This window comes from Argiope bruennichi, chromosome 9 (genome assembly GCF_947563725.1).
Source record: "Argiope bruennichi chromosome 9, qqArgBrue1.1, whole genome shotgun sequence".
Lineage (NCBI taxonomy): Eukaryota > Metazoa > Arthropoda > Arachnida > Araneae > Araneidae > Argiope > Argiope bruennichi.
In genome coordinates this window covers 119344961-119469554 of record NC_079159.1, presented here as the reverse complement: position 1 = coordinate 119469554, position 124594 = coordinate 119344961, and the positions used below count along the sequence as shown (strand labels likewise).

At 32.1% G+C, this 124594-nt stretch overlaps 1 protein-coding gene across 2 annotated transcripts; it reads left to right on the top strand.

Moving 5' to 3' along the window:
- The first annotated feature begins 30237 nt into the window (after positions 1 to 30237).
- On the top strand, positions 30238 to 87845 carry LOC129985243 (leucine-rich repeat-containing protein let-4-like). Of its 2 annotated transcripts, none has more exons than XM_056095202.1 (5): positions 30238 to 30531; positions 68375 to 69255; positions 70366 to 70546; positions 77803 to 77942; positions 84586 to 87845. In XM_056095202.1, exons 2-5 carry the CDS (start codon positions 68403 to 68405, stop codon positions 84825 to 84827), a joined length of 1416 nt encoding a protein of 471 aa, XP_055951177.1. In that variant the 5' UTR covers positions 30238 to 30531; positions 68375 to 68402; the 3' UTR covers positions 84828 to 87845. The 2 variants fall into 2 exon arrangements, with proteins under 2 accessions (XP_055951177.1, XP_055951178.1); XM_056095203.1 differs by lacking the exon at positions 30238 to 30531 and adding an exon at positions 40584 to 40714.
- Positions 87846 to 124594: the final 36749 nt, after the last annotated feature.

The following is a 124594-nucleotide window of genomic DNA, read 5'->3' as shown; positions in this document are numbered from 1 at the left end:
GTATATTAAATAATACTATAATATACAGTTGTAGCAGCTGAGAAATTAACAGATTTTTACTTATATATACAGTTTGAATCTGCTTATTAAATATATATGCATTGTTGTTTTGTAATGTTCTGGAGTTTCTCTTTTATTGTTTCAGAAAAAACCTTCTATTGATTTACGAATAAGTTTTGACATTAAGTGTAGATCTGAAAAGAATACATTGAATAATCAAATTTGAGAATAATAAAAGTAAGACTAGATTGTTTATAAGTTCAAAGTTTTTGAAGTTTCCTCTTGAAATGATGCTTTGAATTTCATGATGAAAATAATTTGATTCAAAATAAGTCTTTACTCTAAAAGATGTTATTTTTCTTCGAAATGCAATCTTGCAATTATGTATACATTTCTAAAATTGATTATTTTCAAACATGTTTCATAGATTATATATTGTTACTATAGTAATTTATTTTGTATTTTAAACCAGAATTTCTTATTGCAAATATTTGTGAAGTAAATTGATGTTAAAAAAGTTATACTCAGTAATAACTAGAAATAAGAACCTCTATGTGTTATTTGATTGCTAACATTCTAAGTAAATTTTGTAAATCTATAAGTGACCAAATCACAGAGGTAATATATGTTTTTACACCTGTGATTACATTAGATTGGATTATATAAGCTTATAAAATGAATACCACGAAATGAATTGTCATTTATTTTCAACTTAATTTTATTGATAATTGACAATTAAAATTAAATCTTGTTCAAGCATATTGATTGCTTTTAAATTTATATGGAATAGATATAATACCTACCTGGTCACTATTAGTTTGAGTTGTCACTGTCTGTTATAAATGCTGCTGTATGAAATTTATTATAGTTTTGTTATAGTATTTACAATATTCATTCTATCATGTTTTTTGAAAACTAGATTTCTATTCAACAGGAAGGAATTTTACTTTCTGTTCTTAAAAAGTACCAACTTTTTAGAAAATCATTTTCAAAAAGCACTCCATAATTGTTTATCAGAATGATTTTTTTACCCTTATATTTCTTTATGGCAGAAAGAAACTTTCACATTTCCAAAGATGGAAAAATATAAACAAAGATGGAAAAATAAAAATATAACCAGATAAAAAATCATTTAATAATATGTAAGAAGAAATTCAATCTAAAACAGCTGTTTGATCATTTTGAATTAGAAATTTCAAATTACAATGATTTTTTAAATTTTGTTTACAAATATTAAACAGTCTGATAGAAGTTTTTATTCTATAGCTGAATGCTATTTAGTGGTATAAGATCATTTTAAAATGTCATGTATTATTAAAATGTCATATAAAGTTAAGAAATATAATTTAATGTAAATTAAAATATAGAGCTTATCACTAATTAAAAATACACCATTTTCAGAAATTTAAATGAAATGAGCCAAATTTTCTAATTTGTTTATCATATTTTAAAATTTGATAACTCTGAGAGAAAGTGAATATCAGTCACTGATTATGTATTTTTCAATGATTATACATCATGTAACAAAAGAATTATAAATATCGTTACATTTTATAAGAAGTAATTATTGCAAAGATATAGATAATGAATTCTCTATATTATGAAATTCTTTAAAATACTCCTTACTGAATATTTTTTAGTATTTTATAATCATATCTTGAGAAAGAACTTCTTTATACCCATTTTTATAAGAACAATCTATAAAGATTACATATTTTGCGATTAATATACAATTGATTTAAAAAGCACTTTTTTTGTAAAATTTGAAAAATTATATCTTGTTAACTACATGTTAATAGTGTTTATTTAAAATTTTAAACGCACATATCAAATTTTTAGTATATTATATTTTTATGTGAAGAGCATATGATATACAGTAACAACTTTGCAAGAATTCTATGTAAAAATATTTGAATCTCAAAGTTGAAATATATTGTTACATGTTTTTAAGATGTTGTTAATAAATATTTTAGGAATGTGTCAGAGTGCTGCTCATGGGAAACTTTTAAAATATATTTTATTTTTTGTTTTTCTGATCTTATGTTTCAGAAAGGAAAGATTAAAGATTTAAATTCATTTTAGAAGATCTTTTATTTGAAATAAAATAGAATTAAAAATAACCTGCGAAATTTCTTATATGAGTTTATTTTAATAGTAATCAAATTAAAATTACTATTAAAAATTGTATTAAATTTAAATTGGCTTTTACTTTCCAGTAGGATAAATAATTTTTGTTAAATTTTTTATTGCCAATGAATATTATGTGACTGTATATCATTTAAAAAAATAAAGATTTGATTTCACATAAATGATGATATTCATTTCTTTTCAGAAAATTTTTTAATTAGCTTCATTGCTGAGTTGAAAGATGCAGTTTATATGCTTTTGTTACTATTTCTATGTGTTAGAAATCGATCCCTCCCCATAGCAATAACAAATTTCTTGATAATGAAAGTAATATGACTGAATTCGAATGAAAAATAATATCTGATTTTTAAAATTATAATTTTATTTTCCTGCATACAAAAAGGAAGCACTGTAACCATCAACAAGCAGGACTGTAAAATTTTAATTATATATTTGCTTAAGACTTTACATAATACGATTAAACCATTTTTGGAATTGTATCTTTTGTTGTTAATAATCTTGTGAAAAATACAACATTCATTAGACGAATAAAGTTGGATATAATGTTTTAATAGCAATATTGTGTACTAGTAACAAATCTTGGATGATGGGTCGAAAAGAGAGTTATCTATCTGACTATCCATGTGAATATGAATAATGAATATGAATATTAAATGTGGGGGCTTATTATTTTATTGTTGACTTAAAACCTAATTTATGTATGGGTTGATTTATCAATTAATCTATAAATTCAAATACTCGTGGACATAATTTAATAACACAAAAATGTAATAGTTAAAGTAGATGAATTTCGTGCAGTGATCTTTGTATTTAGGTTCCAGTTTTGATATAGTTTTGAAAGGAATTTATTTGGGCTGTTTATCTATCGGATACACGTCAATTGACATGTACTATCAAAATTTGAGCAAATTTTGATAAAGATGTACTATTAATCGAGATTTAAATGCATATTCGACTGTCTTTGTTATATGACAAGAGAGCACGGAATATGTATTGTGAAATTATGCTACTAAGTCTAGCGGAAAACATAGCCACTGGTTTACATCGAGATCATTGCCAGAATTTGCACTTTTCTAATGTACCTGATATTAAAAAATTTTGACAATTTTTTAATCAAAGAACCAAGAATGACATGAGACAAGGTAGATCTGTAATATGTGGAATTGTGTACAGCATTTGAAAATATTTCGCATTGAATCGAAAATTATTAGATGAACATTTATGTGTTTCCAACTAACATAAGGAATTGTCCAAAGAAGAATTAAGAATTTTAAGAGTCAGAATGAAAATGATTGACAGGTTTTATTCAAAGCTTTTAATTTTTTCCGCCTCAAGTTATTATTTACTAGTCGCCTTTGGCAATCAGGCGGGATCATCTGAGATTAATGGCTGTATTTAATTTCATTTAGTTATAACTTCGTGTGCATGATTCCAACAAATTGTCTGATATTAAAACCGTGTTATTTTAATTGTCTTACATATGTTCTTCTCATTGTATACATAAATATTTTCTAGTGAATACCAGTCCCACGACATCGAAATTTTATTTAAAAAAAAAGCAAATATGAGGCTTAACTAAATTTCGTGTTATAGTACTTTCACATTTTTTTTTTTTTTTTTTTTTTTTGTATTCGTCTTGTAAATTACACAACTATTAAATAAAATCTATCTCCAATTTTAAACAAGGAAAGTAAATCATGCAAAAAAAGAAAATCAAAAATTTACACAACAATTAATTTGCTATAGTTAAAAAGACAATTTTTTTAAAAGTTTTGAAACAATGTGCAATTTATTTTTGTTAAATAGTTTTGAAGCTACTGCGGAAAAACGCCAAAACGTGGTTTAATTTTTAAAAATTAAAAAAAAAAAAAAAAAAGCTCTGAGGTGCACATTACACAGCTTCACTAAAGTACATATAAGTCAAATTTGGTAGCTCGAGGTAAAATGATGTGGCCTGTAGAGCGGCAATACAAACACTGAAACATTCATTTTTATTATTAGCAGAGATTACTGTATACAATTTTTAAACATTCTTTCTTACTTGATCCTGTAATTCCCTTCCGGAGTCTTTGTCTTCTCTATCCTCCACCCCTTCTCAGCAACTTTGATAGAAAGGGATACTGTGTAAGTTCTTAACCTATGCTAAGAGTACACTCATTTAAAACTTGAGGAAGATGAGTGGGAATATATATGTGCTGAAACATTTCATAGTAGTCAACAAGAGAGCAATACTTACTGAAAGTATCCATAGGATAGACGCTTATTCATGAAATGGAATTTTAAAAATGAAACAAAGGGAGAAAATGGATTAATTGATTATTAAATGCCGAAATGCTGCAAGGAATTTATCACTCTAAGTTGCAAAACAATCTTTTCATATTCTGTAACAATTGCTAATTGGATTTGAGAATAAAATTCAAATTTTAAAAAAAAAGTCTATAAAAATTAGATCAATTTGAAGGTACTTTTGATCAGTTTTAGAGTATGGAAAACTAGTTTATCCTCTTTCTTTCTGGAAATCAATTTCATCCCTTATTGTTGTGGGCAGATGTATACACAAGCGAAGTTTATTCAAGTATCAAAACTTATTCGATTGAAAGGTTAAATCTGCATTTATAGGTAACTCATCAGAAATAAACCCTTTTTACTTCCGAGAAGTTAAAAAGGGAATTGATTTTCTGCTGCTAAACTATTCGACAGCTCAAGTGGCCAGATGGTAAGATCTCGGCTTCGGAACTGAAGGCCTTCAGGCTCGAGACCCGATTCCAAACAAGAACCGTCGTGTAAGCGGGGCTGGTGAACTTTAAATCCGTCGAGGCCAAACGTCCTCCCACTGGTGTGGTTTGGAAGTTCGGAGAAGCGGGTGTCAGTTTCGAGGTCCGTTCTAAAATAGCCCTAATGTTGCTTTTAAACGGGACGTTAATATAACTAGACTAACAAGTTTTTGGACAGCTAAAGTTGCTTGCAGAAAAAAAATCCACGCGACATTTCATTACGCTCAGTTTAATAGTTTTAAAAGTGTATCAGCTTTATACTCTATTTTGAAGCTGGATGAGAGTAATGAAGAAAGTATCTTTTTATTTTCAACTGGCATCAAACGATAAGAACTAAACATAAGTTTTGAATCCACTGTCTGAACATTTCTTTTTACGTCACACCAATAATACGGTATTTGCTTCCCAACGTTAAATTCAAAGTAGAACAATCCCCTATGACGCAGCTTTGATGAAATCATCTTGAACCTTCTCGATAATGAAAATTGACAAAAATTCATTTGTAAATGAAAGGGAATGTTTTTGCGTGTAAAATTTAACAACTGATAGGAAATTTAAGACATATAGAACGAATGATTTATTTTAATTATAAAGCAGTAAAAAATAATTATTTCTTAAAAGCTGTATTTTTTAATGGGAACTCGAAAAAGATAATTCTGAAAAAAAAAATCTCTCCAAAAATAGCACCATATATGAGCATACGCTTAAGATTTACAGTGAATTTTTTTTTAATTAATATACTTCTAATAAAAATTTTAAAAAAATGAAGATCGTGTTACTTGAAAATCGAAAAAAGTTATGATACTTTGCATGAGAATTACATTCTATTATTAAGCAGAAAAATTAAAAAAAAATATATGTTCAACCGATTCCTAATGCTCGTAAATATTGTTGCATAAAATGTCATTCTATTGTAATAAATCGAATATGTTCCATACATAACAAAATGCGAAGAAAATGTATCTCGGGAAAAGGGCAAAAAATTCTTTCTGCCATTGGCGTTCTTGTTACATTCATGATGAAAGGATACCTTATAAACTTTCAATCTTTCTAACATGTACAAATCATATATTTTAGTCACCAATGAAACAGGCCGTGGTGGCCTGATGGTATGGCCTCGGCTTCGGAACCGAAGGGTTTCAGGTTCGAAATCTGATTTCACCGAAGAACCGTTGTGTAAGTGGGTCTGGGGCACGTTAAATCCATCGGGGCCAAACATCCTCCCATTGGTGTGGTACGGGAGAGTGGGTGCTACCTCAGGTGCTGTTCTTGTCATCTGACCGCAGTTCAAAATTACTAGGTCCGTCCAAAAATAGCCCTAATGTTGCATTAAAACGGGATGTTAATATAACTAATTTCATCAATGAAATACCAGCCCCTCATTTTTTTGGGGGGTGGGGGAATAATATTGAAAATCAATTTTTTTTTTGTGAAGGAATAATTGTCTTAATACTTTGATTATAATATATTAACAACAAACCCATGCAACCCTAATTTCATTCTTGGATTACTTTAGTTACATCAACACCCCGTTTTAAAGCAACACTATGGGACAAAGGTTGGGACGGCGCTCGTAATTTTGAACCATGCGCAGATGACGAGGAAGACACCTGAGCTGGTATCCCACCTTTTCAAGCCTCCAGTGGGAGGACGTTCCGGCCCGACGGATTTAACGTGCATCAGATACGCGTACACGACGGTTCTTCGGTGGAATCAGATTTCGAACCTGAAACCCTCCAGCTCCGAAGCCGAGGTCTTACCACCAGGCTACCGCGGCCCATTTCTTTCTTAGAAACAGAAGAATAAAAAATTGACAAATCATTGAAATTTATAGCAAACTATGAACGTAACAGCAAGAAAAATGAGACATCTGTTTTGATTAGTCATTTGTTTATTCTAACATTTCCAATCTGACGATATGGAAAAAGAAATAATAATTAAAAAAAAAAGAAACTTTTGTTAACGACTTTCAGGAAGGGAAGGTATACATGTAACATATTTCTGCAGATGAATGATCGAAAAGAAACTAAATTGGGAATTGAATCGGATTTTTTTATGGTAGTAGTACATATATTTTTAAATATTATTTATGTGGTAAATAAATTTCATAACTTTTGTATTATAAATTGAGGGGGCTATTGAAATTAAACAGCTTGATAGCGATTTCACTTCGAGATTCAAGTGAAATCGCAGAATTATTTTCAACTACTTTAGATTTAAACCTTACATATCTTAGAAGTCACCAAATCAAATTTGATTCAAGATTTTTTTTTTTGAAACTAGCGGAAGTGGTCTACTGAAAACTTTTTCGCATATTCTGTAGTAAATCTGTCATGCCAAAGAACGCCTTAAATGACATTGGCGTATAATAATTACTAAATACTAACTTTTGGTGTGATTTCAGCTGTTTTACTGAATATATTGTGCCATCCTTGGCGATTAATCCCTGGCATGCAATTAATAGTATCCGAAAAGCAAATTTATGCTTTACGCACATTTTTTCTCAATCAGTTGAAACAAAAATGTGATACAAAACTGCACTTGCAGTCACAAAATCCCATATCAAATTTGATGCATTAAAGTTGTGGCGATCCTGCTTCCATCAAAATGACTGTATTCGAAAAACTATTTTCCTAACTGCGCACCGGAAGTACGAAGCAGTTATCTACGATCAAGCGCGCAAGCTGTGCGAATTAAAAACATCAATTTCCGGTCTTTCAAAAAAATCTGTTGTCTGTCGATGTGTTAGCGTTAAAAATTAAAAGATGTTTATTTTTATATAAAAATAGTCGTCGCTCATTCTTTATGTGTGGATGTAACTTAACTATCCCAATTTGCAACCTTCTCCACTAAAACATCCCACATTTGGTGACTCGAAAAGTGAAAGGATAACTTTCCCAGTTTTCTTTATGCATTAAATGGCGCCATAGCGCATTTCTTCCTAATGGCGGTAAGCGTATCGTTGAATATTGTTTCTATTTTTACAGCCTAAATAATTTCCATCGGAACTTCTGTTATATAATTTGGATTAGCATTTTCATATTATTTACTCTGATTATCAGTATATTATTTGTATTTTCGTATTTCAAAGCAGTTTTGTGAAATTATATTTATAACGTGCCTTTGATTTCTTGAATAAAACATGCCAGGAGATACTCCAAATTCCGCCAACAACGACGCAACAGATTCTCGTGTTGGCGTCAAACTTCCGCCTTTCTGGAAAGCTAACCCTGCATTATGGTTGGTTCAACTTGAGGCGCAATTCGCCTTGGCGGGAATTACTGCTGACGATACAAAATTTAATCATGTTATTTCTGCCGTTGATTCTGATATTTTGAACTGTGTAAGCGATATAATATTGAAACCTCCTGATACTGATAAATATCCAACATTAAAAAAACGTTTAATTGAGTTGCATTCTGAAAGTGAAGCTTCGAAAATACGTACGCTGCTACAAGGCCTAGAACTTGGCGACCAACGACCATCTCAGTTATTAGCTCGTATGAAAACATTGGTGGGCGATACTGTTGGCGAGCCACTCTTAAAATCTCTTTGGCTCGGAAGACTGCCAAACAGCACACAAACTATTTTAACTGCTTTGAATGAAGATTTAGCTGGTTTAGCATCAGTTGCAGATAAAATAAATGATTTGGCTGGCCATTCAAACATTAATTCCGTTACTCCTCAATCTTCGAATAATCAAATAGCCCAACTTGAAAAACAAGTCGCCCATTTGACGACTTTAGTTGGCGAGCTTACTACAACAATGCGCCAATCACGCTCTCAAAGCAGAAATAGAAATCGACCTTTTAAAAACAGTCGTAGTTGCTCTCGTGATCGCTTAAAAAAATATAAAGAACCTGCTGATGGCATTTGCTTTTATCATACAAATTTTGGCACAAAAGCAAAAAAATGTAGTTTGCCTTGCTCTTTCAAGAATTCGGGAAACTAAATCGGCGGTCGTCCACTGGCCTTGGCCACGATCGCAAAATTAATAGAATTATACTGGCCGATAAAGTTAGTAAATGGAAATTTTTAGTGGATACAGGCGCAGACGTATCTGTTTTACCAAACAATTATGCTCCTAAAGCTGATTCCTCTAATGAATTACTCCTCTTAGCTGCTAATGGCACAAAAATAGCTACTTTTGGTAAAAAACGCCTTACGCTAGACTTAAATTTACGGCGAAATTTTACTTGGTCTTTCATAATTGCAAATGTGAACCAACCAATTATAGGTGTTGATTTTTTAAAACACTATAATCTTTTGGTTGATGTTAAAAGTGGTTGTTTGATTGATGGCATAACTAAATTAACCACTCAAGGCAAATATACAAACACAGATTCATTAACTTCTGGTATATCCATTTTGCTTGGTGATTCAGAATTCTATGACATTTTATCGCAATTCCAAGACCTCACTAATCCATCTCACCCAACAAAAAGCAAAGTATCAACTAAAATACATCACTTTATTGAAACAACTGGTCAACCAGTATTTTCGAGACCTCGTCGCTTATCTCCCGAGTTGCTAAAAATTGCACGTCAGGAATTTGAATTTTTAATGTCTCAAGGTATTATCCGTCCTTCTAGTAGCCCATGGGCAAGTCCTCTACACATGGTGAAAAAGTCTAATGGAGAATGGAGACCGTGTGGCGACTACCGTCGTTTAAATTCAATTACCGTTCCTGATAGATACCCAGTTCCTCATATTCAAGATTGCACTCAAATGTTTTTCAATAAAACCATTTTCTCCACCCTGGATTTGATCCGAGCTTATCATCAAATTCCTATTAACCCAGCGGACATTCCAAAAACAGCAATCACAACCCCATTTGGTCTTTTTGAATATGTTTATATGCCCTTTGGTTTAAGAAACGCGGGACAAACCTTTCAACGTTATATACATCAAGTTTTGTCAAATTTAGATTTCTGCATTCCTTATTTTGATGACATACTGATTGCATCAAATAATGTAGAACAGCACAAACAACATTTAAAAACAGTATTTGAACGATTATCTCAGCACGGATTGAAACTAAACCCTTCAAAATGCGTCCTTGGGAAGCAATCGGTAAAGTTTCTAGGTTGTCTAATTACATCTGAAGGCGTGAAACCTTTACCGGAAAAAGTTCAAGCCATTTCTGATTTTCCCAAACCTCAAAATATATCTGAGCTAAAGCGTTTCTTGGCCATGCTCAATTTTTACCGTCGATTTTTGCCTCATGCCGCTCAGACTCAAGCTAGCCTACACGAACTTTTAAAAAACTCTAAAAAGAATGATAAGCGACTTGTTCCTTGGACTGACCTCACTACAGAAGCTTTCGAAAAATGCAAATCTGATATTGCAAATGCAGCTACTTTGAACTTCCATTCACCTAACCAGCAATTATCTATCATGGTTGATGCTTCAGACTCAGCCATCGGATCTGTCCTCCATACAACTACGTCTAATGGTCAACAACCTCTGGCATTTTATTCCCGAAAACTTACGCCCTCAGAACGTAAATACAGTACGTATGATAGGGAACTTTTGGCGATATATGCAACTATCAAACATTTTCGACACTTGTTGGAAGGTCAAAATTTCATAATATTTACAGATCATCGACCTCTTACTTTTGCTTTCACCAAAAAATCTGACTCTTCTTCTCCAAGACAACTAAGATACCTTGATTTCATTGCACAATTCAGCACCGACATCAGGCACGTATCGGGCTCAAAAAACGTTGTAGCTGATACCTTATCTCGTATTAATGAAATACAGTTACCAAAAATAGACTTTTCTGCCATGGCGGAAGCACAAGCATCTGATGAAGAACTTCAGACTATTTTGGCAAAGAATGAACTGTCACTTTGTTTAAAACCTCTCTCAACCGACTCCAATTCATCTAAACTTTACTGTGATGTCAAGCAAAACAAAATTAGATCTTACGTCCCAGAAATTTTCCGAAAGAAAGTTTTTCTATCTTTGCACAATATTTCCCACCCAGGTATCCGTGCCACTAAACATTTGATTTCAGAGAGATTCTGGAAATACAGATGGGCAGACGTTCAATCCCTAATTGAATTCTGCTCAAAAGATGACAGGCGTCTATACTTTGGATGCTAAATCTGTGTACCGAATTTTATCTGTCTTGCCTCTCTTTGTTTTATAATGATCGTTCTAACTTATAATCGAACAGCCGGGCAGACGAACTTCAGCAGATTTTACTCAAAATTTGGTAGAAAACTGCAAATTTGATGTTAAGACCGCATGCCAAATTTCAACCGTCTAGCTCAAAGTATTTTTGAGTTATCTTTTTCATAGACAGATAGACGGACATAATGCTAAAAATGTGTTTTCGAACTTAGGGAGGTCTAAAAAATAAAAATATGTTAAAATCTCGATTTCGAATTTTTTGACCATTATTATACTTTCGCTATACTATGTATAAGAGAAAGTAAAAAATGTTTCTTTATTTTGCCAAAATTAGTAATTTGATTACCTTATATATTTGATGATATTTCAAAAATATTAGCTTTATTCTACGTCAGAATAAAATATATATTTCTTATTTTATGGGGGCTACAAAATGATATCCACTTTTAATAATAATAATTAGAAAAAATAGTACCTCTTTTTAACATTTTTTCCCTTATATAATGTTTTCATACTTCGAAATTTTTCTTTTTAAAATAAATATTTGAGTTGGCTGCAAATTATTCTAACAAATTATACAAACAAATGCTGAGGTGTTATTTAGTCCAGATAATTTAAATGGTGTATATTCAGTATCTGAAACAGGACTTTTATTTCGCCATTCATTTCCTTGGAATTTCTGCATAAAACTCTCCGAAACCTCTGCCAGACATATAAATGGAAAATTCCAGAAATTAAGATTCAGCTTTCATGATACATAAGGGGCGTGTTTTACAGGAGTTATTTGAACAAGAAACGAATCATCACTCTGGTTTATTATCCAGTAGAGCCAAGCTGATCTTAGTTAATTTGCAGTTGGAAAATTCATATGACTCGCTTTTAAATTTTTAATTACCGTTAAAAGTAATGCAAAAGAGTTTGCTCGTAAGCATTTATCATTGAGTAAGCCAGTCGATGCAATGGTTTCTAAACGTTTCCTATTTTCGGTATTTGCAGGTTCAGTCATTTTGCGCTCCCAGGGATTACGTAAGTTTTTTTAAATAATTGGTCAATTCTGTTTCACATTGTAATATATTTTTAATTTGATTAGCAGATTAATGATTACATATAAATATATATAGAAAAAATAATGAAAATATAACAGAAAAAATAAAAAAAGTAAAGAAAAGATGAAAGAAACAAAATAAAAATATAACCGAAATTAAATCGGAGTAATGAAGAAAAGTATTTAAAACACATGAAGAAAGGATGGGGTTCGAAAACACATGTGAACAAACACATGCGCCAAGTGCTGTAATACAAAGAAGACGTAGAAATAAATTTCTATACTATTGTAATACTATAGCATTTGGGATGAAGCCAGTGCTATTTCACTTAATTGTTCTATACTGTCTGCACAAAATACTATATATATAAATGATAACCTAAGTTGCTTGGATTAAAGTAATTTTATTTACCAACAACTTCTGTAGTATAGAGCCACAAATTCCAATGCTATAGAAATAGGCTTTTACAACACAAAACTCAAAAACAACAGAGCACGAATCATAACTATATAAAAAAATGAATCACAGACGATACTAGACTTCACCGTATTTAATTCTGTTTCACTGTAATTGCCCGCCTTTCTGATCCAAACTTCCACTAACTGCAATATAAATTCTATTTATAAGTTTGCCCGATACACACCCGCAAAACCCTACTCTTCATCTTCACTAGGATTAATATTCGAAACCACAATCCACCAATTTCAGAGACTCTATCATTAGTTCGTCACGCGTTTCGCGGATGATTTTGATGCTGATGAATTTAAATTTGACTTACATCTTTTAATCACGACTTAACTTGATTACAAATTACAGAATTACCTTAACTTTCCTCACTTTTAAAAAATTTCAATACGAATTATAGATGAAGTATTGTAATCGTTAAAAAAAATTCGAAGTCGAAATTTTAATGAATCTCCACGTTTCAAATTTCCCGGTCTGAAAAGCGCATTTTTAGCATTATGTCTGTCTATCTGTCTGTGAACAGGCAACTGAAAAAGGCTCTGAGCAAGACCGCAGAAATTTGGTATACGGAATTATGACACATTTTGTCGATTCCTGTCAAATTTTGGAAGAGATCCATTCACAGGAAGTCCGACTGTTCGAGTACAAGTGAATTCAATAGTTACAAAATGCAAAGAACGAAATGAATAAAATTTAATACATAGGTTTAGATCTAAAATATGTCGGCGTCCTGGTATAGAGGTAGCTCGTCTTCCCCGTGATTTGGGCGTCCTGGGTTCGTGTTCCGGTTTGGGTGTGGTTGTTCTTCATCTGTTTTATCTGTGAGATGTGTGAATGTGCCCCCCTGTATAAAGGGGTTGTGCAAGCGAATATGATGCGTGAGTAGAGACGTACTCTTGGCCATAGTTGGCCCTACTAAAAACGAGACGCTCCCTTTGCTTAAAATCGCTGACTACGTCAGCGAGCTTGTCCATGGCAAGTGCCATTAGAAACAACAACAGATCTAAAATATCTAATGCTGAACCAAATTCGTCAGATGGTTCAAAATTTGATGTATTTTCGTATATAAGCAAACGAAATGACCTAAATCAATGAAATTCTGTTTGTTATTTTATGACGACAATTGTAAATTTATTTATAAGTGAATAGTCAATGTGTAATTGTCAATGTGTGAAGTCAATAGATCGGTGAACAGATGTCCAAAATATATATTCTTGCAATAGGTTCAGCAAAAATGCTAGATTAAGGCCCAAGATCTATAATTCGTTATTGTCATCAAAGCTATGCAAAATATTTGTGGCCTTATCCAAGGTCCACAATTTTATGCGGAGGGAGGGTGTATGTAAGAACTTTATTTTAGAGAATATGAGAAAGTTACGGGGAGGCACTCCCACGGTTTCTTTGCATTTCTATTCCTATTATAGAAGACACTCGGAATTCCAAAATTCTAATTCTCGAATCCAAATTTTCTGATGATTATAGTCCTTTATAAGAATACTTTAGTAAGCGACAAAGCAATAAATTGTCGTTTAACAACATTAATCAAAATAAAGCCTATTTCATTTTCCTGTAATAAATAATCAAATTAAATCTTTTTGGACACACTATTTTCTTTCAGAACTTCTTTACAAAAAGAACATCGATGCAAAAACCATCAACAATTAGTGTTCCAGAAGTTTCTGCTGCCAAACCGAAATTCATTTCATCTGTAACAGAGACGGTTAAATGTTCTCAATAAATAACGCGAATTTGTGCCGTTCATTTCGCATTATTCCATCAATGTTCACCACATTGTCTGAGACATAAAAGCATTGGAGTCGTTATTTTCAGAAGAATTTAATTGGATTTTCCTGGCAATAAGTGATTATATAAAATGGTGGAAAAGGAAAAACGAAGGATGGATAGAATGTGTCACTAATTTTCCTCTCTAATTCTCATTCCTTTGTCGTCGTACGAAAACTCACATGCTTTGACGAATTGTTAAATTCCTTTCTTTTATTCAAACGTTCGTTAGCTGAAAAGATTTCGCTTGGCCGTAATTGGATTATAATTAAATGCATCAGCCTAATGTAGATAAAGTAATCGAATTACATTAACGCTCTTTTTTTTCCCTTCCCCTTTTGTATTTCTAACCTTATTAAAGAAAATACTCGAACTGCATACCTAAGGATAAATGCCGAGCCAAGAGAATATTTTCAGATTTCTTTTTTTGTTTTGTTTTGCCAGACAAATGATGTAGAACCATTATTAGTGAAATTCCGATTAACGTTGGTGATAAAAAGTGTCAACAAATTTCTGCAAAAAAAAAAGTGTCAGAAACTGGATCAGAGTTGCATTCTGTATTCCCTGAAATTAGCTTCTCTATGTTAAGGGAAATGCAAGAACAGAGAATACATCAACATTACGCGAAACGACTGATTCATGTGTCTTCAAATAAAGAAATCGAACGGATTAAGGATCGAATATCGTAGAGCTTTATAGCTTCAGTCCTATTTGAAGAATTTTTCTGTCGATGTCAAATTTCGTTTATATACCAACGAATATACATTATTCATTGACAACAGTTTAAAATTTAAATTCTTTTACGAAAGTCTTATAAGAACACTACCCTCCTCCCTTTTTTATTTTCTCGTATGCAAGTTAAAATTAAACTTCGTTTAACGAGAATCTCACAGTAACAACAACAACAAGAACAAAAGAAAAAAAGGAGTTACTTAAATAACGATATTTCGCAGAATGAGTGGCATAAGCATATTGAAACACCACATGCTAGATTAGCTTGCAACAGTCTATGTTGAGCGTTTGCTTATAGAGAGACCTTATAACTGTAGAAAGGAAGTCGACAGGATAGTGTTGTCGAGTGTGAGGACTTTGAGCAACAGCCTATTGAGGCTTAATCGATGAGATTTTGTCAATAACCGAGATTATGACGCTAGAGGTGGATAGTAATGATATTGACGAGCTGGTGGCAGAACCTAGCCAGAACTACCAAAGAGTCCATGGAGACAGCAAGACAGCTGCATAGGAAATTTGGTTAAGAGGGGAACAAATAAAGGACGTAACAAAGCAATAACCTTCCAACAAAATAAAAGAGACGCTAAAAGCATGGAAAATTATTACTTTGAATGTTGTGAAGCACTAACCTGATAAGGCATTAGCCATGAATGCTATAAATTCTTTAAAATAATTATGCGTCTCATTTTAGCCACATTTTGAAGCAAAGCTAAATACAGTTTTGTCTTTTACAGACAAAACTGCTTTTTAGACTCTTTGAAGTAAAATAAAGTATGTAATAGAAATAATGAACGAGTGTTTGGCATGGGAATAAGATTCGGGAACGAATTATGCTCATTAAGCGAGGTTCCACTATATATAAGGGCCGCGATGGTCTGGTGGTGAGGCCTTGCCTTCGGAACTGAAGGGTTTGAGGTTCGAGACCCGATTCCACGGAAGAACCGTCGTATAAGCGGACTTGGCGCACGTTAAATCCTCCGGGCCAAACGTCTTACTACTGGTGTGGTGCGGAAATTTGGAGAGAGGGACATCAGCTCAGGTGTTGTCCTCGTCATTTGACCATGGTTCAAAATTACGAGATCCGTCACTAAACTGTATATAAAGTGAAAGTATTATTATCGTCGAAAATTCGAACTCGAAATTTTGACAAATTTCTGACCTCCGTAAGCCCGAAAATTGTAGAACATAATACAAGAAACATACAAAAGAACCATATAACCATAATATATATATATATATATATATATAATTTATATAATCATAAATTTCAGTTCCCTATTCAGATGTCGACCTCATTTTCGAATTAAGATCTAAAATTGCGATGATTATCAGAGCATTTTTTTCCGTGTTGCTTCCAAGCAAGCGTTTAAACTAAATCATAAAATTTTCAGATAGTGCTTTCAACTGAAATAAGTGAAGTAATGGTTCAGTGAAGCATTTTGTTTCTCAGAAGTGGTCTAATTATGTGTTATGTTTTTCTCACCAGAAGGCTTTCCGCTAAAACATAATACAGTTTTATATCCCAATTTGTTATGGGAATAAGAAGCAGTTGGATAAGATAAAAGTAATGTTGCAGAACATGATCTTGCACTGAATCGCACTTCCCTATGCCACTTTTGACTTTCCAGCCGACCACGGGTGTAGTTTACAAATTGTATGTTTTAGTAAACAAGTGACTTGTGAACTTGTTACAACCTTATGTATCTTTTCTCTCTTTTTTTTCTTATTATATCGGTTCTATAATTTTCCGAAACTGTTGCGGAACATATTGTTATAAATCTGCAATGTTGCTTCCCAGCTTAGTTAGTTCCATTGTAGGAAAGACCGTTTTACGATCAGCTCTATTGGATGCTGAGCGGATATCGGATCAATGACCTCCAAGCTTAGAGACAAAATGGATAATACTAGAATCTTCAAGAATTTTCACGGCAGAGCTAATGGGAGCTCAGATATGCTTGATTATCCGAGAACCTTCTCTACCCTGCTCCAGAGACTCTAGAAGGCCGGCACTCTAAGCCGAAGACAGTTGTCTAGTGAGAGTCGTCGTGAGGTATAGAGTGGCGCAGCGAATCAACGGTGAATTAGTTGGATCAATCCAGCGAAGCGCAAGCGTTGAGTGAAGCTCAAGCGATTGGTAAATTGAGCTGTGCTCCGAGTCCTGGAGTTTATTATAGAAACAGCATCGACTCGTGTGAGAACTTGCCATCGTGTAGTAGTGAGCTGGCAGTTGGATACAGCTAAAGAGAAGGAGACAGTGAAGAATTGCAGGCGTTTGAAGAGATCGTAGAGAGTAGCTATGTAGATTCCCTCCTCCTCCTGAACTCTTTCTGGCCGCTTTGTGTGCTGTGATTGTTGTTAGATACCGATTACTAGTTGTGGGCTGCTATTTATTGTAGTGTGCTGCTATGTGTTGCTTGTATACTTCTTGTTGTGTTTTGCCGACTGTGTATTCGTGTTAATAAACATCATCATTTGTTATTGAGGTCTGCTGATTATTTTTACACCATACAGCTGCTAGAAGCGAACCCGTTGACTTTACGGAATTAGTGAAGGAATTTCAATTACAATATGCATGTGCGAAGGAAAAAAAAAAGATATAAACTGTTAAGTGAAACTTTTTATAATTGATTATACATTTTCGACCAAAAATGTGTAACATTATTATATATTTGTACTAGCCGCCTTTGGCGACCAGCAGGTTCGCCAATCTTAATGTTCGTTAAAATTTTAATAATTAAATATTTTATGCAATTCCAACTTTAATAGATTCTTCAGCAAAATATTTTAAAACTTCAAATTTTGATAGTCATATAATTCACTCATAATATTATAAAGGCCTTCAGTCATAACGTGATATGTATCTCTCTAATTTTCTGTTACCCCTCGTAGAATTTATGCTTTAAATTAAAGTGTAAAGGATTAATATGCAATTAATATAATAATATTTTTTACTGAAACAAAGCATTTTTTAATAATATGATTACTGATAATAGAGTCACCGAGCGTTTAAACTTTATGGGCACTAAAGAATATCTTTCTTAATTTATATAATATCTCAAGAATTTGTCAACAAAATTTTCTCAGATTCATCATGAACGGATCGATTCATTAACAATGTTTCATTTTAAATGCATCAAACACTAAGAAAATAAAATGAATCGTTTAAAATAATCGGTCGAAAACAGGTTTAAAAAAACTACTTAAAAAACGATGTACTTAAAACTATAAGCATATATCAAAAAATATATAACTAACATAAATACAATTTAATTACAAAAGCATGCAATTAGCCTAAAAATAATTTAAATCATTGAAAACAGGTTAAAAAAAACTACTTAAAAAACGATGTACTTAAAACTATAAGCATATACAAAAAAATATATAACTAACATAAATACAATTTAATTACAAAAGCATGCAATTAGCCTAAAAATAATTTAAATCATTGAAAACAGGTTAAAAAAAACTACTTAAAAAACGATGTACTTAAAATTATAAGCATATACAAAAAAATATATAACTAACATAAATACAATTTACTTACAAAAGCATACAACTAACCTAAAAGTAATTTAAATCATCCGTTGATAGTGGTTGTCATGACAACAATCAGAACAATGCGCATGCGTGAATTTTCTTCGCCAGTTAGGTAACGCAAAAGCGTGAATTTTTCTACGCCAGTTGGGGTAACGCTATGCAGATTATACATTTTTTATTTCCTTTATTCTGTGTTATTTTAATTCAAAAGTACTTCAGAATGAATCTGAAACATGGATTAATTAACAATGTTTCATTTTAAATGCATAAAACATTAAGAAAATAAACAGAATCGTTTGAAATAATCCGCCGAAAAATCTTAACCCTAGTCTCATTACTGTTGGGAGAAAAAAAGAACTAAAGCCTAAATCATTTGGCGTTGGGGAAAATGGAAGATTATTTTGGCGGAAAAGTTGGCGGTGGGGAAAATGGAAGATTTTTTTGGCGGAAAAGTTAGTTTTTAATTATTAAATAAAATTCTAATTAAAATTTCAAAAAAAGGGACCCCAGGTGCACATTCCCGACCTCTAAGGTATACATGTACCAAATTTGGTAGCTGTATGTCAAATGACCTGGCCTGTAGAGCGCCAACACACACACACACACACACACACACACACACACACATTGAGCTTTATTATAAGTATAGATAAGTAAAATTTGTGTGGATAATTGCTCGTTTATTATGTGTGCTAAAAATTTGTTTACTTTTGTAGATTTTAGAATCGCTTCACTCTACTAAAAAGAGGTAAGTAATGAGAAATATGTTATTATGTGATGCGGACGCATGGAACATAACAATACAATCAGAGTCGTATGCAAAAGTGAGTAGGTGCCTAGGCCCTTCAAGTCTGAAGGTGTAAAAGAATCAAAAAGTTATTTCTTTTGAAGGAAATATATAAATAAAAATAATTAATAAATAAAACTAATAAGCAAAAAGTAGAAATAGATAGTAAAAAAGTATTCATATTTTTCATTCATTGTTAAGCAAGACTTTTTCTGTATACCAGCATAGCCTATTAGTTAAGTTTATTTAGTGATTTACTTTCTGATATACGAAGAATAGAGAAAGTTGCAATCTTTAAAAAAATCCAAACTTGTGATTTTGAAAAATCTCTATGTTCGAGACCTTCCTGAGTTCGAAAAAAAAAAGTCCTTTTTGACATTGTGTCTGTCTGATTTTGACAAAGATAACTTAAAAACACTTTGAACCAAACGGATGAAATTTGGTATATTCTATTCATAGCAAATACTATTCATAATAAATCTGTCTGTGCGATTGTTGGAATGTAAGTTAACATGATAAGTACAAAACGTATAAAGCTAAATGGATAAAATTCAGTACTTAAATTTGATATCATAGTGTAGACACCTACCAGATTTTGAGAAAATCCGAAAATGGGGTTGACCGTCTGTCGGTCTGTAATTTCAGAAGTGTATAAACGAGATAAAACTTAAATATATGAGATATGGAAGGTGATTTTGTGACTGCAACTGTAATTCTGTGTCAAATCTTGGTTTCAATCGGTTCAGAGAAAACGTGTCCAAAATCCTACCTTTATTAGGATGTTTATTTTGAACTGCTTTAGATTTAAGCTTTACATATCACAGAAGACACCAAAACAAGTTTTTCAATAATTCTTAGCTCATGTTATTAAATTCCTACCTTTATTAGGGAGTACGCGAGAAACTGATCAGTAACTAGCGTTTAAATTTGCTGGCGCTCCAGTTTGTTGATTCATTTAGCAATTAACACATATATTTATCTTTTGTGTTTATTTATATATTTGCGTTTTCAAAACATGATAAATGTAAATCACTTAACAAAGAAATAATTGATGTCATAACAACCGTTATGGCAAGAATAAAAAAAAGAAAATCAGAATATGACAATGCTAGATGAATGCATCGTCCATCTCTAATATATTAATTGTATATTTGAGATGCTATTGTGTATTAATTATCTAATATATTCATTATCTAATATATTCATTACCGAAATCGTTCACCTTTCCGATGAGAGGGATCGAACGTCTTGGAAGCTATTTAACCGCCAGTGTAAGAGAAAATCGACGAACTGTTTCTAAAAGAATCGATTCTTTGTGACGGAACGGATCCTTAAAGAGAAAAGGCTTCGATGAAGGGGAGAGGGACCAGATTCCTCCTTTCCCTCCCCACCTTTGATCCACCATCCCTCCTATTAGCACCCCAAGGGAGAGAGGAGGATTACGGAGTGCGGAGGAGGGTCATTTGGTGGATCATCCCCCGGGACTGAGCGACGTTAGTGATATCGTGTGGTATCGCAGTAACACCGCCTTCGTACGAGGAAGGGCGGGGAGGCCTGATTCATGAAGCCCTGCAGGCTTTGACAAACAACCTTTTTTGATGAATTGAACCGAATAGGAATTGCTAACAAAACTTTAATTAATGATGTACTCTTCGCTTAGTTTTGAAGGATCTTGAATTTTGAAAAACAAAAGCTATCCACTTAATTGTCGTGCCCATCATATTATCACATTTTTAAACATATAAAATATAATTACTATTCATGTAGTTATTATAATCCTATGTATAAATAAATAACTGAGAATCCGTTAATGTCTCAAACGTGTCATGGGTATTTTCTTCCCCAAAGGTATATAGCGGCAAATTCCTAGAATAGAACATGCTATCTCATTAAGCAGCAGCTTGCTAAACTTAAGCTTAAATTGCAGTGCAATTTCCCTCACCCAAGTTTTTAACCATAAGGAGTGGTCTCAGCAAAATTTTCTCGCATATTACCTATTGCAGGTGTTATCCCAGAAAACGCCTTGAATGGCAATGTCATATAGCAGTTACAAAATATTAAGCTTTGGTGTGAATGTAGCATTTTAACTGAATCTATTATGAGATTCTAGGCGAGTATTTAGGGCGATTCACTCCTGGCATGCTGTTAATTGTATCCGAAAATGAAATTCGAGCTTTAGACACGTATTTTTAGCATTACAATATAATTAGTTAATAAAATTTGAAGCTAAAATTTGGCATAGAATTACAACTGCATCCACAAAATCACATTCCAAATTTGATATATTTAAGTCATTGCGTTTTCAAATGATCTCGTTTATGTACTTCCGAAAGTACAGACGAACAACCATTCAATCTCTTTTTGAATTTGACCCAAAATGTGATAGGTGCCTACATTACAGATTTAAATTACAGATTACTGCATTTTGTACTTATCGTGTTAACTTATATTCGAACAGACAGATTGACAGACTTCTTCTGAACGGGTTTGCTCAACATTTAATAGAAATCCACAAATTTGGTGTAAAAACCGTATAAGAAATTTTAATCGTCTAAACTAATTCCTTCAATTTTTTGGTGACCAAAACCAAATACCAATTCAATGCTAAAGTGTTTTTGAATTATCTTTATCTCATGCGGGCAGACAGGCGGACATTTTCCAAAAATGTGTTTATCGGACTCAGGGAAGTCTAAAACACGGAGATTTATCAAAATCTCGAGTTCGAATTGTTTAACGATTACAATGTTTTCTCTATACTTTTTATACGTGAAAGTAAAAATTTCATTTATATGCCTTCCTTGCATTTCCTTGTTTTAATCCATTTAATTAATATTAATTCCCTCGAAATGCAAAGCGGAAGCTTTCATATATTTGAAACTGTTATATAATCTTCAGGATTAAAATGTTACATAACCATCTTCTACTAGATGAGCTATTCGAAGTGGCCTGCTCTCAGACTTTCGAATTCCGAGCTGAAGCATCACATGTTCGAGAGATGGTTCTAACTAGTATAGACTGTGTAAAATTGATTGTGCGATGAGATCAAATGTCCTCTCGTTGGCATGCTATGGATGTCTAGAGAAAAGTTTCCGGTTTTAAGGCAAAATTTGAAAGAGGAAGAGGTAGTTGCTTTGCATGCAGTTAGTGTACGAGTTAACGGAGTTACTTTCTGTGTAGTCACAGTTACATAATAAATATAATTTTGTATGCTACCTAGAATCTAACTTCAAGTGTATTAAGTTGAATTATAATGTCATATTCTGTTTTCTCATGCAAAAGAAGTAGCTGGCCCCGATGTCTTAATTTTAAGGTCTCTGCTTTGGATCAGAAGGTTCAGATTCGAGTCTCAATTCCATAAAAGACCCGTCCTGTAATTAGGCTTGGTACACATTAAATTCGATATAGGGTGTCAAACATTCTTACGTAAAGTGTAGAAATTTGAAGGAGTATACCGGATCAGATGTCGCTTTTATCATCTGATCACGGTTTAGAAGTACGAGATATGTCCAAAAATAACACTCGTGCACCTTTAAAAGGAAAAATTGATGTAAGCAAACAGAACAACATAAAACAAATGATAGATTCCGACATTAAACGGACTGAAGGGGGTGTGAAGTGTGTTATGTGAATATGAAGTTACTACATACTTCATTTGTAGTATGATTGACTGTAAACAGACTGTTTAAGTCAAAACTTTCCAAAAGTGTTTTAAATATATAGAATGATAAAATTATTGAAGCTAATTCATTTCGGACTTAATTTGTATATAATTTCATGATACAGTTTAATATGCACCAGACGTAAATGACAAATAAAATGAAAGGAGAAAATTAATGCTCGCTGCCAATTTAGTTTTGAAACTTTTTGAATATCTTGCTGAAGGCAAATAGATATGATGCCACATCTCAGCACTGAACAACTTAGAGTTCGATGACATTTTTTAAGGAGGTTTTTCTCAGAAACGCCTGACACTGAAATCGTATGAATTGACTATTGGAAACATAATAAAGCAAGCAAAGTGATTACAGATAGGACAAAAATAAAAGAGTTATATCATATATTAATGGTAATTATAAATATCTTTTTACTTTCGCGTACTTTGCTGATGTCCTTTCCTAGAGAAATTGCAAGACATAAACCACCAAAAATCTGTCTGTAGGTCGGTGTGAAAGTTAAGAAAAAGAGCGGCTCTCATTATTCATTCAAGTTTCATATAATTGATACTCTGTCCTGAATAACCTCCGCTTCCTAAATTAAACAAATTCGTATGCGAACTGAAATTTCAAATTATGCGCTTTAGAAACAAGGGGAAAACGAAAAAAATAATCTTTAATTAGACATTAATAGAAAAGATAAATATTCTATGCATATGCGAACATTGTCAGCCTCAAGATCTATTTATATAAAAGCATTACTATACATCTGTACAAATATCAGTTAAAATCTTATGAAGAGATTATATAGAACTTGTCAGGAGATTCTGTTAGCATTAATGGCGGCGAAAAAGCTGAAAAGGAAAAAAATAAATACAAAAAAAGTGGCACTAATCTCAACATTTATTCCCAGTGGCAGCTGCTCTTTTATCGTTGGCCCTCGTTTATTCCGGATTTAATTATTTCCTTTTTCCGTAATTAATAACTTTCTTTTTAATTAAAACACGATCGGCTAGAAAAGCGCCAGGAAAGAAACTCTATAAATAAAGTTTTACTCTTAATTAAGTTTGTGGACAGAAAGCCAAGTTTTGGAAAGATACTATTTTTTTTTCAGTTTAAGATATTTTCTCTTGCTTTTGGTTTCCGGAACACAAAGTATTTAATAAACGAGGCAAAACGGAAAAAGAAGCTGCTTCTGTTCAAGTCCCACTTCTGAAATAAACGTGGGAATTTAAATAAAAAAATTGAGATAAATGGTTCGAAGGTTTTAATTTAAAAAAAATATTTTTTTTCTCGAAATAATCTTTTCATCTGAAGAGGAAACTATATTTTTTTTGCTGTATGAAAGGAGTTATCTGCATTTCTGCTTAATTATTGCAAGAAAAACACGAATTTAACAAAAGGCACACTTAGCACAAATACAAATAACTAAACACAAATTATGTTTGACGTAATGATTTATTATATTAATGTCTCATTTTGAAGACACATGAAGGATAATTATGGACACAATATATATTTATAGAATAAGATTTTTTTTATTATTATTTGCAGTGGATGGTCCAGCAATATGCTTGTTTGTAAGTGCATTAACTAAAAATCTATGTAATATTTTCCTTTGACGTATATGGAAAAGCTATTGCGAACAAATTATTCATTAAATTTTTCATAATTCACAAATTTTCATTCAATGTGAATGAAAATGCACATTTGAAAATAATCTTTGTACTTCTGAAAATAATTCTCTGTTTCCGTTTAGTTTTACAATGCATATGTGCTTAGGCAAAATATCTTTTTCCGTCAACGAGTTTCATCCTCAGTTAGTTCATACATACAAGTTTGTTGCATGAACAGCATATCGAATATCATTACATATTGTCAGAAACTCCTCCCATCTTAGACTTTGGAATCCGACAGCAGCGCCGCTGTATTCGAATCAGTTGATACCGAGACCAACTGAAAGCACCAATATATGGTCTTCGGGTTAGATTGTAAACTTAAATTTAAGATGCCTTTAATTCTAAGTGTTAGTTTGTGTTTATTTATGTGCGTGAAGTGTGAATAAATGTTTCGTCTCAAAGAATGTGGATTATTTGTGCAAAAGTGATATCATTACTCATCTCTAATGGAGGTTCTGGAATATAATGTAAGCCTAATTATCTTGTTTGAATTAGATTTTTCTTCATTTTTTGCTGATAAAATGATACATATATATGTGGTGAAGGCTTATAAGCCAGTTAAGAACTACGCTACACGAGCAATTGCTTTTGTATTGTGGTCATATTACTCGGCAGCGAACCACAAATCCCAGGTTCTATCCTAGCTCATAACAATTCGCTGCATTCGTGACCCGGACGATGAACCTTCAACCTTTGTACAGCTGTTGTGACTCCATCTACCCACAGCAAACCAAAGTCGTCAGATTCACTTGACGCAGCAGCACAAAGTCGTCAGACTCACTTGACGCAGCAACACAAAACCTTCATATTCACTTGGCGCAACAGTAACCACTCACCCACACACGCTCGCCATAACATTTAACAAATGGGTACAGGCGCATTTGAATCAACAGCTAAAACATCACCACTCAACAGCCATACCGTTCGTATCACCCCCGACTCACTGGAGGGAGAGTCTGTGGTGAAAGCTTATAAGCCAGTTAACAGCTACGCTACAGGAGCAATTGCTTTTGTATTGTAGTCATGTTACTCGTCTGCGAATCACAAGTTCCAGGTTCTATCCTGGCGCATCGCAAATCCACTATATATATATATGCGATTTTTACTCTTCTCGTATTCAAAATATTGTAATTGTCAAAAAAATGTGAACTAGATTTTGACGAAGCTCTCCGTTTTAAACTTCTTTGAGTTAATATATATATATATATATATATATATATATATATATAAATATATATATATATATATATATATATATATATATATATATATATATATATATATATATATATATATATATATATATATAAATAAATATATATATATATATATATATATATATATATATATATATATATATATATATATATATATATATATATATATATATTTGGAAAATTTCTGTCAGTGACAAAGATAAATCCAAAGCACTTTGAGCTAGATGAATGAAACTAGGTATACGGTCTTTACACAAAGTTTTAGATTTTTATCAAATATTGTGCAAAATACGAGTAGATGAACACTGTCTGTCCGTCTTTTCGAATTTAAGTTAACACGGTAACTACTAGACGAAGACTAGAATTTGGTACACAGATTTAATGTCTATAACGCAGACACCTAATGTCTATAACATATACAAATTTTGGGCCAAATCTCACAAGAAGTGGAACGTCTATCAGTCTGTACCATCAGAAGCACGTAAATATGATAACTCAAAAACGCAATGACGTAAATATATTAAATTGGTTCGTGATTTTGTGGCTGAAATTGTAGATCCATGTGTTAAATTTTAATTTTAATCAGTAGGGAAAAAACACATTTAAAACACAAATTCAACTTTATTAGAGAGTATGCGAGAAAGTTTTGGAGAGACCACTCTCTCTGATTTCAATTTACCAGAACCGAAGAATATAGAAAGTGTTGCAATCGTCAAAAAATTCAAACTTGAGATTTTGAAGAATCTCCACGTTTCAGATCTCCTTTAGTTCGAAAAAATGCATTTTTGGAATTATGTTGACAGTCTATCTACCTGTGACAAAGATAAGTCAAAACCACTTTGAGCTAGACTGATAAAATTTGGTATACAGTCTTTACACGAAATTTGTGGATATCTATCAAATTTTGAGCGGAATCCATTAAGAAGAATTTTATCTGGCTGTCTGAATAAAAGTTAACATGATATCGAGAAAAGGAAGAGAGCTAAGTGGATAAAAGTTAAAAATACAATTACTTAAATATATTAAATTTTCTATGTGATTATGTACTTACAATTTTAGTTCTGAGCCAAATTTTGGTTTCAATCGGTTGGTAAAAACGTCTCTGAAACAGAAATTCCATTTTTGGATAATACTAACAGCCTGACAAGGATAACTTCCTCTTCCCGAGGAAAAAAAAAAAAAAAAAAAAAAAAAAACTTGCAAAAGATGACGTGATAAATTCAATAAGGAAGTAGGAAATATTCCGGTGGTCAATATTTAGTCATTATTGTAAGCCAATGTCATGCAAGAAATTCTCTAGGATAAAAGCTTTGTGGAAACAACTAGCGCTGGTTAGTTTTTATATTCAATTACACAAGGGTAGGCAAAAAATCATGATTCCGAAAATGCATTTATTTTCGGAATCACAGTGTTCTAAAAAACTGAAATTCAGTAAAATTTCAGGGTAACTAATTTTTCATAAATTACAAATCTTTACTCATGCCAGATGTGAAAGCAAAAAATGTATAGAAAAATATCTAGAGATTCTTGAAAGGTTGTTGTGAAAATGTAATGAATTGCGCAGAAATTGTTGGCCACAAACAATCTCTAAAAAAATAATAAAATTTATTTTATTCAAATCGATTTACAGTTTCCAGTAGCATCCAGATTTATTAGTATTCAAACAGTCTATAAAAATCACGGACAGAAGAAAATGATTCCAAATTTTATATATTCAAAGATGTCAAACATTTAGCCTTCTTATTTTTCATTGAATTCCATATGCTGTTAAAAACTGATTTTTATTTATTTATGTAAAAGTGTGCGCACAAATAAATGCTGTTATTTTTTAAAGGATGATAGCATCAATGCATCTGTGAATTGACAGAATAACTTATTTCCTTTAAAATTATGAATGGCAAACACCAAGAAAATCAATGTAGTAATTAAAAATGTCTGCACTAATTTCATTTATCATGCACCTTTTCATTTATGTTAAGTAATTTTAGCACATAATTTGCATATTTCATAGAACCGAGAGCAATGTTTCCAGCATAGAAAAGAGATCCCGTGATTCGATGCATTGCAGATCATCAGCAATCCGGTGTTGAGCTACTATAGCATATTTTATTGATCGATGTTTTCAGAAGAGAAAATGACAAAAGACAAATCACCATACACGGAGTTCAGTGAATTTAGTGCGATGTACACAGCAAGATTCTGAATTACAAGTTACAATGTTTATTACTAACTGCTTATGGCGACCAGCTGGTCCAGAATAACAGTAAATAAAATTTTCATTTAAATATTTTTCGCCACTTGATCATAATGGCTGCCTCAGTAAAGTAGCTTTACGTTTCAAATTTTGACAGTCATATTACTCATATCATTTAAGAAGTCTTTCGTTTTGTTGATTGTTATATGTGTTTCCCTAACTATCTATTATCTCCTTTAAAATGTGAACTTTAATTTGAAACGGAAGTGATTAAACTTCAACTAATACAGAAATTTTTAAGCTGACACCAAACATGCTTTATGAAAATACGATTACAGAAATTAGAATCGTTCAGTATTGAAGTCTTATGTATACTACAGAATATGATTTTGTAATTTATACCATATTTTAAAGAAATATTTAATAAAAATTTCTCTAATCCAACAACAAGAAAGACTTTATTACATATAAGTCATAAGATAGACAGTCTGTATAAAAATTTAAAATACGTTATTCATTCGTTTATTGACTAAAACTACATAAAATACAGTTTTTTTTAACTTCATTTACACCATCTTTCTTACTAGATGTATGTAATATTACTAACTATTTACAAATTAATTATTGATCTCCAATTAACTATATATATCCAGTTTATATAAACTGTATAAACTATATACAGTTTATATAAACTGGATAAGTTTATATAAACTTATATGTTTATATAAACTGGTATACACACATGTATTAATTTGTTTGTCTTAAATGCTACAGAAGTATTAAATCAATAATATATATATTTTAAAAGGGTACAAAATATCTTCTCTTGCATTTATTTTTTTAAAAAAAATGTGTTTCAGATTTATCTAATTTATTGCAGACATGTGCTGAAAATTATAGTTTTTCTAAGTTCAATTTATGGTGAAATATATCTTTGTCTGTCTAGTCGTAAATATATCCAAACTGTCTAGTCGTAGACCACACACACAAATACATATATCTTTATATAAGAAATATATATAATTATAAGCACTAAGCATGGGTATGTCTATGACAATGCACATTTGAATCGGATTTCTACTATTTTGGGTGTCTTCTGATTTGATATCTCCGAATTATTGAGAATCTACTAAATTCGTTTATACCAAAAATAATTCTGGTAAATAAGTAAGGGAGGTGTTCTCGTTCAACCACAGCTTTATTCTTCTCTTCTATGATTTAATGAAAAATTCAATGTCAATACTTATTAAAAGTTTTTTTTTGTCAAGGCGTTACTAGTAAATCGGCCATAATAAGTTACCACTAACTATAACAAGGTAGAAGAAAGAATTTTAACGAAGTCAAACTAAGAAATTATTTATCTTAGTCACGCAATTTTCACTTGATATCTCAACTTCAGTTAGGATAGTTAAAATCATGGACATTAGACTTTGAGAAGTGTTAGAAAGCCAGAACTTCTAACACTTGAGAAGTCAAAGTGAGTTCGAATCCAGACAATTAGAAAATGATTAATTTTAAGAAGGCGGATTATTTAAATTCTCTTACAGACATTTCATCCAAAATTTATACGCATCTATAATTATGATGTATATAACATCTAGTTTAATATATATATATATATATATATATATATATATATATATATATATATATATATATATATATATGTGTGTGTGTGTGTGTGTTTATTTTTGATTCATCATGCAAACAAACAGATCGAGAAATGAGTTTCCTGCAAAATAAGTTACAATTCATCAGATTCTCAAGGCCAATATTTTTTAATGTTTGCATTATTTTATTTTTGTATAATTTATATCCGAAAATGTAAAAAGTTGAACAATACATCTATTATAATTCTCACAATGTTTTTACATCCTTATTTATATAAAAAAAAAGCAAATATGCATCTATACAAAGGATAGCAAAGAATAAAAGATTAAATCAACTCGCTTCATGCGAATTTTATGGAAATTTGAAGTCTAAAATCATGCGTGCTGACTCAATTTTTCCTCCCTTTTCCTCTTCATAGAACAAAAGTCCCGCCGTCAGCGCCCCCTATCCCTATGCAGGGCAACCCCCCGCTCAATCCCGGAGTATCCCCGGGGTTAGTGTCGTCTGCTGTCTCTTGTCAAATCGTCTGCTAGGAGCAAAAAATAAAATTCTCCGAAAGCGCATTCCGGAAAGCAGTCTGGTTCTTTTATTTTGTGCTGTGCTCTTCAAAAGTGCCGAATTCGTTCTTTCTCTCTGGAATCAATCCCGGATTCTTCAGATTCCCGTATCAGAGGGGCGGTGGGGGAGGGATTTGTTGACGTTTCACTGTCACGTGACGTACATGGCGTGCAGCCGCCGGCTACGCTGACCAACTTCTCCTGACAAGTAAGTAGTGACTTTTGCATATGCATGCGTAATTGTCTTGAATTGTCACTTTAAATGCATTCATGTCACTCATGTGAACAGTTAGTCATAAGGATTTCAGTGACACTGTTTTTTAGAGTTGTGTTACCTTTTACACTGCAGCATTTTTTTTTTCCTTTAACATCTAAAAATGCAATTTTTGCGTATCTAATTTGCACTTTATACTTTTATTGTTACATTCTTATTTGGCGACATGTATTTATGCACTGATTTAGTTTTAAAGTAACCTGAAAGAGATTAATATTAACTAAATCTGCTCGCTTTTATCATTTTTGAGAAGGGCGAGGCATGGAGGAAGAGATTTTGAGTGCTGGCTCCCAAAAGCACTAATATACAAAAACCATAAGCTTTAAAACTATGTAATCCTATGCAAGTAAATAATTAACTCAGTCGGAATATATACAGGGTGATCAAGAAATAATAGGAGGTGTTCGGAGCCCTGTAGCGTGTTATGTACAGGACGAAATATAGCAAAATTTGGCCACCATACATATTAAAGAATGCGGTTTCGATTTGTCAAGGAAAAAAAATAGTACCAAAAAATTCCAATAGGGAAAATTCTGGAGCTGCGATTGAAAACTTCATTATGTCATTTTCGTATAAAGTTATTTTGTGACACGATATCGAGGATAAATAACAGGTTACGGAAATTCAAGTCATTTTGCAAAAATTCGCCCGTCGATGACGTTTTTACTACGACTCGATTGAAAGTGGATTGAAAGGTTTTCGATGGTGGCTCGCAGCATATCGGCATTTATACGTCTGTGCACATGAAAGCGAGCTTTGTCGCTTCATAATATCCGCCACGGTCATTTGTCATCAACTTCCAACTGAGCCAAAAAATCTCAAAGCAAACTCAAACTGGGTATTTCTGTCCCTGGGATTCTTGAATAGGTGTTATCTTATACGGATAAAATTTCAGGATCTTACACAATATCTTCTGTTTCGTCGAGAAGGGGTATCTGTTTGTCGTGATATTGAGCATGCACTGCTGGTAGCCTGTTTATTAGCTATCGAATGATCCATAAACGGCAGTTATAACTTCTTAAACTTGTTCCTGCTTGATCCCTTTACGTCCTCGGCCTAGTTGAGCATCAAGAATTCCTGCTGTTTCAAATCTTTCTATAAGATAGTCATGGTCATCGGTCCTCTATGTAACCGTTTTAACCGCCGGTATTCACGAAGAGCAGCACTGGCTATATATATATATATATATATATATATATATATATATATATATATATATATATATATATATAAGCATTATTTTATGTGAAGCAGAATGCAGTTTGAAGACAGTGAAGATACTTTTAATTTCGTAACGTCGTTTTATTTCATTTTGAAGAAGCAGGCGTATGTACAAGCGATGAGCACACAGAACGACACAGAAAAAGAATGAGGAAAAAGCTCTTGGACATTTCATCCCTGGTCTTATATAACCTATGATTTTGATAGGGAAAATATTTCTTCATAGTACCAATATATTAATAAGATTCTGATGGGAATTTCTGACGCATGTCAATCACATGTAAAGGAAACACAGGGATCTTTTAAAAAGAATGTGCTTACTGGACAGTTTTCTATCGCTTCACGCCTGAGCGTGAGAATGTGTCGGTGTTTAGCCGATTCAGCAATTTTACAAAGCTACTCTTGAATTAATTAAGTAAAGAAAGTGGAATTGGATCACGAAATAAGAGAATATTTTAGAATGAAGTTATTATGGACTAAATTAAGATAAAATCTTGGAAATTAATTAAATTGAAATTAAGAGTTTAAAATATCATCGCATATATATTTATATATAATATATATGATTAATGTAATAAGTTGGTGAATATAATTATAATCAAATGCAAATAAAGCAAATAAATAACAAAAATAATTCAGATAAATAAACAAAATAATTCATATAAATAACCAAATGCAGATAAAGAGTAAGCCAATCTGACATTTTAGTTATTTTGAAATAAAGTTAAAGAAATAAAATAAATAATAAAAAACTACTAAGAAATAAAGCCAAACTTAATTATTTCGCCATTATAAATTGAAGACTAAAAGAAATATACGATATAGATGCTAAAAAAATTAAATCAAGATTTTCAATATTCTATAAAATCGGTACTTTTGGCGTAATTCAGTATTTTAAATCTAGTTCCAAACAAAGCATTAAGCTATAATCTTATCACTTTAACCATGCATTTTTTGTAGCACTATCATTTGGGAATTTTTTTAGTTTTAAATTGTCTACGAAGATGATACAGGGTTATTCAAAATAATTGTACCGATTATAAATGACTACAATCACCATGCAAACAACACCAGGAAAAAAAAATATTAGGAAACACTACACAGAATGATGTAGTGATTGCGTTCTTAATGATTATTCCAGATAATCTTCCTCGCCTCATGGGAAACATTATACACTCCATTCCACAACTATAGGATTCTTTATGCCTATTTTCAATCCCACTTGGAGCACCTCAGATACTGGGATGAGAGGTTGCCGTGTAAATAAGCAGGCTCTCGCTTCCCCAGTGGGCACATTAATGGTGTGGGATCGAGTTACCTCCATAACAATTTTGGGTCGTATTAATTCCCGGTGGGGTGGACATATGGGCTACATCGTAATGGGGACCATTTTGCATTCATTTCTGTGCCTCGTTTAATTGTGGTGGTGACTCGCCATTCAGGCTAACCCTGTTGCTACAGCAAGTGAGAAGGATTCATTCATGGCTATATGTATTTTCTGTTCATGGAAAGGAGAAAACAAAAAAGTAATTTCAGAGGATTTAGACGTCTAACGCGAAACAGGCTGCTATTGAAAGTGCATGGAATGCTGCGGACATGCTTCAAAGTGGACATTTCGTGAATTAACCTAGTACTCAGATGTTGCCCGAGAGAACAAGAGAAGTGATATAGCGAAACTGTTACTTATGATAACTAAACTTTATTATGTTCAAGTTTTTCTCCCTATATTTGTTTGCAAAATGGAAATAGCTGTATGGCAATTGTAAACAGCAATTTTACTATGCTCATTGCAATTACGAATAATTGTTACAAATATATTAATAACACAAATAAAGTGGAGGAAATTTCTAGCCTTTTTTAAATTTCTGTTTCTTTTTATATTTAAGTTACTAGTAATCGGCTCTGTTCTTTGCCAATGAGTTAATCTAATGCCTACGTCATAGTCATCAAATAATATGCTCGAACACACGAGTGTCATTAATGAATGCTTGGTTAGTTTATGTGTACCGTCTAACTACTCAATTATATTTTAATACGCTTAATATGTAGAGCAATTCGAAACAATTGCATACATGTCTACAATCAGCTTGTAAACAAAGATAAGAATGTACAAATTTGAAGACAAAACAGAAACAAGCCTTAATTTCGTTTGATAATTTCTCGTAATAATTTCTCAGTGTGATTTCTCTTGGTTATACAGGAACAACTCTATGACTTTCAGTAATAGCTTCATGATTGATAAGAATATTAGCTTCGCTTTAATCCACCAGTAAAAGAACATTATTAGTCTGATTCATCCGAAATATGATTTTGTAGCATTCTGTTTCTTTTTACATAAAACCTAAACTCTAATACTAAAAAAATTCAATATTTTCTAGAGATTCACATATAATCCGCTGAATTCCTTGGCAATTGATGTCTAACTCAGAGTCTATGAAACTGCAACTGGTAGAAGCAAATTCTAGGTTATAGCAAACTATTACGAATTTAAGCGGCCATTTTATTTCAGTAAGAAATTTACTATTATGTTATATAATTATGCTAAAAATCATCATAAAATGAAATCCTTGATTGAGTGATGACTATAAATTTGATAAAATGTAATTTTTTAAAGCTATCATCTGTCAACTAGTATAAGAAATAGCCAATAATGATTTTTCTGTCAGTTTTAAATTTGTTTGAGTTGTATTTATATCACTATAATTCGACAGAATCGTTTAAGGAATCACAAAATAAGAGAATTCTAGTTACATTTTTTTGATTTTCTAATTTCCACTAACTAAATTACTCTTACTTCTTTTTACATGTTTTGAGTGTATTATACATTAAAATGTCAATTCAAACAAATCTTTACTACAAAGAAAGAGAACATGTGTCTGCTGGCCTCTACAAAGTAGACCTCAGTACCTATGTAGGGTTAGCAAAGTTGTCTTTTGGAAAAAAAGTTAATGTGTACCATGAAGTAATTATTTTTAAAATTTTAGTTAATTAAAAACTAAACATAAGGCACGTGTTTTTCATTGGTTACCTCTGAAAATATTGTTGTAAATAAGAGATTTTTACATTAAGTTAAAACCTAGAAGTTGTCATTTTAATAATACCGATTTATCTGTTGTGTCATTTTTCTCCAAAATTTTAAATTCTTTTACGCAATATTTTTTTATATCAATTTTCATTGTTTAGAGAAATTTAAAACCATTTTCATTGTTTCTACAATTTTTGCATCGCCTGTGTTTCTTCTGTTACTGAAAGCTAAGGATTACAAATTGTTTTTTTTCTATATTTTTAATATCTTTCTTTTAATTTTTAATTTTTAAATTTATTTCATTAAACCTTTTGTGGTATCTATTATAAACCCTTCTGAGATTGTTCAGTATTACTGACATGCTGAAATATTATGCAAGTTCTTTTACAATTTCCTTATTAGCATGTTTCAATACACCTAACATTTGGTTGAACTTTCTCATATAATGCAAGTAAAATAAGCAGTATTATTTTTATTCTGGAATCATCTGTACTTTAAATGAAAAATAAGAAAGTAAATTTACGACAAATCTTATCCGTATCCAAGTATGAAATAGCATTTCGTTGTTTAGATGATCTATAAGTTTGTCTTCTGAAAGCGCTGTCATGCGATTTAACACCATCAGAGAGGATCATCTAGATTATGAATTGACAGACAGATGTAAAGATATGAAAATAACACATATTAAATGATTATCACAATTTTATGCCGAAAATATTATAGAACAAGCTCCTACCAAAAGCAACGTTATGTTATTACAAATAAAGATGCTCGATTCATTTTATTAATGTACGAAGATAAAAATTTACTTAAAAATCTAACAGAATCTTCATTGACACAGAATCTGTACATTACAATACTCCAAACAATTGGAAATTAAAGCTATAAACTATGTCGGTGCGAACAAAATAATAAAACACCGTTTGAAAATATGACATCAGCATTGCTTTATGAAAGAGTGTTTTATTAAAGGTGAAAAGCGCAAGGTTGTTCAAAAGATTTTGTCACAGATCACAAATGTAAATTTTTTCTTCTAATGCAAACATTTTTTTTTTTTTTTTTAGATTTATCAAAATTTTTCCTTTGTACAATTATAATGTTTACTGTTGTTATAAGTCATCTATTCGCTGTGAAGATATTGTGGGAATGCATCAAATATATGAAATCATAAACAGTAGCCTTAGAGTTATTTCTAAACTAAAACTTAGATTCCGAACTTTATAATTCGAGTAAGAATTTTAAGGCCAGAAAAGAAAATTGAGAGAATGGACAAATCTTAAGTTGAGAATTAAAATATCATTTGGGTAATAATTATTAATCTTAAATACAAGTAAAAAAGGTAGCAAAATTTATTTGTAAATATTTTACTATCAGGAAATATTATAGAAGGCAGAGATCAATATGTAATCCTGAGTAAAAACTTAAAGGTCAGAATAAAAAATAACATATAAGAAAAAAAAAATTAGAAGTTTTTGTAGGAGTCATTTCTTCGAATTATTTCAAATATTCTTGTTTCCATGGACGAAATTAATTTTTGATAAGTTCGGGGCCTGTTTTATACTATTCATCTTCGATAAAAAAATTTCAGCTTTAATGATTATGTAAAATATCTTTCATTTACATAAACCCTTTTTCTTAAATCTACCCATAAGTTCTCTATTGGGTTAAGATCTGGTGACTGAGGTGGTCATTTCAAAGTTTCAACATTGATGATTTGGAGCCAACATTTTGTTCTGTTACTCGAATGAATAGTGCATTGCCTTGCTGATATTTCCAGTTTTCTCCAGCGAACTTTAGTATTTGGTAAAAGATGACTTGCGAGGAACTTTAGCATGCGTGTGAATTCTTCTTACTCAATACGAATGCAACTAAACCCACACCTTTCTAAGTAAAATAGCTCCTGGCCATCAAGGAACCTCCACTAATTGGCGTTTGGAAAATATTAAAAAAAACTATCGAAGGTGAAATCAGTTTCCTTTTATCAGGAGATATAAGGAAAAAAAATTTACCTCCTTCCTCGCCTTTTCTTCTTAGTTAATATTTCTAATCATTAATTCGAAGGATTAGAGTTACGAGAAGTAAAAAGGTGGGGGAAAACGAAATTAATGAGATCTTTCCAATTCAGATAACCTTTTTGAAAAGTTGAGTAGAAACTACATAGAAAACACTGTTAAAATCTGAAAATTATTTTATAGCTCTTAGTTTCAAAGTAATTGCGGTTATGAAAAACTTAGAAAACAATGTAGAAGTTGTTCGCTATGATGAGATGAAAATTCGTCTAATTTGAATTATCTTTCTGTTCTTAATAATACGGAAGTTATGAGGAATCTTGCCATTTTCATCACTTAAACTTTTTTGTAATTTGACTCGATGGTTCCAATCCAGTAAAAATAACTCCAGTCATTATACTTGCAAAGATTATATGGGAAAAGTATCAAAAATATATAAATAGGTAAATATAAACTTTTAAAGACGAATGATTGTGTACTATAAATTAAGATCGGAGAAATCATGGGAAATTTTTCCGACGGCCGTTACATTAATGTTATTTCAATGTGAAATCTATCAAAATAAGCATGAGTTGGCCACGGATAACTCTTGAGCTGTTGTGATTCTAGCTCTGCCAGCGCGGGTTTCAAGGGTTTTCGCCACAGAATATCCCCGAACTTGGAATCTCTAGGATTCCCTGTCGCTTGAAAGGAAATACGTAGGAGTATTTATTAAGAATTTTTTTTTTTAGTTTACATATACAATGCACATAAAAAGTAACTATATACAACATTATAATGATGAAGGAGGTGTTCGGTGGGGAGTATGAGTAGATGAAATCTATTGAAGTTAATATATTCTGGAGAAGAGCTTGGTTGAGAAAAGAAACGAGAATTTATACTGCGCTTGGGTCTGGAGAAATCAATTCCTCTTTCTCTTGTAGGAACCGCACAAGATTTCTAATTTTGACTTTGAAAAGATGTGGTGAGAGGGCAACTAGTGGCATAATGAAGGGGATCGCCTACTTCGCCGCAGCCACATTGATCCGATCCTTTAATATTGAATTTCTTGAAATATGAAGGGAAAGGGCCATGGCCAGTTGTAAAGATAATGTCAAGCCTGTTCCAAGATGATGGGCTAGAGGACATTTTGGAGATGATTTGATAGATGTTTCTGCTAGTTAAGTCATTGTCCCATTCATTCTTCTTGCCATCGCTATAGGCTCAATTCATTTAGAATACTTTTCAGATTGGCTTTTAGGAGCTGGGTATTGAACGGGCGTACCTGCAGAAATGGCCTGTTTGGCTAGGGAATCTGCAACCTCGTTTCCGTTGTGGCCCACATGTGCTTTAACCCATCCTAACTTAATAGAAGGTTGTAGGACCAGAATGGCTTGAATTTCCTGAACAATTGCGCTTTACGTGGAAAATAAGCTGATCGCTTTTAAGCTGGACTCGCCATCACTCCATATTTTAGCGTTATGATCGAATTGGCTAGCCCTTCCTTTATGGCCAGCAGCTCCGCCTGAAAGACAGAATTCTTTTCGTTCAGTTTGCCGAGCCACTGATAAGGGATTTGTTCGTTTTGGAATACGCAGTAGGCACAGCCGGTTTCCCCCTCAATTTTGGACCCGTCTGAGGCAAGGATAGCTAAAAAAAATGCTTTGAGCTAGAGGCTTGAAATTTGTTACACGGTTTTTACACTAAATGTGTAGATTTTCGACAAATTTTGTGCAAAATCCGTTCAGAGGAAGTCTGTCTGTACGGTTATTCGAATATAAATTAACACGCTAACTGCAAAATGAAGAAAGCTAGATGGACAAAATTAGGTATACTGATTCAACATCTGTAATGTAACAACAACGTTTGAGCCAAATCCAATGAGGAGTTGACCGTCGGTCTGTACTTTCAAAAAAATGTAAACGTGATAAAAACACAATGACTTAAATACATCAAATTGGTATTTGATTTTTTTGACTGCAAGTGTAGTCCTGTGCCAAATTTTAGCTTCAAATTTTATTTTTCGACTGGAAAAAAAAAGCATTTTTTTAAAGAAAAATAATCTTTATTAGAGAATATGTGAGAAAGTTTCAGAGTGACCATTCTCATTTTTTTTCATTGAGCGCTTACTAAGCGAGTTACAAGAGTTACAGTAGTGCTGTTTTCTATAAATTTCTTACTTGTTGCCACATTTTCTTTTTTAGATTATAGAAAAAAATCTATCAAACACAAATTTAAAAAATAATTATAAGCGCTGCTATAGCTTTACATCACATTTCCTGATTCTGAATTTTTTCTTACTCTTCGTTTATTTTTTTCATAGTTGAAGTGTTCCGTCTCGGATCTTTCTAATCAATAATATAAAATAAAACCGTACAAAAAACATCCCATTTTAATTTGTCGACTTAAGTCTTTCACATATGTGCCAATCGATAAATTGAATATTCATTTTTTTTTTTTTTTGTCCTTTCCATTTACATACCGCAAATTAAGAAAAACAGATGCAAAGAAAAAAAAATTAAATGACTCAAAAAACGACTCGAAGTCAGAATTCCCATCGCTACCGCCGCCACTTCAAGATAGGAATAGGGAAGTGGAGAAAGGGTGTGAGGAGATGACGCAATAAATCATTCTCCCAAGAAGCAGAGCTCTGCAGTTCTTCCCCCACCACTCCTAACTGGAGACCGCGAGAATTAGTTTTGGAGAAACATCAATATCTCTTAGAAAAAAAAATTTTTTTTTTTTTGGTGGTAGAGAGCGCTAAATTCATCAACGTCGCAGGCATTTTTCGCCAAGTCGTTTACTCTGGCTGTTTATTTATTCATTTTTCGACATTTTATTTGAAACAACAACTCTTTTTTCGAGTCTGAGAGGGTTAGGAATTTTTCATGAGGTTATGAAGGAAACACAATTATAGTGCCTTATCGTTGATCATTCTTTTGATCCGGTGTCATCTATTTTCTGGAAATTGTTTTCTGAGTGTATGGTTCTCTTCCTCTTTCTGATATGAGTGTCTTCTCTATTTTGCGATGTTTCTGGACTTATATAACGGATTAATTACTCTATTAAAACGGTTCTAGTCTCCCCCAACGAAAATGATATTGTGAAAAAGATCTGTAACGTTTCCCTCAACTATTTCGGAATATATCATCACACCAAGAAGATTTTTACAACTTAAAATTAAAAAAAAAAATTAGATTCTTTTTGACAGATTCTGTTTTTACCAGCTATTTCTTTTACTTATTAAAAATTTATCGAAATTGATTTAAAACAATTTTTAACAATGCTTTGTTGTAGTATCAAACATGTTTCACTCTAAATCATATCACGTGCTTTTCAGTGTTAAAGTATTTTTTGTATATTTTTACTCTTGCTTTTATTTCATAATTAGGGATTGCAATACCGGTATACCGAATACGTATGGCTCAAATGGCTCAAAATACCGGTATACTGAATACCGGTATTTTGAGTCATTTGTACAATTTTGTAATACCGGTATTCACAAGTTTAAATACTGTTTTTTGGTATTGACAAGAATTTTTTTAATTGTCTCCACTATATGTTCACGTGATAACACTTATATACATGTGAAGAAAAAAAAAATGAACTAAATAGTATCTAATAGGGGAAATCCAAGGTCAAAGCAGAATACCGGAAATGCTCTTATCGTTCCGAGTTTCACTCCTTTTAATGAGATGGAATCGTCGAAATGTTGACGAACAGTATGTGAACCATCCAAGGAGGAGGAGGGTCAAAATTATCCTATTACAGCTCCGAGAAATACCACACACAAGCGTAGGATTCGTAGTCTGATATTCATATCTGTGAAACCAAGGTTGTAGTTGTGAAGAAAGTGCGTAATATTTCGATATTTTTTAAATTGGTAAGTTTGTTATTCACATTGTATTTGCATATTACACTTTAGGGTTCAAAATATTTTTCAGATTTATTATTATATACTCATGAATAATAACCCATAATAATGAATAAGAAAAACTTTAAAGAACATAAACAATCAGTTAATAATACTTCGGTTTAGTTTCATTATTTATATGATGAAAAGAATATGGTGGTGCAATGTAAAAAATGTTTTAAGAGTTATTAAAGTGAACGGAGGAAGTACAAGCGAACGCCATACACATTTAAAAACGAGACATGATACAAATTTGTGAAAGAGGAAAGAATATAATTGCGATGAGAATACAAATTTAAGCACAGTTTCTAAGCCCAAGCCATCAGGTATTTTAAATTAATTTGAAAAAAAAAAAGATAATTTGGATGAAACTATAAGTAAAATGACAGCATTAGATGGTTTGCCATTTCGAGTGTTTTGCACTTCAACTGAATTAAGAAAATCACTATCCGGAAGAGGTTTAAAAAATCTACCAACATCAATAAACACTATAAGAAGTAACGGTGTTCGCAATTCTTTGAATCATGAGCTGTTACAATTAAAAATAAATGGTGAAAAATTTAATGCTACATTTGATGAATGGACAAGTGTAAGAAATAGACACTATTTAAATATAAATATTCATTCAGAAAAAAAAAATTGGAATTTAGGACTTACACATGTCTCGGGAAGTATGCCAGCCGAAAAATGTATGGAAGTGTTTAAATCTAAATTAGCGAAACATGGATTATCCCTGAAAGAAGATATTGTATCCATAAAGAGTGATGGAGCAACAATTATGAAAAAAATTGGAAAGTTGATTGGTGCAAATCAGCAATTGTGCTATGCTCATGGAATTGAATTAGGAGTAATAGATGTATTATACCAAAAAAATAAAGAACAAAAGAATCCAAACACTGTGGATATAGAAACTTCGACTTTGAAGAGAGTTAGAGTGATATTGACAATGAAGATAATGGATTTAATATACTTAACTATAATAAACTTAAGAATAGCTGTTAACTGATACTATTAATTAGGATTGAAGGTCCCAGAGCTTTTTCAGAAGTCGAATATAACAACTTAATGAGAGAGTGAGAGAGATAGAATGGTTTCATAAAATCTTTATAGTATTTTAAATTAAAATGGAAAAACGTGTTGCTCTAAAGAATTTCAAAATCTCATAGCTTCTCGAAAAATTATAAATAGTTCTGAATGTTTTACAGAAAGTTTTTTTTAAAAATAATCTTTAAGCAACGATGTTTCTCAATATAAATAAGGTAAAAAATCGCATTTAAATACCTCCCTTTTCCATGTTTTGGATAATATATATTGAGTTCACAGCACGAAAGCTTTATAATTGGCCGCTGCCATTATAAAGCTTTCTCAGTGAAAACAGATTCTTAAAATAATAATAATAATAATAAATAGATTTTCAATTAATTTCTATGAAATCTATTCAATAGTTGATATTGCTACAGGGTATAAAAGTTTTGATTGAACATGTTTTGAGTTTTGATGAAACATGTTATGTTTGATTTTTGGATTTCGAAATTTGAAATCGCTTCCCAGTTAACCCTGAGTAGATTTACCATTGAATAAAGAACAGAAGACAGATAATTTCAATGCAGTGCCATCATAAATTTGATACCTGAGACTTCCCAATGATATTAATGCATCTTGGTACCTAAAGCAGTTATCAAACAAATACACGATTTATAAAAGAATATGAGAAAAATATAAATTTCTAGACTGACAAAGTTGCGAAAAATTTTACTCAGATTTCTACTGGAATGTTGTCAGCTTATATTATTAAACCGACATATAACATAAAATTTAAATCTGAAAGTGATTCTGAAATGTTATTTTATATTATTTAAGCAAAATAAGTAGTTTTTACATACGTTCGAATTGCTTAAGATAACTAACAAAATTACTTGCTTATAGTTGAAAGCAAAAGACAACTAATTAGAACTTTGAAAACTTATTATTGCCCCTTATAAGTTCTTTACAATTTGTGTAAAACGTGCAGAAAAGACTGTCATTAAATGTCTTTTCTGTACGATGAAATCATTTGCACCTTCATTACTTGGTCCAGGAAATGAGTAGGGAACCAAATATCCATTTTTGTTTCTTTTAAGAACTGGCCAAATTGTTCCACATGACAAGCCAGTTCCATTTTAAGGTATGTAGTTTGCTGCATTAAAAAAATATTAAATAAACCCTTATAGGATATAAATTCCTTGTTGTTCTGCCAATATAAATTTATGTGAATAGTGAACCTCCACTTCGCTCGATGATGTTCGTCCAAAATAAATATCAAATAAGATATGAAATAAATAGACTTTCATCATTTCGTATTTATAATTATTAATAATTATTGAAATATAAAAATAAACTCCTAATAAAATTTTCAGCTTAATAATAATTTACGAAAATTATCCACTTACTTTTTTTTAGGAAGAATAACAATGGGGAATGAAAATCCAACATCTTTTTCTGTACAGCAAAATTGTAACCGTAACTCATAAACGGTTAACTTTTCTTATTAATGTTTCATAAGCTTGGCACAGACTTAACTCTTGTGCCAGTAAAACCCAACAACCAACCAATCAACCATCAACATCCAAAGATATATATATATATATATATATATATATATATATATATATATATATATATATATATATATATATTAATATTGTATGAAAATTAGGCAAATTTTGTATGAAAATAAAATAGGAATCAATTTGCTGCGCTTCAAACCGAAGCTGATTTGGCTGCAGCTCTAGACCCTCTGAATCGAAAGCCTCCAAAATCGCCTCTAAATCGAAGCCTCAGGCCCAAAAGCCTTTGAATCGAAAATCCCCAAAATCGCCTGTAAATCGAAGCCTCAGGCCCTAGAGCCTTTGAATCGAAAGCCCAAGATCTTCTGAATCACTTCATATCCTAAATCAATCAGTCAGCGCAGCAGCCTTCCACGAGCTATTTGCAAACCAGCCCCGACCTGTGTTTCTCTAGCTGTTTAATTCCTTTTTATTAGCTTAATAATTCACGTTCTCATTGCGTTTTGACTTTTTTTGGTTGGTCATCGTATTTTAGTATGAAAAAGTAAGCAAAGATCATCGAGCTTTCAGAGTGAAAAACATTCTAGATAAAATAATGGAAATGTGACTTTAAAAAATAATATCTGGAAGTTCGGAGCTCTTATGGACGAGTCGCCACTGCTTCGTAATCACTTCATACAGCTTGCGATTACATAAATATGTTTAATGTTCCTTGAAAGAGGGCTAAATTTCTACCGGTGCAACTACCAATACTAATCTTACCATATACAAAAGTCCTTGCAGCTAACCTATTGTGAAAGAGATTTTGTATTATATTGTTATAATAGTATAATACGTATATACAATACTATATTGTGTGATATCGTGTGTTATTTTGATAATAAAAAGCGTTCATATCAATCTTTACTATGAATTTCTTCATTCAAAAACATCAAGATATCTAAGGAAAAAACTTAACATCTATAATACAAGACCACCGTTGAGATTATTTGATTTCTTTAGTGTATTGCTTGCATAAATTTATATCATTATTTATCGTTTCGCCATAATCCATCAAAAAATATGACAAGGCCCCGAAAATCAACTCTTATGAAAGCTTTCTCTAAAAAATTTATATTGTATCCATAAAATAATACATTAAGCTTGGCATTCCATTAAACAGCAAAAAAAAAAAAGTTAAAAATGTATTACCTTTCTCGGAAAGGGATCTGTTCTTTTTCTAACACGAATAAAAGAAAGATCCACTAATCCTTCTTGTTTCTGTTCCTCCAAAAAGAAGTTCCATTTTCAAAAACAAAACCCCTTTCTCTTTCTCTGCACATTCAAACCATCCATCATCACTGTCTGATTGGTCTTGGGTGTCATAAACCATCTTCTTGATGCCTCCCCTCCTTCTTTTAAGAAGCGAAAGAAAAGCCTTTTTTTACGAATAATCGAAGAAACGCACTCTGAACTCTTTCCTCTAATGCATCCCTTTGTTCTATGGATATTTTTATTTGTCAAACATCTGGGATAGAAAATTGAGCGAAAGAGTTTTTTTTTTTTTTCATTTAAATCGTCCAATGGAAATATTGAAGAAGTTTGACAGATTCGATGGAAAATAAACCTGAAATCAGTTTTATTCGGAGATGTATTTTCTTGCGAAAGGGAAGTGAAATGAAGTAGCAGTTTTGTAGCAGAATATCAAGAAAATTCTAGTATATATATATATATATATATATATATATATATATATATATATATATATATATATATATATATATATATATATATATATATATATATATATATATATATATATATATATATACTAGAATTCAATTTCCCGAATTTTTTTTTCTGTAGCTGTAATATTTAAGTTGAATAGACAAACTGCGCAATCTTAACACCACGCTAAGCATGTATCAGTCACTAATAGAGGTTTGCCAACTTGTAAATAACGTGTATTAATTCTTATATACAGAGCGTTCCAAATTGCGAGGATGGGATGGATTCGATATTACATTTCTTCTCATTTAAACTGTCACAGCATCTGTGCAAATGTGGCGCATATCTCAGCATCTGGATCAACAGCAACCTAGATCTCATCCAGGGTGATTTCTGTGGGGTATTTTTCTGATGTAAAAGAAAAATCTAAGAAAGTGGCGTTTTTCAACAGATGTCGAGTTTCTGGCTATAGTACAGTTTTGCTTTAAAAAAGCAACCGAAAAATAATTTAGAACGGCTATCTTTAGGAAGCTGCAAGAAACTACAAGTTTCTGTGGGAAAAATGCAGGTCATCTTACTTATACGTCTTAATCCTATTAATGTAGGTCCTCATTCTTTGATAATAATGCTGAGGTGCTATATCCAGCTAGAAGTACAGTTCTTCATTTGGAATGAAGAACTGTACTTCTAGTCTCTTGAATATTTGACACAACACATTTCTACAGCGAGTTCAAATAAGTCATGACATTCTTAGAGAAGACTAATCGAAAATCAGAAAAATCACATTACCCAATTAGCATTTGATAAATACCGGGTGCGGCATAAATTCGTGCAAACTTTAAAAATTCATAATAAAAAAAGTAATGCTCGAAAAAAAATTGTGGTTTGCGGGAATAAGTTCAGAGAGCCTCTGGATTTTGTTATTTCCATTTATAAAGGTGCATTTAGAAAATGACCGATAGATGGAGCTCACACGTCATACCGAGACGGTTTATGCAAATCGAGCATTAGTGGTTAAACTTTTTTATAAGAACGGTGAATCCGCGACTAAAGTATTGTGACAGTTACTAACGGTGAAAGGAATTAAGGCGAAGAAAAACCCAATTTCATCGAATGGGATATTGAATTCAGTTCCTCGTTTTGAGGAAACGGGAAGATTAGAGGATAATCCACGAAGTAGCAGACCATCCGTTTGCGCAGACAGCGTCGGTGTTATCCAAAGGGTCATGAGAAATGTGGCAGCCGAGACTTCGACGGGGAGTCGCAGTGCACGTGAAGCAGGAAAAGTAACAGGAATTCCGGAAAGGTCGATCCGACGCATTCTGCATCCGTACAAGATAGAGGCATTTCACCAGTTGTTGCCAGCAGATTGCGGGAAACGACAAGCCTTTACAACATGGGTGCTCGCACAAATAGAAAGTGACCCAGAATGGTTACTGAACATCATGTGGACAGATGAACCCCACTTTTCATTGCATGATGACGTCAGTACGCAAAACAGTCGTTTCTGGGCGACGTCAAACCCTCGTGCGCACAGGTTTTTGAATAAAATTAAGTGGAACTGGATGTAGACAATTGGCAACAATATGTATTTAAGGGTTAAATTAATTTATGAAAAGGGATTACTTTAAGATAAAAATTGCTTTTAAAAAGGAATAAAAATATTGTATTGATTATATTTATTATTGAACTGACAGTAACTCTTAATATTGCAAATCAGTAAATTTGAGTAATGAAATTAGATGTAATGTTACTAATTGTTGATACCAGCTTTATTTAAAGAGGGTGAGGAATCTTCCGCGACACCAAATAGTCTTGCACTCTGAAACAAACAAGAATGGCATAAATAAGGAACAAGAATATTTACGAAATCTTCACAAGTAACAAATCTTGGTTCTAAAATGTTTAAGCTATGCCATTTAGAAATAAGGAGAGTTGTAAAACATAGAAAGTATATAAGCTAGATCATTTCGATTTCTCTTTGAGATATCTCATTTTGCTAGATGTGTAACCACGAGCTCGATTTAATTCAAAAGTTATGCATTTGATTCACGAGCATATGACTTCCGTTGCTGTGTTGTGGAAGTTTGGAGAGGGCTTTTAAGTACCTGCTCAGATATCGTCCTCGTCATATGACCGCGGTTCAAAAGTACGAGGTCCATCTCATCCGTCCCATCTTGGGCTCATCATCCCAGGTCCTCCCCATCGAGATCCCGGTTTTAAGGCCCTAGTGTTGCTTTAAGAAAGGGACATTAATATAACTAAACTAAAATCAAATCAAGATCATATGAAAGAACATTCATACTTGCACATATGAAGCGTCTGTTGGATTGACTGAAAATATTCTTTTGTTTGTAATTTAACTTATGTATTGCTTTTAAAATGTTCATAGCAGTTTCTGAGAAATATCTAACTGTTAAAGATAACTGTTTACCTTAAAGAGATTTTACTTCTCTTTAAGATTTTTCTTAAAGAGATTACTATTAGTTTTATGGTTAACGTCTCAGCTAAGAAATTAATTTGCTCTTGCATAAAAGCGGCGAAGAACGTTTTCGGAATTTATTTTCCGGAAAGCAGCGAATAAAATTTGGGGTAGCTTAGCGCAGTTCTTCGTTAATTGAGAGCGGAAACAAGAAAACATCAACCTGATTTAATCTTCCGTTCATCGCGTTGCTCGTGATAAACTAGCTCCAAATATTAATTAATTTCTGACTTCGGCTCAGTTCCTTTGGGAATTTTGTGTAGATGTTCTTAACAAGCGGATTCAAGGAATCTGATGACATGTAGTTTCATTACAGGAATTCTACTTCATCCACTAGATAAAGTAGATCAAACTGGCAGGGATGCGATGCATTCAGATCCTATTTTATTTTGAAAATGAAATATTACTATAACACAGCATTTTGCTTGATAATTAGATATCATATTTTAAAGACTCATTCTTTTATGCCTTTTGTGTCCATTCGCCTTTTTAATTATATTGGTCATCTTAAAATAACCTTTAGTTAGTTAAGCCTGAAAGAATAATTTCAAAAGTACCGCAGAATTTTGAAAACTGAATAACTCATGCCGAAAAAAACCATTGTTCCAAAATTATAATTGTATTTACTGATTGAAAGATACTTCTTTCCTAACATAGATTTTATAATGAAGTTTTATGATACTTTTGTATTTGTAAATGCTTATATTAATTCTAAATAAATAATTTTTATAATATGTTCTTAACTCTTATATTTGCTTTTTTGTTAAATTCTTTGTTAATTCTACTCTTAAGTTCTTTGTTATTCATGATTAATATGAGTCGAATTATTAATTGTTACTTTTAACTGTTATTACGGTTTGGATTGTATTTTTATGCACTGGCTAGTTTGTTTGTGTTATCACGTAGTAGCAATTTGGCAGAGAATCCTGCACATAGACAGCTATAAATTGGCGCATCTCTGATCAGGTCCGCACCAAGCCTAATCGGTGCCATCGCCTAAATGTCTAAAAAGGGTTTATGAGTATGAGTAGTGGCGATATTAGGAGAAAATGGCGTATGCTTAACACTTGAAATAAAATTTCATTGTCATTAAAATATGAAAAAAATTACGGTTTATTATTATTATTTTTAATATATAAACATTTTGTGCTTTGCTGAATTGATACTTCACATTTATTGAAAAATTATATATATAAACCCATTTAATATTAATTATATTGCTCAACACTGTTATCTTACAATTAGAAACAATTCATTTCCATATGTAAAAATGTATAGGTAAAGAAATATATGTCATGTAGAAATATAGATAAATAAATAATATTTCTATTTAATTATTTTTTAACATTAAACTCGATTGATACACTAAATCTAATCTTTTCACGTATTGAAAATAGATTTAATGTTTCTTTCAGATTTTATGACGTTAAGAAAGTATATAACACACACACACACACACACACACACACACACACACACACACACACACACACACACACACACACACACACACACACACACACACACACACACACACACACGCACACACACACACACACACACACACACACACACACACACACACACACACACACACACACACACACACACACACACACACACACACAGATTGAAACTGTTTTAAAACAAAATTTCAATATGTAGTACGATTTAGTTTACAGAAATTGAGTTCGTCGGGTTTGGTTTTAAACAAAAAAAAACTTTGTTATAGATTTAAAAATGAATCTATATATAATTTTTGTAAAATATCATCTTAATAGAAATAATTGCAAGATTTGCTAAGTAGATTTCAAAGTAATTACAGCTATTGAGATTCCTCGCTGCTACAGTTATTGAGATTGGAATTGTTAATAAAATGCATAAAACAGTACAAATGCTCAGAAGAGGGCTGAGTTAAAATTTTTTTTACAACGATTTAGCTTACAGCGTCAGCCAGCAATAACTGCATTTACTCCAAAATTTTACAAAAAACTGTAATGCAAGCATCAATTTTATGGTACAAGTTTAATATCGATTTAATTTTTATCAGTTAGTACTTCTTTCAGTTTTTGAATCGTTCAGCGCATTTATTAAAACAAACAAACAAAAAAAATCTTTTGCAAAAATTGAAAAACTTCTGAATGGGAAAATTGGATATCAAGTCTATTTCTTAAAGACGATATCTCAACATTTGGCATTCCAAAACAAAACAAAAAGAGTATTTTAAAATTCACTTATTCGTTCTGCATAGACTTAAAGAAAAAGAAAAATCCGTTTTATTTAGGTCTAAATGTTTTTTGTCTTTTAAAACTTGTATCAACGTCTAAAGAAGATGCTAATTCTTCGTTATCCGTGAGCATTTCGTTGAAGTCTTTATCAGATATAGACTCTCTCAAAAAGCTGTTTCATTTATTTACTTTCAGAGTTTCAGAAATGCTATAAGTTTTAGCTTGAAGACAACCTTAGTTTTTTAAAAACCGTATTAATATTAATTTTGTTTAGCATTTTGTATTATAAAATGCTATAAATATAAGCTTAAATTTAAAATCCCCCCCCTGAAAATATGGCTTAATTTTTAAGATGGATATCAATTTTGTTTCTGTTATTTAACAGAAGGCATCAAAAATCTGTAATAATTGAAATTTTATTAGTAATAAGACCTTTTTTTTGAGGTTGAATTCTATTAATATATATATAAAATATCATAGATTTAAGTCATGGGATAGTTTCTTTTCCTTTACAAAAATGCCATTATTTGTGTCGAATTATTTGTTACAGGAAACAAGAAAACTCAGTTTTGTTCAGCTTAAAACTAAATAACATTCATTATTCTTTTAATAACTATGCACATACGCTTAGTTTTTTTCTTTAAATACATTTTGAAATTTCGAGTCACCAGTTTTAACCTTTCGTAATTATTCTTAGAAATTGGACCAAAAATGAGATTCTGAAAATGCTTTTTAGTTCTTTATGTGGAGCTTTAAGGGCTTATTTAAACAGTGTTAGTCATTAAATTTAGAACTACTCAATTTTACGTTGCTAAAATCGTAACATAATAATGAGCATTTGCTCATACCTTTATTTTTATATGTAGAATAACAATAGCAACAAACAATCAATCACCAGAAAAGAAAATATGGCACAGATTATTTCGATTGCAAAAGTCAATAGAAAAGCACCCACTTTCATGTATATGTAAATAAGAACTAATCGTTTTGTCAAATGCTTCTGCCCTCATATATGCGTCGGCAATTTTATGTTAAGAAATGTTCGAACAAGGCAGGGATGTCCAGATGTGCTGTGAGACGGACTGCTTGTTTTAATCAGAAATTTTTTGGAAAGTGTCCGACTGTTTGTGATAAATATAACTCAAAAGCCCTTTGAGGTAGGCAGATGAAATTTGATGTATGATCATCGCATCAAATTTGCAGATTTCTATCTAATTTTGTGCAAAATTTATTCAAAGAAAGTCTCACAGTTCAGCTTTTCGAATATAAATTAACACAATAACTATAAAATGAAGATGGCTGGATGAACATAATTCAATAATTCTAGATGAATATAATGGTGATAATAATTTAAGAATATAATGTAGACAATTTTCCAATTTTGAACCAAACCAACAAGAGGTTAAACGTCCACCAGTCTGTAGTTTCAGAAGCATATAAAAGTGATAACTGAAAAATGCAGCAACTTAAATATATCAATTTTGAAATGTGATATTGTGATTGCATTTGTAATTTGTGGTTTCAGACAGCTGGAAAAAAGCATGTCTAAATTAAAAATTCACATTTGTTTGACAGTATGCGAGAAAGTTTTGGGGAGACAACGCCCGTTGATTTGGCTCAACATTGTCGTGTGCCGTGCGCGTATTGATAGTATGTGCCTGTCTGTGACGAAGGAAGTAATACATTTCTCAATGGATGGTACATTAAAAATATGTATGACATTCATCAATGTTTCAATCGATGCGCATAGTACCTAAATTGAAGAAAGTTTCATAACGCAAAATGTATTAAAATTCTCTTCTTTTTTAGGATTAACTGATTTTTGGACGAGTTTAGTAGTTACCAAATTTTATTTTATCTTATACCTTCTGATTAATTATTTTGATTTGGATTATTCTTTCTTTTATGCACCCTAGCCTCAATAAGCTTTTATTGATAATGTTAAGAGTTAGGTTATCTTACGAGTCAAACGATTTAAATTCACTGAATAAAATTTGCAGGATTTAGTTTTGATTTTACATCTGATTTTATTTCCTGTATTCTAAAATTAGTCCACATTTTAACAAATAAAAATAACGCTGTAATAATTTTTGGGAAAATGACGAGACCCATAAACAGTGAGCATCAGTGAAAATTTCTGTTATTTCTGCATTTCCATTCAAATCTTTTGTGGACTAACTGGAGATTTAAAAAAATCCTTCTTCTTTTTCTATTTTTTTTGGTTGATTCCTTTTTGGAAGGACTTTTTATGAGTACAAAGATTCCTTCTCTCTTTTTTTTTGTTCTGAAAAGGAATTTATTTTCTGTATTTTAATATTAGTTTTACATTCTAATAAATGAAAATAAAGCAATAATAATTTTGGAAAAAATTACGAGATTCATAAACAGTGAACATCATTGAAAATTTCTGTTACTTTCGCATTTCCCCCAAATCTTTTGTGGACTAACTGGAGATTAAAAAAAATCATTCTTCTTTTTCTATTTTTTTTCGTTGATTCCTTTTTGGAAGGACTTTTTATATGTGCAGAGATTCCTCCTCTGTTTTTTCTTTTGTTCTGGAAAGGAATCCGTCGGAGGAACAGATAGATATTCAAATGATTCCTCCCAGACTAAAGAGTAAAAGGGAGAAGGGGAGGGGTATGTGAGACAACATTCCTGATGATAAAAACTGGAAGGAAGCCGGAGTTTTAATTTTTTTTTCTTTTTCTTTCGTTTTTGGTGTGTTTCTGCATTTTTTCAAAGGAAAGAAAACATTGATCCAAACTCGAAGACGTATTCGTGCAGCGATGCATTTCTTGAAAGAAGAGCTTTTGCTTCTATGAAATACTGTATACAAAGAGAACTTCGGTTGGATACACACCGTAATGGAGTTCTGCAGTTACGGAACTTGTGATTTTTGTCCATAGAATATTTTTTATAAACAAATTGGATCTTTGAGATGCGACTTGTTTGTTTAAATCATTTATTAATGCCCATGATTTAATACGCTTGTTTGCTACTCCTCATATAAAGCTTTATACTTTCTTTTTTTGTTAACTGTTTTATCTTCCATTTTTAATTCGAATTTGCAAATTAACAATACAGAGAAGTAATTATCAGAATATTTAGATTGGTGAAAAAAATGCCCATTCTAGTCAAACTGTTAGAGTTAGATAAAAGAATGAATGATATCCATCTTTTAATCATTTGTGAATTATTTAATTTTTATTGACTTTTTTGTCAATTTCTTCATATATATAGCCTTTTTAATTCGGGTTCATTTAAATGTGGTAATAAAGGAAGATTTGGAAAGGAAGGCAACGTTCCAAATCATTGAAGACGTAGATTAAGTTATTAGACATTTAAAAAAGGTTCGATTTTGATTCGTTGTTTCATTCTTCGTTTATTTTTATAAGTAGTTTATGATAAAAATAAAAAATTTCAACTGGAGTTATATTTTAAATTGAAACGATTTCAGAATTATCATTATAGATAACAGTATTTGAAACCACATTTGTGGCTATTGATAACATTTCGCTCATTTCTTTTTATTTGCATTAATTTGGCAGCGTTTAAATTTTTTTTTGTATAAATGTTTTACTTTGGAGATTCAAATGATTAGAGCTGTTTTTTTTCAATGAAAGGACATTGATGCATTTAAAATCATGAGATGATAAAATAACTTCTAGACTAAATGCTGCAGAAGCAGTTTTGAAATTTATTGAACATCAAATGTAATCGTTATGCTTTTTAAATGTTTCATTATTTTTTTTAAGTGGCTGATTTTATTTTTAATTTTTTTTTACTGATATATCCCTTGACTATCAGTTAAATAATTGACTGAATTTTCTTTTCATCCTGGTACTTCATGATAGTTATTAAGTTTAATACATGGTAAAAAGAATTTTGGGTAAATATATTAAGTATTTATTAATCGTTATCCGCAACTGTGATGCTTTTTCATAAGATGTTCTTTAAGATAGAAAATTTAGATTTATAAAGATAATCTAATCAGCTGAAATTTTTTTAATGCTTCATTTTTTTATGTTTACTGATTTTTAAATATATATATTTTTTTACTAATATAGCCATAGACTTGTAGTTAAATAATTGAATAGATTTTCTTTTCATCCTGGTACTTCATGATAGTTATTAAGTTTAATACATGGTAAAAAGAATTTTGGGTAAATATATTAAGTATTTATTAATCGTTATCCGCAACTGTGATGCTTTTTCATAAGATGTTCTTTAAGATAGAAAATTTAGATTTATAAAGATAATCTAATCAGCTGAAATTTTTTTAATGCTTCATTTTTTTATGTTTACTGATTTTTAAATATATATATTTTTTTACTAATATAGCCATAGACTTGTAGTTAAATAATTGAATAGATTTTCTTTTCATCCTGGTACTTCATGATAGTTATTAAGTTTAATACATGGTAAAAAGAATTTTGGGTAAATATATTAAGTATTTATTAATCGTTATCCGCAACTGTGATGCTTTTTCATAAGATGTTCTTTAAGATAGAAAATTTAGATTTATAAAGATAATCTAATCAGCTGAAATTTTTTTAATGCTTCATTTTTTTATGTTTACTGATTTTTAAATATATATATATTTTTTTTCTTATATCCATAGACTTGTAGTTAAATAATTGAATAGATTTTCTTCTCATCCTGGTACTTCATGATAGTTATTAAGTTTAATACATGGTAATAACACTTAACTTAAATATACATTTTTTGCTTACATTCCTCCATTTTCGCTTATTTGATGACAGCCATTCACATTAAGGCCGGATAATCGAGATTCAAGGGTAGTAATAAATCCGGCATTCCTACAGTATAATGAGCATTAATACCCTTTACATGTAAAGTCATGCATTTCGGTTTCCTTGCATTTCAAGACATGAAACCTTATGAATAACGATGTATTTTTCAAACTATTCTTTCGATATTTCTGATGGAGATCTTTAAAACCTTCCCTAGAGTAATGGCAGCTGCCACTTTTCATAACACAATAGATCGATATTTCAGATGAGAGCCATTTGCTATTCCGCTCATTAGGGCAAGAACAAGGAACAGCAATCTTGCATTGATTTGCAATTAAATAATCGTTTGTCCAGAGAATTATGTACCGCCCTCGGGGCAACACCTTTGCGGTTGTGTGAAGGAATATCATTAATAGAGAGGCACTTCCCATTGGAAGGAACATTTATCACAAGGGAAGGAGATGTGTTCATCCATAATTAAAATGCAAGTGGAATACGAGACTTGTTTTCAGCTTGTGTCAAGCTCTGGAAGTTAGAAAATGATACCCTATTCTGTTTTGTTTCACTATTTTTTAACGATTTAAATCAAAGCCATCTCAAATATTATTTGAATATCAAAATTCGTAAACTTCATATGTATGTAATGATATTTTTAAATCTGTTTTAAATCTTAATTCATTTTCTAATTTTTATCTTAAATGAGCCATGTTAACTTCATTCTAAAACGTTATCTCATTTCCTGATCCAATTCCTACTTTTTATTTAATTATTTTCAACACGCACTCTGGAAAACTGATGTTTATTGCATTTTCTCACGCTCTGAGCGAAGGAATACCTTTCAACGAAACCTAAGATTCCATTGCCTAAGTTGATACGTAGTAAAAATATGAGTATCAGAATCTCGTAATAAAATCACTGAAGGGAAACATTTCTGTCACTTTGCTCTTATATCGTAATGCAAATAGACGTCCTATTATCATCGTCTCTTCGAATTTTTATTCACTTGTTGATGTATCAATTACATTTTTTATATCATGATCAGAGTTTTTGTAAGATAAACGTTTAACACTCTTTTTACGTCTTTCCAAAAATACTATCACTACCATTATCACAATTATCGTCACGCTTATTTATACTTGGCACGATAAATTATATTGTAATTATATAGAAACGTGATAATGAATAAATGAATCGCTACACACACAGTGCGAATGACACTTGCTAATTTGCACGCAAAGTAACATGGCACAAGCGCGAGTATGATTCGTGACTGCGCATTTTGGCTTCAATAATGCATTATGAATGTACCTCGCTTTTCTGTGCGAATGAATTATGACGAATAATGTTGGAACCCAGTTGATTACATACTCTTAAATAGTTTCGAGTCCATTAATATAGAGTTGACATACCAATCTTCTTGTGTTTGGTAGAAAGTCAATTGTATTTATATCAGCTAATAGAGTCCTTTTAAATTTTGTAGCATCAAAAATTTAGTTACATATTCTATTGATTATTTTGGAAGGTACTTCACCAATTTTTAAATTTGAAATTTTTTGTAGTAAATATGTGACTAATGTGCATTCTAAAGGAAAATTAAATTGTTGAAAGATTTTAAATGACATTGTTATGAAAAGCATATTACGGGAGAACAATGTATGAATTAGATTACTAATTTGTTTATAATCTGTAAGATCAGCTAGCACAATTTTAAGTACAAATTTTAAAAATATATTTAAAACTGTGTAATAACATATGAATATTTATTTTGCATAGTTTCGCTATTTTGTCTTCTTAAATAATAATGAGAAAAAATTGCATGATTAATTGATGTCCTTAAATCCTTATTTTTGAAAAATAATTATATGTTTAAAATTATGCTTTAAAACTATAATCACCACCAAATTTCGGACACTGATTACGCAGATTAAAAAGTAGATCACAATTTCATATCTGAAATACAGTTGATACACGCTTACTTTATAAACAGCAAATGAGGCGATTGGAAGCGATTACACAACTTGTGGGTGAAGCAGCTCGTTAATAGTTCAGTGCCAAGCAATTTGCAGTTAGGAATTATATGACATGCGCAGTTACATTTATTGTGTGACAAATTTTGCACGAGTGCGTGGATGAAAACACATCGCATAAAAAAGCTCTTTTTTTTTCTGCTGGAGATGCTTTCCCTACCGATTCCAATGGTTTGGAATCGGTAGGGCTTAGAATTTGGCCGGTGATGTCTTTGAGCTTCCTAGATGAGGTTTCATTGTTAACGTTGCGTGGCTTTTTTCTAAACTCCGGATGATTTGGCAAGACTGGAGTATCTCTTTTTTTTTTCAAATGATTGAGATATCATTTGATTGGCATAAGTTTTACTATCTTTAAACACATTTATAAGATTTGTGAATCTATAAGCAGTCATGAAGACTCCGAAGTATTTTCTCTTCAAATTGCTCTCATATTTTCACTTCATAATGTTATTCAACAGTAATATTCATTGTAAACATGTAATAAGGTCAAACATTAAAAACGTCATGAAACGATTAATTTTCACTTTCTTGTATACGAAGTATAGAGAAAGTATTGCAATCATCAAAAAATGATTGCAAATGATTGCAAAATGATTTTGATGAATCTTCACGTTTTAGGTCTCCATGAGTTGGAAAGACATATTTTTGGAAAATGTCTGTCTCTCTGAACGTCTGTCATTGTCTGTCCGTGACAAAAAAAAATCCACAACACAAAAACGCTTTGAGAGAGATGAATGTAATTTGGCATATGGTGTTTACACCAAATTTGTATATTTCTATTGAATTCCGAGCAAAATCTATTTAGAAGTCTGTTTGTCCGACTGTTCGAACATAAGTTAATAGTATAAAGACAAAACAAAGACAGCTGGATGAATAAAATTCGGTGCACAAAGTTAATATTTATATTATGGGCACCTACCGAAATTTGGTCCAAATACAACTAAAGGTCTATTCTAAGCATGTAAACGAGATAAGTAAGATATGAAGCTACTTAAATATATCAAATTAATATGCGACTTTGTGACTACGATTGTAATTTTTTTTGTCAAATATTGATTTCAATCGACTGGGAAAAATATTATAAATTTCATTTTTATTAGCGATTCATTTCATTTATTCATTTTTATTACTGAGTAGCTGAGAAGGTGTGGACGCTACTCCTGATGGTTTTTATCTATTAGAGACAGAAGAAAATCTAGAATTTGTTTAATAAAAGTGTATTTTTTTTTGTTGATGCACCGAGTTTAAAACTTTATACTGATATATAGTATTTGATGTGGGAGGCAACATATCCTGTTGGATTCACGTTAAAATAATCTCGTGTACATATTCATTTGCATATTTGTTGTGCTCTAAACAAACACACCTATTAACAGAAGGTCTTTTCTTAGACTCCGTTAAACAAGAAACACCAAAATATGACTATGCAGAATATTATTTAGAAAAAAATGCTTCGCCATCTTTAAACAAACTTCGTAGTCAAGTAAATAAAATTTCACACTAGAAGAAATTTCTTATAAAGCCGTCATACTACTCACAATGGACTTCAACCAACCACTTTGAAAATGATGGTTAAGACCAAATTTCTGCAAAAGCGGAGAGATAAAAAAAAATCAACCCTGGTTTTACCGCGGAAATTCTATCTAGAAGTTTCTTCCCTCCGAAATAAGAGTAGCAACATTTTCATTTTCATGGCAATCCTCTCCGTGCGAAAGCGTTCTCCCGCATTTAATCCGCGGGGAGGTCGTTTGGCGTGGGACATCCATTTCCGACAAAAAGCCCCTGACACGCACCTCTTCAGGATATTAAATATTCATTCGGGGGCAGGGGCTGAGCCAACAGCCGTTTCATGACGACCGCCCCGATTATGCAAAGTTAGGTGGTGGCTTTTTGTTAGAGGCTGTTAGCTTCTTTCCTTTCCGTGATGGGCTCGTTTGAACCTGCCAACTTAATTTCATTTACAAGGCCTTATGGGAGATTGTATTGTTGAGAGGGTAGATGAACATGTTTACCCGATTTGGGCATTGAAAACTAATGTTTCTAGCTTAGTGAAGTATTTGCTTGAGTTGATTTCTGCACACTTTTATATGATACATAGTGATCCAGAAATTAAGAAACTGATTAAATCAATAAGGATTTTATAAAAATCAGTAACCTAATCAGCAATCAGCGAACCTAATAATAAAATATTAGAAAACTTTGGTAGCCTCTTATCCTTTACTGGGCTTAACAGCATACAAATATTGATTTCAAAAATCATTTAAAATGAGATATAACTTTCTTTTTGAAGCTAAACTTCAATACATGAGTAGCAGAAAAAGTTGCAGTAAATTATCAGTTCTGGGACCGAAAATTTTTTAAAATTAGAATAATGCAAATACATCTTTGCATCGACAGAAATATTTATCTAAGGCTACATTTAATAAGATAATTTATTTTCTCCCTCCAGAAGATTTTATTCATTAGTTTAAGATCAAAAATCCTGCAATACTAAATCATATTGTTCTTATTTAGAACTCAAAGCCCTTTCGGATGTAATCTAAAACCATTTTTAAAAAACTATCAAAAAAAATTTATTTTCCTATAAAAATGTGTAATTTTCAGTTTCCTATAACAAGAAAAAATAGAGTTGAAAAAGTGTGAGGATTTTTAAAGGGTTATTTAAGGATGCATAGTTTATCAGCATAGCATATTTTCTGTTTTCGATTTATTGTTTTAAATTTTGGCAAATTTCCCAAGACGCAGAAGCTGAGAAGCATTTTTAATCTGGGCTTCGTCTGTAAGGGTCTGTATTTAAAATAAGCTTTACTTTTTATTTATGTCTCTGATTTAAGACTATTTCTCCTATGAAAGGCTGTAATATGGAACAAATAAATTTTATTAATATACTACAGATAAATTTCATTTTCTTTCTTATGCATTTGCTTGGAATGTATATGAATAACAAGCAATTGAACATTTCTTAAAGTACGTTAACTCAGTTGTTATTTTTTATCAGTAAACACAAATGAATTCTTTTAATTTAGCTTTATTATATTTTAAAAACAAACCTCTAAGACAAGTAAAGTGGATGGATATTTTTTCAGTGTATTCTTATGCTCGTTAAACAGGCCTGAATACGAGCCTCACGCTCATGCCTTTATTGGTATCTTTGTGTAAAATTTAATTATTATTTAGCTAATCGTTACTCGGCTTTAACAGAAGACGGAAGTACGTTCAAATTCGAAGATGTAAACTTAAAATGGAAGTTGTTTAATGTTATGAAGTCTGAAAAGCGTGTGAACTCTAATAGCGTGATTCATTGGTGATATGAACGTTCCTGGCACTATATGTGCAGTTAGGTTCAGCCATCGTTGACTGAAATGGAATTTGAAACATCTGATGATGTTCCTATTCCCTACTTTCAAAATTAGCTTAATCCCTTCAAAGTCATGCCCATGAGTCTCACAAACCTCGAATTAACACTTCTCAAAATGATAAGTTGTAATTAAATGATTCAATGACACTATATTCGATACAAATAAATATTCTAACCCGCAAACTTCTAAAGCATTTTATAGATTCTTAATTGAATTAATAAGTTAATACATTTCTTGAAATGAAATGTATCATCTAATAAGATTGAGAGAACAAAGCAATTCATTTGAAGCTTAGAATAAAATAAGTATGTCTTCTACTTCTTCACTGGCCCCAGATGGACCCAGCTTTTCTCAAAATTCCATTCGATACAGTTCTGTTTTTGGTTAAGGTTTTCCAATTTGTCCTCTTATTAGTTTTCAAGTCTTTTTCTAGGCAGTCAATTCATCAAATTTTTGGTCTCTCTTTTATTCGAGTACTTGATGGTTTAACCAAAAAGATCTTTTTAGTGTCTGTATTCGAAGTATCTATGAAGTGCCTTCCCTAAATAATCATCTGCGTTCCAGTAAATTTAATAATATTTGGCTCTTTAGATAATTTGCAAATTTGTGAGTTGGTTCTTCTTCTCCAATAATTGTCACATTTAATGCCACCAAATATTCTTAAATTTTCTTCTATCAAATATCGCAAGTGTCTCTTTATCTCTGTCAGGCATTAAAATAAGTATAAGTATAATTTTATGAAATATTAAAAATAAAAATAGTTGAAACGCACTGTTAAAAATGATTTTATATTACTTTTAAAAAATATAAAAAGCAATGTTTTTTTTTCTTAATTAGAAGCATAAATTCTTCAATAAAAAAATTTCCAATAAAAATATATTCTTTGAATCTATACATTCCACGATGATTTTCACATTTTGTTTGCCGCATACGCTCTTTGAAGACAGCAGTGCTGTGATGAAACCATCTGTCGGTACATCGCGTGTGCCGACCACAGCGGCTAATGATGGAGGTCACGCCATGGCAATCCTTTTTCGCAAACAGAGACCAAGGTTAAAGGATCGATAACTTAAACAAACATTCTCCTTTGAGTAATGAAATCTGAATCCACTTAGTAGTTTTTCAGGATTTCCACTCTCAAAGACGAATGCTAATTTTCTTTTAAATCTTTAAAAGGCATAAATTCTAAATTTGAAATCTAAAAAATAAGTAATTCATTTTAATACAGGGATTTGATGCAGCGGATGGGGCAATTTCACGTGGCAACAATTCAAATCATGTTACGAGCACATGCCCTTTAATTGACTGTTCTTATGTGATTTCGCCTTTTTTTTCTAAATGCAAATTGCACGTACTTTCTAAAATTAAAATTAGTGTTAAAACCAGTGGCTTAGAGAAGGAGACCGAGGTGGAGTCAATTCATGTTGCGTACCTATCACTGGATGATTGTCATGTAATGCTTAACTACATGTTGTATTACATTATTCTGCGACATCCTGTCACTTTTGGCACATCTTTGGGCTACAAAAAGGCTTTCCATTTTAATTATTGAGTTTTATTGTGTAGGATATTGATAATTGAATTTAAATATTTAATTCATGATCAACTAATAAATAAACTAAGTTTTTAACACATTGCTATATTGTAATGATGTATTGTTATGTTTTTTCTATCCGCTAATTAATATTGCTAATAATTAAGAATATTTCGAATGGGATGTTCTTTGATTAGCTATTTTTATTTTGGTTTGATTTGTTTAATGGGCAGAAAATCGTATAAATATGTGGTTTAAATTCTTTTAAGTGGACTATATTGTGGTGGCACAAAATCTTGTAAGCAGGCTAGACTGCATTAATCAAATATTTATTCTCTTTTAAGGTCAATTCGGAAAATGATAAATTCCTGAGTATTAAAAAAAAAAATTAGTCATATATTTACCATTGGTTAAGAATATTTCAGGGTAAAATATATCTATATTTACTTTTATATAAAATGGTTTATTTTACTTTGCACAAGAGCATGTATTTAGGATAAGCTGCTTCTAATATTAATTCTTCTTATTGATCTTTTTCTGAAGTTAGCTCGAAAAAAAAAAAAAACCGGGAGAGGAATCTTTTGAAATATGAAATATTATAGAAAAATGAGTCAAAGTCATTCATGCTTCCCATACTGGCAACTTAAGTTATCACTGTTTCTCGAATTCTTCTGAGTAAAATATATTATATGTCCCTCTCATATGTTTTTCACCTTATGAGTTCAACCGCTTGAAATTTTGATTCACATATGCTTTCATGATCTCCAAAACCAGACATACAGAGAAAAAAAAAGTGTAACTCAAAGCACGTGACAACGATTTTCTTAGTAATATCTTCTCCGGAATCGGAGTTGTTTCCGCCAACCTTTTCAAGGGAAACAGATCTTCCCGACGAACGTGCTTCAGGAAACTATCATCTCTCCTGAGTAGGGCGCACGCATGGGCCCCTGGGATGGCCATTACCCGCGCACTCTGTGCTCCGCCGATGGAGAGGGATCAAAAACAAAGTTAATGATCATTCCCCAAGGGTGTAAAAGAATGAAGAGGAGCATAAAAAAATATTCGAAGTTAGGGTTAGATTCACAGTAAATTCGTAATGAATGTCGTTAGCTTTGGCGCTAAATCCTGATGAGACAACAAGGAGTGCTGAGTGAAAACGCTACTCACTGGAATAAGTTTAGTTTAGTATATTAGCGTCCCGTTTGAAAGCAACACTAGGCTATTTTGGGAGGGACCTCGTCATTTTGAACCGCGGTCAGATGACGAGGACGACATCTGAGCTGGCACCCCCTCTCCAAACTTCCATACCACATGGAAGATATTTTGACCCGACGGATTTAACGTGCGCCAGACCCCTTACACGACGTTTCTTCTATGCAGTCGGGTCTCAAACCTGAAATCCTCCGGTTCCAAAGCCGAGACCTTATTATCCGGCCACCGCTGTCTCACTGGAATAAGATTTTTAACACTTATATACAGAGGAAAATTATAAAACTATTGACAATTTTATTCATTTGTCTAAAATCATGGTAAATGATTCAAGGCCAGATGAGTTCCATCGACACAAGTAATATTTAAAATATAAAACTGTAAAAGTAAATTTGTGGCTAAGAATTTTCAAATCTGTAAGAAAAACAAGTCAAAGAAATAGCGCCGCCAATGAAAGCAGGAATAGCGAAACAATAAATAAATAAATGAAATAAAAATAAATAAACACCATTAAATTACAAGAAATTGAAAGAATTTTTCAGAAGTACACTGAAACAGGTTGATTTTACAATGAAGATTGGCCTAAATTAAAAAAAGTGAACACTTTTTGAGAGGTGCTGAAAAACCGTCTTTTTAAGAGCTGCGATAACCATTTTCTAAACCGAAATTCATTAGCATTTAAAAACAACCGCATTTTGCACTCATTTATTAAGAAATAATAAAATAAAATTTCAATTTACATTTGTTTTAATACAGTTCGAATTCTATTTTCTTTTTTCATGTTTGTGCTATATCTAGCAGCTATAATCCATAGTCACTTCAGAACAAGAGGCGTGGGATGCTGAATATTGTTATTGTGCTAATCCACAGCAATGGTCGCCCCTATATTTCGAATTTCACAAACAACAACAACAACTGCTGCATAAGTTTTGATGGGAGTTGTTTGATCATCCACTTTACAATCCACATCTTACTCCCAGCGACTTCCATATGTTCAAACACTTGTAGAAATTTCTGTCCGGTCATCACTTTTGCACAGATAAAATACCTGCAGATATATGTGACACGATGGCTTTCTTCCCAAATGGCACACTTCTATGATACATGACTATAAAAATTTATTCCGTGGTTTGGCAATTATAAATTTCGGTAATTATTTTGTTGAGAAGTATCTGAAATATTGCTATATCTTTTTCTATATATATTTCTAGGTAACTACGTCTTGTTTGATTTAAGGGTGAGGTGCCCACGTTTGGGCACCTCGTAATTGAGGATGAGAAGCTTCCGGCATGGTGATTGAATCTCTTCTCTCTTGTAGGTACACGAAAAGGTGGAGGTCTGGCTCCTCTAATTGATTAATCCTACTTTCTTAGGGAAGGGTTGTACCGTGGCCGGTGATGACCCTTAGGACTCAGCCTCAGTTCCCGCCAGTGTTGCTATCGCGGCGGTCCGGCCATTCAAATGTTTCCGTGTGCTTTCTGGTGGATCAGAGTAGTCAGTTTGTGATTATTTGCCATGAGAAACTTACTTTTTTGGACGGCCATCGTACATTCAAAATCTTGTCGTGTCCCACCGAAAATTGACTCACCCTACATTTGGGAACTCCTGTTTAAAATTTGAACCACACAGAAAATAAAATGCTGCGTTTCTTTTTTTCATTATTTTTTATTTCATTATTATCAAGAGAAATGGTTTGCTTGTTTTTTTTATTAGTGACGACAACATTTTTTTTACGGAGACACATACAGAATGTGTATAAAATAATCCTAAAATGTGTCTCATTCTTTTTTTACGAGGCACTGCATCTTCTCTCGTTCCTTTACGATCTCAATAAAGGGAGAGCTCTTCGCTCCATAAATTAGTCGAGAACGATAGATGTCCAAAGAACAATGGAACAATCTTGGACGAAGATCTAGGAGGTTCTGGCTACTCAGCATCCGCCTCTGATGACCGCTTTTACGGCCTGCATTATTTGTTATTGCCGTATCTCTTTCTGGATAGTAGCATGAATTTACTTACATTCTTTATGATTTCATGATTTTAGCCCTATCTTTAATATTCTTATTTAGTTAAATTATAGATCTCTAAGCTTCAACAATTCAAACGAAACGAGTGTCCTTTATGGAGTGTCGTTTTGCTATATGTCCTTTTCGCTTTTTACAATGTATGCGATTTAAGATCAGCTGCCATTTCAATCACAATGAAATAAATTTCAAATTTCAAGATAAAATATTAGTTCAGGTTTTGTTTTTAGTTTATAGATAGAGTACACATTATGAAATGACCGCATTATATGAAATAATTATACGTAAACAGATTGAATTTTTGAGATTTATGTACAATTTTTATCATTTGATTCTTATACTTAAATCAAAATAATTTTGAGAAATAAATCTTATATGTAATCAAACAACTGGAGTATAACTTGATCTTAAAATATATATTACATCTAGAGGAATACCTATATTGCAATGCCCTTTTTGAAGATATTCGAAGATTATTTTAAGTCGGACTTTATTTTTATAGCAATGACCAGAAAGAGAAAAAGAAGGCATCTGAACAAGCATTTCAATAACATTAGATGCAGTAACTCATTTTTAACATCAGATATAGCACAGGCTCGACCACGATAATGGACGGATCATTCATAGAATTACGTTTCAAACTATCAGTCTTTATATAAGCTACGATGTCCTTACACTATGGAGCGTAATGGAACCAGACAATAATATTTATGTTTCAAGCAAAATTTTATTGATGAATAAATATCAAAACTCAGAAAATCAATAGGCTTTGTACGGATTATCGTCACTAAATGTATCGTAAAAATAAAAAATATTAATTATTCCACATATTTTAAAATTACTTGATATATTGCACGGTAAATGTTCAAATTTAAGAAACCAAGCCAATCCATAGGAGAATGCATAGTGAATATTAAATTACATACAGCCGACAATTTAGAAATCTACTAATTTAGTGTAATGTCTTTCTTAAATGCCTGAAATGTCTGGATTATAAATCAGAATAATCACATTTAATAATAAGCCAGTGTAGGCTTTGACTACCATTGCTTTGCATTTTATATTATTATACTCTTTTCAATTTAATCAAGTTTAAACTATATGCTTACCACTTATAGTTAACTTAATGGCCATTTTGGTTCTCAAATGGGACTACAACGAAATAAATGACAAGAAAAGGAAATAGCGATTTCAATGAATTTAACCATTGCTCTCACAGGAGATGTAGAAAATGGTTATAGCTCGCTTTATCAAAATTATCATTTATGAAAGATATTAAATTTTTTGTGTCATAAATTTTCTTTGCTTTTAAATGAGTTCAAGAGAAAAAAATATTAAATTAAAATGATAATTTATATTTGGATAACGCTGTTGTGGTTGATGTATCATCCTATTATTGATGGTTTAAAAAAAAATTAATCGATTCTTTTCTATGATCTTAGAGTGAAAGCGAGAATGCGACACTTTGTCTTAAATAAACATTTATTCTGGATTGGAAACGCTTTCAAAGATTGGGATTGTAACGAAATAAAGATAAGAAAAGGAAAATCAAAAAATGATTAGGAAGATCATTCATGTAAGATAAGAAAATATAATATAATTTACAAGTTTTTTTCTTCTTTGTATTTCACTTGTATTATCCAGAGGAGATATTGGCATTATTTTTTAGAATGAATCCTGTCTATTTTCACTCTCGACCCTAACATAACCTTTTGGCCTGTCTTCTGTCAGAAAGTTTCATTTTACGCCTAGTTTTCCTGATACTCTGTTCTTCTCCATTATAGGTTTTAGCCTCTGACAATAATCACACCTTCTGTCATACGTTTAACTTCAGAATCGTATGATGTCTATGTATCCTCATAAATTGCTAACTTCACCTTGACAATGCTTTTAATTGCTCTGCTTGAAATGTCTATAACATCTTTAGCCTTTCTCGACTGCATCCTGGCATTCTTCGACTCCGAAGCTGAAGAATGAAATCCAAGATTCGAACAATAATGAATCGCCCATTTCATTCCAAACGGAGGCCTATATTCTCACTGACGAAATCACAGATAATTACTTACAATTCCACAGTTGCTTACGATTTCGTATGACTTTGGAAGGTCTATATGAAATAATGTTTATGTATCTTTTGTCATACATTTAACTTCAGTTTCGTACAAAGTTTATACATTCTCTTTAACTATTAGCATCACTTTGCCAATGTTATTCTTCCTGAAATACAAAAATCGTTTGCCATATTTATTCTTTCTTGACTGCATATGGGTATCTTTTGACATTTGAAGTTGAAATGAAATCCAAAATGGAGACTACTCTGAGCGCGCTTATTAATTTTCCACGGTTCGTGATGAATAACATCAAATCTATCATTTTGATCCCTTTATCGCTCATCGTCTCATATAAATGAAAGCCAGTCCTTAAATTTAAATTATAATTTAACTCTTTCGGTCTAGGTGGGTTAAAAACTGTCTCTTTTATCTTAGTTTTTAATGCATGATAAGATATATTTTAACCTATCTGAAAAAGTTGGAAGTGAATCATAATGATTTAGTTTAATATTTTATTTAAAGTTTTTCATTTAGTTGGCAATCCTATGCACCAACGGTAAAATGTGTAAATGAATGAAAACAATTTATAAAAATTAAAATGTATTCTTAAATTGGGTGTGCTGTTGTGATTAAGGTTGTATTATTGTGTGATGCAATGAATTTTTATTATTCGTAATGGTATGTGTTTATAACGCTGTTTTATTATGAGTGAATAAATTGTTTTGTAATAAAACACATATTTGTATTAATTTTGAAGCTATGAAGCGGTGCGATTTTGTATATTCCAACCCGTAAAAAAGAATTTATTTATAAATTATTAATTGTTTCCTATTTTGAGTAATATTTTAAGTAAAATAATCAAAATGAACATTTTTTTATAATAAAAGACTTCTGTACAATTGGGGTTTTTATTTTCTTTAAAATCATGCGCGTTAGAGTTAAGTGTTTTGAAATGCAAGTTTCTTTAATAGATGTAAAAATATATCCTAATTTTATGGGTAATCAGTCAGTGTATGGTTTAGACACGAACAAATTAAATAATTTTGCAAAAGATATTCTTGTTCAAACAACACACACATATATCGCGATAATGATCACCTCACTGAACAAAAATATAAGAAGCAATGCTGTGGATTACATTTATAGAACCGTATTTTATTGTTATTTATTGCTACTGCCACACGAGAGATAAAGAAATGAAAGTAGTATATCAACTAACTGCCAAAAGCAACAGATATATTTCAAAAGAAACACATGGGAACGGAAATTGAAAAGCAATCAGAAGCGATAAGTATGAATCATTATGCACGTATGAAAGAATTTCGATATCACGTAAGTAACAATCATACAATTTCATGTATTTCTCAAACATTTTTAGAGGTTCTCCTCTGAACTTTTTATTAAAAACTTTTAATAATATAGGATCTAAAAATAGTGTAATATCAAGAAGTGCATTCACAAAAGAAGCCAATAAGAAATGTTTATCAATTATATTAGATTGACATAAGCATAGTGCGAAATTACATATTATTTATTTTAAATCATTAACTGGTTTATGAAAACTTTGGGTTATTTGAATGATATGGAACGGACCTTACATGTTTTTCCATTTTTTTTTCAATTCTAGAGTATATCAAGGATATGAAATTGTTCAAAATATTCTTTCTTTTTTAAGAATTCGATAAACTCAAGCTTTTTTCTATTTACAGATTGCCTTGGTATAAATGACTCACCGTAATGATGAGTAAAACATCGTTGCTGCTACTTCTACTGACCACTTCATTGGTCCAATCTGATTTCTCTGGCTGCCCCACTCTCCCAGCCTCCCGTACCTGCTCCTGTAGTCTGAAAACTCGGGGACTTGACCTTAGTTGTGATTCAGCTTCTTTACAAGACCTCTTGACCTCCATCGAAGCCATTGCTGATACCCGACAGGTAGTCTGGTACCTCAAGTTTCGGAACGTCAGGCTTGGTCACTTCGGAAAATCACTTTTGGGGAATCTGAGAGTAAATCATTTCATTGCTTTAAATTGCAGCATAACGTCCATTGATCAAGATGCTTTCGCAGGCCTCGCTGATGACCTTGAATCCTTGGATTTAGGGCAGAATAAATTGGAGCGTGTGCCAACGGCTGCCTTTGAAGGACTGGCCAATTTGGCATCGCTAAATCTAAATTATAATCGAATAGAGATTTTACATGCTGAAGCATTTAGAGGACTAATATCTCTACTGAGGCTAAGTCTTTTTGGAAACAGAATTAAATTCGTGGACGATCTAGCCTTCGAAGGCATCGGTGGTAACCTCACACAGGTGAATCTAGGAGACAATGGATTGTCCTCAGTGCCATCGAGACCGCTTCGGCACTTAAGTGTCCTACAGAGGCTCCAGCTCCATGAAAATAAGATAATTAATCTTCTGCCAGAGGAATTCAATGGAATGGGGGAAAGCCTGGATGTCCTTGAATTGTCTGGAAATCAAGTAGAGGAGATACCAGAGAGGGCTTTTGCGAACTTGAAGATGCTCAACTCATTGGATCTAGAGAACAATCGAATACGATACATCCATCCTAAGGCCTTCGAAGGCATAGAAAGTAAGTTAACTCTCATACGTTTAAAGTCATTAGCTCTTTTGAAATTCCTATCGAAGAAGTTCTAAGTATTACTGATTACATTCAGTAGTACCTAGCTAATGATTATTGGCACAAGACCATGACTAGCCAATATTGACACCAATATGACACACATATTTGACCATGAGTTGAAAATTGGGACATTCCAGGCTAATACAATCTATTTGCAATAATAACATGAGATTATGTTAATATTTAAATAATTTCTAAAATGAATGAAAACTGAAAACAAGAGATTAAAAATAATAAATGACTATCCCCAGAAGTTAAAAAACAGTTTTTTTACAGAAAAATAATCATTTTCACTCAAATAAGCATTCGTCTCATTTAATTTTTATATTATCAGTGAGTATGGTTTGTAAACAAAATTTCAAAGTGGGGATAACGGTGGAAAACTAGTAAGGATCTTTCTCCTAATTCATTCCCGAATAAAAAACAACGATATTTTCAATGCAGTGATGCCATCCTTGATTTTGAATGACGAATGTATTCGTGTTTCCACTGAGCCTCTTTTTTAATTAGCAGTATGAGAGGAAACAACAGAACGGAGAAGTAAAACTATCTATTATGGTTTACAAAATAACCAGATTAGTTCCGGAGGGCTAGAGATAGCAAATTTTTAAAGAAACAACTACCTATGCATAAACAAATTTCTTTTGATTCAACATTTATACTACTCTTAATGAAGCGGTTTAAAAATAAAATATACCTTGATATAAAATAAAAATTTTATGAAATTTTTTTTTCTGAAAATAATAAACTTTTCATAAAGCTGAAATTAATATGTAATGAATTTCATCTTCTGTTGGCCTAAGCGATTTTTAGAGCTCAAAATACCTCTGAAGTGAAAATTTGACATAAACATCTGTATATATGGAGATAACTTGCTTTACTGCAGTTGCAAGTATGCTGAAAGTTCTTTTGGGATTTAGGCTTGAACCCCGTATTTTTAATTTAAAATACTTTTTATATTTAATACATTTTTTAAAGTATGCTTTTAAAAACTTATATTAGGTTTCAAAATGAGAGGTGTTTCTGTATATTGAATCTGCTCCTTTGTGCTGTCCGCAGGTTCTCTGGAGTGGCTGAAACTAGGAGATAATCAGCTGTCTGCAATCCCTGCGGAGCCCTTGCGACGGTTGGAAAAGTTGCGGCAGCTGGACTTGAGACAAAATCACATCGATAAGATCTTGGAAGATGACTTCAGGGACTATGGCAGAACGCTTAAGTTTATCTATTTACAAAAGAACAGGTCAGAATTGTACATATATTTGGGGGGTGGGGTGGAGAATATCTTGAGTTATCTTCTTTATGCATTCAAGAATGTTTAATAGAAAACTATTTCAGTTTTATTGATCATTTCAAGGATCCAAGATAATTTTGATGCATTAAAGTCTCAGATTCAAACTTCCTGAGTACTAGATTAGGTCAGACTTGAATTGTGTATTCAGTGATGAATGATTCCTGAGCTATCACGCCATTCTCTAAATTTCCACATCATATTAATATTAGAAACTTCCATTCTCAGGAACAAATTAGAGGAACGCATGATAGATCTCCGGTGGAGTCGAGTCTCGTTTCGAAGTAATCCGGTAACAATTTGAATATCTATTAAAGAATCGGCCCTATTCATTCTTTGAGAAGCTAATAGACAGAATAAACAGCTGATACTTTTACAGCTCAAATAATAAAATATATACTAAGAACCTTTACTCTTATATTATTTTTCACTTAGTAAGTTAATGGGTTAAAGTGCTGTCATGGCCGGAAAACACGAATAGAAGATAGAAAGCGGTGAGTTCTATTCTCAAGCTATATTCAAAAATCAGCATCGTTTGAAAACTGGAAGACTAATGTACACTTCAGCAGCGAATCATCCACTGCAATCGAACTGGTTGCTGGTGGTTTTCCTGGATTTCCCTCCATTTGAAACCCAAATATAGGCTAATTAAATGATGAAATCTCTCTTGGAAGAAATTTACCACCACATTTGAACTCATTCATATCTTTACCTGATTCCATTTGGGTATTTCAAGGTCACTTTAACCAAGAAAAGGTGCCACACTTCTCTTTCATCAGGACTCTCGGACTTGATTAGTTGTTCAAGGCAAGTGGGATTAGAAAAATAACTATCATAACAAATAACGACCTGCCCTTTTTTTCATTAGTACTTATCTGTAGTAGTTCATAAATGCAAACCACAAAAAAAAGGGTAGGCATCAAAGGGCATCATTTTGTAATCAAATTAAAAGGACCTGCTTTTGATAAAGGAGCATCTACTTCAACTATACTAAATGATATTTTTGCTAAAACGTTCATATTTTTTTATTAATTCGAGACCAAAATATGCATTACTCAAAGATTAAATTTAGAAATTAAGACAGAACTTAGGATGTGTGATAGAATAACAATATGAAGATTGTAAAACATTGCTTGTTTTATTAAACGAAAATACAAAAAAGGCTTTGAATTCAGAAAATCCCTCTCAAAATGCTCTTGATATTGCTTTCAGAGGTAATTTACTTCTTCTTCTTTCACCACAGAATATCCCCGAACTTGAAATCTCTAGGATTCCCTGTCGGTTGAAAGGATATACGTGGAAGTATTTATTAAGATAAAAAAATACACATAAAAAGACATAAAATATCAATATACACATAAAAAGACATAAAATATCAATATACACATAAAAAGACATAAAATATATCATCAATACACATAAAAAGACAAAATATATCATCAATACACATAAAAAGGCATAAAATATTATCAATACACTTAAAAAGTAACTATATACAATATTATAATGATTAAGGAGGTGTTCGGTGGGGAGTATGAATAGATGAAATCTATTGAAGTTAATATATTCCGGAGAAGAGCTTGGTTGAGAAATGAAACGAAAATTTATACTGGGCTTGGGTCTGGAGAAATCAATTCCTCGTTCTCTTGTAGGAACCGCACAAGATTTCTAATTTTAACCTTGGACATCTTGTTTCTCATAACGTTGGTCCACCAGATATTTTCTATTTCGTGGGTGGTTTTTTAAGATGAAAAGATGTGGTGAGAGGGCAGCTAGTGGCATAATGAAGGGGATCGCCTGCTTCGCCGCAGCCACATTGATCCAATCCTTTAATATGGAATCTCTTGAAATATGAAGGGAAAGGGCCATGGCCAGTTGCAAAGATAATGTCAAGCCTATTCCAAGATGATGGGTTAAAGGACACTTTCGAGATGATTTGATGGATGTTTCTGCCAGTTGAGCCATTGTCCCATTCTTCTTGCCATCGCTGTAGGCTCAATTCATTTAGAATACTTTTCAGGTGGCTTTTAGGAGATTGGTATTGAACGGACGTACCTAGAGAAAGGGCCTTTTTGGCTAGGGAATCTGCAACCTCATTTCCGTTGTGGCCCACATGTGCTTTAACCCATCCTAACTTAATAGAAGGTTGGGGGAGCAGAATGGCTTGAATTTCCTGAACAATTGGGCTTGTGGTGGAAAATGAGCTGATCGCTTTTAAGCTGGACTCGCTATCACTTCATATTTTAGCGTTATGATCGAATTTGCTAGCCCATTTACATGCTTCCTTAATGGCCAGCAGCTCTGCCTGAAAGACAGAGTTCTTTTCATTCAGTTTGCCGAGCCACTAATGAGCAATTTGTTCGTTTTGGAATACGCTGTAAGCAAAGCCGGTTTTTCCTTTGATTTTGGACCCATTTGTAAAAATACCCGTCTTGTTTGTAGGTTGGAATTCTTGTTTGAGGGAAATTTTGTCCTCAATAAGAAAGTCCGAAGGGAAGATTTTTGTATGAGAGCATTTCATCTCGAAGTTCTCAGGATGGAATGTTATATTCTGAAAATGGCTAGGTAATTGAAGACGACTTACTCTTACATAGGTTGCTTCTGCTTGCGCGAGGTAATTTACTGGATAAATATTTGCACACATTTTTAACTCTGAAATCAAATAATGCAATACTGAAATTTCAATAATTAACAGGGAAAAGCATATATACCAAATGCTAGTTATTAAATGTATGTTAGAACTAAGTAATTTTATGAAACATAATTTAATTTGTAATAAGTTTTTGAATTTGACAGCTTGTATCGCTAATAAATTTGCTTGAGTTAGAAAATATAGAAGCATGCATATGCATAGCATTAATACGTGATAACCACTCACGCAATAGAAATGCGAAAAATATCATGAAGTTTTCCATTACATTCTGAGAATCTCTGACTCTATAATTTTCCTCACATTCAGTATTTAGAGGCGAATCATTCAAACCCCGTCCTTTCGGCAAACAAACCTTTTGTGTGGCGGGTTCCGAAAGGAAAATATTCCCAAACAATTCTTTTCACTTTCTCTCTTTTGAGGAGCAGACCCCTCAACTATTTTCGCAGAAGCCAGCCTCGCGTTAACAAAGAAAGTTCCGCTCTATGCAGAACAGATAGGGCATCTAGAGACGAAAGACCCGGATGGAAAGATCGCAGGGGGCACCATATTTCGAATTTCTGCCTGAACGACTTTTCAGGTTGAAGGTGCAATCGACGAGACATAAAATAATAGTTGGCTCTGGGAGACTGACTGGGAGAGGGATTTATTTTTTGTTTGGTTCATGTAACTTTTTATAAGACTGAATATTTTTCGAAATGATTTTATTGCAATCGATATCAATAGCATAGAAACCAGGTTAATTTCAACTGGAGATGAGAAGCACTGATTGCATATTACCCTTTTAAAAATGAAATCCAGAATCAATACTTTCAATGAACTTGCACATATATGAAGTAATAAATTACTTAAGATACATTTTGAAAAAAAAATATTAAGATTTATCTTCTTATTATTTATAAGTTATTTTATGAAATAGTATTTTGAAACACTGCATTGCGTTTATTTGATCAAGTTATTACTTATTTTGCCAAAGAAATAAAATTATTTCTTAAATTTTTATGTAATAATTTTATAATTCAAATACCATAGAAGGAGCTAAAACTACTAAAATGATGAAAATTTTATTATTTGCATTTGATTTTGGTTTAATAAAAATTAAAAGGTAATTGTTTAGGGATAAGGAGTCGCATTTCATATTTATCTCATTATCTCTTTTTACTTTATTAATTTCAGAATTCTTACTTGTTATAGTTTTGAATGATTTTTTTATATACATACACAGTCAATGTCTGTATCGAAACTTCTTTGGTAATTTTCAGTAGAAGTTTGCCTTTATCAGACATTAGGATTAAAAATTTCCGAGTATCAATATTTGTTTCAATTCTTTAGTTCATTTTGAGAATATAAACAATGAATTTTCCATGGAAAATTCGACATGTTTTACATGTCCCCATATGGATGTTCCAAATAGGATGGTTTATCTAATTAGTAAGTTAACTCATTGAATGCAAGGGCAGTCGCTGGTTGGACCGGAAGTTAATTTGTTTGTAGAGCGATGAGGACTACGACTACTGGTGAAAACAAGAATACTCGAAACAAATAATTCGTGTAAATTTTCACCGTTTTTAAAATTTTCAATATTATTTTTTTACTAAAATGACGTGAAGAATCGATTCAATATAAAACATATAAACATTATTTTATTTAATACATAACATAGCATTTCAGAAAATATAGGGGCCACCGGTGATCTCAATAAAATAAATGCATCATGAAAGATTACACAACTTGCCTGTTGTAATTAATATTTCACTAAAATATTCAACGCATAATAAGAATTTCATATTGGCCAGGCGAGCAAGCTATGTGAAATTAGCATAACATTCAACGTGTTAAATCAGTTTATAGGTGAAAGAAGTATATTTTAAAAAGGTGGTTTCAAAAAGCATATGTCATAGTGTAATCTAATTGTTCATCAAATGTCAATTGAAATATATCGTTTTCATCTGTATAGGATTCATTTTAGAACTCAAACTCAATGATAAAGCTCTATCTCCTGCTTTGTAAGCAATATATCTGCTGACCAAACATCGCTTAGACATTTCGATATGGAGTTGTAATATAGCTTGACTCTAACTCTGGTGCATTTTGATGAATGTTGATTCATGAATTGTAGTGACATATCTCGAAGCTGGCATTTCAAGCTCTATATTAGATAATACATCCAGGAGTTACCGGAACTAAGCTCAGTTATCGATTCCTAACTCCAATTCCGTTCATCTTGATCGCTACTGAAATTTCAGTAGGTACGAACTGACTCAGAATTCAGTCACCGACAATAGAGAATTGCGCTCTGATTAAATTATAGATGAATTATGATATTAATGTAAAGATGCATTTATAGGAGATATTATAATATAACACCTGCATCTTATAGATGCAACTATAAATAGATAAATCTTTCAGATTTAAGCTTATTAGTAAGATTCCATAAAATTTTGATCTCTCTCTCTCTCTTTCTCTCTCTCTCTATATATATGCAATTATATTTTTAAATCTAATTTAAATCCAAATTAATTCCCAGAATTTTATCGTAATTCAGCTCATATTAACTACATTCTAAAATATTCTCTTATTTCCTGATCCTATTCCACTTTTTCTACTTAATTAATTCGACTGAAACTTTGTAAAAATGCTTTAGTCAGCAGTTTCCACAGTCCGACCGAAGGGATAAAATACTGCCCAGCTAAGCACATTCTTTTAAAAGATCCCTATGATCCCTTTACTTGTGATTGACACGTGATGGAAATCCCCATTAAAATCTCGCAGTATATATTCACAGGGATAAAATTTTCATCAGCTTTACCTCATTTCGTGTTGCGTCGTTCTGTGTTGTGCTCGTCGCTTTTGCTTGTTCAAAAAATCATGTATCCCGGAACGGAAATAAAACGAAGTTAAAAAATCGAAAGTCTCTTTACTGTCTTCAAAACTGCCTGCTGCTTCAAAAATTATGCTTCCATATATGTATATAATAAAGAGAATTAAACCAACTCAATATCTGCCATAATTTGCAAAAGTTTAGCTTTGTACAAGCATTCTTTTCTTAGGGATATTATTCCAATCGGTCAAAGCTTCAACCTCTGGATTTCAATAATATCAATCTTTATGTTGGGAGAGAAAAAAAAAGCAGTTTTAAAACGATGTCTTAATTGTAAAGAAAAAGTGAAATATAAAAGAAATAAGCAGGGAAGATGAAATTTCTTCTTGGTGAAATCTTAACGGCAAATTTGGTATTCAACGTCTACAAGAAGTCTTGTTTGTCTTTTCGTTGTCGTTTCTATGAAGACGATAAGTCAAAATATTAACCCGCCGAATAGATTGCGACACAAATTGGTATACAATACTAGTCGAATGGACAGAAATTGACATAATATATTTTTTTTTCCAAATTTAAGGTTAAATTTTGAACCTATTCTAATTTCCTGGGTTGAATGTTTGTCTGTCTGTCTACTCGTGTGTAAGTAATCGCGGTAACGGAAAAGTTTGAATTTTATTATATCATTTTTTTTTCAAACAGTAAATGCCTGTCAAATTTTGGATTTACTTTAATAATCGGAAATGAGATTGTCTGTTTATAACCATGTTCGTAGACAATTTGCTTCAAAAATGCTGCGAATTTGTATAATGATATTTGGTATGTGATCTTGATACGAAAAGTAACTTGATAAGAAAAAAACTTGGTAATAATGTATACTCGAAACTCTATATGATGCTAAGCGGAAGATACTTAAAAGTATATACTTGATACGAATGTATTCACGGAAACTCAGACAATTCAAAATATAGAATTGTTTAATCAAAAGTCTATATAACCAGTCCCGGTTAGTTTTAAACTATAGTTTTATCTAATCAAATTTATTCATTTAACTATAGTAATGAAATCCTAATGCAAACAGTGGCTTCAGTATTTCCGAACAGCGGTTGAATCTGATATGTAATTAATAATCTCTCTTACGAGAGTTCTGTTGTCTGTTATTCTCACTTCTGCCAACTGAAGCCAAATGAATGACTCGGTGTTTAAGCATTGCTCAAGGAGAACGTTGTATTTGATCCATCCATTTGCGAAATTTAAGAATGCGGTTCATCTGGTTAGAATTTCAGATTATTTGGATGAGTAAGAGGACTTTAAGCTTTTATGGCGCTAGAGTCAGACGGGTATTAATCCATTCTTGTAGAATGACGAGTTACACTCGTGATGTATTATTGAAGCCAAAATGCTTAGTAATGAGTCAGACTCATTCATGTGTCGCAATAAAGTACATGTAAGTTGGCACGTGTCGTTCATGTCTGAATGCATAGCGATTGATTTTAAGCGTTATTATCTTTGTATGTAATTTCAAAATTATTTATCTGTTGCCAACTTAGCAATAATTTAGCTGATTATAACGACAATGGCAGTGATGATTTTAGTTTCTTACAAAGACGTGAAAAACATGCCAGACGTTTATCTCGAAGACACTGATTTTTGTATTCGTTTGTGGTTTTTCTATTCCTTTTATAACCAATTGTACATTTAATATAATGCATGGCATATTAATATTTTTTTATTTTTCAGGTTGCACACCATCGAAGTGAACGCTCTGAGCGAGTTGGATTCCTTGGTATGGCTCTACATGCCGTCCAACCAGCTGAGTGTAGCGCCCTACGAGACTTTCCGCTCTGTTCTGGACACCCTTCAGATTCTAGATCTGCACGGTGAGTTTCTCTCTTATGTCCACCTTTAAGCAACGAACTAAATGAATCCATTTCTGAAAACGAAGATTTAGATTACAAAACAGAAAAATACTTTAATTTTCTTTGAAGTAAAAGGAAGATACGATGTGTGAATCTCTTAGAGATTGAAACCGTTTGAGTGGTTTTACTGTTATATACTTCACAACTCAGAAATTAATTTCAGTAACAAGAAGATTCTAATTTTTTATCGGATGATTAGAAAATGAATTGATTCATTCCATGGGGTATGGTGATATCGTTTAGAAGCAGATTTGTATAGCTGTGTTAGGAGAAGGGAAAATCGCTGGTTAAGTTCATCGCATATAAAGAAAAGGCAAACTTCATTCGATTCCTTTTTCTTTTCATGCTATATTAGTTCAGAATTTTTTTAATGAAAAATATTTCTCTACGTGTTTCTCTGCATGTCCAGCAACTATCCAGAATTACTTCATATCAGAATTATTTCCTTAATTCAAACTGAAAACAGACGCCAAGCAGTCATAAGATCGGACTGTGTGCTCTCCACGAACTATTATATAAGCTATATTACAATAAGCCTCGTTCAGTGATGTGACGCTAGTCACCTGGTATCATGTCTATAGGTACCAGTTAATCAGGCCCAAATTTATGGTGTTGGTTAAATAATATTTCAGTACTGAAATGTCGGCTGTCAAGTATGCGTTTGTGTTTGACTCTTCCAATAATACTGATGTATTTATACTTGATTTATCCAGTAATGGTGACTTATATCAGAGTAACTAAATATACATATCAATGTAATATATACGCTTATAGCTTTTTATACGTGCCATTGATAACTCTAAAAAACAATAAGTTATCCAGTTTTGTTGAATTTTAGTAATTTAGACACTGTTCCAAAATTTATAGGCCATTTTTTACACTGTACGAAAAAGCTAAACACAAAAACTATTAGACTGAAGTTGAAAGTTTAGTTTAATTACATTAACGTCCCGTTTTAAAGAGACACTAGGGCTATTTTCAGACAGACTTTGTAATTTTGAACCACGGTCAGATGACGAGGACAACACCTGAACTCCATATCCTCTTCAAACTTCCGCACCACACCAGAGGGAGGACGTTTGACTCCGATGGATCTAACGCGCACCAGACCCGTTTACAAGACAGTTCTTCGGGCGGTGGGAATCGGGTCTCGAACCGGAAACCCTCCTGTTTCGAAGCTGAAACCTTAGAACCAAACCACCGCTGCCCTAACAGATAGTTAGTTGTTGAAAAGCAGTTGAAGAGAAAACACGTCGAAAGAGTAGTGGGTATTTTTGTTTACTTTCACATGTTTTTTCACGAAACGCAAAAGTTTCTATATTGGGAAGTTGAAAAGTGGACGTTGAATGTATTGCACATTTTCATTTATTTTAAATTATTTTGTTTGAATGCTTGCAAGTTTCACTGATGCGCGCACGTTCACGATCCGATTTTACTTATTTCTCTTTACAGCGTTAAATAGTTCTGAAATAAATTTTCCCGATTATTCCAGCTTTTATGCATTTTCCCCAATCCGAAATTTAAAAGGAAATGGGCTTCTTTCTCTTCCGAGTTTGTTCTGTGTCAAGCAAACATAATTGGAGAGAGCGGGTAAAAAGAAAAACTGCTTGTTTGAAAAAGGAAAGTGTTGCGAAAGAAAAAAAAGGTGTTAACCATGAACAAAGCTGCTCTATTAAATTACACTGTTTACATTCTTGGGTTATTTATTAGAGAGGCTGGTTCAACGAAGTGTATTCCGAATATTCCTTACTACGTAGTAAAAATTGAGATTGTTTGGAATAGATTTCATTAACGTTACGAAACAATTTCCTCGTACAGTTGCCGAGGGAAGTTTTTATATACAGCGAGTCAAAATGACTTGATTTTGACTTTCATTTTGCAAATATTGATTTTAGTCTCATAATATGGTAGTCGCCTTTAGCGATCAGCTGGTTCGCTGAGATTAATGTTCTCTAAATTTTTCAAATCAATACATTATGTAACTTGGTATCTTAATAGCATCTTTAAAAAATATTCTACTAATTATATATATATATATATATATATATATATATATATATATATATATTTGATATGCGTATCAAATATAACTTTGATACGCATATAACTTATACTATTACAGAAGTCTTACGCCGTTCTGTTTATTTCACAATGTATCTCTCCAATTTTTTGTTAGCTCCCTTAAAATTTGAACTTTAAATTGAAGCAGAAGTGTTTAAACTTCAGCTAAAACAAAAACATTTTTTTTTATGTATCCAAAGTCGTTAAAAAAATATGGGTACAGAAACAGAATTGCTTCTTATTGACGCCTTATATGCACTGCAATATGTCGTTTTATAATTTATTCAATATCTAGAAGAATTAAGCAAAAAATTTTTTGATCCATCATAAAATTCAGTTTCTAGGTTTATTTTCAAAGGGATTTAAATGACGTAAGAAATGATATTCTATTTTGCTTTAGTCAATAAATGCATTTTTGAAAATAATTACAAAGTCTAAATTTTATGCAATCCTTTAGTCATAAAGAATTATATTCAGATAAGTATTGTTGACACTCTAAATTTTAAACAACAAATAAAAAGGCCTTTGTATCTTCTGAGATAAAATCTGAGTGTTTTTTATATCAATATTTTAGAGTAATGAGCAATTTTATTAATTTAAGTCAATCAGTCTTGGGGAAACTATGAATGGTCTGTAAATCACACGTTTCATGAGATTGTAACATTCAAATTCTAATAACTTTCTCAGTTTCAGTCACAATAGAGTGAATCGTTCTTTTATTAAATGTCCGTGTCTCAAGAATATTTCACGAATTATATTAATAGAGCCGAGGTTCTGTATAAGTAAAAATTCTTTATTCACCAGAATATTTATCTACTCAAACTATATAAAATATAATTATTTACTTTATTCTAACCATTTTCTTTATTAGATGCGCATACCCAATACTCGCGGTTCAGAAATTAACTAATGAGTCCCGATTAATGTGGTTATACTGTGTATATTAACCCACGATTCTCCCAGAGTCGCAGAAACCTTTTTGTTGCATTTACTTTTCTAGAAAATATCATATCTCATGTTTATTTTATTTCATGCAAGCATGTGCTAAAATTTAAATTTTATAGGTTTAATTTGCAATGAGAATTAAGTTAATGTTTTAATGAGCGCAACGTTGATAGAAACTCTTTTTTTTTCGTGCAAACATAACGTACTCATGTAGACTAAATTTCATTTTTTTGTGAACTCAACTACTAGAAAATATGCTTAAAATATTTTTTTAAATGATAAAAATAGGAACTTAATTTATGTATTAAAATTGGAATTATTGAAAAGATAACTTTATGAAGTTCAAGATAATGTAAAATTCATTTGTGTGCTGCTATATTTTCGGAGTTATCGCTGAAAAATAACGTAATTTCTTCTAAATAAGCCTAAATGCTCAAATGCTCAGAATGGAGAGTGAAATGACAGCCGTTTTTTAAAAAAATAATAAATAGTCCAGCATAGTGAAAAAAAATTAAGCGCTAGTTTAGAATGCATTTAATAAATACATCTTAAAAATACACAATTATATCAGGGTTCTACATTATGAACATTTTGTTTTATTGCCCACTTTTTACTATTTATTTAACAATTCATTTTTATGAATATCATGTCTTTACGTAGTCAATTCTTTCTCAGTACCAGGTGGAACCAGTACAATGGAATCAAAAATTAAGCTAATCGAATAATCAACAATTAAACTCTCAATATACAAAAATAATAAATTGTTAAAAATATTTTAATAGTATCTTTTCTTTTTGACTGATCGAGTACAAAGTTTTGTGTAAAATATATTATTTTGTTGTAAGAAGACCATGCTAATCTATTTTCATCTAATGAGATATTTCCGTTTTTAAATAATCGCATTTAGATGTGCAGTTACAGTCAGGCATCATTCCATAAATCTTTTGTCTACATTCAAAGAAGCATAAACCATTCATTTCCATCAAAATCTCAAATTTCTTATCGTCGATTACAGTATTTAAGCATTATTGAAGATTTAATTATTATGACGTGCTCATTAAGTCGCATACATGCTACTATAAATAAAAAAAAATGTTTTAAATATAATGCAGTTTTGTACTTAACTGAAATTTGAATCTATTTGTGTTGAATTTAAACGTCTACAGCCTCCTAAAACATTTAATGAGAATCGTAACCCCCCCCCCCCTATTCACATTCATTGCATGAGCGGGAAGGTGCTTTAATTATATCGGGAACTCTTTTGTCTTCCTACACTTTTTCATCCTCCCCACATGAATATTTATTACTTATTTTCATGCAATTCGAAGCTTCATCCTTTGTTGCGTGATTATGGAGCTCTTTATCATTAACGCCTAGCCTTTCAGACGGAAAATGTGGCATTTTTTCCTCTCAAGATAAATGTTTTTTTTCCTTTTAGAATTGGAAAATTCTTCCAAATTTTTGGAGATCGATCCGCACTTGCGTGTGAAATATAACTGGGTATTAAGTGAAGTCATGAGGAACACATTTAAAGTAATTATCAAATTACTGAATAACAAATTACAATCTTTTAATCATTTCGAGACATTTATTTACTTAATTCATCGCTGAAAAATGCATTATTTAATAGCGGTTTCTAACTTAAAACATAAATTAATGATAGAAAAGGTGTCAACACATACACTACCTAGCTTTAGTTTAGTTCTAACTAAGTTGATACTCTGTTTTGAAGGTATGAATGGTGAATTTGGAATATATTTCGTAATTTTGAATTGTAGTCATATGACTAGGCAGACAACCTTAGTAGCACAACTTCAACAAACTTCCAAACCACATAGGCGGTCCAAAGTAAATCTTATATAGATTTGAGTCCTAACCCTTAAATGCATAATGTTGTCTATTGCCTACATCCAGTTTCACTTAATTTTATTCAAAACTCTGAGTGTGTCCATTTCCGAGCGTACATTGATAACTACATACAATAAATCATGTGTGAAGGAAAAAAAGTTGACTTTCCTTTAAGTTATATCGTTTTATTACATTTGAATTTGGTGAGTGATGAAGTTGAGTGTGTTACCTGAAGAGAGAGTTTCTAGTGTCGAATTCCCTATACAGAAGTGATTTATCTAATAGTTAAAAAATTATTTCTCATCTTTTGTCAGGTAAGCTATCAACATTTGATGCTGTATTTGAAAATTACATTAGATACAAGCTAGATTTTTGGAAAACACTGTGTGTTGCCAAAAGTCTAAATACAACTTTTTTTCAAATATTATTATCTGAATTTATTTTTTACCTAACCTATGACTATTTTCCTATAATAACGATTTTTTAAAATTGGAAACAAGCAATCAACATTTTAGGGTTAAACCTACTATATTTTGTTACTTCTAGTGAAAACTACCAGTCAGTTGTCACGTTCTAACTGATTGTTACACATTTTTAAACTGAAGTGCTATAAATAAGTGTTATGGAAATATACATAGGAATTTTTATATGAGGCGATTGAAAATTCGAAATATAACCTGTTAAGTAAGGTAGAAAAGTAGAAAACAAATCAAAAGTTCTTTGAATAGTTTGACGAGAAACGTCAACTGGATGAGTCTGAGAATTCAGGTCATGTAGTTGTATAACGCAGTTCCGAATTTATTCGAAAGGCATACAATAGTTTACTAATACTGAAATGGCAATCATACCTCTACTATGAAAAATAGTTGATAACTCTTATGTACAGCTTGAACCACTGAACTGAGCAGTATCAACAGCATTGATGATAACAGTAGAACAGCGAAATGTTGAGTACTTATAAAAGAAGTTTGTGAATCCATGCGGCATTGTTGTGATTGTGCGCCTTTAGACTGATTTTTAATTTGAGAAACAAAATGCGAACAAGCTGACAAAATTTTAAGCTGTACAACCTAGTTCTTGCTCCTAAAGCTCTATTTTAGAATCTAAAGAAATACTTCAGACAACTCTACAACCTAGCTCTATTTCCTAAAGTTCTATCTCTACAGTTAAAGAAATACTTCAGAAGATAGAGGAAATAACTCTGGAAATTCTTCTTTTAGGTTTAAAAATGCTCTGCGAACTTAGGTCTTAATCTCAAATTTGGATGACTAGGAAAACTAGTCATCCAAACTTCCTAGGAAGGTCTAGGAACTTCCTAGACCTTCCTAGAAGACCTTACGTTCAAGAACAAACTATACTATTTCAAAATGAACATACAAGTAAAAACTGTATCTAGAAAAAGTTTGTTGTATCACGTATATTCAAAAATGTTATTTCCCAGCCGGTAATATTATTTGCAGGTAACGCTATTAAAAGTAATACAATCAGCTGAAAAAAAAAGTTTCTCACAGAAATGTTATTACCTTTTGGTATCTCTTGTTATCTGAAGATAGCCTATTGTGTTTACTTAGTCTCTTGACTCACAAGTGACGTGAGCTCATGTCTTTATGATATTATTATATAAAGATAAGTAAATGTATTTAAAAAAATTCGAATTAACGAAGGAAATTCAATTTCTTCTTCCTTTTTTTGTCATTTTTTCAGATTTCTTTTTCTAATAAAATTTTGCATTCTTTTTTTATTTTCATAGAGAATCCTTTTAACTGTGACTGCCGCATTGCCTGGTTCCGAGACCTCGTCCGAGACCAAAAATCCAAAGTGGTAAACATGCCGAGGGAGACACGTTGCGAGGCACCACCGCAGCTCAAGGGTAAAGCTATTGCCTACGTCACCGGCCAGGATCTGGGTTGCGTGGTGGACAGTTCCTGCCACCTTTTCCTGCCCTGTCCGTCCTTGCTTCTCCTACTCCTGCTGACACTCTTATATACATGAGCCGGGGCTTGAGACATCGGGTTTAACACGCCCTTTCAAGGAGCGAGGCAGCTTTGCACTGTCATTGTGGGACAATGGACAAAGCATCCCACATTATGTGCTTTTTTTAATTCGAAACTATTTAAATTTATGTGTTACCTTTTGGAACATTACATTTTCTTCATGATGCGATCATAAGTAAATATAAAATGTTTCATTTTACGAATCTTTTTTGTGGGTGCTTTTTTCGCAATAAGAGAAGAAAGGTGATAAACTGTTAAAACTTCAACTGTTTAACGAGCGAAGTTAACGCAACTCTGAAATGCAGAGAAACTTTTCAAGTGTTGTTTATATCATATGCAACAGCGAAACACGCGTTTTCATTTTGGAGTCACTGCAGGTTGCTCTTAACTTTGTGTGTGTAATTTTTGAAGGAAAGAACATAGAGAATGAACAATTTATTTTTCGAAAGGGTTCAGCAATAGTTTTAAACTTTATGAAGCAAATCCCGAATTGTGTTTTGTTTTCTGAAGAATTCTATTTCAGAATTGCCGAACTTGCCAGAAAACAATCATAGTAGCGGAATAAATTATTGAAAGTATTTTCACGTAAATTTGGCAGTTTTTGTTCCATCTTTTACACGAATTGAAAGAATCATGGGAATGAATACAAATGTGTCGTAAATATCTTAAATTATAAATTTATTTAATTAGAAGAGGAATATTACAGCACTGAATGAAAAAAGTCAGTTCTTTGGTGAATTTATCTAACATTTATTTTCAATGAAATTTGAAATGAAACAGTCATCACGGAAGTCTCCTAGAATTGAATGAATGTTTTCATCCAATGTCTGACAAAGTTATTACTGAATTCATTAGAAATGTAAACGTCATCGGTGCTTCATTATACGAAATAAATTTTCCAAAGGCTTTGCTGTAATTCTTCAGTTCATATGTCAATAGAAATTGATTTCTTAGCTAACATTCAGAACACCTGAACCACGATGACAATGGTATGAATGTAAGTGACATCAACGACAGACATGGAACCATTTAATTAAAAAGTAGAGACTATTTTGAAATTCGATGAACTATGGATTCTATTTTATAAAGTTCTATTCAATCCAGGAATCCCTATTATCTGTATTGAATTTACTGCATTGTTATAAAAAGAGTTTTAGCTACGTACTGAATGAAGTGAACTGTCGATTGATGCTGCATTCAAAGGGTACGATTGGTAAAAAATGGAAGAACTTCCGTTTACTTGGTAATGACACCTCATTTTAATATGATTGAATAAATAAGACCACGAAAGGGTGAAAAAAAGCAGACTTCTACACAATCGGACGGCTTGTCTTCGATTTCTTTACAATCGATTTCAGATATGCTTTCCCTATTATAAAAAAATGCCCAATAACATAGTTACAATATCTTCACAATATTGGCCAAAGTTTAGAATATTGAATAACATCATGGAAACATCGAAAAATATTTTGTCTAATAGGGTTAAGAGCTCCGAGCATGGAGATACGGACTTTTCTGTCAATAACAATACGAAAACGAGCAGATAAAAAAATGGCATAAAGGTCAAGTTAGACTATAAAGTAGTTATTCTGTATGAATCGATACATTTTATATTAAGAATTTGGCAACAGTTCTCTCTCACACACACAGATACTTACATACATAAATAGAGAGATTGATTTGGAAGGATTCCGACAAAGAGAAAATAAAGTAGCTTTAAAAGGCTTACGAAAACAGATTTATTAAATAACTTTAGGAAATTCGAAAAAAATGAGGTGTTGAATATAAACTATACTTTCAAGTATGGTAATAACGGAACTATCAACCGCTTTAAGGTATTAAAGACTAATTACAAAGGTGTGAGAATGTTGAAAAATGATCGATCAGAAATTCAGAAGTTTGAAGAAGAGGCGGAATTTTGTGAAATCTTCGCATATTCGGCCGAGATAGCAATTCATCTGAAGAGATCAGAATTCTTTTGATCATCGGTGCAGACATATACACTTTCATCCACTCTTTTTTATTATCTGTTCACCTTTGCCATCTCAAATTTTGACCAGGATACCACATCTTTCCGAATCTGAAATCATTAAATGACTTTCCACAAGTGAAATCAAGCTCCCGCCGACTTCTGATTTTTCCTCTCATCAACTTGCTTTCTATTTTGTGAATATATGTGCATGACTTTTGAGGCCTTAAGAATAACTTTACATCACACTATTTATCGATTCAAAGCTACCGTTTAGATCCACCGTATCGTGAACAGAAATAACAATGACTGATTAGTTCCATTTAAGCCTAACATCACATTCTAGCTCACAAACATTCGTTCATCATATATATGTCCCTGCGTAAGATTAGCTTGCTTTGGTTCCTTCATTCCTTAGTAGTCTCTATCAATATCATTTGGACTACAATAATAAAATTAAGTGTTTAAGTTTATCGAAATCTATACGGATATCAAAAATAAGAATAATTGAATACAAAAGAATTTTACATGAAAGATTAAGAAGATAATATAAAGCGAATGGAAACTATTTACTGCCGTATCAAAACAATTTCTCACTCTAATATTTTATTTCTATAAATTTGTCAGATTTATTACAAAGATAGTTTTAAAATAAAACATAGATTGGACTTGAAAATGTTCAAATTTTGAAGTATTTTCGACGACATCTAGAACCATATAAATCGTTGGCTGATATTTGCCCTTCATTGAAAATTTAATTCAGCAGCTGTCATGTATCTTATCTTAATATATATTATTTTTATTGTAATGTATATTGTAATTTATGTTCTATAACTTTAAACGTACACCATTATGTGAAAATTGAGAGAAACAATTGTAGAATTGACTGAAGAAAATGAAGTATCTCCATCTTCACATCGTACCCTGACTGCCACGTCAACAATAAACATTCTTCTTTTACATGTGGTAGAAAGCATAAAAATTTTATTTGAAAATCTGTTTGGAACATTTCAAATATTGTGCTTTACGTTAAAATAAATTTTTTAATCAAATCTAGAGAACTCTTTTCTTTGAATTTCATTATCTTAAATTTTATTTTAGTATTCTCATACGAAGGGCTTTAACAATTGATTTATACTCCAAAAATAAGATAAACAAAGAATGAACTATACTTGACAATTTACAGACTACATCAGTACAAATTCGAGATGGTTTGTATTTTTTAGTAATTTATCACAGAGAATGTGAAAGTATACTAAGCATACAGGTGTATAATCTAATCTTTGCTTAACAGCTAATTTTAAACCCTGAGAGATAGGCATAAATGGCCATTCGGAAAAATGCTTTAGAGACTGTTTTGTTATTAAATAAATGTATCTCTTAGAATTATGAAATCTTTTATAAAGCTTCTTAGTCCTATTAGTTATATTTATTAAAATATTTTTGACATATTAACATGAAAAAAAAAACTACTCTTCTGCGATCAAAATTGACAGAGTTATAAAGATTTGAATATCACTATTTTAAATAGTGTTGGGCTATTTCAGTTGGTGCTTCAAAGAAAAGCATGCAAATTTAAGGATTCTTTTTTTCTGGACCCGTGTTATAAGCTTTATAACTCGATCAGTTGATTGCATCAAAGTGGAACTTTCTGTATTTAGAATGTTATTATGCTAAAAATATTTTACTACTTAACCATACATTTATAAAAATTAAAGCTTTGTAATTTTTTAGTAGAACATTCATTGGCTGAAACTACATAAAACATAACTTTTTATGTCATTTATAGAATTTTTCCAACCATCATAATTTAATCTTTTTTAATTGTTTGGAAATTAGCAATCAGAGGATGATTAATGGACATCCTGATTGTAGACTAAAGCAACAGTTTATCTATTTTGTCATCGAGGAGGTTTTCCCTCAAGTGGAAAGTTGTTAATGTGAATGCTCTGCCCTTTTCATAGCAGCATTATGGATTTTTTAAAACACAGTCTTTATCATTTATGGTTCCGCTCTCGAGAATCTTTGTCATTTTGCATCAAGCAGAAAGACATCAGGCTAATGAGCCGGCCCCGGAATAGAGTGAGAGCTGAAATCGAGTGTCACCATGAAAAATGGTGAGTGTAACTCACGTAAACAAAGCGAGTTAAATGGACCTCATTAGAGACTGGAGTAATGAGTTCATTCCCCTAATTAATGGCGCCGCCCATTTGTCAACCTGGAAGTTTGCAAATGGCCAGAGCTTGGTGCTTCATATGGCTGGTGGCTCAAAAATGTAAGCAAATTCAGCAGTGGTCTTATTGAATAAATTGTTTTCGAATTTAGCAGAACACAATGTGAAATTTGTGAAATAAAGATGCATCCTTTTTTTTTTAGCATTCTATTTTCAAAATAAATCTATTACTTTGAGAATGATTACAAATGCTGAAAATTTACTAGAGATAACTATATTATTACAACCATTACAACAATGGTACATGCTTGAAGCGTTTATCCTACGATGTTTTACTATGGATATATGTTTTTCGTTTCTAGTGATATGGATGCTGTAAAATTAGTGATGTATCTCATTAAGAGTTTAGTTTAGTTGCATTAACGTCCCGTTTTCAAGCAATGCTAGGACTATTTTGGGACGAACCTCGTAATTTTGAACCGCGGTCAGATGGCGAGATCGACATCTGAGCTGGCATCTCCTCTCCAAAATTCCATACCACACCAGCGGTAAGACACTTGGCCGCGCCGAATTTAACGTGCCCCAGACCCGCTTATATGATGGTTCTTGGGCGGAATGTGTCTCCAACAATGAAACTCTCTGGTTCCAAAGCCGACACCCTACCACCAGGCCATCGTGATCCGTCTCTTATTAAGAAAGTACCTGTAGAGCCAGAAAATATACATGAACAGTGAACTTGAGACTCTTTAAGCCAATTAGACATTCTTTCACTGATATGGTGTGGAAGTTCGGAAGAGGGTACTAGTTCATGTGAAATATATATATTATATAATGTTTCAATCTCATACAAATAATCTTCATGCATTTTCAAATCGATCAGTTAATACAATATACTTATACTAAGCCAATTTGGAAACAATTTATTGAAGGTTTTAATCACCCTGTAGAAAGTTTTATTCTCATGCCTCATTATGTCCCCACATGCATGATGATTAAGTTTATTTAAAATGAGGGATGACCAGATAAAGAAATAACTTCACAGGAAGTCAAAAACAACGATGGAATTTTCCTTTTAATTATATGAAGGGGGAATAATTGTTTTTCAGTTACACTTCTGAAATTCTCATTTTAAAAGGAAATGTTGAGGGGTTATCCATCCGAATTTGATATGTGATTTTGTCAGTAAAATTTTAGTTCTGTGTTAAATTTTGTTTAAAAAAAAACATGAATATTTAATTTTCTTTATCATACTACGAAGCACAAAATGTTCATAAATGGGACTTTAAAAATAAAATCTGGGTGTATACGGTAGAAAAATTAATGATCTAGGCTTCATAAATCGCTCATTCACGGGCTGAAGATCCAATATTTTATGCAGGAAGGGAATAATACTTTTAATAGGAAATATGCGAAAAAATTTCACTGGGGGGGGGAGAAAACTCCTGGTTAGATACCAGCATTTTCTGCACAGATCTTGAACATTATGATTTTGTTTGGGATCATTACCATCCAAATAAAGGCAAGATTCTAGAGAAAATGCAAATTAAATTTAAACGTTAATCAACCTACAAAAGAATTATTATATTTTCAGGATATATCTTCTTATTTACATAATATTTGCTTTTCTTCGATTGAAATTCGGACAATATCTTTGATATGTGCAGATGTTTGATCAAGATATCAGTTATAAGATTGAATGTGTTCACATTCATAACTGTATTCATTTCGTTATAATAATAAGAATTTTCAAATACAATAGTTTATTTGATAATGTATTAAATGTAAATTTTTTTTCTAAAGATCTTAACCTTTTTATAGATCATTTAATGCTTTTAAAATTAAATGTTTCCTACTCTAAAACTTCTAAAAGATTTTTAAAAATTTAATTTAAATTTATAATTTTGAATTTCCTAATATACTTTTAAAAATTTTAATTTCATTCCTCGTTTGTTTGGGATTTCTTTTGTATCCTGTAACAATGCGACTGAAAAGGTTTTGCAGAGTGTGTTTTCTTTATATAAATATATAATAATATCTTTTGTCATTACATTCGAGTAATTCATTCAGTTTTGCAACTTCTGTTGAAAAAGAAGGCCACCAAAACATTTTGCACAATTTTTTTGAAAGATAATGTCAGACAGAAGAAGAATTGATTTTCATTTTATTTTATTTTGACAAAACTGTGACATGCGTCTAACAATCTCTATAGAAACGGGCCTAGCAAACAGTCAGCATCCCAATCAATAGGTCGATACGGCTCTTTTAAGAATTTCAAACAATCCACTCGGCTCGAAACGAAGAGCCATTTTTCGTCGTCTTACTTTCGTTTTCGACTTCATTTTAAATTTTCGAATTTATAGCCCCCAAAAATAGGATAGCATGTCTAGAGATTTTTTTTGTTATAAAGCATCATGCTAACGGGTGTTAATTTGGAATACTTTTCAAATATCATTGGAAAATTTGTTTAACTTTTTAAGGTTTCCCCCCCTCCTAGAAAAAAAAACACGACATTACTTAATTATAAAATAATTAGTTTTCTAAGATGGAAAAAAATATTTTTTTAAAAGTAGGAAGATATAAAAAAACTTCTTAATATAGTATAACTAGATCCCTACATTTTAAAGAGTAAAATATTATCCATATTAATATATTATTAATATTATATTATAAATAATATATTATTAGTCCTAGGCATTGGTGCATATGCAATCTATTAAAAATAAGAAATTGATAACAATAACAATTGAAGCATTGCTTTCGATTAGTTTAAAGGCTTAGTTAAAAACTAAATTACGAATACAAATTATGAAAATATAAAATAGTAAACACAAAAGAAAACTAAAAAAAACAATTTAATATAATTATTATAAACTCACAGAAATTCAAAAATTTGACGAAGATAATAATAAAGGACAAGAATAATAAAATAATAATAATAATAATAAAAACAATTCTTTGAAACATTTTCAGTCTTTGGAAGGCATATTTTTTATGGCATTCAATATACGGTGTTTTATGTTTGATTCATTTGCCTTCTTTTCTCGTAGTTCATTTATTGATTGTATCAGCCATTGCATTCTGTGTGTCATGATTTTACAACATGCAACTTACATCAAAGCAAAAATTACAACAATTCCCATCTAAACTACTTAGAAGTTAATATTAAAAAAAAGTTAATATTCTAATTTTTTGATTGCAAATTTATCACTGGAAAAAGCACACGAATGAAAGATTCGGTCAAATAATGAAGTTTGCTTCAATTTCACTGTAGCCTTAAAGCGCATTGTTACAAATTTTGTTTAAAACTAATTTTGAAATACGTATAAAAAATAAACAAAAATACTGAAAAAATAATTTTTTGAATTTTGTTGTAATCGACTTTCGTATAATATTATGCTCCGAAGTTATTGAAGAAAAAAATTTTCAACTTCAATAATTTTAACAACTATAAATATAATTAAAAATTAAAAACAATTTTTTTAAATGACATCCCATTTAAAATGTAATTAAGTGTTGCCGAATTTAGTATCTCTAAATTTAATGTCATGTTGAAGGCCAGTTTACAAATATTATGATGTTAAAGAATAATACGTTTCCAAGGCGTAGAAATGAAATTTTATTCTTTCGAGTGACTCTAAAAACTGCATCAATACGGAATACACTATTACTATGCATTATTTAGAATTTTAAGCTATTAAATAATGGAATACAAAATGGGTTGGAAGACTTGCATCTAAACTTTCTGAATCGGTTTCCTGTTGAATTTTTTCGTTATAAATATTTTTTATTCTTATAAATTGATTTATAATTATGTTTCTATAAATTTTATTTGATATGTTTGAAAAATTGACTTTGACTACTTTTTCATTGTAAAAGTCCGTGCTTGAAGTATCATTTAAATTCATAATTGTCTGAAATGTAAAAATTAAATTCAAACAAGTTTAATTTTTTTAATAACCTAGAAGTACATGGAGTAAACATTTGATTATAGATTTCTTAAGTTTGAATGTAAATGAACGAGCAATTAGGGTTAGTCAGTCTTTTTAAATGTAACATTTTTTGAATCCATTTAAATATCCATGAATTTTCAAGAAAACTCACAGATATTGAAAAGAAATTTCTAAGGAACAAAAATTAATAATGCCAACTTAGCTGTAAGCATGTAATAAAAAGGTATTAGCGTCTTTGATTTATGTAACATATTAAATTCCATATCCCAATAAAATTATTAACGCATCTGAATCCAAACCCAAGAACTCCGGTATGTAGAAAAAGGGCATCAGAGGTCATAATCTAAAGGAACCAACCAGACTGTGCCAAAGGAAGACGAATTCATCCGAATAATTCATATAACTGACACTGCCTCAATGACTTTCAACTTCTGATAACAAATTGTAAATATCAGTTTCAAACCATTCAAACAAAAAAAAACTGTGTTTCATCAGCTGTAATATGTTGTTGCCATTATTGAATTTTCAATTTTTATATGATTATGTATTTAGAATAAAAAATATTTTTGTTATTAACATTACAATAGAAATATGATAATATTAGTTTATAACATTCAATTGCAAATCCTTATAACACAGATAATCCTTATAATTTCAAAATTTTGAAAATATAAATTGTAAAGGAAAATGCTAAAATGTTTCTCTTTTGAGATCTTCTGACGGTCTTTATCAAGCAACCTTTCAAGCAACAATCAAGCATTAAGCGCCGTTCTTCTTCATTTGCCAATAATATCACAAAACAGTGATAAGGCTCTCCAAATTTAGAACATATTAATCAAATCCACTTGGAATCCTTCCCTTCTACACAAAATGTCAAAATAAAATAAATTTCGAGTTTAAGAAATAAGGAAGTCTCAAAAGACACGAATGCATTTGATTTTATTTTCATAGGGATGCTAAATTAACCATTTTTTTAGAATAATATTTGTTTTCATCTCAACATTTATCAAGACACGATAACATCCATATCCAAATAAATATTCCTTACATGAGGGTTTTTTGATTTTTTTTCTAGATCTGACTGAAATAAGCAACTACTCTCTCGAAGTTAAGCGAGAACATTTGGGTTTGTTGCTTTCAAGTTGAATTGAGATGAGATGCCAGAATTAATCTTGAATCGGAAGTGTAATAAAAATGCTGTTATGTCTTGATAACAAATTCTCTGCTTCAGAAAACAAGAATTGCTGTTCATCAGAAAACGAAAGTCGTTGTTCATCAAAATACAAGACTCGCTGTTCATCAGAATGCAAGACTCGCTGTTCATCAGAATACAAGACTCCCTTTTCATCAGAATACAAGAGTCCCTTTTCATCAGAATGCAAGAGTCCCTTTTCATCAGAATACAAGAGTCCCTTTTCATCAGAATGCAAGAGTCCCTTTTCATCAGAATACAAGAGTCCCTTTTCATCAGAATGCAAGAGTCCCTTTTCATCAGAATGCAAGACTCGCCATTCATCAGAATGCAAGACTCGCTATTCATCAGAATGCAAGACTCGCTATTCATCAGAATACAAGAATTGCTGTTCTTCAGAAAACGAAAGTCGTTGTTCATCAGAATACAATATTCGCTATTCATTAGAAAACGAAAATCGTTGTTCATCATAATACAATATTCGCTGTTCATCAGAATACAAGAATTGCTGTTCTTCAGAAAACGAAAGTCGTTGTTCATCAGAATACAAGAGTCGCTATTCATCAGAAAACAAAAGTCATCGTTCATCAGAAAAAGAAAGTCGCTATTCATCAAAAAACAAAAGTCATCGTTCATCAGAAAAAGAAAGTCGTTATTCATCAGAGAACGAAAGTCGTTCTTCATCCTTATTTCCATCATAAATCTGTCATTAACGTTACCTAGTGCAGTGAATCCTAGGAAATTTCTCTGATGTTGTGTGGAAGGTTGGAGAAATGATGTCATCCTCGTCATCAGCGATGGATCTCATGGTTCACGATCATGAGATCCACCCCAAATAATCCAAAGCAAATCATTAAAATCGATTAAAAATGTTAAATCTTGTGTTATGCATAAGTATTACCACTTTTCATTTTTAATATATTTTGTCCCCATTAGTAACAGAATTGAGGGGGAAATAAACTGAAATCCACAATTACTTTGAGAATCTGCTTCCCTTTCCATTTTATTTTTCCCTCGTTTCCACTTCATGACAAAATCTGCAAAATAAAAGAAATTTCGCGACGCTTGGACGACCCTCTAACACGCTTAAACGATATTAAAGTGAAATCGTTAGCCCATAAAAGGAGCTCCAACTCTTTATTTTATTAAACTGGTCGAGGAAGAAACGTTATGTGCTACATAATGAAGTCATTAAACAGCCGAAACTGCGCAATAAACTGTAGGTTTTATGCAAGACCTTCAGCACCAACCGCATTAAATCAAAATGCGAAACTTGTTAAATAACGGTGAAGCCACAGAAAAACACGTAGTAGGAATATTTTTTATGTGATTTACGCATTTTTTAGAGACAAATTAAAATTTATTATTGTCCGCATTCATTTTGAAAAGAAAGAAGTTGTCTTCGAATAAATGCTTGTTTAGAAGACAGCTATCTCTGGAGTTTTAAAAAGTTGTAGAGTATGGAATGCTATTTCTTAAACTGGGATATTATCGTAAAGAAAGAATATTTTTCGGCAAATATTATGGAAATCTGCAATTCTTCTTCAGTTTTCAGCTTTGAAACTTACTTAATTTTCATATGAAATCGTTGCCAGATTGTTACCTATTGCATATTTTTTTTCTATCGAACTAGCCGCTTTTGGCGACTAGTTAGTTCGCCTAGATTATCGACTATGTAGGCTGTTAAATGCATTTCTTAAAAGAAACTTTCCACCTTGTAATTTGATACAACTAAAACACCCGAATTTGATTAAAACATTTCAAACATTTCTGCAAATAACAAATGTAATATTCAATGAAAGCGGAAATGAAAATCCTTCTGCGGATTGAATGAGTGGCGAAAGATGTGCTTAAATGTTTGAATCCCACGTAAACGTTGTTTCATAGAGTGCATCAAATTGAATTAAAAATATTATTATCTTAAATGAGAAACTATGAAAATGCATTTGATATTAATAAAAAGTCTTAAGATTTTTTTAGTCTTAAGATAATACAAAAAGCATGAGATTTTAAAAGATACGAGTATCCATTTACGTAATCAAGTCATAACGATTACACCTGCATTTAAGAATAATATAGGGGCGCCAAAATTGAAGCATTTTAAAGCGAGTTTACTCCAAATATAACCATGATAATTTTTTATTGCAATTTTAAAAGTCTTTTGTGAGCATTTCTGGTATATAAGCCAGGATTGCAGACTTTTAGCTAGTTTTTGGTTGATTGGCACGATTTTGATGCGCTTGGGAAGAATTCTTAATACGATTACTCGTCTATCAGCGGTTAAACTGTTTTTGCACCTGATTGAACTTTTTTGTTTGAAGTTTATTTCTTGATTCCTTTTATATTTTCTTTCCTCTGACTGAATGTGCTCCTTGGTGATGTGGCGAACTATCTTCAGAATACTTTAATAATCTTTTTGCAGCTCCATTGATTAGCAAGATGAAGCGTTCGATTCAGTACAGCTGTAAAAATGTTCAACGAATGAAGCAGTCTGAAATTCTGATGATGTTTTGTTTATATTTGGCTGTTTCTATTCAACAATTAATAATAATCTCGATTTCTGTGCCACGTAAGTTAGTCATTTTATATATGGATTGGCCCAAATGTCAGATTTAAATGTAGTGCCATAAAGAGAACCCAGAAATGATGGAAAACACAATCAATTTGATATTACCAATAAGCTATCATGCATCTATTAGATATTTTAATGCACTTCATTTACCCCCTAAAAAGTCGCTCTTAGTTGTATGTAAGGCGTATACACGTCGAAATGAAACTCGGGACCTTCGCTTTTCTTTCCATTCAGTTGTAGATGTTACTTTCAGTTCGGATTTCATTCAAAGAAAGTGGTTTCTTTTTTGAATAGCGTTGAATTGCAACCATTTTGAAAAAAATGAAACAAAACATCCACAGATTGAGAGATTTAGAAAGATTTTTTTCCTTCTTCAGAATTCTTAAACCTTTAAAAACCAGCAGTCTGCTCCTGGGCTTAAAGTTTGTTTCGCTTCCTGAATTGTCCAATTTTGATCCTTTTTGAGTGGGAAGCCAGAGAAAGCTTTTTGCAGCAAATCGAACGTGATAAGCTTTCCTTCCATTTATTCCATCGTCGATTCGAACCGCCACTGCCTTTAATGGATATCGAATAGCCACTCCGTGATGGAACTGCTGATAAATAGCTTTCAAGAATACTTTATCAAGAGAAAAATACTTTCCAGATCTACTTTCAAGAACAGGAGGATTTTTAAAGAAATCCTTGTTCGAATTCTGGTTATAGAGTTAGAATTAAAAAATTCTATTCAGAGCACTTTAGATAGAAAAGCGAATGTGCTAGTTGTCATGTGAACGCCAGTTTTAGGTAATGCGAATTTCTGAGTACGAGAAATTGAATGACAAGGAATAAACATTAGTTAAAATTAACTAGAAGGTAAGGCAACCAACTGACTCTCCGACCCGCCGCGAAGGCACACGGATTTAAACCATAAGGTTGAATGACCGGACCGCCGCAACAGCAACACTGGCGGGAACTGTGGTTGAGTCCTAAAGGCCATCACCGGCAACGGTACAACCCTCCCCGAAGGAAGTACATCCTGTCATCGATGGGAGGAGTCAGATCCCCCACCTATTTGTGTACCCTCCAGAGTGGCGAGATCCATCCACCATGCCGGAAACCTCTCATCCTCATTTCGAGGTGCCCCCCCCCTCGAGGGTTAACCAGAAGTTAAAAATAAACATTTATTATTATTAAAAAGTCTTTAGAACATTATTGAAAAGTCTTTATTATCTTAAGACTCAGAGAATCATCTTTTTAATGATATAAATTTCATTTCCGTAGCTGTTTACCTTAATATTAATATTTTTTTTAATTTGATATGTTATACAATTGATTTGATATCATGTTTGTAAAAGTTATGAGGGAATTAAAGTTCTTCGATCAGAATCTTCAATCGCTCGTTTTTGCCAATTATTAACTCCGCAATAGGATTTACACTTTCACTTTTACTTTGTAATATATACACTTTTTTATTTGCAGTAAACTGATTCAAGTTTGAGCTTTTATCAAATAGCAAGATATATTAAAAAATTATGTAATCATTTTATATGAATCATTTAGCAGCTAAAAAATTAATAACCGGAGCGAAAAAGCTGGTCACCAAAAGTGGCTAGTTTTGAATAAAGGACTATACTATTTAAATTATCCACTGCATGATATAAAGATTTTTTTAAGTGTTTCGATATTTAATAAATTTTATACATATTTAAGCGTGTCACTCATATTTTTAATTGCATAATGGGATCACACTGCACTGTTGGTCATTAAGAGCTAATGACGTGTCTAGCGTGACGAACGTCTCTATGGCGAATGAACTGACGAGTACGAGTTAGTTTTGGAGCTTTTCTGAGTCATTCTTTTCCCCAAGTGTCAAAATTGATAATTCCGAGAATTTGTGTTCGTATTTCTTCTGATTTTATTTCTACCTTGCTTTAAATAGGGATGCATCACCTTTTAATTGCCAGCACACAAGAATGTTTATATATTTGGTTGCTACGCCAATCTCTATTTTTTCTAGTTATGGCCAACTATGTTGTTGCATCATTTGTCAGAAATTCATCCTGGAGAGCTGAAGAAACCAACTAAGCTGCAATTAAATTCAACAGGTTACGGATCCATATATTGTTTTCTAAACAATTCTCATTTTGCTTTATGTAGGCAAACACAATACATTTGAAATACAATATTTTTTTTTTGTTTGACTTAAAATATGTAGTTTGCAAAAATTTCATTTATGGATAAGAATTCTCATGCATAATGAGGATTCCAGCATTGCAACTCCCAGACTTTTATAAGAAAATCTAAAATTTTATTTTTGTGCTACTAAATTCACTACGCTTTTGTATCCAAAATTATAAATATGATCTGATCAACTTAAAGTACATTTATTAAAAGCATTTCGGTTATTACAAGTCGGATCTAAACTATCAAACGTTTTTAGTTTTTAAAAGCCGAGATGGAATAGTGGTAAGTTCTCAGCTTCGGACCTAGTAGGCTCCAGTTTCGAAACCCGATTCCTGTAAATATTCATTGTATATGTGGGCCTGGCACCTATTAAATTTAATGTTGTAGTCCAAACGTCCTCCCATTAAAAGATGAATCGGAAGCCTGGAAAATGGGTGAAGGATCAGTTGTCAGCACCGTTATCTGAGTGAGAGGTAAAATAGGCTACGTTTTGTTTCAAACGTGAAGTTAATATAGATAAACCAAACCCGTTTAGTTTTAGAACTCTAATACTTTGAATGTTAGTAAACATATATCAAAAAACATATTTTTAAACATATGTTTTGGAATTCATGGACTAATTTACCAAATATCAATATGAAATTGTTTTGTCGCTAACAATGCTTCCTCTACTTTAATCTAGCATATAAGAAAATAATAATAACTTGTCAGTGTTTCTCTTTTACTATAATTAGAATTTAAGGGCAATTTTAATATACAGGATGTTCTTGAATTCCTGGGCCAAACTTTAAACGTAAGTAAAATTTGTATAAGAAAGCATTTTTTTGTATAGCATTGTGGGGTCGGAAAGGGAAAGTTTGACGGAAGCAGTAAAAAATCCCGAGGAAATAAAAAAAAAAAAATATTACTGTAAGTGCACAAATGTGCCACCGATAATATCAATTCAACATTGAGAGAGTCTAGCAAATAACTGGCGTTCTCTTTCAAAGATGCCAAACGTTTCACGAACAGTTGCGATAGCAACTAAAAGTTTTGCAATGAAGTCCTCATCAGAATAAATTGCAGTCTCGTCGATACTGCATTTTTCCGCCTTGCTTGTGTTTACTTTTTCATTCCTCCTAAACTTTTCATTTTCTACCCCATATTGCTGTACAAAAACTGCTACTTTATATGCATTTTACCTATGGTTAAATTTTGACCCATGCATTCAGGAGCACCCTATATATTAAAATGTATCCTTGATGCTCCCTTATTGCTCTAAAAGAGCAAAATGAAATGCAAGAGTCTCGAAGAGGAAGTCCTTTTCAGCTTAATCACCATCTTCTTGAAAAAACTTAGCTTTACCTCGCCCTTTTCATTTGGCATCAAAGACTGCAATATTTCATTCGAAAGAATTCCCTTTCCAATGTAGCGTGTTGAAAAGTTTCTGCAATACCGTCCCTTTAAATTACTCTGTCTTTGAGAAGTCTATGAAAAATAAATAACCCGCGCCGATGCTTGAAAACTCAGCAAATGATTGAAACGTAAAGCATCCCTCCTTCACAGAGAGAGAGCGAGTCGATTTCAATTCCGCTCGACTGTTCATTACAGTTCGGCGGGCGGAAAGAGACGAAAATGATCGATCGCTCCCGAAGAACTTTCCGATCGGCCGACTGAATCCATCACTCGAAAAATTCGGCATCGAGGTTAATTGGGGTTTTGTTTGGGATATTAATTAGATGTGGGGAAAGCTGCGGGTCTATTAATTCATGCCAATGGATAGAAGTCTTGTTAAAAATTTGAGGAACTTCTGTAATTTTGCATTTATATCGATTTCAAAAGAAATGGCACAATTTTTCCGAGGATTTTCCGAGCAATTTCAATAGTACTTAGAATACAACATATGTTTGGCGTGTCCTATTTTTAGATTCTACATCCATATATTTTAGAAAATACCAGAACTGCTAAACTTGGTGCAATTAAATGCGGCATCGTTTTCTGAATAACATAGCAGCATTAATAAGCAACATATTTTCATACTAGCGACCTTTAGTGATCAGCTTTTTCTCCCAAATTATTTACTTATTTGATGGTTAAATATCAATGTAGAATAAATATTTTTAAAATTTCACCTTGTTATTCGATAAAATCGAAAAATATGACTTTAATTGAATAATTCAAAACAAATTATACTGTGTAAGTATTTATAATATATATATATATATATATATATATAATGAATATACTACGAAATAAAAGTGGAAGTGAAATTAATGCTTCGTCCTGCTTCGAAATTAATATACAAAAAAATCATTTTAGCTTCATTTTTAACGCTGACAAAAGCACGCGTTTCAGTGTTTTGAAGGATAAGTTTGAATTTCATAAAATTAAAAATTGTTAAAAAATCTTGTATTGCATGTAAAACTTTTATTAAATGTAAAGAAAACACAATGCAGAAATGCAAATGCTATAATTAGGAAATAACTTCTTGAATTTTAAAGATATACAAAGAACATTTTTATGCGATTTTTGGAAGATATGGTTATCAATTTCTATTGGTAAGTCATAGCGATTACCCATCCAGAAACAGTTAAGTTAATTTTCGCGCCCTCTTAAACTTTATTTAATGCTCATTTATTCTTTTTGCATGTTTTTTTCTGAGTGAATAGTTATTAGTGAGTCTTCCTAAAGTATTTCTAATAATATTTTATAGCTTCATTCATTAGCGAAGTGTTGAATTAAGTGCAGCTATAAAGTAAGCTATAAACCTGAAATGTTCGTAGAGTGAATTATTTACAGTTGAATGTTGCCATTCCGAAATATGTAATAAAGGCGAATTATGTGCCACATACGGCCAGGGCTTTACATTATATATTAGATAGATAGACAGATGGATGGATGCATATAAGATAGATGGATATAGATAATATAGACAGACGAATTTATAGCATAAGTAAATGACTTTTTTCAGTCGAACAGAGACAAATTAAGTACTGTTGTAAGAGAATTAGACATATTTCTTCTCCACCAATTAGTATTTGATCCATTGCATAAAGATTTTACCCACTATGTACTTCCTGAACAGAACAGCGCTGTCCATCAGAAAAAAGCTTGTACCGATATCGTATCAAAATTGTTATGCAGAGAAAACTGTATTCTAATTTTGCAGAGCAAAACGACAGGTCAATTTCTATTATTGAGTTAGAATTAATTTATGTGGCTATTGAAATCTTAAATTTTGCCTTTATTTCGATAATGTTTTGCTGATTTAAGTGCCAAAAAGTACTTATAAAGGGTCAGAATTAAATATAATTTGACGGAATAGCATTTAATCAATGCAGCGGATAAAGAAATTTCAAAGAAAAAAGCTTTTAGAGTTCCTATGATTAACTTTACAACATATGAGTGAGCATATTGATAAAAGTATTAAGTTATCTTTCATTCATTAAACATAAGGATTCATACGATTTAAAGATCCTCATTCAGTAATGGTTTCAAGTATCTTGAAATGCTTTGAATACTTTTCAGTGATCTTTGACCTTCATATAAATAAAAGTTTTTCAAACGACAGAATCACTTTTTTCTCCTTCTATTCGATATAACATATTCACTATAAATTTGCCACAATTTTTCGTTCGATTCAATTTGGATTGCGTTCCATGAGGATTTTCATTCAATAATGGTTTCATTCATCTTGAAATGCATTGGATGTTTTTAGTGATCATTGACATATATCTAAAAAATGTTTTTAAAATATTGAAATCATTTTATTTTCTCTTTTTATTCAGTATAGGATATTCACTATTAATTTCTAAAACAGATGATAACTTCTACTACAGTTATTTTCTCATTAAAATAATGCTGCATAAATTTCTACAAATACTATCTGTTATTTGGAACTGTTTGGATTGATTCTATCTCATTGAATGATTCTTCATTAAGAAACAAATAATGATTGTTTGCACTTTAAAAAATATCACTAATCAAGAAATTTGCAGCCATAAAATACAAATTTTCTAGAATACAGTTTCAAGCAAATAGTATCCTGTAACGTTTCCCCTCTTCCCTCACACTGTTAATGATATCCAAACCCGATGTTACGTCTTCCGTTTTCCTATACATATTTAACTGCATACGGACTTCCAAGTGTGGATCCTTTTCACTAGGAGAGTCATTGTGTCTGGTCAAATGTTACTATATCTAGGTGTGGCAAAGCAGATGTACATCCTGTAGTTTCAAATAGATCCAGCATGTCTTCAAGGGAGAGGAGCGTCAAAACATCCGGATGCTAAACGTTTTTTTTCTTTGTGAAGAGACTCCTGAAGTCTCTTCAATCACCAACAATTACTGTCATTAAGTGTCAAATCCAGGTGCACTTCACCCGGTGTTGCTTGTAACTGACATGTGTTCAAGAGTCGGTCGGCCACAAAGATGGATCCTTAACAGACACTTCCTCCATCGAACTTAGACTATTGAGGAAGCGTTGCTCAAAAGCTATTGGGTGATAGAGAATTCAAGTTTACCAATGAGGAAACCGGTGGCGGTTATTTGATGAAAATTAAATGCTGTTTTCTTAGTGAGAAAAGAGAGAGGATTCGAATTAGAATTCAGAGAGACTTCGGGTGCGGAAAAGTTGTTCTTAATTTTTTGAGAAATTCCGTGTGATACGGGCTTCTCTATTAGGGTCCACCTGATAACCATTGGGGAAATTCTGGAGCGGCCTTGGAGTAGCCGTTTAGAAGTAACTGCCTGTTTTTTTGTGTGACTTATTTACCAATTTGATAGAGGAACTATTTCGGGATTGAACTGTTGTTTGATTTTTGTAAATAATATTAATCCAGATGAGAACAAGTTATTCGTTATAAATATATAGGGATGCAAATAAAAGAATTATTTTGTTACGCTACTTTTATTTGGTTGGTCTAGGCCAAGATATTACAATCCTAATGACAATTATTAAAAAATGAGCGGAATTGCATTTGCATTTTAGACTAATTTTATTCATTGATTTTTATTTTTGATCTAAATTTTTTATAATTCCTTTCTGAAAAATATCTATAGAGAAAAGAAGTTAAATTGAATTATTTTTATCTCTTTTTTGAAGCTTCCAGAAAAGAAAACAATGAGTCGAAACTAATTTAATGAGATTTTACATCTGCTATCATTTGAAAAATCTTTCACCAAAACGTCAAATTATTATTTTTTCCTTATCTAAGATTCTGAAAGAACTGCAAATCTGCTTCCATGATTAAAGTTTACTTTTCTTTTCTGAATCATTCCGGGAGAAAGACTTCGGGATGCGCCGGGTTGAAAAGGCTTACCGTAACAAATTGAATGAGATAAGATAAGCCTTGCCTGAGATAGACTCGCATCGATTGAGGTTCCTTCGCTTTAATCGCTATCGAATTACAGTTGTGCTTTCAAAAGACTGAAAAAAGTCATCTCAGAAAAAACTCTATAGAAATTATTTATTATTTTTTTTTCAGATTGGTTTCTATTTGTAATATTATTTGTTGGTAAATTTGCCTGCAAAAACTTTTATTTCAACCATGATAAAATAAGTATTTAATCATATGTGAGCATAATGTTGTATTGGTTTGGTATTTTTGAAGCCTCAAATACACGAGTAAAAAATTGGCATTTTATCGCTTTTTTAGGCAACAATTTTTTGCTTTTAGTATTATTAAAAAAATTATAAAGAGGATTGTAACATTTGGCGTCGTATCGCCAATAAAAAGTTACAACTCTTCGTGAATGTTCGCCATATACCCGATTCTTCTGTCTGGACAATAAAGGGCAGGGTCATAAGAAGTTATCGCCTGAAGAAGCAAGAAGAAAACGGAAATCAACATGCAATAGCTAGGGGAGGTATCGAAAGGTGTATATTTATATTATATATTTTAAATCTTAATTTTCAATTTTTCTAGCTGGCATAAAAAGTTATGGAGCTCGAAAGAGTTTGAGGTGAAACACAAAAGCATCATTTTCTTAATATCGACGCATGCGTAATCTCAAACACATTATTTGTTTAAATCGGTTTAAATTGGTTTGTAACGAAAAAAATTCTGACCCCAAGAAAAAAATTTTGGAACTCGATTGATTTTGAGGTGGTCAAAAACCATCCCTTTTCTAAATGTTGGTGATTGCGAAATATATGAAAATATGATGTTTTTCTGTCGGATTGACACCACGTGACTTAAAAAATAATGTTCTCACATGATTACTTGAAATTTGCTATAACAGATTTCAATTTATAATTATTATGATGATTTTTATTACGATGATTTTGCTGAGGCCAAAAAAATTCAAGGAGTAACTACACCTGTATAACAATCGTTATAATAAATTTGGATTACTATCTAAGGAGTGAATTTAAGTTTTTGATAATATCGTTTCCGAATTAACTGGAAATGTCTCCCAAAACCTTTCACGCTTACTCTCTAATGATGGTGTTATTCAAAGAATGTCAAAACATAGCATTGGCTAACAATAATTATGAAATATTAACCTTTGGTGTGAATTTAGTACTTTTACTGAATCTGTCGTGTGATTCTTGGTGACTTTTTTAATGATTAATCCTAGGCTTGCGGTTAACGGAATCAGAAAATCGAATTTAACTTTAGAAGCTTATTTTTTCCAACCGATGCCCAAAATTGAAAATAAAATTCGGCACAGATCTTTAATTAAAGTCACAAAATCACATGCCAATTTTAATATATTTGTCATTGCATTTTGGACTTAATGCTTTGACATGTTTCTGAAAGTGCGATGTCGTTATATTTGGCTCAAAATGTGACATGTGTCTACACTAAGACGCCAAATGTTCGTGTATGCTATAGAGGCAATAAATAAGTTTTATTCCTCTAGCTCTCTCCGTCTTCTAGATATCGTATTAAAAGGGGACAGACTGATTTCCTCTCAACCGAATTGGCTCAAACTTTTACAGAAATATACAAATTTGGAGTTAAGGGCATATACCAATTTTCATCAGTCCAGCTCAAAGCGTTTTTAGATATCTTTGTCCTAGAAAAGTATTTTTTTAAAAAAATGTTTTTTGAAGAGACGTAAAACGCGATTTGTCAAAATCTTGAGTTCGAATTTTTTGACTTTTACATTGCTTCGAAGCAATCGAGGGGAATCAATTATCATTCTAAAAAGAAGAGTAGAAATTGAAATATGAAATAGAATGACCTTTATTCTGGTAAAGGAGAAAAGAATGAGACACAAGAGTGGCTAAAAAAATATACTCCTTTAATTAAATTTTTTTTTTAGAATGGAAGTCGAAACAGACAACCTCAATGTCGAAGACTGGTGGCAAGTACTATTGATATAACAAACAGCAATTCAATAAGAAAATATTTTACATGAAAATTTGCAACAAGACATTTTTCACATGGAATTGACGCACAGTATAATCATAGCTGACTTCTCCGATCCGTAAGAAGGCAAATTGAAAAATCTGGAATGACTGAGAGCCACTACAGTATAAGCAGGAACTATTGTTGATTCCAAAGGGTAATCACCGCTCACGCTACAACCCCTGCCTCATTATCAGTAGGGAATGGCCACCTCACACCATTTTTGCAACCACGAACTGGTGAGAGACAACCATCAATCCGGAAGCATCTTATCTCTATATCGGAGGTACTCCCGAGGGGGGGGGCATGCACAATATAATAAAACCTTTAGAATTCCCCTTCAATTTTCACAAGCAATGTTCTAATTCAGTTTGATAAAATTATTTTAATACGCAATTGTAGCAACATTAGGCACATTTAGGAGCAAATAAGAGGCAATGAGGGCGAAACCTGAAAGTTCACACCGACTATAAATTTCTGCACCTCACCAGTGAAAGGAGGTTCAGCGCTCGGAATGCTCTAGTTCAGAAGTGGATACTTCACTCCCAAGCCAATGCGGTCCTCTACTCATATAATTGTTTTAATAATCGTTTCTATCTTTGTGGTTATAGCAATCAGAATCTGACTGATAAATATTTGATCTCAAAAATTTAGCTTGGTACATTTTTGTTAGAGCGTATGGTGGATACGCACAATGCTATATTTGGAACATTTAGTTAAATATTTAGAATGATCTGTGCAGTTACTTATATCATGTGACTGTAGCGTCGCATGAATTAATTCCAATGACTGGTTTCTATATTTTTCATTACAGAATTCGGCATCAGAGATAACTATTTCAACTTGCAAGAAGGCACGTGGGAAAATCTGAATGAACGGATCACTATGGAAGCTTTGGGAAAAATTAAGATTGAATCCAAAAGGCCATCACCGGCCACATTGCAACCCGTCTCGTAGGAGGCATGTTCCGTTATCCGTTGGGGATAGCCACCTCACATCGTTTCTGTTCCCATCAGGACGGAGAGAGTCAATCATGTCTTAGGTGCCCCTTGGGAAGGGGGAGGTAGATACTGGATTAGGGATGTTTGTTTGCTAAATAAAAAAGTAGAGGTAAAAGAGCCTGGATGCTGGTGTGAGAAAATACAAAAATCCGTACTTCAAGGAGAACTGTACACTGTTAATTAAACTTTATATTAAAATTGCACTTTCTGTGTAGGGGAAAAACTGCGATAAAGCTCCCCAGCCATAACCATTATAGTTACATCATCAGTGGCCTCTTGTTCACTACCGCACTTCTTTTGTCAAAGGAATTGAAAAAAACAAAAAAAAACTTCATTCTATATTCTCTAATGGAACAAACCTAGCAAATTCCCAATTATACCTATTATACCGAAATGTAATGTTTTTTCTTCACAGGAATGCTTATGATCTATATACAGGGTGTCCCTAAATTCATGGTCAAACTTTAAGGATATGTCAAATTCATATATAGAAGCATTTTTTTGTGCTGCAATGTGGGATTGAAAATGAAAAGTTTCGGCTGTAAAAGCAAGAAATGCTGAGAAAAAGAAGAGAAAGCTCTTTACTTATATAGCATTTCAGTAAGTGCACAAATGTGCCACCAACAACATCGATAGTAGAACAAACTTCTAGCAAGTAATTAGCGTATACTTTTTCGAAGATGCCAGGTGTTCCATGAACAACTGCAGTGGCAACTGAAGGGTTTTGCAATAAAGATTTTATCAGTCATTGGAAGTCTGGTAGACATTACATTTTTCCATCTTGCTTGCATTTACACTTACTTGTTCCACCTAAACTTTTCATTTCCGATACCATATTTCTATACAAAAAATGATTCTTTATATGTATTTTATCAACCCTTAAAAGTTGGCCCATAATTCATGGGCACCCTGTATATGTTTTTAATGATCACCGACCTCCTACCTCTTCATTTCGAGAGGAAAAATAAAACTTTGATATTGAATTTAACTCCAGCTACTGGACAGAGCCATCAGTTTTCGTTGTCAAATGGTTCGCCATTTTGAAGTATCTGAAATAAAGAAACCGACTAAAGCCTAGCGGAGATGTGGATAATTCGGTGCAAAGCTAATTAATTAGAATGATCTATTGTTATTATGCAAATGTAATGACATGGCTAAATTAATCCTATTAATACCAGCCTCTTTCAGCTACCATATTAATAATAAATTGTTTAGTTCCCTACATATAAATTTAGGTATTTTATTTAGTTAAGGTATATATTTCGTACGCCTTTGAAATTGAAATAAACATGTCTCATATATGTATAAATATACCGAAAAAACATTCAAAATGGAGAATAGAATGCATCAACTATATATTTCCATTTTCAGAAAACGAAATGCTTACTGACAGTGACCCTGAATTGTACATATACTTATGAAATAATAACAGATACAAACTTATCGCCATAATCATCGCATAAGATGCTCTCAACATGTGTATGAAACCCGAATAAATTTCGTCCTATTCTTTATTAGTCGCCTCAGGTCGAGTATATTGGTTATATTTGATTACAGATATAACGTTTGGGTATAATTTTATGGCCACGATTCCGCCAAATGGGCTGACATTTAAGCCGTGTTGTTTTGATGGTCTTACTTAAATACCGTTTATTGTATGCATCTGATGATAATAGCCCTATAACATTATATATCATAGAGTTATCAAAAAACATGAATATTTGGTTCATTTATCTTCTAAATTTTGTGATTTTACAACTTTATCTTGTAAACTATACGGCATGAAATAGAATTTTTCGTCTTTAGTTTTCAACATTTGAAGATCACACAATCAAATAGTTGATGAAGCTATGAAAACGGTTTGAACTTCAGTAATCTATTTTTGGACATTAGACAAAAATTTTAACTGCTAAAATTTTGCAAAAATTCGCACAGTTGTTAAATTTGCATCATTAAAAATACAATTTTTAAAATTTTGAACTGGCGTGAATTTTTTTGTGTGGTGTAATGCTTTCAATGTAGACACGAGTCTACTTAACCCATTCACTGCCATTTACGAGATATCTCGTAGGATATTGCTGTAAAATTTAGCGTTTATAAATTTCTCTGGCAGTGAATAGGTTAACTGGTTCTTCGTTCATTCATTCATAAGTCATAAAGTTTTTGTCCGCTGTTTTTGCTTTTTGATCAAATTTTCTAGGCATGGCTCTCTTTCTTTTAAGATTGTTGTTTTGAAAATATAAAAAAGATTTTGGAGACAACTATAAACGACCCATCTAAGCCACTTCAAGTAAGCCATGTTCTAAGACACTCAAATATCTATAGACAGGAGAATTACAGCATTTCTTTTATTTTTCCAACTAGAGGAAAGCCTTTTATTTGATATCAGCACATAAGAAGAGGGAACGAGTCGCATCTTGAGTGAATGGTGTTCTTAGTATTAGATTACTTAGTTTACATGCTTAGTACAAATATGTTACACACTTAGGTTTTTTCCGAACGCCATCTGCGTATTTCACGGTCGGACTTTCCTGATTTACCCGAACATTTCTCAAGCAACTTCTACCGATGTGCCTGCATTCTTCACTTTTTTAGTTAGCAATATTTCAAACAAATGACCATAGTGGTCAGTAAAGATAAGATTGTAAAATAGGAGTGAGCCAGTTTCATAATCAGATTTTATGTCTATTCTTTTATGAGGGAATAGGCGTAAATTTAGTTTTCACTATATCAGTGTATTCATATTGCAAATATTATTTCTTTTGAATTTGGAGTTAGAATGAGTGACAGCAAGATGCCATTAACATAACATAAATCCAATAAAAGATCTGATGATAAGTCTAAAGTTTTTGTAAATGATTCCGTCAGTAATGTAGGCTTTTTATTGGAATTTGGAATTCCTTTTTAATGGTGAAAGAAAGTTTGGATGACGCAACTTGAAACTTATGAAGTTGAAATTTAGCAAAATTAAAGTTGAATGTTAAAAATGTTATATTATAATTATTTTTTAATATTAATTTTAATAAATTATTCTTTACAACTTTAAATAAAAGTGTCATTTTTAACTGTAAATAAAAATTAGCTTATCAAGTTTATAAATTCAATACTTATAAAAGTTTAGATTGTTGATCTGAGCTAATAAAATCGATTTGAATAATAATTGTTTTGTTCTTATTTTTTATAAACAATTAGTATTCAAATTCCATAGAGTATAAAAATGCCATTTGGTAGAAAATTCATATTGTTTGTCTACGGATTGTAAAACCCTTCGGGCTTTTCCACATACGTTAGAATTGGTTTAATTCAGCAAAATAGAGATGAGAGGTAAGATAAAAGGAGGAAGTGTTTACATTAAACAATAAAGTAAATTCGGATTACTCGCGAACTGAAGTAAAATAATAAGGTCATTAACGACAAGGTATGACATTCATGTGAAAACAAAATGAGCAAAAAAGTATCTAATATCATGAAATACCAAGGAAATGCGGTCAGTCATCCTTCCGCAACCGACCCCTTAATGAGATAGATTCATCGGAAAGTGGTCGTTTCAAGATACCGAAATGAACAGTAGAAATAGTAGAAAGAAGAAATCGACAAGTGGCTAAGTCTGATGGAGAGTTCAGTAAGATTATGTACTGAAGCGATTGACTAAATTTGTACTGAAATAGAAAAAAAATTGAATGTTAGTGTGTTGTATTCAATAATAATTAAATTCATCGTCTGAAGTATTAAAAATATAGTCTGTCTTCCTTACTTTCCTTGAAAGAATCTCGAAAAGTAATATACTACCTAAAAATGCCATATTGAACAAGTTATAAATGAAGTTTTCCTCGCCCTCTATTTGTGAGGGTCTTTATGTCAGACATTATTATATTCGCTTGCAATGGTTTCTAAGCAAGTAATACAAACACGCAGACATCATTTTAAACATCTATACATTTTCTCAGCACGAAGTTGTCCTTTCTACATAATTACTCACGGTCGTTGCTATTTAATCCCCGATTCTTTTTCTTATGCCCTATTAAAATAAACAGAAAAATACTGGAGCCATCGCTGATAGCATCAAAAGGGAAAAAAAGCAGAAAATAAATAAATAAAATGCTTTTCTTTTCCCCCCATTTAAGTACATACGGGGAATAAAAATAAACATGATGTAAAAAGCGAAGACATTTTGTAAAGGAGAGCGATTTGAATTTTAAATGGGGAATCAGGTCAATTATGTAAATCGGTAGCTGTTTTTCTTAAAACCCCTAAGACTTGCTCTACACTCTTTTAACGGAGGTTTGGGATTTTTACTCCACTCTGTACATGAAATTCAAATGAAAAGTCGATTTTGAAGAAAAATAAACTTATGGGACTTGATCTTTATGATCTTGAACAATATGTTTTTCTTTAAAACATAGATAATTAAAGCTTTATGAACCTAAAAATGTCTAGATATAAAATAAAACCAAGTTCTGTTTAGAGTTGCATTTTAAAGCACAACTCAGATAATGAACGTTTTGCAAAATTCAAAAGTTTTGTTCAAAAGTTTTTCAAACCTGAAATTAATCACCACTGATGCTATTGTTTTAAGTATTGTTACAAACGTGTAATTTTGCTTTCCAGCACGAATAGTGTCATCACAAGAAAGACTGATTTACAGTCATCCGTATTGGATGCTGCCGGATGCCGAGCCAGTGATCCCAGAGTTTGGCAACCATTTGGCGATGAATTTGGCGACAAAATAGATAATGCTCGAAACTTCGAGAATTTTGTCGATCTGTCCATTAGGAACCGATATACACCTGATTGGTCTAGAAAATTCTAGGCCCGCCTTCCAAGCTGCCACTTTCATGCTGGGGATGTCGTCGAGAGTCGTCGTCGTGAATTGTAGTCGAGTCGCAGACAAGTAACGAGTCTTCTAGAAGATATCGAAGAAACAGCGGAGTGCCAGCGTTGCGTGGAGAGAATACTGTACTTCTGTGTGCCGAAATCTGTTGTCTACTGTGGAAGCAGCGACGTATATTGTGTGTAGTAGCCAGTTGCGAGAAGTAGTGAGTCGGCGCTAAAGCAAGGAGATAATAAGAAGGTCAGCCGTTTTGGAAAGCCGTTTGCTGAATTGTGTCTGACCGCTTCGTGTACTATGGACGATTACTACTTGTGGACTACTGTCTGCTGTAGCATGCTGCTGTCTTCTGTCCTGTGCTCCTTTCGGCTGTAAATATTTGTTGTCTGTGTATTCGTCGTTGTTGTGTACTTGTGTCTTCGTGTAAATAAACGGCGTCGTTGTTTGTTTTCTACTGAGCCTACTGACTGTGTGTTCTCTTCACCATAGACCCACTATCAAAAAGAACCCTGCGGCGGAGGAATTCCATAACAGTATGAACAAATAAATTTATATTGAAAGGATCCAATAAATGGATTAAAGTAACAATTGTCGAAGACTAACTATTGTGACAGAATATCAAAGCAAAAGTTTAGCATCACTTTTTGCATTTATTTCATATAAAATATGAAATTTAGTAATAAATATTGAAATATTTTTACATCACATATATTAATATATTATTAAAAGATACACTTTTGGTTTTAACTTGTGAATTTACCAGAATAACCAGAGAAATGAAACCAGAAAATAAAATGTTTATACTAAAATGCCAGAGTTAAGAAATATGTTGAGAAGTGGTACTACCTTCCTATGTGATAATTTTAATATAAAACATAATATTTAATTGTAATGTAGCCTAATAACTGATAATGCGGTCAAACAGTCATCAAAAGGACCGAAGGGAAAAATACATGACAGACATTTTATTATTTTAAATTATCGATTGTCACTCAAAACATACCACAGTATCACTCATTTTTATATGGGACTTGAAAATGATGGGGGAAGGAAACTTAAAATATCGGTTTTTGTGTGCAAATAAGACTACTAAACTAAAAGAAAAAGCATAAGTATTATAAAATCTAAAAAAACAAACCAATAGAACATTAGGATTATTTTATTAGTTCTGGGGAAAAATTAAAAAAAGCAAATTTTGAAATATATTTTTACTTTTATAAATCTATATAAAAATTTTAGAATTTCCTTTAAGTGCATTTTGTAAAAGAACAAAATTTTCAGATTGACAACTGCATTATTTTTTGATAAATCCAACTTTTTCGGGAAAAAAAAAACCAATTTAAGTAGAAAATGTGGATAAGTACTTTTTTTTATAAATTTAATCGAATACTTCGAAGCGAAGGAGGGAAAAAAATTCTATTCTAAAAAGTGTTGTCCTACAGTCTGATCCAAAAAAAGTGGTGAGAATTGGATTTTAAAATCAACTCATTCCTGTAAAATAACCAGCAACATACATGATGCATTATTGAAACCAAAATGCTTAGTAACGAGTCAGACTCGAGTACGTGTCGCGATGTATTGCGTGCAAGTTTGCATTCACACTGTGCTTGTAGCGATTGATTTTATACGTTATTACTTTTTATATATTTATAAAAAAATTGATCATGTGCGAAGTATGAGTAAGCGTAGCCATTATTATGATAATGGCAATGAAGATTTCAGTTTTTTTCCAAAGACGTAAAAAACTTGTCAGACGATTATCTTACGAAAACTCATACATCAACAGGTGAAAAAAAATTCTAACGATTGGAATTGGGATCCTGCTGAAATTGATTGAAATGAAGCAAAGTATTCTTTTGTGCTTCTCATTTTCTCTTAAGAAATATGCCATATCTATATATACTCTTGTAATCAGGTTTGAAGTGTTTTTGAATACTTCGTCAGTACACCATCATAAAAGGACTCAACACATCTCGTCCATATCATTTACAAAATGAATGTCCCACGAATCGATTAATATTATCGATGAATGTCTATGATGACGATATTTGATAAACGCAGTAAGGGGACATTATTCACGAAATTTAATTTCATCTTTCTTCATGTTATCCTTCTGCCCTCCCCCGGACATTTCAGACATGAGGATAAGAAGGTTTCGGAATGGTTCCTCTCCATCCTGATGGATAGAAAAGTGATGAGGGGTGGTCAACTCACTACCGAGGATGAGATGCATCTCCTACGTGAGAGGATTTATCGAGGTAGGTGATTGCCCTTAGGACTCAGCCTTAGTTTTTGACTTGTTCCTGATATGGTCATTCACATTTTTCCGTGTGCCTTCGGATGGGTCGGAGTAACCAGCTATGATATTATCCTTCTTTTGCACAAAATATTCATTAAAATAATCATTTTGTTAATCAATTTGCCCTCTTATCCACTCATTTGATGATGCAATTATGACAGTTTTCACATATTATAGAAAATGCAATTTTGGACTTCTAATTAACTTATGTATCATTTCACTTGATATGAAATTTTGTGTATTTTTGTAATTAAAAGATTTTAGTCTAAAACTATAAACCATAGACTCATTATTAAACCACAACCGATACTCCGACCCGCTGAAAGGCACACGGAAAAATGTGAATGACCATACCGCAGCGATCTGACCGACGCAACAGCAACACTGGCGGGAACTGTGGTTGAGTAATAAGGACCATCACCGGTCATGGTACAACCCTTCCCTAAGACAGTATGTCCCGTCATCGATGTGAGGAGCCAGACACCCACCTTTTCGTGTAACCACAAGGGTGGCGAGAACCAATCACCATGTCAGAAACTTCTCATCCTCAATTACTAGGTGCCCCCGCCCTCCCGCATGGAACAGCCTCATTATCACAGGAAGAACTCTCGGTTTTTTCATTCAGGCTTCAGTTTGCTATACAAGAATTCAGGTATACGACTACTATTTTGTATTCTGTCATTGCAAAATAATGTCTTGCTTTTATTTTTTACTTTATATTTTACTCTGCTATACCATATATTATGTAATATTGCAATGTACTTATCATATATAAATATCATAGTATGTAAATTTATATGCAATATATTCTACCCCATATTTTTTAAATGGATGTTACGTAAGCAGAAACTAATTAAATACCATCTTGAAATGAAAATTCCGCTAAAGCAAACGTTTTTGTCTCATTTAAATCCAAGTAATGAAGGAAGCATTAAAACTAAACCCAAATAAAAAGGCAGGTGGAACGAACATTATTTCTCTTGAAAAGTGTTTTCAGAATATACCCCTTAGAAAATAGAAAAATGAAGTCGGATAAGAAAGAGGGGGGGGCGATTTGAATTTTAAATTCGGAAGGAGGCGCTCAGGGTCAATTATGCAAATCGTCTGTTGTTTACTTTTAACCTTTAGAAACTGCTTACTGACATTTTTGGTCGCTTCACACATTTGAAACTACCGAGGGACCGTCTCTTTTATCTACTATCGCTTAAATTGTTAAGTGAATAAAACAAAAGGAAAGGCTTTCAGTTTTTGAATATCTCAATTGAATGCTTTTTGAAGCACATTTTTAGAATGTCTGCATTTACATACTTCTGAAAGTACAGACGTTCAATCTCTTGATGGATTTGGCTCAAAATTTGATATGCATCTTCAATACACATGTTCAATTTGTGTACAGGATTTAATCCCTCTATCTCTTTTCGTTTTGTAATTGTGTTAACTTATATTCCAACCGCAGAGCAGACAACAAACTTTCTCTGAATAGATTTTTCTCAAACTAAATAGAAATCTAGAAATTTTATGTAAAGACCCTATACCAAATTTAATCTGTCTATCTTAAATGTTTTATAATTAATTAGCTTTGCCACAAACGGGTGGACTAACATACATTTTTCAAATATGTGTTTTTCGAACTTATGGAGAAGATTGGTCAAAATATTGAATTTTATGACTATTACAATGCTTTTTCTGTACTTCGTGAAAACTTTTCTATACTACGAGAAAGTAAAAAGGGACAGAATAATTCTATGTAAGAGATGAAAATCCTTTTATAGAAATATAGTTTACTAGTGCAGTGATTTACGAATTGGTTAGTAAACGTAAAAACTCTTCAATTGTAACTAACAATTCGAATCCTAACTGAAACTGTTAAATTAAGAATGATATTCTCATGCCAATTTTTTACCAGTACAGATTTAGAAAATAACTCGACAATTCTCAAAAGGCAAAAAACATTTAAACATGTGAAAAATCCTCATCTGATGATTTTGCAAAGCCCATGTTAGCAAATGGTAAATTGGTTGATTAAGATGAGTATCTCGAGTCCGAGATCTGATCCGATTCAAATATAGATTGTTAAACTTTAAATTATCACGTGTATGATGTAGAAATACGGAGATCGGAAACAACCTTTAATATCGTTCTCATGATCGGATCTCGATTGAAGTTTATCAGATTTGTCTTAAGATATTCTTTAAGATACTGATGTAAATATAATATTTGTAACTACTGAGATTTTAAGTTGACACTTTAAATAAATACTTTAATAAGATAAAAAGAACAAATGTACAAATAAATTTAACGACTTTATGAAAATGAGTTAAATATAACTGAGTGATGATAATTAATACCTGAACAGCAGTACCCGAGCTTCACTTTTACATAGAATAGCTACAATTCTTACATTATAAATTAAAGTAAAATAGCTGACCTCAGTGAGTATCGAATAAAAAAGAGAGTGGAATCCATAAATAATTCAAGTGCCTCATTAACTCTTAATTGTCTCTACACTGCAATACGTTTGCAAAACAGAGGGTTTATAAAATTAAAAGGCTGCATTTATGAAAAAAATTGCGATTTAAAGCAAAATTTATTTCTTTATTATTTAATAGATGATTTCGAACACTCTTATCATGGAATTTTCGAAAAGTTTAAACAAAAGATAATATTTTTTCAATTATATTGAAACATTCCACTTGGAAATTTACAAAAATCAACTATCTAAAGTAACTATCAAATATAAAAAAATATACTATTAATTGAAAAAATATTTTTAATTGATTATTTTATAGAAATATAATTCTAATATGATTAGAATTAGGAGAAAAATATGTTAAATATTAATAAAAATTTCATTGATCGAGACATTCTTATATTACGGCTTATAAAAATCTGATTGGTAAATAATAACATTGTTGTCCAAAATTAGATAAAATACAAGCTAAATTTGCAAGGGAATTTTTGATTGATTAGAATATTTTTTCATAATCTTATCGAAAATGCTATTAATTGGACGACAATTTGAATAATTTTATATTTCCTAATAAGGCTTAGATGAAAAAAGGGCTTTTACAAGATTATCATATTTTTTTCCCCTTAAGCGACGTCCTATTCGGAAGAAGATGACAAATGATGGCGGAATTTCCGAAACCTCGTAAGATTTTTTTTTGGTGGACTGAAAGTCTTCCTTCTGGTTGAGACGGAAAGAAATATAGCTGTCGGCTTCTTGTGATGCTTCAGATTTCCTCAAAAAAGCTAAAATTTTCCGTTCTGTTTCCAAATTCAGCATAGACGATTTTATGCGGAAATATCCGTTTGAAATGTTTCGAATGTTTGAAATGTAAATGAAAAATAAAATAAAATTACTAGGCTGTTAGAATAAATGCATCTCGATTCCGGATATTGTAGAGAAAAAAAATGGCTGTTTTAGGAATGCCAGATATCAGTGATATTCGTTTCACGATATAAAGAGTCTTGAAGAAAAAAAGTTTAGAAAGTAACTCAGGAAAGCTTATCTCAATAGTATCTTTAACAAATATATACCATTTAAATATATTGTATTATAATAAAAACTGAATCATAGACATGATGTATATTAATTGGGAGTTAAGAATAATATAAAGTTGATTCAAAATTTCAATTAATTATATATAAGTTATAGTGGAAACCCGAAATCAGACAAAAATCTAACTAGGAAAAACCCGTTCTAACCGACATGGCTAGGGAGAACCCTTTTTATTTGTGTTTTGACTGATTTGTTAGACAATATTATTTGAATATATCCAAATTTATTGCATTAAACAGAGTAAACAACTTAGCTTGAGTAAACTTAGTAAAACACTGTTTGAGGAAAGAACCTATCGTTGAAGAAAAGATACTTTATTTGGATATTGTTTAACACAGTACCGTTATTACAAATTTCTTATTTCGCAAGGCAAACTACTGTTGGCACTTAAAATTGCAGAGAACCATTTTTCATACAGAAATATCTATTTGAAGAAGAACCTACTATCGGACGAATCCTTGTCCAGTTCCTACCAGTTCTTTTTCTTGCTGCAGCTCTCAGTGAAGTTCCAGATTCGGTACTAGTTCGTAAGTCAAGAAAATTTGCGGCAATACATCGATATTCACGTTTGAAAATCATTGAATATGATAAACTTTTGTATCAAACCTATATCCTGATTAGCTGTTATCTATGCAGTAATTTTGAGTAGGTACAAATAATATTGTCTAAAAAAATCAGTCAAAACGCATACAAAATGAGTTCTTCCTAGAGCTGGCAACTAGAACTGACTTATAAATGCTTCTGATTTTAAGTTTAAAACGAATCCGTACTGAATCAGCGATATATTATCCCAAAGCCTATTCTTAATAGAGCTTCACATCATTTTACAAATGCAAAATCTAAACAAAATTTCCTGAAACACTAAAAAGGATTTGTTGAAAAAATGTTTTAAAGTAAAAGAAAAAAATCCTTTGGAATAGAAAACCAAGAAAACACATACTCATTGCCATGTCATCTTTCAAGAGAAGAAAGGAAGGTTTTTTTTTTGCATAAATATCCAAATCCGTCTTTTACCTGCCTCTGCTTCTCTATGCTTTTTATCGTTTATTCTGAGTTTTGCATGTTTTCGATTTGACAGCGAATGGAAATATTTATCTCCATTTTTCGGGCATAATGGAAACTCTTTTATTTGAAAAAGAGTAAAAAAAATCAGTTATTTTTTCGACTATCCTGTTGTGAAGTTTGAGGTAAAACTTGTTGTCTAGACAATCGCTTTATAGTACAACAAACTATAAAGCGATACATTTTACATCGATAGAGCATTTAATTATTCTTTTCGGCTCAACTAAAAAAATTAAAAAATTATTTAATATAATTATAATATTATTTAAAAATTTATAAACTCGATTAAAAAAATTATAAAATAGTATTAGCGAAATATCATTTGTAAGGACATTTCTAACAGTATAAGGGCTCTAACTATACCTTGATCTTTTCTTTATAGATAGTAAATGTGCTGCACTAACAAACGAGCATTCTCTAACTTACTTGGATGAGTAGCTGTAAGCAGGTTCTCGCTTTCTCAAACGGTGATGTGGTCAGGAAAGTCGCATAACTTCTATGGCAGCAGTTGATATTCGTACTGGGATGACTATTTTGAAACAGAAGCAAAGTGCCGGGTAAATTATCGTCGGGGTCTAAACATTCAAATTTAAGGCGCGATTTGATGTGCCGGAGCGTTTTTTTTTTTTTTATCAACTACTCCCATACTGGTAGATATATTATTTTGATAATATTAAAATTTAAATGGACTCACTGATTTAATATGTTCATTTGCAACCATACAGATCGTATTACTTCGTATTCTAACAACCTTCTCAGAAGTAGCTGATTCTACCAATACTTTTGTATTGATTTTTGTGTTAATCGCTGAAATGAAAAAGACAGAGAAAATTCGAAATGGTTACATTCCGGCATGAAAGATTTTGAAAGTATACATAGAAAGATGTATTCTAAATTGCGAATGCATTCACGTTAGTAAACTTCTTTTTTTTTTTTAGTTTGTATATGCACTTCGCTGAATATTTAATTTCAACAAGCCAACAAAAATTAAAATTAGTTTTCTTGAGAGGGGTGGAAAGGGAGGGAGAGAAGGAAAGTCAACCAACCAACTCTCCGATCCGCCACGAAGGCACACGGACTGACCTGACCGCCGCAGCAGTAACACTGGCGGAAACTGTGGTTGATTCCTAAGGGCCATCACCGGCCACAGTACGAAATTCCCCGAAGGAAGTACGTCCCGTCATCGATGGGATGAGTGAGATCCCCCACCTATTTGTGTACCCTCCAGGGTGGCGAGATCCAACTACCATGCCGGAAGCATCTCATTCTCATTTCGTGGTGCCCCTCCCGGGGATTGGGGGAGAAGGAAAATATGAATTTGCTAAAGCTTGATACAGACTTAATAATTAGAACATGCAATACTAAAATTGTGTATATGTGCTTTTTCTTCACTTCATTAAAAATAATAAGCTATATATTATGCATATATAAATTTGTTATGTGTCTTAAAATAGTACTCTACCATGTTTAGGAAAATATATTAGGTCCACAATTTTGCTTTCACGATTTTTTCTTCTCTAAATTTGAAGTTTTATTCTTAAAAAATGATTACCTATTTATGATTCAAAGTACTGTCTGTTGCTGCTGACTATTTTTTTCACTCTTTTCAAATGTCGGATACCATCTCGAAAAAACAATGCTTCTTTTGAAGCAATGCATGATTCGATCCATTTTTGGACTTCTTCATAAGATCGAAAATGCTTATCAGCCATCCGTACCCATCAGTCGAAACAAATGATAGTTGGTAGGAGCAACGTCTGGAGAGTACAGTCAGTGAAATACGACTTCCCATTTCAGCGTTTCCAAGCCTATCATGACCAATCTTGAAACCTATGGCTGAGCCTTGCCATGCTGGAGAATAACTCTGTCGTGTCTCTTTTCACTAGTCGTCATTTTCTCCTTCAACCCTCTATTAAAACGTTTCATTGGGTTCGATACAGATCTCCTGTGATGGTTTCACTTTGTTTCAACAGCTCATAATATATCACAACAAGTTGGACCCACCAGATGTAAAGCATTATCGATGTAACGTTAGCATCGAGAACATTCTGAAGAGCTGAAACAAATTACGACAATGTTCTTTCACTAAAGGCAGACTCACTGTAAATACTTGAGAGCATTCGATGCGCCTCAGCCGCAGCTTTCTTCAAATGAAAGTAGGAAATCAAAGCTTCCCGTAAACGATGAGAATTTTGCTCGAAAATGGACAGTTTTGATCGAGAAAGAAAATTAAGACGCAAACAGGTATTCACTAATGCAGTGCTGTCGGTATTTTGGTATGTGTCTAAAAGTACCGTGTGATATTTATGATCTACCTATTTTAACCAAAACGGCGGAAGCAAAGTTACACACCTAACATTTTATACTTTACTTTCTGCCTTTATGTATGCATAAAATTTTAGAAGGCAGTTTCGAAGACAGTGAAGAGACTTTCGATTTTTTGACGTCTTTTTATTTCATCCCGGAGTGGCACGCATTATGTACAAGCAGGAGCAACGAATATACAACACAGAACAACGACACAGAGCGAAAAGAAAAAAAAAGCTGATGAACATTTTATCCCTGGTCTTATATAACATGAGATTTCTGACACGTGTTGATTCTAGTAGGAATTTCTCACACGTGTCGACCTTGACAAGGGAAGCAGCTGGACCCTTTAGAAGAATCTGTTTACATCAGCGATTCTCTATCCCTTCATTCGGCACGTGAGAACCATCGACACAATCATTTTTACAAAACTTCAGTTGAATTAATTAAATAGAAAAGGTGGAATGGGATCAGGAAATAAGAGAATATTTTAGAATGACTTTGACCTGGGCTGAATTAGGCTAAAAATTTAGGAAATGAATTAGGATTAAATTAAGTTTTAAAATATCATTACATACTATATATATATGTAATGATATTTTAATATATAATTTAATCTAAATTAATTTCCTAAATTTTTGCCTACTTCGACCTATGTCAGGGTGATTTTAAAGTGTTCTCTTGTTTCCTGATATCATTTCACGTATGAAGCTGTGTAAAAATTACTGCGCAATCAATTCTACGTCTCAAGTGAAAATGATACTTTCGGTGCCCTTTTCAAAGGTCACCACGTAGATTAAATTGGTGCGTGGCCGGAAATCCCATGTTGTATAAGACTAGTGATCATTTGTTTCATCCCTTTTTGACTTCTGCTTTTGTGTCGCAATGCGCCTTCTTATAAATATTCATGCTTGTCTCCCGGGAGAAAATAAAACGAAATTAAAAATCCAAAATATTTCTTCACTGCTTCGAACCTGCATTCTACTGCAAACAAAAATAATGTTACATATATATATTTGTTCAGATGATGGGTTTGTCTTCGACATCAGAATAGAGCGAAAATTTCAAAGACAAAATAATCCATTAATCGGTTGCAAAAAAATCTCTGCGATACGATTGCAATGATAATTATTAAAATGCTTAATCCTGTATTCATATATTAGTTCACGCTTTTGTTATCCAGCATTGAATTTTCAAAAACGAATATGATGGCGGAAATTTATATTTCTCTAGACATACGTAGGGGGCCAAGGCAGAAAAGGGTTGGATGATAATAAATATTCATTTCTGGCGGTGAGTGATTCACTCAATGCACGGAATCCGACTCCCCATCAACGTCATCACTGGGTAAATATGTTGCTTCATCTACGGTTCGTGCTGGAAACGATGAATTTAGATTTCAGAAATTAATTTGGATCAACTGCAGACGGAATTTCTAGTTGAAATAAGAATTCTAAGTTAAATATGGCATTCATTCACAACAAAAAAAAAAAAAAAAAAAAAAAAACGTATCATTTAATATCTTGATACATGAAATTTATTTAATCACGCTTTCCGTATGCTTTGTCCATCGTTATAATGTTCTTTTGCAATAATTAAACACACTGCTTGAGAGTTAAGTCCAAGCATTTTTGAAATGATTTGAATTACTATTGCCAACCAGAACAATCCAAATCAAAACAAATATCAATGAATATTGGTAAATTTTTTGTTACTGAATGCAATGGTGATTAGAAAAAAAAATATTTAGAAAGGGGGGTAATACAATATATGTAATAATACATTACAAGAAACAGTAATATGATTGCTTATTCATATTACACAAAAACATTTCAATCAAAAACATTCAAGATTTTTCTATAGAGAAAACACATAATAAAAACTTATAAATAAATTAAACTTAAAATAAACGAAAAATATGAAGTTTTGGCAGAGTTAGTTAATGTTAAATCACATTTTCGCGTTAAATGACACTGCACATAGCAGCTAAGAATTTTTATTATGTTCCTTGACAAGGTGTCATTTCTTTCATGACCAATAAATGCCAGGAATTCCAAATTGGGCATGGCGCACTTTATTCGGGCATATAATGAAATAATTAAATATTTCCTGAAACCATTAAGAAAAAGCTATAATAATATATTACATGTTGGTATCTTTACTCTTTAAATGAAACATTTAAATTCAATGATGAATATAAAGTTCCATTCAAATTTTATTCTACTGCTCTTGTGCGATTACTTTTCTTAGCTGTTTCTCATTAAAACAGGTTGATTAACGTTCATTAAGCGAGGTTTCAGTCTATTTTCAGTCATGTTGGAGTTACGAGGGGATAAAAATTTCTATATTCCTCATATTTCTATACTTCTGATATTCTTTCGGACGGCTATCTCAGGTATCGGAGTGGGAAGCTTCCGGCATAGTGTTGTCATAGCAGGGTTGTTTCTTGCAACCTTGTTGGGTACAAAAATGGTGTTAAGCTGGTTGTCTTTTACCAATGCCAGGACGTTCCTCCTATGGGAGGAGTTGTATCGTGGCCGGTGATGGCCTTAGGACTCAACCAGAGTTACAACCATTGCTATGGCGGTATTTTTGTCATTCAGGTAAATTCGAATGCCTTTAAGTATAGGTGAAATAACCTTTAGTAATTTGGTTATATGATCTTTTATTAGAATTGTTCTTTTTATATTAGAAGACTCTTTGAATTTTCAAATTTTACGGTTTTAATTAAATTTTAACTTAACTTTTAAGATAGTAAATTGAAATTTGAAAAGGGATTTTTATCTCTATTAGGACATTCTAAAATACTTTTATTCTGTTTGATATTTATATATAATTCTTCACAAAATCGTGAAGAATTCGTAGTAATGTATTGGGAATTGTAGTATTTCAAGTTTGAAAATCATCTTTTCTTTTTGCACAATAATAGTGAAATGCTGATGGATAAGAGATTATTTCTACATGAAAAGTTTGTAAGAAATTTAAGATGCACAAAGTCACAATACATTGCTGCTACGAATACTTTGTATTGTGCTACAAAGCCACAATTTAAAGTATGCTGAGTGGGAGATGAGCACGCCTTGCCTTACACTACACACTTTAGGAATGAGTTACTCAGACGACATGGGCATTAACGTCTGACATAACTAGAATTAAGCTCACTTGTATGCGTATTACAAAGGTATGTGCATTGTATTGTAAATAGGAGTAAACCTCATTCTTTCTAAACACCCAAAGTCTACAAGAATGGTATATACGGAATGGTCTTTTCGTGGTATATACAAGGTATATTTAGAATAATAATCATCACATTATTAGCATAAGGACTGAAGGTAGAATATTAAGGGCCA

Bases quoted from the DNA above. Each gene is read 5' to 3' on its own strand.
- LOC129985243 (XM_056095202.1), top strand. From the start codon at position 68,403: ATGATGAGTAAAACATCGTTGCTGCTACTTCTACTGACCACTTCATTG. The intron at 69,256-70,365 runs GTAAGTTAACTC...TGCTGTCCGCAG, and splicing joins GGCCTTCGAAGGCATAGAAA to GTTCTCTGGAGTGGCTGAAA. The intron at 70,547-77,802 runs GTCAGAATTGTA...TTTATTTTTCAG, and splicing joins ATCTATTTACAAAAGAACAG to GTTGCACACCATCGAAGTGA.